We start from the raw sequence: 144,179 nt of genomic DNA, 5'->3' as shown, positions 1-144,179 counted from the left end.
CAAAAAACCCACACACAAAAACTGAGAAGTAAAATTAAACAATTGGCCCAGGGCCACATAGTTGGTGATTATAGAGCTGGAGTTGAGCCTGAGTGGAGGGGTCCCAGAGCCTGGGATCTTGATCAGGACCCTCGTGGTCTTCTCCCAGTGATATAGTGTAAACCAGACCCTTTCCCTACCCCTCCGTGCCCATCTACTGAGCTTCAGTAATAAGAATCTTTGTAATTATTATTATAACTGTCTTTCAGAGGTTCTTTTCTACCCTTCCATCTTTACTTTTTCCTGATCTCAGTATAGCATGGACAGGGGGAGGGGGGGTGCCGTGGCGAGGGAGAAGCATATATCTGGCAGAGAAAATATGACATCCGAAGGAGGATGGGGTAGTGCCCTATACTGTCTGTGATTTGAAAGGAGTTCTGGGCACCCCATCTCCTATATAGTCTTTTTCTCTTACAGGGGAGATTATAAACTCCCCTTTGACCCTCCACCTCTTCAAACTCTAAAAGAAAGATATCTCATTATGTTAGATGAGAAACTCAGGCAAGGGACAAAAGCTCATGGACCACTCATCAGACTCTGAGAACATGAGGGCACAACAGTTCAGGAACTTCTACTTTATAATCTGATCAACAGCCACACAGCTCATGGCACAAGCCCAAGACCAGACTAGAAAGATGGCAGCCACATGGCATGGAGGTCTCCATTTCCCTTTTGCACTGGGACAGACTTCAACAACCCACCCCGCACTGTTTCCCACTGTTTTGATGCTGCCTCAGAAGACTTCTTAGAGTAGTGCTTCATGCAGTCACTGCATCCTAATTTGATTTGACCCATGGGATAAAACCTCTTTGAACTCCCTGGACCAGTCATTAGCTGTTTGAAGACCTTACTGGGATCTTGAATTCCTTCCTAGATCTATAATCAACGTACTGTCTCCAGGGGCTGGATATTTTCTCATTGCAAGGCTGTTGGGCTAACTAGTGTTTCTTCCCTCTGTTACAGGACCAGGGCAGGAGGAGTAACAATCTAAGCAGTGGCCTTCCATTAGGTTCAATAAACAAACTTTTATTCTGTGCCAGACCCTATTAAACATAAGATCCAACTATCCCCCAAGCTGCTGCTTAGGATTGTGCAGGGTGGATTTGGACTGCGATGTGAATAGCAGCCCAGAGGGCTGAGCGTAGCACATCCTGTACGACTGTCTGCTGAGGCCTTCATCCCTCCCTCAAGCAGCTCACAGTCTAGTTGGGAAAATGATATCTAAACAAACATAATTCATTCTCATCAGCACTGTCACTGAGGCACGTCCAGTAGCTCTGGAGGAAGTTAATAGCTCTCTACTTGGGAGCTGGGGACGTCATCACAGTACAAGAGCCCTTAAAGTTAGGCATTGAGCAATGAATAGGCATTTCCCAAGCAGAGCAGGAAAGAAAGAGCATTCTGGGCAGAGGGGCCACAATGAGGGAAGGTAAGTGTGTGCAGGGAGGGGAGGAGGCAGGGCTGGTGGAAGTCGCCTGGGTGCCTGCAGTCAGGTCAGCCCCCTCCTGAGAATCCTCTTGTCTGCCACTGGGGCTGTCTGGGAAGGAGAGGTCCTCAGAGACAAGCATGTCTAATGCAGAGAGGAGATGGAGAGATTTATTTTTTAAAGGCAAACCCCCCAAGCCTCAGCCCCACAGTACATCAGTGTGTAGAAGTGAGAGCCACAATTCATAGCCTGTTTGCACGGGCCAGAAAAGGGAGGCTTTCTGGGAGTGAGGTGAGAGCTAGGCTGTTCCCAAAGTCTCCAGTCTCTGTTTGTGCAGACAGCATGGAATCCTTTCAAGCCATGATGGTGTGGCATCCGCTGCTGGCCTCCAGGAAAATCCATGGCATGGCAAGGAATGGCCAGCTTCGTCTGCCAGAGGAGGGGCAGGCATTCTGGGGCTCTTGCCCACTGTGTGGTCAATCCACTCAAGAGACTATAGAGGCTCAAGACCTTTTAGCTCAACCTCAAGCTGAATGTAAAGACAATCCCCAGAGTAAAGAGAGGGAAGGGAGAGAGGATTCTTAGGGACCACCCCTTTCTCAAGAAAAACACTCCAAGGACAAAGATATCCATCCCTAAGCTGGGGAAACCCCCAGGCACTAGACCACAGAAGAAGGTATCCAACATCTCTGGCTCAAGCTCTCCTTTCTCCTGCAGCTCGAGGAACAGTGTAGCAAGGACCAGTTACCTCAAGCCACACGGTAAATACCAGCTTCCCATCTGAGCCAACAGTCACATCAAACCAGATTTGGGGTGCATATCATCACTCCAAAAGCTTTAGATGTTGCTCTGGCCTGTGAGTAGAATCCAAAGTCCTCACTGTGTCTTATTTAGATCCATCACTACCCCCTCCATCTTACTGCAGTTCACCTGCCACACTATTGGCCTCTTTTGCTCCTGGAGAGCTACTCACCATTCCCTGAGCGCCCTGTGCCCCAGTGCTGGGCCTCCTGCTGGCAAAGCCCTCCTCCTCCTTCTTGTCTATTGAAAATTCGGCTTCCGCCCGAGCTCACTCACATATGCCCATTCTAGTGATAGCTCAGTAAGCCACGACCCCCTCTTGTTCTTTCACGTGATTGCATTGTTTATATCTTATCTATAATAATAAAAGCATAATATGCTAATTAGACCAGACGACCTTCCGGATGAAGCCGGGGCTGCGAGGGAAGCCCAGGTCCCAGGTGCCAGAGGGAAGCTGGTGCCGGCAGCCGGGGGGAAGGAAAGCCTACTCTTGCATGAATTTCATGCACCAGGCCTCTAGTTATTTTAATAAATTAAAAAAGTTTTCAATTACAGTTGATATACAATATTATATTAGTTTCAGGTGTACAACATAGTGAGTAGACATTTATATAATTTAAGGAGTGATCCCCCAATAAGTCTAGTACCCACCTGGCACCATACGTAGTTATGACAATATTATTGACTATATTTCCTATGCTGTACTTTACATCAACATGACTTTTATAACTGGCAATTTATATAATCCCTTCACCCTTTTCACCCAGTCCCCCAACTGACCTCCCATCTGGCAACCATCAATTTGTTCTCTGTATCTATGAGTTTGTTTCTGTTTTGTTTCTAACATAAAATTCAATTTATAAAATAAAGTTATGGGTATTTTTCCATCAGATTTTGAACTTCTTAAGGACAGGAACTGATCTCCCACAGTGCCTTGTATAAGTGTCTCACAGTCGGTTATCATGTGCCCGCTGGAAGAGAAGGACGGGAGGAGGGAGAAATGAACTTGTGCATTTTTCTGAATACTACTCTGTTAATGAGGTGATTTCTTATTCTTGAAGGCAGACCTCACAAACACTGCCTTCTTGTGTGGATATCATAAAATTCCATCTGAAAGAGAAACCCTGTCAGCCAGATGCTTTCACAGAGGTATTTACGTGTGAGGTGGCATTCTATATTTGAATACATGAAGAATGTCAGATACTTGTAATAAAATAAATTTCTCCAGCACCTAGGCAGTGTCAGGTATTACACTGGAAAGGGACTCAAACGTGGAGCAGAAGTGGGCTCTATCTTCAAGAAGCTAAAAGTCTATCTATACAAAATGAGAAGACATGAGTGAAAGCATCAAATGCAAGGTCAAAACCCTCCGGCGCGGTAAGAGATGCGAAGAGGGAGGATTCAGCCCAGTTTGTGGAGATGTGAAAGCAGTGTCTTTCTGCCTTGAAGGTCTGGGGAGGAATCGTAAATCTGTTTGTTTATTGCCAAAGAATGCTCGCCTTGGAAACTAGAGAGTGCCTCAGACTCAGCCCCAGTGATAAAGTGTCTCTAAACTGGGTCAGGGACAAAAGCAAAGGGGACAACACCATAAATAAGGAACTTATGGGGCAGAAGGTGTCAGCTCAAGCATTTAGAGGCTCTCTGCCAGGAAGAGGGAACTAGAAATGTAATTATTTGGAAGACTTCAAAACCAGTAAATCAATTAGTTGTTTAGTACGGCACTTCTCGCTCTTTTGTAGCCTATTACAATTACTTCCGAACTGATTTCTCCAGCTTCCATCTCTCCCTGCCTTATCTGTCCTCTGCAGTATTGCAAGGTGCATCTTCCTGGGATGTGGCTTTGATCACATGACTCCCCTTCTTACAACTTTTATTTGTTCCAAAGAAAAAGAATAAAAGTAACATTTCAATGAGCATTCAAAGCCATTTTAGCTGCAGTCTGTTTTAACAAGCCCTGATTCTGAGGCCTGAAAGGTTAGTGAATTGTTCCATATGGCTTATGTCTTCCACCAAGGAAGTATATTTTCCCCTGACAAGAGCCTTCCTAATACTATCTTGTAGTCCTCGGCTCAGAGTCTATCACATAGCAGGCGTTCTAGAAATCGTGGAGAGGTGACCTGTATCCTCTGAGAAAAGGCTGCTTGACACGAGGAGTGCTGGGTGTGCTGGGGAAGACAGCGGGACTAGACATTACCCAGCATTTGTTTAGAGAGTCTATCAGAGGAGACAAAATTCCCACAGGCGGCAAATGAGAATGATAGAGCTGCTCTTCAGGGTGCAGCTCCCAGAACCGGCACCAGCACAGACAAGGGGAAGAGGCCTGGCGTGGTTGAATTATATGTCTTTATATGTCCATATAATGTCCTCAATATGGCTGAACTCTCCCTTCATGGTGCTTGGGTTATTTCTTTTCTGTCCAGGAGTAAGTGGCCAGCAAACCAGAGGATGATAACAATGATGATGAAGATGATGACAACAAGAACAACAAATGTATTACTACTTAAGACAATAATAACTAACATTTATTAAGGTTCCAGTATGTGTCATGTACTCTTCTTAGCATTTTATACATGAACTTATTTAACCTCATAACAACCCAATGATAGATATCAGAGAGAGATTAAAGTTGAGGAAATCAATTCGGAAGTTATTGCAATATGATAGAAAACCCACTGAGATAGCTATTCATCAGTTTTACAGAGGTGGAAACTGAGGCACAGAGAAGTTAGGTAAGATTCTACAGATTGGAAGTGATAGAGTCAGGTCTGAATTTCTCTGTGCACTAAGGGAGTTGGGAAGGGGCAGCTAGGGCCCTGGCCCCTTGGTGTGATCTGCAAAGTGCAGAATGCAATTTTAGTCCACACAGGGAAATTCTTTTTCTTTTTTTACAGTGAAAGGAAAACTTTTAATGATGGTTTTGCAATGTCGGGTGTCTAGTATGCAGGCACACCTGGGGCAGTTACAGCAAGCAATTTATCCCTAGTGAGCTAGTCCCTCCCCTGGTTCCTCATTGGCTGAGTATTATGGGTAGGCTCCGCCCCCTCCCCATCACCTAAATTTCCTATTGGGTTATTTAAAAAGTAGGCTGTGGGCTTTTTAGTTGTCTCCACCTCCCTTTGTCTCTTTTGTGGTGGGAAGGTCTTCCTGGGGTATGTGCTTTCTGATACATACTATATAGTAGTCTTTTTTTTTTTAATTTAAATTCTTTATTGTTTAAAGTATTAGTAAGTCTCCTTTTTTCCCCCATTGACCTCTCCCCGGCCACCCCCCCACCCCCGCCCCAGCACATGCCCTCCCCGCCTCCCCTGTCCCGCCTGTCTGTCCATTGGTTATGCTCATATGCATGCATATAAATCCTTTGGTTGATCTCTTACCCCCCAACCCCCTCCCCCACAGCCTTCCCTCATAGGTTGGAGAGTCTGTTCAATGCTTCTATGGTTCTGGTTCTATTTTGGTGCTTCAGTTTATGTTGTTCATTATATTCCACAAATGAGTGAGATCATGTGATATTTATCCTTCTCTGACTGGCTTATTTCACTTAGCATAATGCCCTCCAGTTCCATCCATGCTGTTGCAAAAGGTAAGAAAACAGGGAAATTCTTGGTGTCTTCAGCAACATCCTTCCACATGGCTGCCATTCCTTGTTAAGCTTTTCGTCAGCTTTTTGGCTCAGTAATTGGCTTGCTTTCTCACCTGCATGGGAGAGCATCTTCCTCTTTATCAATTTGCTTTAACATGCTTCCGCCATCCTCCTTCCCCTACAGAAGTCTCAGATGCCTCTCAGAGCGGTACACGGGTGTCCCATTACCCTCTGCTCCCTCGCTCCTGGCTTGGATGGGCTCTCCTCCACCTTAGAACATTCTTTTCTTTTCCTCTTTTTCCTCATCACATAAGGAACGGAACAACTGAGTTTACACCTATTTTTAGAGATAGATTTTTAAAACAGGAGCACAGAGAATTGCAGTTCAATGTGATCCCATAGGGACAGTGCTTTGGGGGACTCAAAACAACTAAGTTTTATGCCATCTCTGACTTACTGTGTGACCTTGGAGCCAGCCACTTGCCCTCTCTGTGTCTCAGTCCCCCGGGGTGGGATCATAATATCTACCATCAAGCAGTGCTCCGAGCATGAATGAATTATTATCCCAAACACCCTTTGAGCTTCTGGGACAAAGGTGCTATGTTAATACACAGTATCCCTCTTCTTCTTCTTCTCATTAGTATTATTCAAACCCAGATGGCATTATTATTGTTGTTGATTGACAGCCCCGCATAGCCCCATTCACGGGTGTCAGAGAGCCAGGCGGTAGTTAACACAAGCAAAAACCATGTTTAAAACAAAGCCCAAGGAACACTCCAATAGTGTGAGCCTTGGGCTGCTATTAAAGCCAGAGCAGCTGCGGTGGCAACACGGAGGGACAGGGCAAGGAAATGCATCCCGGAGCACAAAGAGGGGAAAGTGGGTCTTGACACTGATCATATAATCGTGCTGGGCTTTTATAGACACTGGGAGGCCTCAAACAGAATAAATGCTTGAACTTTATCCACGGTTTACAGGCAGGGGCTGTAAAGGTCTTTGTTGCTGTTGCTGCCATATTAATGACCCAGCTTGGGGCTCTGCAGCCGCTGCCGCCGCCGCCGCCGGCCGCTTCTTCCAAAGAAAACAAATCAAAGTGAGTAACTCGATGTCCGGCAATGAGTTTTCCATTATATAAAAATAAGTATAAATCTCTCCCAGTCGGGCAGCCCCACTGCGACGTCGGAGGCTGGTGAAGGGGTCAAGGTGGCTAGACACTTTGAACCCCTGAACTAGTGCATCAAAAAGAGGCTCCTTCTCCATGTTAATTGCAAAATAAACAGATGAAAATAAACCGTGGAGCTCTGGCTCTGTGGACAGTGTTTGCACCAAAGCAGAGAGGATGGGAGGCTGCTGGCAGGGGATGGTTTCCCTTGATCTGGTTCTCCCTTACCTTTCCTACTCTGCCTAGGCTGATAAAGACCCCTGAGTAACTGACCCTCCACAAGCAGGGACATTAGTCTTCAGCTCCAGGCCATGCCTTGCAACATTCGAGAAGCCTTAATCAAAGTGGTATCTTGCACAGATGCAATTTAGTGCCTTGGAGGCTTTAAAAAATGGTTGTCCATTCATATTCTGATTGTCTTAACAGAATGTGAGAGTTCTTGGTCAGCGTTAGGAAGCTGAAACGTGGAGGCACATGCCTTGGTGGGGGAATTGGACAAATGGATGAACAATAATAGCCTGAGCTCCCGGGACATGGCCAAATGGATGACTTTGGGTAGTTGGGCTGGGAAGTGGTGAGCATGTGAAATAAGGCGGGTGAGCGTGAAGGAAGAAAGTGGGACACTGGAGTGAGAGAGGGAGAGTTTGTCCCTGGAGGGGGTGTGTGATGGTTTGGGGATGTAGTGAAGGGAATGACAGGGACAGTTAGTGTCAAGGGAAAGACATTAGACATCTGGAGGGGCAGGAGATGGGGCCCTGGAGCGGGAGGCAGGTGATTCCTCCTGAGTGGTGCTGATTATAGGGTCTGCAATCCCCATCCCATCCCATCCCCATTCTTCCTTCAGATGCAGCAGAAAGAATCCAACATTCTGCTTGGATGTGGTGCTTTTCCTTCCCTAAAATAGCAGATACCCACCCAGCAAAAGTAAGTGTGTTTCTTTTATCCAAACACTTTGTTTTCTTGTCTATATTTTATCGTCCTTCTCTTCATCCCCAGACCTCTTTCCTTACCTGGGTCCTTTCTGACTCTCTTTTCTTTGCTACCAGTGACCATTGATCAGTCCATTCATTCATTCATTCATTCATTCAGTCAACATTGTGGAACACCTTCTACAGTGACTTTCCAGAAACCATACAAAGCATTCTAGATGCCACTAAGGTAGGGTCTCTGTCCTGAAGCAGTTCTCTTCCCAGCGTCTGAGACCAACTGGTCCTGAGCTAAGTACCGATACAGAAATAATCACAGAGCCCGGGCCGCTTCGGGTCAGGGTGGGTGAGAGGTTGTGGTATGTGTGTCTGGGTGGTGATAGTAAGGAAGGATTCAAGGAGAGAGTGGTTGAGCTGAAACATGAAAACCATATGGGAGTTAGATGGAGAAGAAGGGGGAAGGATCTGGCATAAAGAGGAAACAGCATGTTCAAAGAATGGAAGTTGGATTGATGAAAGAGAAAAGACAGAGCCAGAACAACAGCAAAGCAGGTTAAGGAGCCAGGCTCTGGGAGTGACAGGCTGCCTGGAGAGGCGGGAGCAGAGAATGCGAGAGAGGTGAGGCTGATAGGTGGGCAGGGGCCAGATCACAAAAGGCCTAATATACCACAAAGAGGAGTTCAGACTTGATATTGAAGGTACAGGAATCTACTGAAATGTTTGACATGTGGGGTGGGTCAGGGACAAGATCAGATTAAAGAGAGATCACGCTGGTTGTGAGATAAATAGACTGGAGGGCAGGGGTGTGAGTAGAGAGACCAGTTAGTTAGAAAGTTGTCATCTCCAGGGCAAGAGACAACCTGGCCCAAGCTAAGTAGGACAGGGGCAAAGAATACAGATTATGTAAAAAGGTGAGTCATCTAAAGAGCAAGGCATGGGAAAAGCAAGGAGAGGATGCCTCCCAGAATTCTAGCAAGTCTAATAAATCCCTCCTCCTGTTCACTCCTTCATAGCTCCTCTCCTGGAAGGGCACTTCAAACTCCTCTCATTCAAACTCTCTCTCCTTGCGTCTCTGGTTTTGTTCAAGTCTCCTCTTCATACCTTCCTTTCACATACATACAGCACCATGGCTCCTAACAACTGCTCTTCTCCAATATCCTAAAGATCCTTCTCCTCCAAATCTCATTTTCACCTTCTTTATTCTTGCTTTTTCCCAATTCTATGCTTTTCCCAGCTTGCACCACAGTAGAGGATGAACTGGTTTCCAGCCTCTTGCCTTAAGGGCTGCTTGGGAGAGAGAATTGAAGGACTTTCTGGGAGGCAGGGTGAGGGAGATTTGGGTGAATTTAAGGCAGAAATAAAATTAAGTTGGTCTGGTTTTCTTCCCTGAAATAACAGCCCATTGGTAATAGATTAAATGTGCCCCCTGGACATTTTCACATGCATACTCCTAAATTTGAGATTTTTTTTTTATTAGAATGGGAGAGAATCTAATTTTCTTGGGCACTTTCATAGTTCAGGAAAGTGTGCCCTAAATTCAATGATTAGATGACCGTTTGCATATGGTCTATGGTAAATTGGCATGCCTTCATTTGGCACACACTTGATGTCTCCATGCTTGACACTCTGACCTGGATGAGAGGTGATGACTATGGTTCGGTTGTCAAAAGTAGCTATTGGCTTTTGGAAGTTACACAATTCTCCAACCAGCTGTATGTCCATACTCATGAAAAGGTCTTCTCCTGGGGGAGTGAAAACAGCATGGTCCTTTTTTTTTTTTCTTTTTAATGAAGTGGCAAAATGAAAAACACTTTTTATTCTCCCCTTCCTTCCTTTACAGCTTTTATTTAAACTTTGAAATTTATAAAAATTTCACTCCAATTTTCATTTCTTTACATTCAACATTATTTTGTATTGGTTTCAGGTTTTATATTAGTTACAGAATAGTGGTTAGACAATCATATACTTTACAAAGTGTTCCCCGATATTTCTAGTACCCACCTGGCATCATACCATCATTACAACACTACTGACTATATTCCCTATTTAAGTGACAATGGGTTTACAGGTTCCTTTCAGTCTTTCTTGTTCTTCCTTTTCTTTCTCACTTCTTCCCTCATTTTCTTTATATAGTATCTCAATTGGCCATCAAAGCTCAGTGAAGGCACTGGGACATGCTTCATCTATTTATTTTTATTTTTTATTATTTTTTTTAATTTCTTAATTGATTAAGGAGTCACATATTTGTCCTCATCCCCCCATTCCCATCCCACACCCCTCCCCACGGATGCCCCAACCCCCTGTTGAACTTAGCCATTGGATAGGCTCGTATGCATGCACACAAGTCCTTTGGTTGATCTCTCTCCCCCTCCCCCCACCAGCATGGTCCTTTTGACCTAAAACAATGATACTGTCTCCTGGCTCCAGGCCAGGTTCTTGGTCTCCTTCACCACGAAATGTTATCTTTTGGCCACCTTTCATGCCTTTGTCAATATGAACTTCTAGAATCTTCTCTCAAACTATCTTCCTTCCATTGCACCTTTTACATCTACCTTTAGGATGGATTCATTCCTCGTGGCCCTGGCACTCCATGCACACAGATTGAACTGGCTGAACCATTCCAGGTCGGATCTGAGGAATTCTCATTTGCATTCCAGTATCTCGGCACTCTACTGCTCCTTTCTTACACCTCTGCCTTTGTATTTGTCACATACCATGTTCATTGGTTCTTTGGCAGAGCTAGTTTTTTTGTTGCACTACTATGTACACCTTCTAAGATTACTGATGAACAACATTTTTACCTCTCCTTTCTCTCTGCATCCTTCTTTCTCCTCCAAAAGATGTCCATCGGGGGAGCCAAAGCCACCACCTGCTCCACCTTCTTTAATTGCCTGTTTTCTTTTGTCATATAATACCTGTTTCTTTACATCAGAGAGCATTTTGTAAGCTTAAGAAATCTGTTTAAACGTCTCTCCTTTATTTAGCTTCTTATCAGGGTGGTACTTCAAGGCCAGCTTCCTGTAAGCCTTTTTCAATGCTTTCTGGATTTGACCCCCAAAACATCATAGTAAGTGGTTTCTTTCACCATTTTGACAGGCAGTGAGCAGGCTAAGGCCTGTGTGGAGGAGCAGGAGAGAGCACATTGCTGTCGAGAACATAATTCTTAAGAGAACAAGAGAGAAGCTGCCCTTCCCCCTGCTCCTTCCCAGCCACTGCAGGGAGTGGGAGCATGACTCCTGATTCAGACATTTCGGAAAGACAAGTGGAGACTTCAGAGGAAACATGAGGAATCACTTTTGTGATTTCCATATTAACAAGTCCAAAGCAGCTTATTTATCACATGATAATGCTCTGCTTGGCAATTTCACATCCATTACATTTCCTCTAATCTCACATCAACCTTTTGAGGTAATTATAGTTCCACTTTATAGATGAAGAAGCTGCTGGTTACCAAACTGGCCCAGGTCTGTGTGAGTCTTTAGCCTACAGCCTCCCCCACTCTGCCATGCACTCCCTCCATTGTCAAGTCAATTCTGTTAAAAAAATAAAAGTAAAACAATAATAAGCCACATTAGCCTAACATAAATGTAACCTTACACTTTTTCCTCTGTCTCCTAAAACGTTAGAAATGGATCTCATTCTCTGTATTTTGTTTGAAACAGAGAATTAAAAATGTTTCTTACAGAATTTTGATACTTTTCTCCAGATGAAATATTTGATGTCCTGAGAAGTTTTTTGGTTTATGTACTTGTTTGTTCCTGACAATAGCATCAAATAAAATCTTTCACTAACCCCATCTTTCAGCCCTTTTCCAAGACAGCTCCTCTGAGAAGCTAATCTTGGAAGAAAATCGTTTACCCACTGTGTAATGGAGACCGGACAGGCTTGATGGGCAGTCACAGGAGATGTAAATAGACAAGGAAGTCCAAAGTGGGTGTGGAGGTGAGAGACAAGTTGGGTGCTGCTGTAACAAAAAACATCCAAATATGAGAGTGGCTTTGGGACAGTAGAGGGCAGAAGCTGGAAGGACCTTGAGAAGGTTACTAGTGAAAATTTAAAGCGTCTTAAAGAGACTGTCAGCAGAAGCCTGATGTCTTTGAGAAGGCTATCGGTCCAGGATTACAGAAAAGTGAGGAAAACATTACTGGAAATTAGAGAGAAGAGGTTCCATTATGCAGTGACAGAAAGTTTAGCAACACTCTTGCCTGCAATAATGTGGAAAATAGAAAATGTACCTCATGCAATGGGTAATCTAGCTAAGGAGGTTCCCAGGCAGGGCTACAGGTCACCCTTGCTTATTTTTCTGCTTACATTAACATGTAAAGGGAGAGGAATAAGCTCAAGAAAAAAAAAGTTACATATGAAGGAGAAAGAATCTGCTGAGTTTGCAAATCCCCTGCTTCTCCAGATGGAAAGCAATGTAGCATTAAGAATGGCTTCTGGAGAAAAGTAAAATTTAGGAAATTAAGGAAAACATGGTGTAAAGATGAAACAGATTATGATTATAAAATTATTTGTAAGACTGTGGAAAGATTTAAAGCAATGTCTTAGAGAACTGTTCAGTCAAAACAAAAACAAAAAACCCAGGACTTTTAAGAATCCTTGGCAGCTTGAGCAGAAGCCCAAGGCAGATGGTGATTTATCATAAAGAGATTTGTTGCCTGGCCAGAGTGGCTCAGCTGGTTGAGCGTTGTCATGTGTAATGAAAGGTTTCGGGTTCATTCCTGGTCAGGGTACATAGCAGATTGAGGATTTGATCCCCAGGTATAGTATACAGATGGCAACTGATCAATGTTTTCTCTCTTACATCGATGTTTCTCTCTCTCACCCCTCCTCCCTCTAAGCCTGTCCTTGGGTGAGGATTAAGAAAAAGAGAGAGATTTATAGATGTGGCTATTTTCTAATGACATAAACCACAGTATGATTCATAGGAGGCTCTCAAAGGTTTTAAGAGAATGCCCTGGCCAGGTAGCTCAGTTGGTTAGAGCATCATCCCATACACCAAGCCTGTGGGTTTGATCCCCAGTCAGGGGACATAAAAGAAGCAACCAATGAATGCATAAATGAGTGGGATAACAAACCAATGATTCTCTTCACTCTATCTAAAAATCAATTAATTTTTTTTTAAGTCTTTGAATTCCCAGACTTTATAGGCTGAAAATAGTCTGAAAAAATGAACCAGTCACAAATGGCAAATTCAGATTACCTTTTATGGAAAAGGAAGAATAATACAGAGAGTAGAACCCAGAGCCTCAGTGAATAATTCCCAGGGTTTGATCTCTAATCAAAGAACTGACCACACGTGGGCTGCCAAGTTTCAGGATTACTGTATGCTCCCTACTGTCCCCCTTTTAGAATGAGAGTGTCTATAGCAATTATCCTGTGCCTGTCCCACCATGGCATGCTAAGTGTGTGTGTGTGGTGGGTGGGGGACTGAGGGGCATAGATAGGTTGTCTCTTTAATTCCCAGGTTTTCAGATAGAGATTAACGGTACTGAAGGAATCATGTCTATCACTTTATAGGATGGAGACCCAGCAACGCCTTCCTGGCACTTAATAAACCCTGTTCCCTCTGCCTAGAATTGTCTTCCCTCACTTCCCTATATGGTTAATTTCTATTCACTTTCTACAATTCAGTTTAACAATAATCTCCTCCATGACATCTCCCTAGTTGTCATCAGCTCAAGTTAGTGGCTATGTTTTCTGTTTGTCTATAGGACTTATCATGGCTCTTATCATCCTGAGCAAAACAATTTACATACTTGTTTGTCTCCCCCACTGGCCCATGATTTTATCAATGGTGGGGATTATGCTTATCCATACTCATTGCAAAATTAATACAGGTGCTCAACAAATATCTGATGATAAATAAATGTGAGGCTACAGATGGTGTAAGAGTCTTGATGAGGAAAAGTTAAATCCTGAATGGTATACTCAACAACTGACGGCTGGAGAAGTTTGATAAGGTGACGTGGGGCTGGGGTCCTGTCCTGAAGGTCAGCCTGATTTGGTGTTTAGGAAAACTGAGAGGACTCTGGTTTCCTCCCACATCCCAAAGATGTGCACATTAGGTTAATTGGGTGTCTCCATTGTCCCAGTCTGCGTGAGTGTGGGTGTGTGAGTGCCCCTGCAATGGAAAAATGTCCTGTCCAGGGTGGTCCCTGCCTTGCTCCCTGAGCTCCTGCCACCCGTGAACCTGAACTGGAATAAGTGGGTTGGAAAAGAATTCTCTTACTTTTTTTTTTTTTTTTATTCATCTTTCTTAAATGTATTATAGGTCACATTTATTTCCATGTTTAATATTAGAAAGTGTTTGGGGCCTTTATTTAGAAGTTTGGTGATGTTTTTGTGACCAGAATTATGCCACGGGAACTTGTCTTATGGCTATCAATTAGCCTAGGTAAAATTGGTTTCATTACTCGTGAGCTTGCTTAAAGCCACAGTTTCCAAGAACCTATCGACAAAGTTAAGTGAAGACTTACTGTACTGAACAAGTAGTAAGAGAACATAGGAAAGAAATAGCTTCATTTGTGTATGTGGAGATGGGCACTGTGTTCTCCCAACTAAACTCTTTAGCATTTAGGAACCTGAATGGGGCACTAGGAATGGTGGAACTCTGAACATCAAATACCTGGGGACCACTTCAGACCTAAACTCTTCTGTTGGGAGAAACTAGCGTGGAGACCCGAGTTAAGCTCTGTGGGACCAGAGACTGGCTGTGCCTTCCTCTGTCACTGCTGGAATGCAGTATGCACCAACAAAATTTTTAAATGGTTGATTGCTATTATCATATGGAAGGGAGAAGGTTAGGGGATATTTGGGAAGTTTCCCAATGTTGCCTAAAGCATGGGATTTAAGAAAAACAAATGGTGTGAGTTTATCGAGTGGGGGTGATATTGTAAGGCAGGTTTTGTTACCCCAGGATGGTGGTCTCCAAAGGCCACGTCCCTGAGACCTTTCTCCAGAGGCTCCCACATTTGGTTGGGACTGTTCTCCCCTAATTCTCAGTAAGGCTCACATCTGAAAGAGTATGAGACAGAAGCCCACAACTTCCGCTGCCACGGAAACTCCATCTGAATGCCGGGGAACTAGAGTCTTGAGGGGGAGAGAGGTGATCTATATTGAGCCCAAAATAAGATTTATTGACATGATTGATATTTCTTTCTTCTGTTTCCTCCTATGAGAATCTCATAGTCAAGACCTAGAAATTATTACAAATAGGCACATTCTAGTTCAACAGAACTTATCCAGTGACAGTATTAGAGGGCCCCCTGTAAGACATGCTTTCAGAGGGGCCGGCAAGGCCTCTTCCCCTACTACAAGAGCCCTTTCAGCACAAAGTTGCCATTGGCTGTAACAGTGGCTTGGTGAAAATTAGAAATGTCATTCTTTCCTGCAGGGGACACAGCTCTGTGCCAGGGAGCATGGCCTGGTGCAGAGGGTGCATAGCGGGTTGACAGTTCCACTCACCCCCTTGGCTTCAAGCTCCATGTCAGAAACAATCTACACAATCCAGATGAAAGTCCTCTTCAAGTCCAAAATTCTACCATTTGGATTCCATTCTTTATGATTGGATGAAAGTATGGTATTATTACTTTTCATAAAGTGCAAGCACTCCTAAATATTGAATACACATCCAGCTCCTATCAGCCATCATTTATTACTCTTTACCAATGAGAAAGAATTGTGACAGAGGCAGGGGAGAAGCCTCCAGGCAGAGAGACCTGAGCTTGGAGGCCCCCAGGGAGAAGAGACTGCTTGTGGGAAGCTCTAGAACAAGCATGTCAAACTCAACGGCTAATAAACAATGATTAAGTTTATGTGGGCCGCAAAAAAAAAAAAAGCTTCAATTTTCATAGAAACGTAGGTTTATTTCGATAGAGACACGCTGAATACAAAGGGCTGAAATAAATGAGTAATCATTAACATAAAAATAATAGAACATTTTAATACAAATTATTTTTTTCTTGAACATTAATTTACCAGACACTGAATAACTGCAACAAATAAGTGTAATGCAAATAAACCTATTTTTCTTGTTTTCCAAAAGTAAAATATTTCCTGTTGTGCACACCAAACAAGTCAGTCCAAGACTAATGACATGGCAATCGGCTGCTAAAATATTTGCTGCTAGTATTAGTGGAGAGAAATAGTGCGCCTGCACGTAAGGTGCATAAGGGAAATGAATGCAACACGATTATAGCAATCAGTCATTAGTGAATGTTGTAGTTCATTATTAATAATTATGTATACAGGATATTGTAAAAATTAAGTTATGAAATTTTTATTAAAATGTTTCTTACATACCGTTATATTGGCTGGGCTGCAAAAAATATTCATTGTGGGCCACGAGTTTGACATGCTTGCCCTAGAATCTCAAGGAGGCTGAGGTTCATGGGAGGGGGTGGGAATGGTGGGTGGGGTAGGAGGCCCGAGGGCCAGACCACATTCTATTCACCAGTTTCTTTCTAATGGTAATGTAGCTGTTAGGAACTTTTTTGTTTACTTCTTCAAAAATTCACAGTTGCTTAGAATAAAAGATTAATACAATAAGCTAAAATATACTTCCATATATTTTCTGTAAAACAAATATCCTCACTCTTCCTTATTCCCTTCTCTGGACTGTACCACAGTCTCTCAAGTACAGTGCGATAGCTGGTCACACAAGGAGAGAAGATAATTTGTCAACTTTGGATTCTTTCTGTAGACATTGAAATTGATTCATAATTCCAAATTGTCTAAACTCTAAATCCTTTATGAGGGCCCACCATGGATTCAAAGTGTATATCTATAGAAAATACAGCAGAGAGTAGAGGATGTAGTTAATGACTTTCTGTTAAATGAAGTAAATAAATAAAGCTTTGATATTGAATTAAGAATATGGAGGGAAATAACGATTTGGAGAAAAATATTAGGCTTCCCACCCTCCCCACCCCCCCCCCCCCACCCCCGAATCATTAGGAAGAAAATAATCTCACAGTGTTAATTCTCTTTTTAGTTCTCTTACTCATGTTTTCATATGTGGCTTTTGCCCACCACATCCCCTATGTCGACAGAAGGAGCTCTACGGTGACCATAGCTGGCCCAGGTGAGTGTGGCTGCGTGAGGAGGTCACACTGGCTAGGGCTTTTGGGGAGGAGTACAGTGAGGAAGAGGGGTGTAGACAGGCGCCAGAGGAGTCTGTGGTTTTAGGGGTTTTGTTTGTTTGTTTAATTACTTGTTAGAATAGATTTAGTTTCTCTCCCCAGAACAGATACAGATTTGAGACGAATTTTAGATGTTTTTAGGACAAAAATGCTACTCAGTTGAATTTCTGTTTCGGCCATAGCCTTGTAACTGAGCTGGGGGATAGAAAGCACAAGTAACTCCCACCAGACTGAATCCCTTTTTGTTTCTTCTGTGTCACAGAGCTTGCATTCTGCTCCTGAGGGAGAAATAGCATCCTGAAGGATGGACAATTAGGTAAATATTTTTGCTCAGAAAACATGCCATTTGCTTCTATTTTCCTTGATAAATTATCTTTTCCCTGTCAAAAAAAGACCAAAAGAAGGAAGCCTTTTCTGAGATAGAATCATAATAAATAAAGAGATATGATTGGATTTTTGTTGATGTTAAAGCACTTAAACATGCTAAAGCTTGAAGTAGTTAAGTGTTTTTCCATATTTTTAACTTTTCTGAAAAGAAAAAAATAAAGTCCATGGTAACATCTCTTCTCTTTTAAAAGACTACAATGAAATTGAGGAAGGAAATGAGACAGTTGTCCCAAATCATTTTACCTTAATGGTTGTAGAAGCCACACATTTACAAAAGGCATATTGGGCTATCTTGCTGGCTTCATGCATAGTTAGCTTAATGGCAATGATATAAGACAAATTTCATGAAAAAACTGTGTCCACTGCTTTCCCTTTATTTCTAAGTGCACTGAGTAAATATAATATACTAGAGGCTTGGTGCACGAAATTATTTCCCATAACCCAGCCTGCACCCTCTCCAATCTGGGACCCCAGATCAGGCCTAAACGGGCAGTCGGACATCCCTCTCACAATCCAGGACCGCTGGCTCCGAACCGCTCACCTGCCTGCCTGCTTGATTGCCCCTAACTGCTTCTGCCTGCCAGCCTGATCACACCCTAACCACTCCCCTGCCAGACTGATCGATGTCTAACTGCTCTCCTACCGGCCTGATTGCCCCTAACTGCCCTCCCCTGCAGGCCTGGTCACCCCCAACTGCCCTCCCCTGCTGGCCTGGTCACCCCTAACTGCCCTCACCTGCAGGCCTGATCGCCCCCAACTGCCCTCCCCTGCCAGCCATCTTGTAGTGGCCATCTTGAGTCCACATGGGGGTGGCCATCTTTGACCACATGGGGGCGGCTATCTTGTGTGTTAGAGTGATGGCCAATTTGCATATTACTCTTTTATTAGATAGGATAGGATTGCAGTTGCTCAGGGAAGATATTTAGATAAACAAAAATTGACCATGGAGTCAGTAAACCATAGGTACTGTGTATCTTCTCAATATTGCACACCATATGATTCATTCATCAATCCCCTCAGTTCACATGCATTGAGTGCATTGCACAAAGAAGAAATAAATATCTTAGCCTGTAGAATCTGGAGGCAACTTCCCAACTGAAATGATTTTTGATCAAGGTCTTGAAGATTAAAGGTGTGGCAGGAGGGCCAACCTGACAGAAAGAACAGCATATGTACATATACAGCTAATAAGTGATAGGCATAATTCTAAGTGTTGTGAGGGTAGAAATGGGTATAACATAGTTGTTATCTCCAAGGAAGTTAAAATGTAGTTGAAAAGAAAGAATATACACACGAGACATTGATTAACCTTTTGCACTCGGATGTCGAGTGTGACTCGACACGGTTAGCATCGGTAGCAGCTCTTTTTATACTCTTTGAATGTATCAATAATTTGAAATATAAAAAAATCCAAATAAATAAGTTTGTATAAAAAGAAACTCCAGTTTTTTATTCTACTGCCACGCTTTGTAAAATCTGGGGTATTTAAAAAATTAAATCCCGAGTAGAATAAAGGAATTGAGAAAAAAGCAAGCGAGTGCAAAGGGTTAATAGTTCTTATTAATAGTTTCAAATAGTTATATTTGGAAAATGTATTATTAATTATGTCTGCCTGTATCTCCCAGGCATTCTGCAAGGTAATTTGGGTAAGTATTGTTAAGGTTTAATTTATAGATGAGAAAACTGAGGTTCAGAATAATGGACATGTATTTGTAGAGCCAGGTTTCTCTTTATTGAGTCCAGTGCTCTTTCTAGAACCCCATTTGTTAACCTTTATAAAAATACCAGAGTTATTATTCAGTTATTAAAAGGAATGAAGTATTGCTACATGCTTCAATGTGCATGAACCTAAAACACAGCATAGTAAGTGAAAGAAGCAGATACAAAAGGTCACGGAATATGGAATATTGTATGATTCCATGTATATGGAATATCCAGAATATGCAATTCTATAGAAACAGAAAGCAGATTTGTGGTTGCCAGGGGCTGGAGCCAAGGAGAAATGGGGAGTAACTGCTTGATGGTATGGGATTTTATTTTGAGGTGATGAAAATATTTGGAGTCCTGCCTGGGTGGTTCAGTTGGTGAGGGCATCATTCCATACACCAAAAGGTTTGGGGTTCAATTCCTGATCAGGAATATATACCTGGGTTGCAGTTGGATCCCCAGTAAGGGCATGTATGGAAGGCAGCCAATCGTGTTTCTCTCTCTCTCTCTCTCTCTCTCTGTCTCTCTCTCTCTCTCTCTCTGTCTCTCTCTCTCTCTCTTTCTCTCTCTCTCTCTTTCCTTTGGTGAACATTTAAGATAATGACATGCACACCACTCTTCTCTCCCCAGCCCCCTCCTAACTGGGTTAAGAGTCACTGTGAAAGATAATGGGAAGTTAACAATTCTATACGGGCTGGCATGATGAGAGCTGCATTTTAGAGAAAGCATTAGTAGCAAGAGGATGGGATATAAATGAAGAATAACATAGAGTCCTGCCTTAAAGGATATAAAAACTCTAGCTGCAGAGACACTAAACACACACAGTGTAAAGGACAAAGGGCCTTCGGTGGCAGCCCAGGAAAGAGCACATGGGACTCACACCAGAAGAGTGGCATACCACTGTGGAAAGTGCAGGAAATGAGTTGGAGGACTTGGCTTTGTCACTTTAGCACTGTAGGCCTCAATTTTCAACCTTTAAAAGTGAAATAATGACAATATCTACTTCACAAAGCTGTTACAAGAATTAAATTATAAGGCCTATATGAAAATGCTTTGTTGACTATGTAGTCGTGAGCCAATACCAAGTACCAAGATGTATATTGTATCTCTGAGCTACAATTTACTTTAGCAGTAAAATTAACGACATGGACTTCTTTGCTCTTTACCTGCCGTAAATTCTTCATGTGAACAAGGTCAAAGGAGGGCAGCTTTATAACTTAGAAAGAAACACCAAATCTTCCAGTTGGAAGGCATCTTTGAGGTTATTATTTCAGTCTCCCACTCAGTGGAGGAATCCTCTTTACAAATGCCTGCCCTAGGTGGCCATCCTGTCTCCGCTTGAATGCTTCCCACAGCGGAGGCGCTACTCCCTCGTTGCGCATCTCAGCCATGGTGGACCGCAGGAATCATTATAAATAGCCCTGAAATCAGACTCCCTCCAAGTTCTTTCCATTTGTCTCAGTTCAACCTTCTGGAGGAACACAACACTAATTCACTCCCTTTCCCCTCTGACAGCTCGTCAAGGCTTTGAAAACAGCTATCAGGGCGCTCAGCTGCCTCCCTGGGATAAACAGCCCCAGTGTTTTTAACATGATTTCTAAAACCCTTCACTAAACTGGCTGGCCTCCCTGGAAGGCTCACTACTTTGTCAATCTCCCTTTTAAAATCTGATGCCACCTCCCTGCCACCACTTCTAAATGGAAACAACCTAAATATCCAGGGGTCAGTCGATTGAAACATATTAAGGCATAGCCATATGATAGTAGGTTGTGTAACTACTAAAACTGTGTTTTCAAAGAACATATAATGAATTGGACAAGTAAGTCAGAATATAATGTTGATTTTTTAAAAAGAATTTAAACTATATAAGCCACATTTTTAATACTTCCCTCTATATGCCTCCATCTCACACAAAAAAGACTTAAAAGAACATACAAAAATGTAATTTTTGTTTTCTTTTTGTTTTTCTAGACTTCTAATATTTCTACAATGAATATATTTTGCTTTTATAATTAAAAAAATACAAAGGCCCACAGAGCTTAATATGAAGGAGAAACATGGTGCCTAGGACCAACCTCGATGCCCTGGTACAGGCAGGATGATGGACCCCCACAACCCTCGGTATGACCACTGAGCTTCCCTCCATACTGTCTACCAAACATTAATGCTTTTTTTTTTTTGTAGCAATGTCAGAATTTTTGACTCACATTGAGCTTTCTGTTAACTAAAAATCTTCAGACTTTTTCACATTAATTATTGTCAATAGTTTGAATGACTGAGTTGTTTTGTAAGAATCAAAATGAAAAACTTTCACTTTCCCTCATTAAATTCCATTGTGTTTATTTTGGTTCCTTGTTCAGGCAAACCATATCCTGTTTCTGTCAGGCAGCATATTACTCATACTTCTTCATTTTGTGTCTTGCCACATTTATATACTGTCAAGTCTTTCATGTCATTGAAAGATTTTTAACAGAACAGGTCCCCAAACAAGGACCAGTGGCTTCTTGTTCTATGTACTTCCCTTGTGTGTCTTGGCTCAGTCATTCAATGTTTTCTGGATACAGTGCTTTTCCCAGCTGTGCCTTTACCCAGATGTAGATCATCTAGTCTTAATCTATTCATTTTACCATGAGAAACTTTGTCAAAAGCCCTGCTGAAAGATTCCCTACCTCTGGGACAGTCTGGTCAGTTTTGGAACCCTTTTCAAGAGAGAAAAAAAAAAAAAGATGTTTGTATGACATGGTTTGTTCTACATGAATTTGTGCTGGCTTCTTGAGATTACCACTTCCTTTTTGAAGCGATTACAATCTAACTCTTCAATAACTCAAGTTAGAGTTTGCTGGAGACCAAAGTTAAACTCAACAGTGCAAATGTTCCAGAACCTATACATTCCCTCTTTGACAACTCGGACAGTTGCCCATCACTAATCCTTCTGCATCACTCCTGAGATTTCTGAAAGATTGCTGACAACGGTTCTGTGATTAAATCTACAAGTTCTTTTAGTCCCTAGGATGTAATTTGTCAGGCCCTGGAGACCTGATCTTATTTAGAGGCAAGTTATTCATTTTTTTCTAAGGAGCTTCACAACTAGGGCTGCAATTTTCTCTTTACCTTGTTTATACTATCCTTTCCAGTTTGAAGATCCTTCCTGGAGATAGAGAAGATGGAAGCTAGGCAGGAGTTGAATGATTCTGCTTGGCATCTGTGGTCTGCTAGCATTACACCATCTGCCCCACGCACTGGCGCTGGCCCTTCCCTATTCTTCCTGCTCAGAATGTGGTTGCACAAAGCTCTTTTTGCTGTTCCTGAGCACTTGTTGCAAGTCTCAACTCATTCTGAGCCCCAGCCTTGCTAACACTATGACTACATGCCTCTGACAGTCTTTGCTTTTCTTCTCTGGTTCTGTGCCTCTCCTTCCCACTGTTGTGAAGGCTCTTTTAAAACCTGTGAGTGCTGGAGGGCGTCCTCCGCTGGCTCTGGTATTCCCTTTGCTTCCCGGTCAGAATCACAGGAGACTGTACTGTTAGAATTTAATTTGGGAAAGAATGTTTCTTTAATAAGCCTCTGTCCTCTTATCCTTTTAAAAATAAAACAACAACAACAACAACAAAAACAGGACAACAACAAAACCTCTTCAGGCATGTTTTCTGTCACAGATGCAAATAAGGTCTGACAAGCAACTGGTACTCTGCATTTAGGCTCAACTGTCCCGGTCAACTGTCCTAGAAAAACATGAGAAATGATTAAAAATGTTGCTTAATTTGTTTCAAGTAAAGATGTAGAGGAGCTGTTTCTTTCCAGTTTATTGTACAATGAGAAAGAGAGGAGAAGGCAGAAATTAAAGGAAGAAGGGAAATTAATATTGAGTACCAACTACATTATTTCACTTAACCGTCATGTCAATCCAGGAAACACTTTCCTGATTTTAGAGATGGAAAAAATGAAGCTTAGGTTAAGTAACTTGAAATAATTTTGTTCGTGATCCAATAGGTAGAGAGCCCAGAGCCGGATTCAGTCATTATGACTCTTCTCTTCAGGCTTTGGTAGGTAAGCTACTCACAAGGCTACTTAGCCCAGAGTTGGATTTTTTCGACCAAACAGCATTTTAAAAAATTTGAATATATTGCCAACATTTACAATTTAGGAGATTTTTACATCAAATTTCAATTTCCAGTTTCTTAAAAAATTTCCGGACCCAACATTTCCCCCATGGCATCCATTGGCCAACCTGAGTAGTGGTGATCCCTTTCCATCCCTCTCTGGTTTCCATATCCCCACTTCTTCCTTCCTGTATAGTCTCTGCTTGGTCCTGCTAGGTATTGGAGTTCTCAGTGCCCAAGGCCATGCTGCTGCACCATTGTTTTTCCTGGTTTTAGAGAGAAAGTCCTCTGCCATATGGAAAAGAAGGGAGCAAAGGTTATGAAAAGCACAGATATGTCTCTTACACTCAATTCAGCCTTATTATTCCCATGGAAATGGGGCTCTCAGAAACTCAAGGGGTTCCAAAAAGAATGTGCTTAATTTATTGAGTTTGTCCTCCATTCTCACTAATGTACTTACTTTTTGTACTATGTTTCTTTACTATGTACTTTTTGTACTATGTTTCTTTTTTTTTAAATTTCTTTATTGATTAAGGTATCACTTATTTGTCCTCGTCCCCCCATTCCCATCCCACCCCCCTCCCCACACATGTCCCCACCCCTCTGTTGTCCTTAACCGCCAGTTAGGCTCATATGCCTGCACACAAGTCCTTTGGTTGATCTCCCCCTTTACCCCCACCCTTCCCTACCCTCCCCCCGAGGCCCGACAGTCTGATCCATGCCTCCTTGTTTCTGGGTCTGTTCTTGTTCATCAGTCTATGTTGTTCATTATTTCCCCTAGATGAGTGAGATCATGTGCTATTAGAAATACACTTATAAGACCCGAAAATGAGACAAGCAATAATGGTTATGGTGACAGGCAAATGAATCAGTGTGTAGTGAGTTTCTTTCTGGGCCTACAGTTCTTTTGAGACCCAATTTCAATGTCCAACAGTTCCTTATGTGTACAGTGTACTATGTTTCTTAAACCAAAGTATAACAAGAATATAATTTCAGACCTTAAAACTTCTAAGGATGGGCAACAGTGTTTCTTCCTATGACTCTTTGAACAGGAGTCTCAGGCATGATCAAAGTCCATGCTCTCCCAGAATCCCCAACTAAGCCATTGTGGCTGGACACTTCTAATAGATCATTAAAAATACATAAAGCTGGATGGACCATAGGCTGGGAATCAGGAAACATGTCTCTTTTAGTCTTGTTCTGTTAATATAAGAATACCAATGCGCAGAATATTATAGTAATACAGACCTGGGGAGGTAAGTCCTAAACCAGGGCCGGTAGTAAGAATGAAGTTAGAGGAGGAATCTAAATGTCATTTTGAAGGGAGGGAGCCATTCATTGAGTCAGTCATTCGATATATACTTATTATGTGTCCACTACGTGACTGACACGTTACAATGAGGATTTGAAAGTGAACAAGACAGACAAAAATCCCTGCCATCACAGAGCTTACATTTTAGTAGGGAAAGACAAATGATTAAAAAAAAATAAAGTAAAAATTAAAAAAAGAATATATCTATAATAATCTATAATAATAAAAGCATAATATGCTAATTAGACCGGATGAAGCCTGGGCTGCGAGGGCCAAGGCAAGCTGCTGCGGCTGCGAGGGCTGATCCCCTTGCATGAATTTCATGCATCGGGCCTCTAGTATATAAATAATATATAATATATATATATATATGCCTAAGCTACCAAATGACCGGTCAACTGGTCGCTATGACGTGCATTGACCACCAGGGGACAGACTCTCAACACACAGGATTGGGCTCCCTCCTGTCTGGATCGGGCCTGCAGGGATCGGGCTGAAACCAGCTATCCGACATCCCCCGAGGGGTCCCCAGATTGCGAGAGGGTGCAGGCCAGGCTGAGGGATGCCACCAGTGCATGAATCCATGCACTGGGCCTCTAGTGTATGTGTGGAGAGAGAAATAGAGAGAGAGAGAGCGAGAGCGAGAGCGAGAGAGAGAGAGAGAGAGAGAGAGAGAGAGAGAGAGAGAGTGTGTTTGGTGGTGATAGGCTATGTGAAAAAAATGTGTCAAGCCAGGTAATCCTTCTAGAGAGCTTTGAGACTAGAAAAGGATATTTAGAGTAGTTGAAGCCTCTTCACTGGGAAGGTGATATTTGAATACAGACCTGAAGGAAGGGAGGAAGTAAGCCATGTAGATATTTAGGGAAGAGCATTTAGCAGAGGGAAGAGCAAGTGCAGGCCTTGAGGTGGCACCATGCTTAGCATGTTTGAGATGGAGCAAAGGCCAGCATGGCTGCAGTAGTGTAGGCGAAGGAGAGAGCAGTTGGAAATGGGGGTGGGACCTGGCAACAGAACCCAGACCATGAAGGGACATGCAGGCCATTGTAAGCACTTTGATTTTTGCTCTGATTGTCATGGGAGGCAGGGAAGTGACATGATCAGACTTGCACTTAACAGGATTACCCTGAGAGCTCTGTTGATAACAGACTATAGGCAGCAAGGGTAGAAACAGGGAGACCAATTAGGAGGCTATTACATGGTGGACTAAGGAGGTAGCCTTGAGAATGGTGAGATGTGGTTATATTGTATACATACTGTATTTCGAAGGTAAAGAGAACAGGATTTGCAGAAGGATCAAAATAGAGTATGAGAGGAGAGAGAAGGGTAGGACTGTAAGATTCTACCCTGAACAACCAGAAGAATGCCATTAACTGAGGTTGGGAAGGCTGTGTGGGAAGAATGGGTTTTGGTATCAAGACTAGGAATTGTCTAGGATACATTCAGATGCCTATTAAACACTGTTACTATAAGGATACCAGAGATTGCGAATAGGCAATTGGTATGTACACATCCTATCTAATAAAGAGGGAATATGCTAATCGACCCTCACGCTATCACAAAGATGGCAGCGCCCACAGTCAATGAGGAGGGAATATGCTAATTGACTGCCCTGCCCTCAAAGATGGTGGCACCCTGTCCCTTCAGCCCCGTCAGGGCGCCTGCCTCTGGAGTCTCCCAGTCCCCTCAGCCCCCCAGCTGCCCAGGGCTGGCCCGAGGCACAGGCAAGCCTTGGATGGCAGCTGCCCAGCCACCCAGGGCTGCCCAAGGCTCAAGTAACCAGGGCCGGCCAAGGCTTGCGCTGCCAGCAGTAGCAGCAGCAGAGGTGTGATGGGACATCACCTTCCCCTGATCGCTGGGTCACCTCCCGCCCCTGAGGGCTCCCAGGACTCTGAGAGGGAGCAGGCCAGGCTGAGGGATGCCCCCTCCAGTGCATGAAATTTTCATGCACTGGGCCTCTAGTGTAATTACAAGTGAGGCATCATAAGGTATTGATTATACTTAAAACCATAGACTGGATGAGTCACCAAGGAAGAGAGAGTATTTAGAAAAGAGGAGAGGTGCAAAGACTGGGCCCTGGGCATCCTAACATTAAGAAGTGGGGAATAAAATAAAATCAGCAAAGGAAACTGAGAAGTGTCCGGGAAGAAAGAAGGAAAATGCAAAGAAGCCAAGTGAAGAAAGTAAATTAAAGAATAAGGTGATCTAGTCTGTCCAATGCTGCTGAGGGGCTATGTTGAGGACTTAGAAATGACCATAGGTTGTAATAATGAAGAGATCTTTGGTGATCTTGATAAGAACATCTTAGCAGTAGCAGAGGGAATGGGAGGGTAGGGTGCTATGAAATCTTAACTAGGGAATGTGGCAAAAGAGAGATTGGATACTGTGAGTATAAACAACTATTTAAAGGAGTTTTGCTGTGTAGAGAAGAAGAGAAATGGGATGGTAGCTGGAGGAGGAAGTGAGGTTAGAAGAGGTCCTTTCTCTCTCTCTCTCTCTCTCTCTCTCTCTCTCTCTCTCTCTCTGTCTGTCTGTGTGTGTGTGTGTGTGTGTGTGTGTGTGTGTGTTCTTGCCTCAATAGAGAGGTGAGGATGTCTAAGCGAATTTGAGGGATGGGATCTAGTGAATATGTAGACAGTGGCATTTGTAAGGAGCAGGGCCAGCTCCTCCATGGTAATGGTATAAAGGTGAGGTAGGTGGCACATGGAGTGACAGAAACTTATAACTGTAGCAGATCTCATCAGCTAGCTAAAAATAGAGTGGGCAAGAAAGAGAAAACTCAGAGATACAGGTCCAAAGGCCTATAGAGAAGTTGGTAAGGGGTAGATATGGGTAGTTCTAGTAATTGAATCTGGGAGGACACCAAGTGGAGGCACCTTTTATTTTTATTTATTTTTTATATTTTATTTCAGAGAGGAAAGGAGAGGGAGATAGAAACATCAATGATGAGAGAGAATCATTAGTTGGCTGCCTCCTGCATGCCCCCTTCTGGAGAATGAGCCCGAAACCCAGGCATGTACCCTTGACAGAATTGAACCTGGGATCCTTCAGTCCACAGGCCCATGATCTATCCACTGAGCCAAGCACAGGTCAGGGAGTGGTTCTGCAGGATACCCTAGGAGCATGTGTGCATGTGTGCTGTTGGTTGGATTGGGGAGGCAGCAAAAACAGAAAAAGATCATTGTTTCAATTGTCAGTTCAAAGATCATTGCTTCAATTGTCAGTTCATACTTACTTTCTTGCCCAAAGAAGTAAAGACAACTGAGCATGCACTGGAGAGTATTTCCTGAAGGAAGGAACCATCAGCTAGATCACCAGCTTCAAGAAGGCCAAGGGGGTGGGGGAGTGGTGGCTTAGTAAAGTCACCAGATTTAAGAAGAAGGTCACTGGCTTTCTAGGGAACAGTGACAATAGAGGAAGTTGGGCAGATGCCCATTTGCAAGGGCTTAAGGTGTGATTAAAGAAGTGAAAAACCATATAATACCTCTAAGGACCAAGAAAAACATTTAACCTTTTGCACTCGCATGTCGAGTGTGACTCGACACGGTTAGCATCGGTAGCAGGAATCGAGAAAAAGCAAGCGAGTGCAAAGGGTTAAGGGAGTTCTAGGATGACATCAGAAGAGGGGCCATGGAGAGGGCGAGATGCCAGAGAGGCAGGGGCTGTGGTGTGGCTTACATGATTCTCAGCGGATTTCTGTCTATGCTTCCTTGTAGCATAGCTTTAAGTTCCAACAGGCTGTGGAGGGACATGTCAAGACCTTTCATTTGTCCCATAGCCTCCTGGCAAGATTATTTTATCTAATAAAGAGGGAATACGCAAATTGACCATCACTCCACTACAAAGATGATGGCGACCACAGCCAGTAAGGAGGGAATATGCAAATTGAGGCTCACTCCACAACAAAGATGGTGGCAGCAAGGCCGGGACGCTTGTGTCGTCGCCACAGTGACGATGCAGACGTTCCGCCCCGCCCTGCCCACGGAAGGCTTGTGGGCAGTGCACAGGAGTGGAGGTGCGAAGTGGCCAGGGCAGGGTGGGACGCGTGGCTTTGTCGCCAAGCCAAGGCGACGAAGGCAGGCATCCTGCCCTGCCCCGGCCGCTCCGGTCCGGTGGGCAGTGTGTTCTAGGCTGGGTGGGCAGCGTGTGCAGGCGTCCTGCCCCACCCAGGCCGCTCTGGGCCTGTGGGCAGCGTGCGCGGAGAGCCTCTGGGCGGGGGAGGCGGGCCGGCGGAGGGCGGCCTGTACTCCCCACATGGTGGCGGTGGCAGCCGTGAGCGTGCCAAGTGGGAACTGTGGGCTGAGCTGAAGTAGCACCTGCAGGTCATCAGCACTGAGGAGTGGCTGCGCAAGTCCCGCCTCCTGGCCCAGAAGGTGTGCGATCGCAGGGACAGCCACCGTGGCAGGTCAATTGACGTCCTCCTGGCCGCGCCACGGGGGTTTGTGGATCTGCACAGCCGCAGGCCTCCGGTGTGCGCATCCTCTCCTCCCCCCCTGGCGTGTGAACGTCCCCCAGCGCGCTGTCACCCACGTGCTCCTGCAACAGTACTGGACCATGGTGCACGCAAGTCCCCGCCCACACCGCCCCTCCCCGCCTCTCCGCCACACTTCCATCAATCCCACCATGCCTACATCCCTCACAGGACGTGTGCATGTCCCCTCCAGCACGCTCATGTCCTTTGGAGAGTGTCTGGGTGTTCTGGGTGCTGAGGGTGGGTGCCTGTGAGATGACGGTGAGAGGGCGGAGTGGTGATGCCCTGTTCCCGCGGAGGCCAGTGCAGCGACGAGATCACCTCTGTGGGGCTAATGCAGGTGCTGAGGCGGGAGCAGGTGCAGACAGACACACCTGGTGGGTGCGGGCGGCCCTCGCTGAGGTGCCTTCGGTCAGCGTTCAAGATCAGGAACCCAGAGGAGGCGAGGAGTTCCGTCCTCTCAGTGAAATGGTGGGATAGTCAGGGCGACTGCAGAGGAGGAATGTGCACTTTGGGGGCCGGCACCCATGAGCGAAGGCTGCCCTGACTGAGCCTCACTCGCTTGGGTCCTAGCGCACTCCTGCCGGGCAGCTGGTGACAGGACGTGCTTTTCTGAGTTAATGAGCGAAAACATTGATTCTCCCGCTACACGCAAAGGTGGAAAGTGGAGTGGGGAGACATGCGGGGAGTGAGTGAGGTTCCCTGTCTGGGGGTTCCAAATCCGCTGTTGGTTCCTTTCACCGCTGACTAGAGATATACAGGGTGTCCCCCCAAAATGTATACACATTTTGAATACCTACTAATTCCAATGGGTTTAAGCATGAAAAGAAACAACAATGGAGCTGTCATCTGTTAAAAGTGCAGGCACAAACCGGCAGTTGGACATTCCCCGAGGAGTCCCGGATTGGAGAGGGTGCAGGCTGGACTGAGGTCCCCCCTGCCCCCGTGCATGAATTTCGTGCACCGGGCCTCTAGTACACAATAAGGAAATGTGAAAGTGAGATGCATGGTGTCTTAAAATCCCCCAGACCTGTCTGGGTGGAGCTTCCAAAGCTGGGAGGAGAGAATGTGAAGCAGTACATGTAGATGCTGCTTTCCTCATTCTCTTTCTTATTTACTTTTCCACATGCCTCCAAGTCTGGATGTAAATGTGTGTCTCTGCAGAGTGTTCTAAGACGGTTCTACTCAACATGAGAAGGCCAAGAATTTCCTCTTGGAGGTGGAGACTTCAGGGCTGGAACCTGCACATTTGGGGAATAACAAAGCATCACACTTTGGATCCTAAACCATGCTCCTAGTGGCATCTTGCAAAGGCCTTCATGGACACTCAGAGCCCAAAACTTTAGCCACAGTTGAAGAGAATAGACTCATGACTCCTCTCCTACTATTTATTCCTCTTGTGCTCTTAGAAAAGGTCTCATTAAGCCTTCAGAGTGAAAGCACCAGTGAAAATTTTTACTCTGGAAAACCTTCTAGGTTTTTTTTTTATATTAAAAAGATACATGTATTTATTAACACATTAAAATTTTATTAATATACTAAAGTGCAGAAATTAAAGTTTAAAGAAACCACCTCTCCACTTAAGACAAAGTCATTTTCATATAATAAAGCAGATATTATTGAGTACTTTAAATATGCAGGTCACTGGGCCACATGCTTGAAATGTATTATCAGACTTAATCTTCAAAACAAATTGATGAGGAAAGTCTTCACTGTTCCCATTTTATAGATGCAGAAAGGGAACTTGAAGACATTCATGGGTCCAAGTCCAGGAGCTGGTAAAGGGCAGAGCCTGGGTCCCATTTCCAATCTGCTCCACAGAACACGTATTTCTACACTGTTGGAATCCCCTGACGGTATTTGATGAATATTTTTCTCACATGGCTGCCTAACCTTGACCTATCCCACCCCCCTTCATTGTGGTAAGGGGTTTCCCAGTAGGAAGATCTTTGGGAAAATCTTCCAACCCATCCCTTTTTCTCCTGGACCAATGATGCCCCAGTACCAAGGGAACTTGGACCACCTCCTCTTTCCTTAGTGCATTGAGAACCTCTGTAGGTGGGAGGAAGCAGAGATGGAAATGGAGGCCTGGCCTCTTGTTGGAGGCAGGCAGGATGTGTGGACAGCTCAGAGGCTCACAAACAGCCCTGGGTCACACTTCCTGCTCCAGGTTTGCAGGGGCCCTTATTAGAAGGGTGACCTTGGACAAGTGACTAGACATTCTAGGCCTCTATTTTCTCAGGTAGAAGGAGGGGGTGATCTCTCCCTTTTCACTGGGGGTGTCAGCAGGGGAGGGGGGAGGAAAGGAGGTTCCACCCTCCCCCACTTCCCTCTCATCAGAGAGAGACCAGGCCTGAGAGGGGAGAAGTTGTCCTGGCAAAGGGCTGGCTGGGAATTTACTACCGGATGAAGGCTGGGGGCAGGGAGGTTGGGGGTCAGGCATCCAGGCATGTGAAGGATAAGGTTGGCTTCACAGGCATAGGATTTCCCAAGGAAAGTACTTCCTTGACTCGAAATAACAAGGTTAGATAGTGCTCTTTGGAAAAAAAGGAGATGTGGCTAAGGTAGTGCAATTTCTGGATGGCTGTTAGTTCAAAGGACCGGGGTGCAGGAGTTTATGTTCTCACGCCAGCAATGCGTGTAGCCAGGCTGTTTCTTTACACACTTTTACTTTTGCTTTCCTGTAGGGAGTTCCAGTGTTATCATTATGCTTAACAGTTATAAACACTCCCATTTATTATGAGCTTACTAAAAGCACCATCTTTACTTATATTTGCCTGGCAAATTTGTGCTTATCACCCCAATCAGGGCAGTGAAAGAGCTCTATAAACACTGCCTTGGAAGCCTGGAAGTGATTTGCTAGTTTGCAACTTTCATAATAACAGTGTGTGATTCAGCCTCTTGGTTCATGGTTTTTTCCTGGTGATCGAAGACTCCTCCAAGGCATTGGCAGTGATGGTTGGAGAAGTTAGTGAGCCTCTTCTCACATGTGTGGGAAGTTTCAGCAGGGTTAGGGGTGAGTGTTTTCGAGTGCTATGCAGGAACAAAGACGTTCACTTCCTTCTCATTCTACTAGGCCCCTGGCCACAGTGGACACACAAATCAATGTTATAGTACTTCTCATACCACACAGTCGTCATCTGTTCATTGGGTGGTCTCTCCTCCAAGACAGTGAACTTCTTGTGACCAAAGTCTATGTATCTTTTCTGTCTCCACATCCCTAACGCCTATGCCCCGAACAGGGTCTGGTTCATAGAGATCCTCAGTGCATGTTTGCATGCACGAATGCCTCCTTACCTGGGCTCATTTCTGGCATGCTTTGTGAGCTTATGAGTAGCTCATCATAAGTCTTTTCTCATGCCTGTGGTACTTTCATGGCAGTGGTGCGATTCTGAACTATTCTGTTAAGATTACTCATTATAACTTATAACTTACTATGAACAAATGTTTCACAAATGTTGGGGGGAAAGGCCAACCCTCCCTTCCCATGTGCTAACATATTAATACAACCCGTGTTTGCTGGTGTGTATACCTGCTAGGATGCAGGACAAACAAAAGTAGTTTCTCCATTACTAAGAAATGTAACTATGCCATTTATTAGATAATATATAAACCTGGCCTCCAACCCAAAGCTTTAGGCGGTGTTGGCCAACACAGGAAAGGTTAAATTACCATGTGATAGGCTTCGTGAGTCACACTTGATCCCGAACCAATTAGTAATGTTGTGCATTTGGCAATTTTTCTCACCTCTCTTAATTTTTTTTCTTCTTACAAGTCAGAAGATCAGTGTTTTGTTTCTAAAGCTCTGCCGTAACTGCTATTGGTGCTGATGGTCACCTGCCACACTCACATCAGGGGGTTGTCCATGTCTCTGGCAAAGAGAGTCTGGCCATCAGCAGACCAGGCCAGAGAGGCACACTGCGGTGGCTCTGCCTTGCTGCTGGTACTGATAACTTCTTGCCTCAATTCGTCTACAATGATCTTGCCCTCTAAGTCCCAGATCTTGAATCTGGGGTCTCACATCTCATATCTGTGCTAGCACAGGGAGAAAAGTGAGATAGTTTTGACTTCATTTTCAATTATATTCTCGAATTTATTTGTCTTAAAATGAAATGCTTTCTATAAAAAAATCAATAAAAATAAATCCCCCTGAAGGGGTAAATGGGGGAATGATTTTCATTAATCATAGAGCAGAATGCTATGTCATAGCCACCTTATTACTTCTAAGGATATTTAAAAAAAATAAATTCAGTCTTATTCATATAGACACTGATTTTATTTATTAAACCATAATTTTTTAAAAAAAGAAATGCTTTCTAGTATTAAGCTGCCTGCGCTCATCTTTTTATGACTCCAAAGAAGAAAAACAAACTTGCATGGATTAGACAATTACCTCAATGTTCTGAGTAGGGAAAGCTGATAATGTTTTAGAATTTATTTAACATCCGACCAGAGTTTATTGAGATCCCCGGACAGACAGTGCTCAACAAGGGGAGGGGAAGAGGGCAGGAGGGAGGTACCCTAGACGTGTAAATCTACAACAATATAATGCAAGAACACACCCAAGTGCCACAGGGATTACTGTGATTAAGTGTCAGATGATCTGCACTGAAGGCACCAGAAATTTAGAGAAAGGAGCACACAGTGTCTGGGAGTGCAAAGGAATCGCAATCTGACTGAGAGGTGGCTGGGATGACATGCCACCGAGAGCAGGGGCCTTAGCAAAAGGACAGAGCAATTACACATGGGAGAACGACTAGGTCCATCTGAAGGGAGAGAAGGCATGTACCTGGGAGGAGGAAATAAACTTGGAATTAAATGTCAGGGCCACATGGACTCTGAGTGCCACACTAAGATGTTTGGATTCTAAACCAAAACATATCTTCAAAATTTTAAAAGGGTAGAACAGATTTTATTGAGAGGAAACTGAAAGCCAAGATAAATGAGAAAAGTTAGTAAGAAAATGTTAGATTACTTGAAACATAGACATCAGACCTTCAAAGAACCTTCAGCTTCATCCAGTCCAAATGCCTTATGTCACAGATGGGGAAATTTAAGCTAAAATAAAATAAAAACCTGCTCATCCTCACTAAGATAGCAAACGGCAAAGCCAGAGCTAGAAACTAGTGTGGTGTCCTTTTCACCATCACCACCCCCACACCCCCGCCCCCTTAATAAATTCAAATCTCCAGACTTAGACAAATCACATCCCAGGTTGTGCAAAGAAGTCTGAGAACCATTGTCAATAATTTCTGAACAAGCATGGAGAACAGAAGAACTGTTGATAGACAGGAGAAGAACAAAGTTGTCCTGATTCTCATGAAGGGGGAAAAGGGCATATTATAAAAACTATAAGCCAGTCAGCTTGACAATTATCCCTGGCAGAATTCTAGAACAGAATTTTAAAAAGCTATTTACTCCACAAACATTATTATAATAATAGAAACGAAGGGGGAAATAACCCACAATTTCACCACTTTAGCCCATCAACTGAACAGATTATTAAGTAGACTGTCAGTCTTTAGAAAAGCAAAGATCACTCAGAGCCAACCCGAAATCTCAGAAAACAAAACATGTCTTTATTTATCCCTTTTTTGATAGGGATATTAGACTGGTAAAAAGAAGAGGTACCAAATCCATACTTGCTTTCAGCATGGCTTTTGACAAGACCTATCATAATCACCGCGTGGATAGGACATGAACTGGCTGAGAGCCAGTGGGTACAACCATGGCTGGGGCAAGAGCAATACCTACAAAGTGCTGATTAGCTGCAGAGCAACTAGGATGGTGAACTGTGGAGAGCTCTCTTTTACACTTCCCTAATAGTATTTTTGTTTGTGTCTTAAAGGAGAAGCTTATCAGATTTTCATTTGATGTGGAGAAGGAAGGATAATTAATATGAGGGGATATTATTACTACTAGTAATAATGACAGACACTGGTTACTTGCTATGTGCCATGGATTGTATTAAATATACTTTATCCACAAAATTATTACATGTAAATTATAGCTCCCTATAAGGCAGGTAGTATTATTTTCTCAATTTTAGAGATGAGAAAACTGATGTTTTAAGAGATCAAATAATTTGCTCAAGATGACACAAGTCAAAAGGGGAGGAACAAAATTCTAAATCCAGGTTATGTCTGGCACCAGAGTCTGAACTAAACAATTCTAAGTAATTTTGACAGACCACAGCTATGAACTTAAATCCACATGATATCTTAGGGCTTAACATGTACATTTTAATTCTAAAAATTAATTATATGTACAAAGATTGGGCTGATCTGATCTACCCATCCATGTGAATGACCTGGGAATTTTAGTTGACCTAAAGGCTCCAAAGAGAAAACAAGGGAGAGAGTTAATAAAATTTTGGCTTTATTAATAGACTCATAGTAACGAAATCAAGATAGCTAACAGTTTGCTGGCAGTGCAATCAGAACACATTTTAAGACAAATCAGAAAATGTTATCCAGATAGATCTAGAAACCATGCTATATGAAAAATAGATGAAGAAACAAATGCCATTTTAGCCTGAGAAGGCCTAAACCCTGACATATTTAAGGAACAGTCATATTTTTAAAAAGGCAGTATCTTCTGCATTCTTCCTCCAAAAGGAAGAATGGGGATATGTGAGTGGAAGTTATAAAGAACTACCTAAGGAAGGACTTCCCAACTATTGGAACTGCCTAGAAATATAATGGGCTGCTTCTGAGTGCTGCTACAAGAGTTTAAGCAGCCTGCATGAGCCCTTGTTAATGTGAAAGAAATTACCATGCATGCTAGAAGGCAGGCAGAGGCGCTAGAAGGAAGGCAGAGGCATGTATGCTCCATTCCAAAGCCAAAGATTCGAAAACTTAATTTAGATATGTATTAGCTTATCAGGACTTGGTTAATGGTTACAGTTCAAATAGTGAATTATTCATCAAATGATATAAAATAATCCTCAAACAGATCCAAATGTGTTAAAACAATATGGTTTGTGGGGAAGTAGGAGAGTTCCTATTTTAATTTCTAATTAATTTGAAGTTACCTGAGTTCACAGCTGCATGATCTAACTAACTGGCAAACACCCATTCCATATCAGAGTAAGAATCTAAAATGTATCACCTTTGGTCATAGTACACAGTGAAGTCTCTTGACCACCCATTTTTGTTTTTTGACACTACATGCTTAAAAGTTATAGTTCATTATAAATACCTTTATTCCTCAATCTTGACCATTTGGTTGATTTAGGGTAAAGGAGTACAATTAGATTATTACTACTCTAGAAAGCTATTCTGACGTGTGCTTGACAAAAACTGACCTTTCCCATCCAGAAACAAAAGAATTCTCTGGCTTATTATTAGACAGTTTGTGCTCACATCTTTTTTTAAATCAGAACCATTCTTTCCTGTGTGCCAGCGCCATCTAGTGATGAAGTAGGCACATTTTTTTTTTCCAGTGGGGAAGAAAAACCCAGTTTCGGACAATTTATTAGGGATCACCATTCCTTCTGCAGGACAATTGGAAGAAACCTCTAAGGGGGAAGGAAATATTTAATATCTTTATATAATCCAACAAGGCCTTCCACAAGACCCTATCCAGAGACATTTTTAGTTTAGTTTCCAGAAAGCATTAATCCAGGAGGCTAGGGCTGAAATTTTCCTAGATTAATGAAATGAAATCTTCCCAGAACAAATGAAAATAAATTAATTAAATGGGAATGATCACAGTGGCTTTTCCTTTCTATTTCCTTTTAGTATCAGTTCTAACTCATGGAAGTTTATGACATGCAAAGGCATGTGATTAGGCACATGTGAAGATGCTCAAAAATAGCCTTAGGGATTGGGAATGGCTCTGAAATGAAAGGATGAGATAGAAAAATGCTTGAGTACTCTACAATAGAGGGTAAGAACTTAAATTTTTTTAGGGCAATGATTTTTGACAAGTCATTGCTAGGCAGATCTTGTGCAACTCCATGCTGATAATGAGACTTGTCTTAAAATCATTCCATATTCAATCCTGGGCTATGAAGAGGAAGATATTATATGCATTCCTCTTCCAGTTTTAGGATTACTCAGGATTGGGGATAATGTTAAGGATAATCTATCAAATAAAAATATTAGAAGCAAGAGACAAGCATCCCAAAGACTAAATGTAGATGGAGGGGGCTGAACTGGATGATGGCTAAGATCCCATTTCTCCTCTAAGAGTTTCTTAGTGATTTGAGGCCATCCACAAGATCAATAATGACTGCCTCTGTGTCAGGGCAACCTGCCCAAAGGACCCAGGGGTTGGCAGAGTAACAGACTTTTTGTCTCTTTAGTTCCACAGGTAATCAAAGCCAGGTGATCTGGACCAGAGGTCTGCTCATTCATTATTCTCAGCTGCTTCCTGTCCCTTGCATTCTTTGGATGGTTTACATATTTACTTCACAATTTTGTCAAGTCTTACATGTGGCTCTCTTTTGAGTCCCCTCCAGTAAATGAAAAGTTCCTCAAAGGCAGGGAAGTTATCTTTTGCCTCTTGTATCTCTGGGCATCTTGGCACTGACATATGAGCCCTGCATCTCACTTGTCTCATTATGACACCAAACCCTGGACTGTGAGATCTGGCATTGACCTTGGACATCACCTGGTTCCATTATCTCATCTTTTTTATGTGAATCTGAGGCCCCAAAATGGGATGTGACTTCCTAAATATCACTCAGCTAGTTAGAGCTTGGATCAGCCCGATCTCCTGACTGTCCTAGATGTTAGCATGGCATCTCAAGCTTCTCTCCCATAGGGCAGGGGACATGTGCCCTACCCAACCCCTCAGCTGGAAGAAGGCAGCCATAAGCAAGAAACTTTCAAACAGCATGTGACTACTGCCTTCTCATGTATGTGAATTATTTCCTTCTACTCCATATTTTATATGTTTGTTTTAACATTACAATGTTAGATTTTTTTCCTATTAAGGAAAATCGGTACTAAAGGTATAGTGGGAAAAAGTCATTTATTTTCCTTGGCATAATGCTGTAAGCCTTGGAGTCAAAACAAAGTTGTAACTTTGGTTGGTGTTTGGGGTTTAGCAACGGTGAACATCTTTCTGAGCATGGCTCTGGGCCCCTGAAGCTGCGAAGAAGGAAAGAGGTCAGAAGGTAGGTAAACAGGGAGGTGCAAACCAACATCCTATCTATTTAAAAAAATGCTTTAACAGCTTTATTAAGATATAATTCACATACCATCCAATGCCTCCATTTAAAGTGTATAATTCAATGGCTTTTAGTATACAAGTCTGTGAGAGAACAGGACACAGAGGGCACAAGAAGAGCTGGTGACCATCGTGTTACAAACACACTTCCAAATAGTGCCTTTTGGAGTAGAAAAAAGGCAATTATCTAGTTTTAAAATTCAATTATGCTGTGTCCTCCCTCCTAGACCAAAGCACTGCTTCATTGTTCCCCAGCTTCCCCTCCAAAACTGAACCAAAGCTCCATCCATAGACATTTACTTGGGCAGAAGCAATAGACCCGAGTGATGAACTTGCCATAGAAAGCAGATCTTGCATTGGCCAGAGAAGGGAGCAAAGGGACAGGAGGGTGGGGCGTCATAAGTGGTAAAGCAGTGAGCAATACTCATTTTAAAACAAAAAACAAAACAGAACAAAACAAAACAAAACATGAATTTACCATAGGAGAGTAATTGAATTCCAATTGCTACTTGGTAATCAAGGCTGGTGCAGAAGCAGATGGGTGGAAGCCACATTGAGAGATGGCATAGGGGAGTGGTTAGGAGCACCGGCTCTGAAGCCAGGCACCTAGGTTTGGATCTTTGCTCTTTGGCCAAGTAGAGGGTAATAAGAGTACCTGCTTTAGGGTTGTTGTGAGAATTATATTTGTTAATATATATAAAGAGCTTATAACCTTGGAAGGCACATACTTGGTGCCATGTAAGTATTTGTTAAGTTCAATCTGTGCATCTCCTCTGCTCCTCCCTCTACACACACACACACACAGCTTGCTCCCTTACCTCCTCCAGATTTTACTTCAAATGTTACCTTCTCAATGAGGACCATCCTGACTACTCTCAATATTCCTTACCTTATCTATGTTTTTTCTATAGTTCTTATTACTTTATACCATCTCTACCATGTTTGTTACATTATCTGTTTTCCCCGACTCCCAGCCCCAAGCCCCAGCACATAAATTCTACAAGGGCAGGAATTTTTCTCTATTTTGTTTACAGATATATCCTAAGAGGCTAGAGATAGTGCCTGGAACATGGAGGGTGCTTGCTAAATATTTGTTGAGTGAAGAATGGAAGAGTAATTCATGTTAGATAGTTTGCTGTAATTTCTTGACAGCCCCCCTCCCACCATGTGCTCATAAGGAAGGGGTGACAGCCCTACACGTGTGGAATGACCTAAGTGCAAACAGTACACCCCCAGGCTGCTCTTTCTACCACCTTGGGCTTTTACTTGCCTCCCTCTCTAATTTTGCAAATGATTTCTTATGGAAGTGTTTTCCTGATTTCTGCTTTTAGCCTCAAAGCTTTTCTCACTTGTTTCCAAGTCATTTCTGCTATCTTTTTCCACATCACTCCTATCAATTCCCTTTTTACAATGTGATGACCAAAACCCTAATGTGGCATTCCTCAAAGGAAAGCCTAGCCAGGAATGTCACCGCTCCAGAGCCTTTTCAGAATTCTCCATCCCCTAATTAGGATGGCCACACATCTCAGCTGCTGCTTTTGACTGCTGCTGTGAGCTGCATGTTGATGCCCATCATTGTGCCTAGATAATTTCCCTGAGCAGCTAAAACCAATAATCAGTGGTATTTTCAATACAGCTTTTCCATTTAGTGTGGGTGAGCACTTCATTTTTTGGCTGAATTTAGTTCCTTGTCATGTTTCCTAATTAGGAAGATTTACAGGACTCATTTTGATGTGAAAAATTCCTTCCTAGGAATGCTTATCTCAGCTTCAGCAAATGTTTCATCTGCCGATTTCACCGCTTAATTCCTGCTGGTTGTTAACATGTCAGACCTCGGCAGCAGGGCTGCTTCCGGGGCTGCCTCACTGCTGGCTCTGTTTCATACTGAGGCTGGGTCTTCATACTAAAGGCTGATGGGCACAAATGGAGCTCCCCACTTATTCCTGTACCCCATCTCGCCTTTTGCACCTTCTTCTGGTCTCTGGTTCCTCCTTTCTGTCGAATCCAGCCTGTCTTCCATTTGCATTCCTAGTGCTTCATTTCTGGCAGTAAATGTGGCCTTTAAAAATCAAAATGATTATGAAAATAACATTGAAATAAATATGTACTATATCTTGCATCTCACCACTTACTTGGTTCTCTTTTCTTCTTCTACTAGAGGCCCGGTGCATGAAAATTCATGCACTGGAAGGGGGGTTATCTCAGCCCGGCCTGCCCCCTCTCACAGTCCAGGAGCCCTCGGGGGCGGGAGGTGACCCAGCGATCAGGGGAAGGTGATGCCCCCCATCACACCTCTGCTGCTGCCACTGCCGGCAGCGAAAGCCTTGGCTGACCCTGGTTACCTGAGCTTCAGGCGGCCCTGGGCAGCTGGGCAGCTGCCATCTGAGGCTTGCCTGTGCCTCGGGCCGGCCCTGGGCGGCTGGGGGGTTGAGGGGACTGGGCGCCATCATCTTTGTGAGGGTGTGATGATCACTTAGCATATTCCTTCTTTATTAGATAGGGTTGTCTTTCTGAGAGATTGATCTCCCACACACACAAATTTACTTTGCCATTCAACTACCTGTCTTCTGATTATTTTCATGATTTCCAGTGATTGTTCTCCTCTGCTCTCTGCTTTCTCCTTTCCCCTGGAGCATTTCCTCCCGCCCCTTAGGCAAAGAGCTCATAAACTCCACCAGGTGGGAGTGGGGCTGGGTTTAGCATGATTTAAGACATTGCCATCCAGAACACACACAGAAAACATGGAAGATAAAGTAAAATGTCTTCCATTTGTTTGGTCTTCCTGAGAAAACCAGTGACCGTGGTCAGTACGCATAGTTTCTACTCTGTGGCACTTTGCCAGAACTATGATGCAGAGGAAAGCACTCCCAGTACCGGACTCTCTAACAGGCAACATTTCAGGCATTACATGCAGAGAGTAATCTATTGAAAGACTGAGAGGTTGAGGCCCAGTGACTGAGCCCACTGTTGAGAAAGGTATGGGAGAGAGCAGTGAAGGTATCTCCTATAAGGATATTTTAGAAGTCCCAGATCCATTACATTTCCTCAGCAAAATAAGAGGTGGGTTATATTTAGTACAAATCCAAATATCTATAGGGCCCAGGTAGGTCATTTAAACGTGGATGAGCAATATTGGTCTGATAACTCAGATAAACCTGAGAGCACATTCCCAGTCTAAATGGGTCTGTAGGATCTGGCCACTTGTTTGGCATATGAGAATACAGTGTCTAAAGCAGTGGTTCCCAACCTTTTCGTGGCCATGCCCCACCTAAGCATCTCTAAAATCCTGATGGCCCCCATCTCACATATAATTCTTATTATTCAAAAAGTGAACTCCTATTCACTATTTTAGGAAGCCTAAAAGGCCATTAACTTGGTCTAAATAAGCTTCCAAAGAACATGGCATCCATGAAAGAGGAAAATAAAAGAACGAAAGGACAGTTGAAGTACTGAGGAAGAAATCAATAAGAAATTGTTAAAAAAAATAATATGAAGTGATATGAAAAAATAGAAAATAAAGTTTCAAAACATATAATAGAGAACTAAAATGCATAGATATGTCACAATATATACTTATATACTGATATGAGGCCCCTAGAACCATAAGAAATAAAAAAAAATCACTGTTAACTCATTCTTGAATTGCCCCCTTAACCCTATGCACTCGCTTGCTTTTTTCTTGATTCCTTTATTCTAATGCTAACCTTGTCGAGTCACACTCAACATCCGAGTGCAAAAGGTTAAAAATCCAATTGCCTTCCTGTGGTGCTTGTGCCCCATGTTGGGAACCACTGGTCTAAAGGAAGCTGGAGAACCATATCATTTAATGTGAAATTTCCCAGTTTTAAAAAAAATTTAAATACTCTGTGTGCTAACGCTCATTAGCTAGCAATTTGTGACCTGAGGCCTATATGATCATTAAGGCCCTTTCCCACACTTGCTCTCTAAGTGGTTTTAAGTAAAGAATAATAAGAAAAAATTATCTAATATTTCCACAGCTATTTTCGGTTTATGAAATATGTTTCCTCTATATTATTTTGGGATACAGCATCTATACATATAAAAGCCCAGCAACTGAACGATGGAACAACCAGAATGACTGGTCAACTAGTCACTATGACGCGAACTGACCACCTGGGGACAGATGCTCAACACAGGAGCTGCCCCCAGTGGTCAGTGTGCTCCCACAGTGAGTGTGCTGTTCGGCTGACCAGGCACAGGGTGAGGCCGAGTGTCTGCACCTATTAAATACCTGAGACAATTCAGACTCTGGCCTGACCCCACCAACTGATGCAGGCCCTCTGAGGTGTGTTCTAGAAAGAGTGTGGGGAGCTGGCAAAGGCCGATGGCAAGAGGGGATGTGACTATGGACCCCCCGGGGAGGCTGTCCTGATGGCTGAGGATCCTGGAGCACAGCTGCCCTGAACATCCCTGATGGTGTCACTGACCTGGCATCACACATCAAGGATGTTCACCGAGTGGCTTTGGGGTGCAAAGCTCTCCACCAGGTTCCTCCAGAACACAGAACACACCTTTACCCAAGACATTACCCCAAAATATCAGCTCAGACTAATTTCCTCACTCAGCAGCCGCTCAGAGGGCGGGTCCACAGCCACTCGGCTAAGTGGGATGAGCAGTGCTCCCACAGCGGGCTGGTCCCTGAAGGCCACGCCCCCCACCAGTGCACAAATCCATGCACTGGGCCTCTAGTTATATTATAAAAGGTTATTCACCTGCTATATATCCAAACCAGTTGTGTTCTCTCCGTCCCATTCTGTGACTGCCAGCTCAGGCAACCCCAAGGCTTCAAGGAAATGAAGTACAGGTCCAACCCCACAAAAGGCTGAGGACCTGGTCCTAATCTTTCTGGTTAAACTTGCTTTGTAAAAAACCACTCCACCTTTGATGAAGAGCTAATTCCTAAATTACTTAAACTATTACTGTTCACTTAACAAAACTTGCTAAAGACAATCACAAAGAACACTATTAACAATGGAACAATTTCATTAATTATAAACTTTAATCCTAAATAAAAGATTAGCCCTGGCTGAGTAGATCAGTCAGCTGGAGCACCATCCCAATATGCTGAGGTTGAGGGTTTGATCTCCAGTCAGGGCACATACAAGAATCAATCAATGAATGCATAAGTAAGTGGAACAACAAACTGATGTTTCTCTCTCTCTCTCTCTCTTTCATAAAAAAAAATAAGAGATTGACAAATTGAACCTAAGAGTGTATTCAAAGAATAACGAATACACAATGAAACAAAGTTTATTTCAAGAATAAAAGGATGGATTCAACATTAGGAAATCTATTAGTATATACTTCATTATGTTAATAAAGTCAGTAAGAAATGAATATAGTAATAGAGTTTATGAGAAAGTTGATTTATCTTTCTTCAAAACTTTTCTGAGGTTTTGGCCAATGCAATAGGAAGATAGAAAACTGCCTTCTTCTTAGGTGATATTGTTACTGGAAAGGGGATGGCCATGAGCAGGTCTGCCTAGGGCTGGCTGGTAGGGTGTGGGGCAGGACTACACCAGCCTTGGTGCAGAAAAGATTTCACAACACAAATCCAAGTGATTTTGAGCGTATGTTTATTAAAGCTGGGGACAGTGAGACAAGGAAGGGCTTAGCATAGAAGAAGCAACAGGAGAGACCTAGGTGGGGCTGCTTTGGCCTCTGGAAATGTTATAGGAAAGAAATCTGCCAAGGTAGGGCTGCTTTGACTCACTGGGAAGTTAGAGAAAAGGGGACACTGGGGACAGGTCCAGGGGGTTAGCCCAGGATGAGCTGCTGCTGTCTATTGCTGGTCGCAAGTCTCATGGGGTCCCTCAGAGTTTAGGAGATGCACACCTGTGGAGCATGAAGAAGAAGGGAAGGGTGAGGGCATGATCCCCGGTGGGAGAACACATGCTGGGAGCTTTGTTTTGAGATTTTTAAAAGCTGAGAGTTTAGAGGAAGGTCTTAGGGGAGAATATCAATAGAATATTCATCAGTTTTATGCTGATGTGCTAAAATGAGATTTATTCCCTTAACTTCATCTGTCCTTGGGTGTGAATGGCACAAATGGCACCACTCTATCTCCCTAAGTAGGGTGATTTAAGCTATTTAACCTCTGGTTAAGGAGGAGAAGTGTAAACCATTTGTTCTTTTAAAAATTTTTATTTTTTTTTCCTTCTTTTTAGAGAGAGAGAGGGAGAGGGAGAGATAAACATCTATGAGAGAGTGAAACATTGAGCAACTGCCTCCTGCATGCCTCCTACCAGGGATTGAGCCCACAACCTGGGCATGTGGCCTGAACAGGAATCGAACTGGCAACCTTTGGGTGCATAGGATGACACTGAACCAACTGAGCCATACCAGCCAGGGCTAAACCATTTATTCTTTAGTGTCCTTGATTTAGGGAAGATAGGACTTACTAGATGGCTATAAACTGCTTGACCATTTAACTATCTGTCTCAGTTTTCCTATTCCACTTGCCAAGGAATTTTTCTAGCTCCTTACTATCCTGCCTCAATATGATCATGGACATAAAAATTCAGAAACATCAGCTGACAAAGCTACTAGGACTAATAAGACATTTGCACAGGTGGTAGGATACAAGATTACATAAAAAGTTTTCCTCATTCATAATAACAACAGAGACTATAAAATATCTAGAAACAAACTTCACAAGAATTGTGCAAATCTACATGAATTTTTGTGTGTAAAGATATAAAAACCTATATTCATGAGATGTGTTTCTGAATAAGAAGACTCATGATTTTGAAAATTTTAAAATAGAATAAAGAGGGGACTTGCTTTATGAGAGAGGGAATATATTACGAAGTTATAATAAGTGTGGTATAGCATAGAAATTAGCACATAGCTAATAGATGAGAATGCTAAAAAAGACATACCCACAAATTTAGTTTTTGATTAATGGTGGCACTTTAAAGTAGTGGAGAAAGAATAGATTACTCAATAAGTGATATTGGGGCAACTGGTTAACCATTTGGCAAAAAGTAAAGTGAAAAGCAAAGTGAAGATCCCTACCTCAATCCATTTAGAAGTATAAATTAGAGATTGCAAATTTACATACCATTTTTGAGTGTAGTTTGGCAATATGTATCAAAATTTGGAATTTCCATAATTTCTTATTGAACAATTCCATTTCTTAGAACTAATTTCAAGGAGGTACATGGATAAATGTACAGAAATGTCAGTACAAGAATGTTTATTGCTGCATTGTTTGAAATAGTGAAAAATTGAAAACAACTTAAATATCTGTAGCACATACAAACTATGGAATGCCATGAGTCTTTAAAATGATGATTCTAAAATGATGAAATAGATTTATATGTATTGTAATAAAGAATACCCACATCGTATTAAGTTAAAATAATACCATGTTTTAAATCTGTAGGTATTCTTTGATCATTTTTTTTAATGTGTGAAGGTATAGAAAAGCCCAGGTTCAATAGCTAATTGTTTCTTTTTCATTTCCAATAGGTAGAGTCTACTTTTTGACTAGAAAATTCTTCCCCTCTCTTAGCTCTTTCACCCAGGTAACTTCAACAGGAGTACATCCTTAAACTTCTTGTGGGGAGGGGAGCCGACACCTATCCTAGGTAAGCTTGCTCTCCTAGAACCCTGTACTTGCCATGCTACCTATAAACCATACTGCACCTTCTTATTGATCTAAATTATTTTTTGTTTTTTCTTTAGATTCTAATCTAAGCCCCATGAGGTCAATCTTGTTCACTCGAGAGCCTAGCACAGTATCTGGCAAACAACCTTCACTTGGGCTCTTGCTGTATGTCGTCATATACCATGCTAGGTACTTTAAATGATATCACTACACCCTTAGGTAGATACTATCTATTATCATCTCCATTCTGAAGATGAGGAAACGGAGTCCGGTCGCGAAGCCTGTCCCAAATGCCACCACTTGCATTGGGATCAATTCCCAGGCCTGTGTGGCTCTTGGCCACTACACTCAGTATACGGCGACCAATAACTATCGGAGAAAATACAACCAACCGTGGCCCGAGGATCTCTTGATGGGGATGTTGCCGTGGTGATTTAGCACTAGAAGCCCTTTAATTAAACTTCATTACCATCCAGACACTCGCCTGCTCCTCGCAGAACCACCAGCCAGCCGAGCCCGGAAGGGAGCGGTAGGGGCGGGGCGGCTTCCGGGGGCGGGGCGGGGTCAGCGCTCCGGGCGGAAGTCGGGAGGTTCGGTGGTCCGAAGACGCTGGCTTGTGACACAGAGGGGGAGAAGAAAGGCCTGCTGGAAGGTTGCCTCTCCATTCCTTCGGTCCCGGGCACCCTTGGAAAAAAAACCAACACCCGGCCCGCGGCAAGTCCCTTCCCCCAGGCTCTCTCCGCTCGATTTCGCCACCGTTATGTGGGAAGCGAATCCGGTGAGTAGCCGGGCGGGACGGGGCGGACCCAATGGGCGGGGTTGGTGGGAGAGGGGCGGGAGGGGGTTTCCGGGAACTGCTCCCCCTCACCCGCTTCAGGCTGGATCTTGAGTTCCGGAGCTCAAAGATCCCGGCCCTGGCGGCTTCCCCAGCACTGCCTTTGAGTGGTGGAAATGGCCTGGTGGGTTCTCCTGCGTGGTATTGCTTTCCCGTTAGTTGCTTACTTTACTTGCTGTGGTTTCTCCGCTTTCCTCCCTTCATCCTTTTAAACTCTGTTTTGCTTTCTAATTGGAGTTATTGGGCTTCGGACCTGTTACTCTTCCTTTGCCTTAGGTGTACTTGCCAGTCCCACTTACCTAAAGCTAGGGGATTCGACCCGCGGGTCTTGAATGGGCCTGGAAGGAACTGTCACTACTTCCCTTCTTGGTGAACAGTTATTTAAAACTTGGGGGGCCGAGGATATGTTCTAAGCCTCTCGATTGTGAAGTTCTTAGATATTTCTTTTTCAGTGGACAGAAGTGATGACCTGGAATGTTTCAGCTGCAAGTTTTGTCTCCCTCGTTTGATTCTGGTATATGCGTTATGCCTGCATGTATTTTTGTCTGTTTTGCTTTTATACATTTATTTAATGTGCAGCCCTCAAAGAGTGCAATCTCTTTGCCAAGAATATTCCATTAATCTCTTGTTAGAGTTGCAATTACTTCGTAACATGGCAAATGTACACTATTTATGCCTTATGAGTTGACTGGGAAAATGGCAGAATCACATTTCAACAAATTGTTGGACTAAATATGTGAAACTACTCCCTATGCAGAGATATCTGCCTAAATTTACTTTATAACCCTGTTTCCATACTCTCAAAAACTTCTTTTATGTAATTAATATTTTTCTTTCATTTCCAGATTATATTTCCAGATAAATTGGAGAGTTTATCAGTTAATTCAGTTAGATTTTAAAAAATATGTTTTTATTTATTTTAGAGAGAGGAAGGGAGAGGGGTAGAGAGATAGAAACATCGATAAGGGAGAAACATATATCGCTGCCTCCTGCACACCCCCTACCAGGGATTGAGCCCACAACCCGGGCATGTGCCCTGACTTAGTGACCTCTTGGCTCATGGTTGGATGCTCAACCACTGAGCCACATCAGCCAGGCTAATTTATTATTTTTTAAAGTTTTTATCCAACAGAAACTAGTCTGTTAGTATGCATTTTTTGGTTGCCCGTTGTTCTATCCCAGTTCATCATGTAACAGTGGTCATCTGAGATTTATTTATTTTTTTGGTTCATACTTATAGCCCTCTATACTAGGCTATATCAGAGAAAGTAGTTGCTGGTATTTGGTTTTAGCAAAAGTAATTTAGAAATACGAGAATGTGCTCTCTATATATTCAGTTTCCTGTCATCAACAATCTTTATTTTGTATCGTGTGTGTGTGTGTGTGTTCAGTTTGTATTGGCAGTCTTCCTTGTCTTGATTTCTCTGTAACAAACCTTTTAGTCACCCAAATACATGCCTTGCTCAAAGTCACATGTTTTAAATCCTTCGCTATATTCTAAGCTCTCTATGGGCAGGGAGTTTTGTCTGTTTTGTTTACTATGGTATCCTCAGTCTAGAGAATGGAGCCTGGCACACTTAGTAGGCACTCAATAAATATTTGTTGAATTAATAAAGGTGTTTGTGCTAGAGAGAGTCCTTTGCTTCCACTATTCTCCCTCCTCCATCACATAAACATCAGCATTTGCTATTGGGTCATTTGTATGTTTGTGAGGATTATAAAGGCATTAATGAGTGTCTCATTTATGTGGTTTGTTATATCATTACCTCGTTTCTTTGTAAGAAATGCTGTTTTCTCTGTAATCACCCTAACAATTTTGCTTGATTTCAGTAGAGTAGACTGACTTTTGTCAAAAGTACTGACCTTCTGCATAGTGCCCCTTATATACTACCATAATATGCCTTAATGCTACCGGATTTGCTTACTTACTGATGTTGTTTTTCTTCCTATAACGGTATGAATGCTGACAACAAAGACAGTTTAGTTTTTAAAAATACAGTCAACATTCTGCATGTGGATTTCTCTAGTAATTCATTAGTTTCTTTTAATAAGAAGAGGCATCTGGATAGTCCAGCTGTGCTTATGGAATGAAATTAATGTTACTGTAAGCCAAACAATTGGGAAGGTTTTTAAAAACACAATGATCTTAAAGGTAAATGCAAATGACTTTTGCATTACTCATCAATTTAAATCACTGTTTATTATTTCTTTCCATTGAATGAGAGAATAAATTCTATATGAAGAAAGGGAATGGCCTTAATTGCCTAGTTTCTCCCCGTGTCTTTTTGTTAGTAACCATGACTTTACTATTCCACCTGTGATCTGCAAATACACCTTCTGTGTGATACTGTGAGGAAATATACCCTGGGTTATGGGTAGTTTCACTGTAAACATCTTTGCCTCAGGCACGTTTGTTACAAGCATTTCACAGCAAACATTTTCACCACACAGCTAATGGGTAGAAAGGCAGTTTCACCATAAAAGATAAAATAGTTGACAGCTCGGTTTCCCTTCTTCATTGATGAGTCATCCACCTTCAGCAGACACATATGTAAGCTGGTTGTCAGTTTGGTTTCGTTTCTCCATTAGCATAGTTTTTGCAGCACTCCCATTTTGATGTTATGTAGCTCTTAGCCAGATTGCATACTATACTCCAGTGACAAAGTCCTCACAACTCTTCTATTTTTATATTATAAAAATCTTAGCCAAGTTGCACACTATACTAGAAAATGATAACATATCAGTTATTGCATATTTTTCCGTGAGCACAGTCATCCCTCTCACCTATGAAAACCAAGTTTACCAAGCTATGGCAAACATAAAAGAGGTGGCTACTAATTCATAACAGTCTTTAAGAACATTATTAATTCTGCAGTTGGAAATTGATACCTCTCTTAATGAAGGAAGAAATTTTAGTGATAGAAGAAGTGCAATGCTGAATAAGGAGACAAATCAATAAGCAAGCAAAGTGCACTATGAACAGAAGACTTCAAAGACAATGTATTTTCATTTTTACAAAATGAAAATATATAATTTTGTTAATAATTTTTTATTTTCATTATGTCCTTTGTAATGTCTTTTTTATATTTCGTTTTTTAAATCTTTTCCAGTGAAATTTTCTATGGTTAATTAGTTGTTTTGCGAAAATGCTTGTGGCATAGATGTTTACAATGAAACTACTGGCCATGTGTACACTGACCCCGGCCATAGTAATACTCAGAGGCAGCAGCCCCTTTAGGTGGAACGTTTCCATGATATGACTTGAGTGTGAAAAATTACCCCTGATCATACAGCCTTTTCTTGGGGGAAGAACCCAAAACAAGATAACCAAGGAGCTACAAAAGCTTTATTTAAGTACACGATTTTATTTTTCATGGAAGTCATGAGGTCAGTGATGATTCTACCGAAGCCTGCCACTGACCAGGCACCTGGAGGTAAACATAGTGTCCCTGCCAAGGCAGACCAGGGTGACGGAAGCAGCAGGCACACTCAGTTCTGATACGAGCTCTTGGCAGTTCTCTATCCACCTGGTGAAGGTAGCCCTTGACTAATGTCCCCATTTAGGGAAGTGGCAAAATCTCTAGAAAGGAGTTGGAAGGGTTGCCATCTATACGCCTTGACTTTATCCTGCCTTTCTCTGTCTCCTTGTCATTCGTCTTACCCTCTTTGCTGGGATTGAAATAATTAGACCAGTATCATATATGGGGGAGTTTTAGCTTCCCTCTTTCACAGTGATGAGTGAAAATGAAAAACAAACATCTGTTCAAGATTACAAACTATTACAATAATACTACCTTGCTTTATACAAAGTGATGAGCTCTTCCAAAATCCCTTTGCACCTCTTAACTCCTACTATTAGAATAGTCTGATGGGTTAGCTAAGCGAGGGGAGATGACTTTTCCAAGAACTCTCAGGTGAGTAAGCAGCAGAATTCTATCAGTTCCCATGTCCTCTTTCACCCCATTTCGTTGCGTGGTGGTAGCAGTGAGGACAGTTGTATGCCTGAGTCATGCTTTACCTGCTGAGCCACCTTTTTCTCTGTTCTTTTATATTCAGAGCTGCTTCCAAACTCCCTTGGCACTATGATTCTATCTCCTTTTCCTGTCAAACTTCTTGAAAGAATAGTCATTTTTTATCGTTCTTACTCATACCTCAGCTCCTCCAGCCCTACTTCTGCTCCTAACCCTTACTTGCTAGGAGGTCACAAAGTGCTTCTGAATCACTACATACAGTGGTAACCTTTACGTCTTCAACCTCTTCTTTTTTCCTGTAACATTAATGCCATTAGAGGTGTTTCCCATAGCTCCTCCCCCCCCCCCCCCCCCCCCCCCCCGAGACTATACTCCTTTGGATTTCTTCTTTCTATTATTTATCATTGAATTATAATCTTGTCTTAGCTGTACTGCCTTCTTTTACCCCTGAAATGTTCTACCTTAACCTTTTGTTGTTGTTCCTCTCAGCACATTGTTTTGTTGAGCTCCGTGGCTTCAGCTCTCACGCTGGTGAATACGCCTGCCGAATGTGCACCTATAGTCGTGACCCCTCGAACTGGGGGATGGACAGTTCTGGTGGCCCCCCTGACAGTTCAAAGTTAGTATGTGTAAAGCAGACTCACTCAGTCAATGATTTATTTCACCCAGTCAACAAATATTTAGTAATGTATCTGGTACATATAAAACACCATTCTAAACACGGGGGAGGGAGGTTACAAACATGGATCAAATCAGAGCCTGCCTCTCAGGGTTCATGTAATATACTTTAGGGGGAAAGTGATACCAGAGGGTATCTGGGGGAGGGTGGAGAGGGGGACGTGGGACTAGGAAGGTTTACATTTGAGCTAGGTGTTCAAGTTATAAAAGTAGTTGTATGGGAAGGTCAAAGGAAGCAAAATGACCAAAGCCCATGGAAGTGAAAGAGAATGGCAAGTACAGTTTGGACAAAATGAAGGGAAGTGGAGAAAATGTAAAGGCTTTAATGAGTAAAGGCTCAGTACTGGTATCCAGAGAATGAGGATGGAGGGGTTGTGGGCAGTGGTAACAAACATCTATGTAATATCTTCTGAGTCAGCTGGTGTATTTTATAGACATACCCTCAAGCTAGGGGGAGGATATGTGTCTGGAAATGAAAGTTCTATAGAGGACATAGTGTCTGTGCAGATGTGTTCTTAGTACCAACATACAATCAGGGACTCATATACTGATACCTTAATCTTCTTGACATTCTTTGTAATTGTTCTAACACTGGAGTTAGTTTGGCTAAGCTGAGAGTAAGTGTGACATGCCAGTGTTTGGTGGCTGGGGGCAGTGCTAAACAAAGTATGCCCAAACTTAGGTCATCTTACACTTCCGTGAGGTAGGAATTAATAAATTATTAGCCTCATTTTTTAGTGACAATTCTAAGGGTCAGGTTGGGTGAACTTTCTGGATAAGGACAGAGACAGATTTTAAATTTAGAATTTTCTTGCTCCAAACACATACTCTTTCCAATCTAACTTAGGATATAAGATTTAAAGTAAGTAAAAAAGGACCTGTGAGAGAAGTCACAGAGAGTCAGAGATAAAGGAAGGATTCTGAGCTAGAGAAAATCAGGACATTTTTGTAACATCCATGTTTTTAGAACTTTTTTGTAGTGGTATAACACCTGAGCAGGAGTAGAGAAATAAGGTGGCCTTCCCAGGGAGGAGAACAGTTTGGGATAAAGCTGGAGGCAATGTTTGCAATAGAGGTTTCAAGGAATGGGATGAGATGATATGTTCGGTGTGACCCACTGGGCCTAAAATGCTCAAGCAGAATGGTGAGGTGCTTATGCAGCTTACTCTCTAAGAGTTACCTGCTTTTGAAATTATGTCTGATGGCTCTCATTTATTTATTGAGCACCTACTATATGCCAGTCACTTCTAAGTCCCAGGGTTTACAGTGGTGAACAGAACAGACTAGACCCCAGGACTCATGGGTTTTTTGTCTGGTGCAGGGAAGCAGACATTAAGCCAATAATTACACAAATAACATTTAACTACAATTATAGAAGCTCTAAAAGAAAAAAAAGAGTTCCATGGCAATGTATAACGAGAAGAGCTGGTACTAGGCTGGAAGATCAGGTAAAACCACTTTTACAGAGATCTGAAGGATTGAACTAGAGTTACCCAGGTAAAGGTTGGTTGGGAGGCAAAGAGGGCTATTCCAACAGCAGAAATAGTATGCACCAAAGCCCTGAGGCAGAAGGGAGTTTGGTGTTTGAGGAACAGAGAGAAGCTATGTGTGGCTGGAACACAGAGAACCAGGAGATGAGGCCAGTAGTTAGGTAGGAACTAGGCCATGCCTGGCTTTGTGGCATACATTTAAGATTATTCTTAAAGGAGTTGAAAGCCATTAAAGGATTTTAAATAGGAAGTGACATGAACATGTTTGTTTTTAAAAAGACCATTCTGGTTGCTGTATACAAAATGAGTTGTGTATTAGAGAGTGGTAGGCAGATAATGGCCTCCCTATTCTAATCCCTGTAAATGGAAATGTGTTAGGTTACATAGCAAAGGGGAATTAAGATCTCTAACTAACTGACCTTAGGATAGGGTGGCTATTTTGGACTAATATAGGTGGGCCAATGTAATCACAAGCGTTCTTACAAGTGGAATATGGAGGCAGAAGAAGTGAGTTAAAGGGAGATGTAACTAGGAAGAATAGGCAAAGAGACACAAGGTTGCTGGCTTTGGAGACGAAGTTGGGGGCAGGGGGCATAAGGCAAGAATTATGGGTAGCTTCTAGAAGCTGGAAAAGCCAAGGAAATAGATTCCTCTGTACAACCTCCAGAAAGGAATCAAGCCCTCCTTGAATTTAGCCCATTGAGTCCCATATCAGGTTTCTACAGAACTGTAAGATAATAAATTTGTGTTGCTTACGTTTGTTGTCATTTGTTCCAGCAGCAATTGAAAACTTGACAGAAGTGCGTCAGAAAGGCTGCTGGAAGACCACTTACGAAGCTGTAGTATAGTCCTGGGTGGAGATGAAGGTACTTGGACTAAGTAGGTGGAAGTGGAGGGAGAGCAGAGTGAAGCAGTTCAAGCTGCACTTTGGTGAGTGTTAGTTCCCTGGCACAGGCAGCCAGGAAGGAAATGTTTTCATTGAGATGGGGTGATTGGGAAAAGGGGAGAGATGGTAAAGACAAAAAGTTTGGAGCCTATTACAGGTTTAATGTGCCCATGAGGCATTCAAGTAATAACGTCGGAGAGGCAATTGGATAGGTGAGTCTGGCAGCAGAGGAAGAGGCTAGGGTAGAAATGCAGTTTGGGCCTCAGCCTTTAGAGATGGCTTTTGCAATCATGGGAGTAAGTGAGACCCCTAGGACAGTGTTTGTCAAACTTTCTGACTCATTCAGACCACCAATTTAAATAGTAAAGCAGCATTTTAAAAATTAATAGTAAAGCAGCATTGTCATTGAAAAAGATGATTTTTTTTGCAGCCTCTTACAAAGTGTGCAACTAGCTTGAGATATAGATTAGACCCAGCAGTTTGATTTTTTTTTTAACCCAATATTTCTACTAAATTAGGAGCCCTCATGCTATAATCAGAGATTGTCAAGATTTGCAACTGGTATTTGCTGGATGTCAGATGTGATAGAATATCAAGATCACATACAGACTGAGGAATTATGGGAAGATTTCTCCCTGAAGACCATTCCTGGTGCTCTATGAGTTGCCAGATTGACACGCTGATAATATGAAATAACTGTAGGGATGAAGGTTTCAGCCAGCCTGAGTGTTTGGAAGAAAGGAGGAAAGATATTCTTAGTCATTCTTTGATTATTTTAATCTCTGGAAAATACCTGTTTATGTTTTGTTGTAACAGGTGACTGTGTTCTATAGAGATACTTATAATGATGATAATAAAATCAGTCTCATTCTCTGGTGAGTAAAGAAAACCATCAGATTCTAGGAAGAAATCATGCTCTAGCAGTTGAGCTGTTTGGTGACTTTGAAAAATCTAGTATCTATTAATCAGCATTAAAAATTGGGGTATTTTGACCTTGAAGTAGTGGGTTCAGGTTATCTAAGATGCTGAGTATATGTCAGCGATACTTAAGCAGGCCTCTAGAAAGCAAGAAAGATTTTATTGGTATTATAAGCATCATGAAGAAATGTTTTTGTCTTCTTCCTCCTTTCAGAAACTTGTCAGCACCTTTTTTCCCTTGACAGCCAGTAAACTTGAGTGGGAGGAGTAATTTTGCAAACACTGCCATTTTTTCTTACAGCTTCTGAGAGCACATACTCTGAATGTGCTGACACTAATTTTCATTATTTCCTTCAACACACCGCTACAACTAGGAGCATATTATATACTTGTAACTCTTCCATGTTTGTAACATTTGTTAGTAATACAACACCTTTTTTGCTGTTTGTATAGCTTGTGCTCAGACAGTTTTGAATGTGTTGCACCTTTTCAGCCTGTGTCACACAGCGCACAAACATACTGTCTGAATGAAAACTGTCATTCCCCACAGTGAGTTCTCATTGACAAGCAGAACAAAGCAATGTTGAGTACTTATACCTCCTTACATACTATATATACAGGGTGGGGCAAAAGTAAGTTTACAGTTGTTTATATGGAAAATAATACAATAATTAATAAATAATAATACAAGAATAAATTCTGTGATTTACGTACTCACAACTGTAAACCTGCTTTTGCTCCACTGTATTTTCTTCGGTGAAGTTTCTACTTAAATGCACTTAAAAAAAATTGAGCCATTTATTCTATAATAAGCAAATAGCAAGATGATAAACCTAGCCATATCAATAATTATACCATAATAAGTGCTCTAAACACCCCAATTAGAAGGCAGATTGTTAGACTGGATTAAAAAGCAACGCCTAACTATAAGTTGTGTCCAAGAAGCACACTTTGAATATAAAGACAAAATAGGATAAAAATAAATGGAAGGAGATGTACAGTGCTAACATGGTAAAGAGAAGGCTTCAGTGGTATATTAGTGTTAAAGTAGATTTCAGATGTAATGATTTTGAGGTAATGAACACCACTTCCTAATGATAAAGTGGTCAGTGAATTAGTAACAATCCTAAACATTTACATACCTAATAATAGAGCTTCAAAATTCATGAAGTAAAACTAAGAACTGTAAGAAACAGTAGACTAATTTCATTATAGTTGGAGATTTAAATTCTCTATAATTGATAAAATAAGTAGATAGAAACGAGCAAGAATATAGCAAACTATTACACTAATAGCAACAATATTGACCAGCTTGACTGAATTGACACTTAAAAACCATTATAACCCAACAACAGCTAAATACACTTTTTTTTTTTTTCAACTACACAAAGAACATTTAACAAGATAGGCCATATTCTGGGCCATAAAACAAGTCTCAGAAAGTTTAAAAGGAACCAAATCATAAAATGTACTATCTGATCAAAATGGAATTAAATTAGAAATCAATAGAAGAAAGACCTGTAAAATTCCCAAGATTTGGTAAATAAATAACACACTTTAAAATAACCCATTGGTCAAAAATAAAAAAGGGGAAATAGTATGAAACAACATGTCAAATTTGTGCTATGCTTCTAAAACAGTACTTAAAAAGAAATTTATAGCTAAACTAATGCCTACATTGAAAAAGAAAAAAGTGTCACAAATCAATGATTATAACTTCCTCCTTAAGAAAGTAAAAAAAGAAGAGAAGATTAAACTCAGGCAGGAGCAAGAAAATAAAAGTTTAGAGTGGAAATTATTACGAAAAATAACAGAGAAAATCAATAAAATCAAAAGCACTTTTTGGGGGAACATCAGTACTATTGATAAACCAGAGAGATCAGGAGAAAAATAATACAAATTACCAATATTAAGAATGAGATAGGTGACTCTGGCCAGGTAACTCACTTGGTTTAGAACGTCGTCTCAATATGCCAAGTTGTGGTTTCAATGCCTGGTCAGGGCACATAGAAGAAGCAACCATTGAATGTATGAATAAATGGAACAACAAATCAGTGTTCTTCTCTCTTTCCTTCCTTCCCCTTTTCCTCTCTCTCACTCTCTTCCTCCCTCCCTTCCTCTCTCTCACAAGTCAATAAATAAAATTTATTTTAAAAAAGGAATGAGCTCGGGCTGGTGTTTCTCAGTGGTTAGAGTGTTGGCCCACTCACTGAAGGGCATGTACCTGGGTTGGGTTCGATCCTCAGCCCTGGTCGGGCACATGTAGGAGACAACCATTCGATGTGTCTCACTCACATCGGTGTTTCTCTCTGTCTCTGTCCCCTTCCCTCCCTTCCACTGTCTCTCAAAATCAATGGAGAAAATATTCTCAGGTGAGAATTAACAAAAAAAGAAGGGGAGGGAGGGAGGGAAAGGAAAGAATGAGAGAGGTAATACCACTACATCCTATATAATAAAAGCCTAATATGCAAATTGTCCCCTTGACCGGGAGTTCGACCACTCACTATGACGTGTGCTGACCTCCAGGGGGCGGCATGGAACATGAGCATTGGTGACTCGGCACTGGCAGCGGGCAGCAGTGGAGGCGCTGCCAGCTCCGATGGGCCCCAACGAGAGTGGGACTGTGGCGGGATGGTGGAGCAGGTGAGCAGGTGGTGCCAGGCCAAGGTGGGTGCGAGTGGGGCCCAATCACCCCGCCGATCACCCTGTTGACGGTGACCAGCGGCAGGGGGCAGGGCCGCTGCCCGGCTCCCAGGCACTGAGGGAGCCAGGCGGGGGCCCGATAGACCCATCTGTCACCCTACAGATGGCGACCAGTGGTGGCAGAGGGCGGTGGGGCTGCTGCCCGGGTCCCGGGCGCTGAGGGAGCCAGTTGGGGGATCCTATCGTCCTGCAGACAATGACCAGTAGTGGGGGGTGGGGCCGCCACCTGGCTGCTAGACTCTGAGGGAGCTGAGTGGGGGCCCGATCGCCCCGCCAATCGCCCCACAGATGGTGACCAGTGATGGCAGCAGGGAGCGGGGCCACCACCTGGCTCCCAGGTGCTGACGGAGCCGGGCAGGGGCCTGATGACTCAGGCAGAGGGGGGCGTGCGGCGGCTAGGGGCCCAGGTGCTGCCCAGGGCCCAGAGGTCAGCTGGGACCTGCCCTTCCACGCCAGACGCTCGTGCTTCGATCGCCAGCCAGGCCTAGGGACCGCACCTGTGAATGAATTTCATGCACCAGGCCTCTAGTATTCTATAAATATCCTATGTAATAAAAGGCTAATATGAAAATCGACCGAATGGTGGAACAACCAGCCACTATGATGCGCACTGACCACTAGGGGCAGACACTCAACGCAGGAGCTTCCCCCTGGTGGTCAGTGCACTCCCACAGGGGGAGTGCCGCTCAGCCAGAAGCTGGGCTCAGGCTGGCGAGCGCAGCGGCAGTTGCGTGAGCCTCTCCTGCCTCCGCAGCAGCGCTAAGGATGTCTGACTTCCCGCTTAGGCCTACTCCCTGGGAGAGAGGGGGCTTAAGCAGGCAGTTGGACATCCCCCAAGAGCACCCGGACTGTGAGAGGGTGCAGGCTGGGCTAAGGAACCCCCTGCCCCCGCTTCCACCCCAAGTGCATGAATTTCGTGCACTGGGCCTCTAGTTAAAGGATAATAAGGGAATGTTATGAACAACAATGTCAGTCAATATGACAACTTAAATGAAATGGACATACTGTTTCTAAGATACAAACTACCAAAACTACCTCAAGAAGAAATAAATAACATGACTATCCCAATATCTATTAAAGAATTTGAATTTGTAAAAAAAAAAAAAAAAGCCTACACACAAAGAAAACTCCAGTTGCAGATGGTTTCACTGGTGAATTCTAACATTTAAGGAAGAAATAAAATCAATTCTGCACAAATGTTTAGAAAATTGAAGTGAAGGTAATATTTTACAACTCATTCTAAGAAGCTGTCATTACCCTGATACCAAAAGAAGTCAAAGATATTACAGGAAAACTACAGACCAATATCTCTAATGAACATAGATGCAAAAATTCTAAACAAAATTTTAGCCAATCAAGTGTAACAATAAATAAGAAGGTTGTTGCATCATTATCAAATGGTGTTTATACCAAAAAATGCAAGGTTTAATATTTGAACAGCAATCAATGTAATTCACCATATAAACAAACTTAAATGAAAAACCATATAATCATTGCAGTGCTTACAGAAAGAAACATTTGACAAAATCCAGGAAAAATCTCAAAAACCTGGGAACAGAAGAGAACTTGCTCAACCTGATAAAGGAAGTGTGGGAAAGGGTTAACTCCGCAGTCTAGTGTGGCTCAAAACCTGTACAATCTCAAGAAAGGCCTGTTTCCATGGCTGCTCTTTGCCTAGCACCAGGGAACTGAGCTCTTGAAATGGTTTGTCTAATGAGTGTATTTGTATGTTTGACACCTAGAGCCATGCTTTACCAGTTTGTTCAGAGAGTTTATACTAACTGTGATTTATAGTGAATATCTGCTTTTCCTCTGGAGCTCTGGAACTTCAGCATATGCTCATGTGACTAACTCCCAATTAAAGACCCTGGACATCTAGGCTCAGGTGAGCATCCGTGGTTGGCAGCACTTTGCACTAGTTGTCATACATAGTTGCTGGAAGAACTAACTGTGTCCTATGTGACTGTACACTTGGAAGCTTGTACATGTTTTCCTTCGACTTCAGTCCATGTGCTTGTTCCCTTTGCTTATTTCACTCTGTATACTTTTACTGTAATAAACTGTAACCATGAGTAGAACAACATCTGAGTCCTGTGAGTCCTTCTTCTGTGAGCCTGAGGGTGACCTTGGGGACCTCTGACACAGGGGCATCTACAAAATACCTATGTAACATTAAACTTCATAGTGAAAGACTGAATACTTTCTCCTAAGATTAGGAACAAGGAAATGATGTTCATTCTTTATTTAACATTGTACAAGAGATCATATTCAGTGCAATAAGGCAAAAAACAAAAAACAAAAAAAAAGAATGGGCCATCTTTTAGAAGATATACATAGATAGATAGAGATAAATCTTCATATGGTAATGGTTTCATGTGTGTCAGAACTTACATATCTATATCATTTATATCTATGTATAAATATATAGATACAAACCATTTCATCCTATATAATAAAAGCGTAATATGCTAAGTGTCCGACTGATCAGTTGACCATTTGGTCGACTGCTCAACCAGTCACTATGACACCACTGACCCCCAGGGGGCAGACTCTGAACGGTAGGTTAGCTTGCTGCTGGGGTCCGGCCGATTGGGACTGGGCGAGAGGGCCGGACATGCCCTGGAGCCCTGCTGTGGTCCCTCCCCAGCCATCTGGCCCCTATTGGGGTGGCCGGCCAACCTCCTGCAATCCCTCCCCGGCCAGCCCCCATCGGCCCCGATTGGGACTGGGCGAGATGGCCCGATTGGCCCCGAATGCTGTCCAGGCTGAGGGGCCCCACCCGTGCCCAAATTCATGCACTGGGCCTCTAGTATATCTATATGTGTATAGATATATGATGCCTAAATAGAAAATCAGATGGAATATCCAAAAATATCCTAGAACTAATAAGTGAGTTTAATAAGGTTGCTGCATAAGGATCCATATACAAAAATCAGTGTATCTCTTTATATTAGCAACAGTCAGAAATTGAAATTTTAAATGCAATTTTACTTATAGTACTAGAGGCCAGGTGTATGAAAATTCATGCACTGGAGTGGGGGTCCCTCAGCCCAGCCTGCCGCCTATCACAGTCTGAGAGCCCTCAGGGGTGGGAGGCGATGCCCCCATCACACCTCTGCTGCTGCCACTGCTGGCAGCGCAAGCCTTGGCCAGCCCTGGTTACCTGAGCCTCGGGTGGCTCTGGGCGGCTGAGCAGCCACCATCTGAGGCTTGCCTGTGCCTCGGGCCGGGCCTGAGTGGCTGAGGGCAGGTCCATCTGCACCATTGCACCTGCCACCCCCCAGGTGGGGCTGAAAGGACTGGGGGACTCCAGCGGGGTTGAGGGGACTGGGAGCTGCCATCTTGTGGCTATGGGTGCTGCCATCTTTGTGAGGGCGTGATGGTCAATTTGCAGTAAAAAGGGAATATGCAAACTGATTGTCACGCCCTCAAAGATGGCGGTGCCCACAGCCACAAGATGGCAGCGCCCAGTCCCCTCAGCCCTGCTGGGGCGGCAGGTGTGTGGCACGGCCGGGCCCGCCCCCAGGCGGGTCCAGCCACTTCGCATGCCTGCCTCCAGAGTCCCTCAGCCCCCCAGCCACACAGGGCCAGCCCGAGGTGCAGGCAAGCCTCGGATGGCAGCTGCCCAGCTGCCCAGGGTGGGCCCGAGGCGCAGGCAAGCCTCAGATGGCGGTTGCCCAGCCGCCCAGGGCAGGCCCGAGGTGCAGGCAAGCCTCAGATGGTGGCTGCTCAGCCTCCCAGGGCTACCTGAGGCTCAGGTAACTAGGGCCAGCCGAAGCTTGTGCTGCCGGCAGTGGCAGCAGCAGAGGTGTGATGGGGCATCATCGCCTTCCCCTAATTGCCTGGTTGTCTCCTGCACTTTAGGGCTCCCAGACTGTGAGAGGGGGCAGGCTGGGCTGAGGGACCCCCCTCCTCCAGTGCATGAATTTTCATGCACCGGGCCTCTAGAATGAAATACTTAGGCACCAATTTTCCATAATAGGTGTGCAAGATTTGTACACTAAAATCTGTAAAATATTACTGAAAATAGTTAAGACCTAAATAAGCCAAGAGACATACCTCATTCATGGGTTGGAATACTCCATATTGTTAAGATGCTGATTCTCTTTAGACAGATTGCTAGGCAATCCCAATCAAAACTGTAAGGACCTAGAATAGCTAAAGCAATTCTGAAAAGGAGAAATTTGGAGTGCTAGCACTACCTGATTTAAAGATTCAGTATGAAGCTATAGTAATCAAAGTAATTAAGCTATGACATCATGATAGAGAAAACAATTTTTGAAAGAGAATAGAGAGTCCAAAAATAGACCCACAAATGTATAGTTAACTGATTTTTTTTTTATAAAGGTAAAATTCAGTGGAGAAATCACAGTTGTTTCAACAAACAGTGCTGGAATAATTGAATATCTATAGGTGAAAAAAAATGAACTTCAATATGAACTTCAAAGTATGTATATGAACTTCAATACATACTTTGCACCACATGTACAAACAAATTTAAAATTGGATCATGGACCTAAATGGCAGCTATAAATTCTGCAAATTTATAGAAGAAAGTGTAAGAGAAAACTACATTTCTATAAGAAAACAATAAAAATCTTTTAAAAAAAATAAAAAAATATTTGTAACATTGAATGGGCAATGATTTCTTAGGTATGACTCCAGAACCATAATCTATAAAAGAAAAATTTGATAAATTTGACTGCATAAAAATGAAAAAACTTTTATGCAGCATAGAAAATATAGTCAATAATATTATAATAACTATGTATGATGCCACTTGGGTACTAGAGATATCAGGGAGAATACTGATATTTAAGTATATGATTGTCTAGCCACTTTGATGTACACCTGAAACTAATACAAAATAATGTTGAATGTAAACTAATTGAAAAATAAAATTTAAAATGTTTGCTGTTCAAAACATACTGAAAAGATAATGAAAATCGAAGCCACAGAATGGAGAAAATTTTTGTAAAAGCATATATCTGAAAAAAGGATTTGCATTTAGATATAATAAGAACTCTCAAAACTATAACCAAAAAAATAACTTAATAAAAATGAGTTAAGGATTTGAACAGACACTGCACAAAGAAGACAAATAGGTAGAAAATAAGTACATGGAAAGATGCTCAGCCTCATTATTCACTAGGGAAATGCAAATTACAACCACAGTAAGATATCACTACATTTCTATCTATTAGATTGGCTACAGTTTAAACATCTGACTATACAAAGTCTTGGTGAGGATGTGGGGCAACTAAAACTTAACACACTGTAGATGGGAATATAAGATGATACATCACTTTTTAAAAGTTTAGTTATTTCTTAGAATTTTAAGCACACATCTATCATGATTTAGCTATTGAACTCCTAGATATTTACCCAAGAGTAAAGAAAGCATATGTTTCTACAAAGACTTGTGCATAAAAATTATAGCAGCTTTATTTATAATAGTAAAACCTGGAAATAACCCAGGTGTTCACCAACAGGTAAAGGGATAAACTGTGATATGTCCATATAATGGAATACTGTTCAGCAGTACAAGGGAATTAACTCTTGATATACACAATAGCATGGATGAATCTCAAAATAATCATGCTGCCCTAGCTGGTTTGGCTCAGTGGATAGAGCGTCGGCCTGCGGACTGAAGGGTCCTGGGTTTGATTCCAGTCAAGGGCACATGCCCGGGTTGCAGGCTTGATCCCCAGTGGGGGGCATGCAGGAAGCAGCCAATCAATGATTCTCTGTCATCATTGATGTTTCTATCTCTCCCTCTCTAAAATCAATAAAAAAATATTTTTAAAAAATAATCATGCTGACCGAAAGAAGCCAGACAAAAAAGGGTACATACAATATGATTTTATGTATATAAATCTTTAGAAAAGACCAACTATAGTGACAGCTGGTTAGTGGATGCAGGGGAGAGGCATGAAAAAATTTTGGGGTTGATATATATGTTCATCATCTTCATATGGCAATGGTTTCATGTGTGTCAGAACTTATGAAATTGTACACCTTAAATGTAGTTTGTTGTTTGTCAGTTATACCTCAATAAAGCTGTTAAAAAAATATACTATTGTTTTCTAAGTCTAAAAACTAAAGTAACACAGTGTGGTCTCAAATGGAGGCACACTGCTGGCAGAATAGGAATAGATGAGGGAGCTTATGAGACTTGACCCTTGTGTGTTCCTAGAGACTTACCTAGCTGTCATCCTGACTTTTTCTAATGTATAAAGAAAAGGCTTTCAAGTAATTTATAATTTCTTATGAATTTTCCTTTTGTCCACTATCTGTTAAGGCTTCTAACATCTTCTAGAATTTCTTGTTTTCTTCAGAATCTTTTTGTTCAAAGCATCATTTTAGATTGACTATCATTTTTAACTTGGCTAGAAGAGTCCAATTCTATGTTCCTTAGCTTTTAAAGGGATATTTTTATTTAGATGTACTTCATATACCATAAAATTCACCCACTTAAAGTGTGTAATTTAATATATTTAGTAGATTCCCAGGGTTGTGCAACAATTACCACAGTTTATTGTTAAAACGTTTTCATCACCTAAAAAAGAAACTCCTACCCATTACCAATTCATTCCACCTCCTTGTCAGCCCTAAGTAATCACTAATGTACTTCTTGTCTTTATAGATTTGCCTACTCTGTACATTTCAATGGAATCATCCATAATCTGGTCTTTTGCATCTTGCATCTTTCACTGAGCAAAATATGTTTAAGGTTTGTCCATGTAGTATTTATTAGTGCTTCATTCATTTTTAAGGCTGAATGATATTCCATTGTACTGTGAAGTACATGTTTTTTCATTCATTCATCAGTTGATGGAAGTTGGGTTGTTTCACTTTTTGGCTATTATGAGTAACTAGAGGCCTGGTGCACGAAATTCGTGCACAGAGGAGCGGGAAGGCCCTCAGCCCAGCCTGTGCCCTCAGGGAATGTCTGACTGTTGGTTTAGGTCTGATCCTGGCAGTTGGACATCTCTCTCGCAATCTGGGACTCTGCATGCACCAGTGACCATACTTTTCATACAGGTGAATGGCATCTTGCTGTTGTATGGGCAGCTACATTTTTTTTGCCCTGATTATAAAAAGTAGTACATAACATGATCCTTCTGAGGCAGTAGTACCATTTTCCCCATTTTATGGGTGGAAAAACTGAAGCAGAGAGAAGTTAAGTAATTGGCTTTGTCACACAGTTATAAGTGTCAGAATCAGGGCTGACCACAAAATGTGCAAGCCAGAGTCCATGCCTGTCATCGCTGCATCATCCTGTTTTTTCAGTGTCAGAGTAGCCTTGCCAGGTTTTAATTTTTAAATCTAAGAGACTATTCCCAATACATAGGGTAGGGTCCTTAGGCCTGGCCGGCGACCAGGGCTGATCTGTGGGGTGACCGGCGGGCGGGGCGATCGAGGGGCCCCCGCTGGCCCCTGCCTTGGCTGGCGGCCTGTCACTGCCCACTGGCAAGGCTCCCCCCCGCCCCAATCACCACCCTACGTCGCCTCCATCTCAGGGGTGGGGGGGGAGACGCGTGTCGTAGGGGACCAGTCATTCTGCAGGTCATTCTGCCATTTGGTCGATTTGCATATTAGGGTTTCATTATATAGGGTTTTATTACTAGTATATAGGATTTTCCTAGTAATATTTATATATTTGTATGAATGTATATTTTTGCTCTTAGGTATATACCTTGAGGTGGAATTACTGGCTTCTATGTTAATTCTTATGTTTAACTTTTTTGGGAACTGAAAACTTCTCCAAAGTAGTTGCACCATTTTACATTCCCACCAGTAAATATGATACAATGGAGTAAGGAACCTATGAAGGTTCCAATTTTTCCACAATCTCAACGACACTTGCTATTGTCTGTCTTTACTTTATTTTTCAATTACAGTTTACATTCAATGTTGTTTTGTATTAGTTTCAGGTATACAGCATAGTGGTTAGATAATCACATACTTTACAAAGTGTTTCCCTTCATATTTCCAGCACCCACCTGGCACCATACATAGTTATCACAATATTATTGACTAGATTCCCTCTGCTGTACTTTATATCCCATGACTATTTTGTAACTACCAATTTGTACTTCTTAATCCCTTCACCTTTTTTACCCAGGCCCCCAACCTGCCTCCTCTCTGGCAACCATCAGTCTATAGTCTGTTGCATTTTTTTTGGTTCATTTATTTTGTTCTTTAGATTCCACATATAAGTGAAATCATATGGTATTTGTTTTTCTATGACTGACTTATTTCACTTAGCATAATACCCTCTAGGTCCACCCATGCTGTTGTTAATGGTAAGATTTCATTCTTTTCTATGGCTGAGTAATATTCCATTATGTACATGTACCACCTATTTTTAATGACTCATCCACTGATGGACACTTGGGTTGCTTTCATATATTGGTTGTTTTAAATAACCCTGCAGTGAATATAGGAGGTGCATATATATTCTTTAGGGCTTCTTCGGATATATATCCAGAAGTGGAATCACTGGGTCATAAAGCAGTTCCATTGTTAATTTTTTAGGACTCTGTACTGTTTTCCATAGTGGCTGTACCAAACTTCATTCCCACCAACAGTGCATGAGGATTCCCTATTAGCCACATCCTCACCAATATTTGTTGTTTGTGGCTTTATTGATGGTAGCCATTCTGACAGGTGTGAGATGATATTTCATTGGGGTTTAATTTGCATTTCTCTGACAATTAGTGACATTGAGCATCTTTTGACATTTCTGTTTGCCATCTCTTTGGAGAAGTGTCTATTCAGGTCCTCTGCCCATTTTAAAAATTAATTTATTTGTGGGTTTTTTGGTGCTGAGGTGTGTGAGTTCTTTATAAATTTTGGATATTAACTCCTTACTAGATGTATTATTGGCAAATATGTTCTTTCATTTAGTAGGTTGTCTTTTTGTTTTGTTGATGGTTTCTTTTGCAGTACAAAAATTTTTTTAGTTTAATATTGTCCCACTAGAGACCCAATGCACGAAATTCGTGCAAGAGTAGGCTTTCCTTCCCCCAGCTGCTGGCACCAGCTTCCCTCCGGCACCTGGGACCCAGGCTTCCCTCTGGCCCCGGCTTCATCCGGAAGGACATCCGGTCTAATTAGCATGTTACCCTTTTATTATTATAGATTTGTTTATTTTTTCTTTTGTTTCCCTTGCCGGAGGAGATATATCAGACAAAAATATTGTTAAGAGAAATGTCAGAGATTTTACTGCCTATGATTTCTTCTAGGAGTTTTATGGTTTTGAGTCTCACATTTGAGCCTTTAATAAATACAGATGGAGTTTGTTCTTGTGTATGGTGAAGTTGGTGGTCTAATTTCATTTTTTTTGCATGTATCTGTCAATTTTTCCAGCACCATCAATAGCCTGTCCTTACTCCATTGTATGTTCTTGCCTCCTTTCTCAAATAGAAATTGACCATAGAAGTATAAGTTTGTTTCTGGACTCTATTCTGTTCCGTTGATCTATGTCTGTTTTTATGCCAGTATCATGCCATTTTGATTACTATGGCCTTGTATAGTTGGATATCGGGTGATGTGATACCACCAGCTTTGTACTTCTTCAGGATTGCTTTGGCTATTCAGGGTCTTTGTGGTTCCATATAAATTTTCAGATTATTGGCTCTAATCTGTGAAACATGTTACTGGTATTTTGATAGGAATTTCATTGAATCCATAGAGAGCTTTGGGTAGTATAGACATTTTAATTCTTCCTACCCGTGAGCAGGGTATATACTTCCATTTTTTTTTTTTTTTTGTATCTTCTTCAGTTTCTTTCTTCAGTATCTTACAATTTTCTGAAGGCAGGTCTTTTACCTTCTTGGTTATATTTATTCTTAGGTATTTTATTATATTTTCTTGATGCAATTGTAAATGGAATTGTTTTCTTAGTTTCCCTTTCTGATATTTCATTGTTGGTATATAAAAATGCAACCAAATTTCTAAATGTTATTTTATATCCTGCTACTTTACTGGATTTATTTATAAGTTATAGTAGTTTTTTGTGGAATCTTTAGGGTTCTCTACATACAGTATTATGTCATCTGCAAATAATGACAGTTTAACTTCTTCCTTTCCAATATGAATGCCTTTTATTTCTTCTTCTTGTCTGATTTCTGTGGCTAGGATTTCCAATACTATTTTGAATAAGAGTGGTAAAAGTGGACATCCTTGTCTTGTTCCTGATCTTAAGGGAAACACTTTTAATTTTTCCCCATTGGGTATGATGTTAGCTGTGGTTTTGTCATAGATGGCCTTTATTATGTTGAGGTATGTTCCCTCTATTCCCATTTTTTGAGATTTTTTTTTATAGGTTCTGGATTTGGTCAAAAGCTTTCTTTGTATCTATTGATACAAATTCATACTCCGTGTCAATGCTGGGACTGAGGTCACTCAGCAAAAGTCTCAAGGTACACCAAGGTCAGCTGCCACCATCTGGGTGCCCATTGACATTTGTGGAAGGGTGGGGTGTCAGGGATTCCTCATGGTGAGGCCAGCAGAGTTAATGAGGCCCAAACAGACCAAGATTTGGTCATATGAAGGGCGGGCTGTGCACAGGAATGCTAATGCTGGTTGGATGTGCGAGCAAAATATGGCCCCACCCTAGAGCCACACAACTCAGTTTCTCCTTTACTCTCCTCTGCAGGTGGGGGCTTGGCAGGGTAGGGTCCCCAGGAGTCAGAAGGGTGGGACTAGTACATTCCTCCAGGCTGATTCAGAATGAAGGGGAGTACTTGACCCAGGAGAGATGGCATCTGTGGGCAGTGTGGGAGAGGGACTCAGCACAGGGACCCTGGCAGCTGTCCCTTCATCTCTCTCACGGAAGCCATACAACCCAGTCTGTCCTCACATGACTCTAGTCTGTTCTGATCCAACCTTCCTCTGTGGGAGCTAAGAGCGAGTGAACAAGATTTAGTGTGCTGGCCCTTTCAGAGGGAGCCTGGATTTCTAACAGACTCTCATCTCTCCCTGGCAAACGGAATCCCCTCGATTTTCATAGCCAGATGTTACATAGACTGCTCTTCCTGGTTCTGGTGTTCTTGGCTGGGGAGTCCAATGTGGGCTTGAGACCCCACACTCCTCAGGGGGGGATCTTTGCAGCTGAGATATCTCTACAGATTTTCAACCACCACACGCGGGTGCCAGGCCAGCCCTTTTCACATCTCAGTGCTTTTCACATCATTAATCTTGATGTGGCTTCTGTAAATTCTTGGTTATAAGACTTGTTCAGCTCCCCTTCAGTTCGTTATTCAGGTTGTTTGTTCTATAATTTAATTGTAATTCCAGTTTGTACCTCGGAGAAGATGAGTGTAACTTCTACTTACTCTGCTGCCATCTTGGATCTCTGTTGTCTATCTTTTTTATTTATGGACATTTTAGTAATTGTGGTTTTGAATGCATTCCCTGATGACTATTGATATTGAGCATTTTTTCATGTGCATATTGGTAATTTGTATATCTTCTTTGGAGAAAAGTCTATTCAGATTCTTTGTTCCTTTTTGGATTATTTGCCTTTTTAAAAAAATCCTTGCCTGAGGATATGCTTTTATTGCTTTATAGAGAGAGAAAGGAAGGGAGAGAGAGAGAGAAACATTGATTGGTTGCCTCCCATATGTGCCCTGACTCGGATAGAACCTGAAACCTACTTATGTGCCCTGACCAGGAATCAAACTGCAACCTTTTGGTGTACGGGATGACTTTTCAACCAACTGAGCCACACGGCCAGGACTATTTGCCTATTTTTAATTGAGTTGTAAATGTTCTTTATGTATTCTGAATACAAGTCCTTTGTCATATATGTTATTAGCAATTATTCTCTCCGTTTTTGGGTTATCTTTTCATTTTCTTGAAGGTATCTTTTGTAGTACAAAAACATTTTAATTTTGATGTAGTACAATTTATCTTTTTTTTTTCTTCTGTTGCTTGTTCTTTTGGTGTCATATCTAAGAAACCACTGCCTTACGATTTCTGTGTGTGATTTCTGTGTCTTCATTCTTTTGCTTGGGGATATTTAGTTGTCTCAAAACTACCGTATTTTCCGGCATATAAGACGACTGGGCGTATAAGATTTTCCTGGGTTAAAAAGTCGTTTTATACTCCAGAAAATACAGTAGTCCAATATATCTAATCCATTATATCTAATCCCATCAATATAGTCCAATATACCATATTTTCCGGCATATAAAACGACTTTTTAACCCAGGAAAATCTTATATGCCCAGTCGTCTTATACGCCGGAAAGTACGGTATTTGTCAAAAACACTTTTCTTTCCTCCATTGAATTGTCTTGGCACCTTTGTTGAAAATCAATTAACAATAGATGAAAGGTTTTATTTCTGGACTGTCAGTTTTGTTTCATTGATCTATATGTCTGTCTTCATACTAGTCCTACAACTTTGGTTTACTGTAACTTTGAATTAAGCTTTGAAATCAGGAAGTGTAAACGCTCCAAATTTGTTTTTCTTTTTCTTTTTTAAAAATATATTTTTATTGATTTTAGAGAGTAAGGGAGAGGGAGAGAGAGTTAGAAACATCAATGATGAGAGAGAATCATTGATTGGCTACCTCCTGCACGCCCCCTACTGGGGATCAAGCCCACAACCCCAGGCATGTGCCCTTGGCTGGAATTGAACCTGTGACCCTTCAGTCCGCAGGCCAACGCTCTATCCATTGAGCTTAACCAGCTAGGGCTTGTTTTTCTTTTTTAAAAAAATTCTTTATTATTTAAAGTATTACATATCCTATATAATAAAGAGTTAATATGCAAATTTACCCTCACGCTGTCACAAGATGGCTGCACCCATAGCGGAGGTGGGGTTCCCATAACACAAGATGGCTGTGCCCACAGCTGAGGCAGGGTTCCTGTAATGAGCAATCAGCAGGGACCTGAGGCTGCGTGGCGTCAGGTTGGGGCAGGGGACCTGAGGCTGTGCCCCCAGCCCGGCGGGGCTTGACAGGGGTGGGGCCGGCCGTGTCTGGATCTTGCCCAGTGGGGGTGGGGCCGGCCGGGTCTGGGTCTCATGCGATTTGGAGGCACATGTGGGTGGGTGGGGACTTGACTCTGGGTCTCATGGTGCGCCCCAGACTCTGACAGGAGGAAGATTTTCGTATACATTTTATTAATTTTCTTTCATCTCTGACACTTCCATTATAGAGAAAGGGCAAATAGCAATATTAAAATATTTCCTCTAATTAATCCCCTTTTAATGTGCACGAATTTCGTTCACTGGGCCACTAGTAGTATTACATATGTCTCCTTTTCCCCACATTGACCTCTCCCCAGCCACCCCTACCCCCAGCACATGCCCTCACCCCCCTAGTGTCTGTGTCCATTGGTTATACATATATGCATACATACAAGTCCTTTGGTTGATCTCTTACCTCTCCTCCCTCCCTTGCCTCCCCTCTGAAGTTTGACAGTCTGTTTGATGCTTCTCTGTCTCTGGATCGATTTTTGTTCATCAGTTTATGTTGTTCATTGTATTCCACACATGAGTGAGATCATGTGATATTTATCTTTCTCTGACTGGCTTATTTCGCTTAGCATAATGCTGCTGCAAATGTAAGACTTATTTCTTTTTTACAGCAGCATAGTATTCCATTGTGTAGATGTACCACAGTTTTCTAACCCACTCATCTGCTGATGGGCACCTAGGTTGTTTCCAAATCTTAGCTATTGAAAATTGTGCTGCTAGGAACATAGGGGTGCATATATCCTTTGTGATTGGTGTTTCTGTTTTCTTGGGATATGTTCCTAGAAGTAGGATTACTGGATAAAGTGGGGGTTCCATTTTTAATTTTTTGAGGAAACTCCATACTGTTTACCATAATGGCTGCACCAGTCTGCATTCCCACCACTAGTGCAGGCAGATTCCTTTTTCTCCACATCCTCTCCAGCACTTGTTGTTTGTAGATTTGTTGATGATAGCCATTCTGACAGGTGTGAGATGGTATCTCATTGTTGTTTTGATTTGTATCTCTCGGATGATTAGTGACTTTGGGCATTAGAAAAAGAGCAACAAGAAAAGCCCAGAATGAGCAGAAGCAAGGAAATAATAAAGATCAGAGAGGTAATAAATAACATAGAGACCAAAAAAAACAAAACAAAAAATATAAAAGATCAATAAAACCAAGAGCTGGTTCTTTGAAAGGATAAATAAGACTGATGAACCTCTAGCCAGGTTCACCAAGAAGCAAAGAGAGAGGACCCAAGTAAGCAAAATCAGAAATGAAAAAGGCGAAATAACAACAGACCCCACAGAAAGGATTTTAAAAAAATACTATGAACAACCCTTTTCCAACAAACTGGTCAACCTAGAAGAAATGGACATATTCCTTGAAAAATACGACCTTCCAAAACTCAATCAGGAAGAATCAAAAAATATGAATAGGCTGATAACTATGGAAGAAATTGAAGCAGTCATGAAAAAGCTTCCAGCAAACAAAAGCCCTGGACCAGGCAGCTTCACATGGGAGTTTTACCAAACATTCAAAGAAGAACTAAAATCTATCCTCCTCAGACTATTCAAAAAAAAAAAAATTCAAGAGAAGGAACACTTCCAAGCTCTTTCTGTGAAGCCAGCATTACCCTAATCCCAAAATCAGATAAAGACACTAGAAAGAAAGAGAATTACAGGCCAATATCTCTGATGAAAATAGATGCTAAAATCCTCAACAAAATCCTGGTAAATGGGATCCAGCATTACATTAGAAAGATAATAAACCATGACCAAGTGGGATTTATCCCGGGGATGCAAGGATGGTATAATATCTGCAAATCAATAAGCATGATACATCACATAAACTAGTTGAGAAATAAAAATTACATAATCATATCAATGGATGCAGAAAAAGCATTTGAAAATCCAACACCCTTTCTTGATAAAAACTCTCAGCAAAGTGGGAATAGAGGGATGATACCTCAACATAATAAAAGCCTTATATGACAAACCTACAGCCAACATCATACTTAATGGACAAAAACTAAAACCATTTCCCCTAAGAACAGGAACAAGACAGGGATGCCCACTCTCACCACTCCTGTTCAACATAGTACTGGAAGTGCTAGCCATAGCGATTAGACAAGAAGAAATAAAAGGCATCCAAATTGGAAAAGAAGATGTAAAACTGTCATTATTCATAGATGACATGATATTGTACATAGAAAACCCTAAAGACTCCATCAAAAAAACTACTAGATATTATAAATGAATTCAGCAATGTAGCAAGATACAAAATTAACACCCAGAAATCTATGGCTTTTTTATACACCAAAAATGAACTCACAGAAAGAGAAACAAACAAAAAAACCAATCCCATTTACCATTGCACTAAAAAAATTATGATACCTAGGAATAAACTTAACTAAGGAGGTAAAAGACCTGTACTCAGAAAACTACAGCACATTGAAAAAAGAGATAGAGGAAGACATAAACAAATGGAAGAATAAAGCGTGTTCATGTATTGGTAGAATCAACATCATTAAAATGTCCATAGTACCCAAAGCAATCTATAGATTTAATGCAATCCCCATTAAAATACCAAGGGCATATTTCACAGACCTGGACCAAACTCTCCAAAAATTTATATGGAATATAAAAAGACCCCGAATAGCCACAGCAATCCTGAGAAAGAAAAACAAAGTTGGAGGGATCACAATACCAGATATCAAGCTATATTACAAAGCCATGGTTCTCAAACCTGCCTGGAACTGGCACAAGAACAGACATATACACCAGTGGAACAGAACAGAGAACCCAGAAATCCACCCAAGCCATTATGCTCAATTAATATTGGACAAAGGAGGCAAGAGCATACAATGGAGTCAAGACAGTCTCTTCGATAAATGGTGTTGGGTAAATTGGACAGATACATACAAAAAAATGAAACTAGACCACCAACGTATACCATATACAAAAATAAACTCAAAATGGATAAAGGACTTAAACGTAAAACGGGAAACCATAAAAATCTTAGAAGAATTCATAGGCAGCAAAATATCAGACATATGTTGTAGCAATATTTTTACTGATACAGCTCTTAAGGCAATGGAAACTAAGGAAAAAAATAAACAAATGAAACTACATCAAAATAAAAAGCTTCTGCACAGCAATAGAAACCATTAACAAAACAACAAGAAAGCCCACTGCATAGGAGAACATATTTGCCAATGTTATCTCCGATAAGGGTTTAATCTCCAAAATTTACAGAGAACTCATACAACTTAACAAAAGGAAGATAAACAATCCAATCAAAAAATGGGCAAAGGACTTAAATAGACACTTTTCAAAAGTGGACATACAGAAGGCCAAGAGACATATGAAAACAAGTTTGTTATTCTTTTTCAAGATTGCTTAGTTATTTTGAGGCTTTTGCATTTTCATATGAATTTTAGGATCAGTTTGTCAGTTTCTGCAAAAGATTAGAAGTAATTTTTTTAGGGATTGCAAGTCTTCTGATCCATGAACATGGATGGCTTTATTTATTTAGATTTTCTTTAATTTCTCTCACCATTGCTATGAAATTTTATGTGTATACATTTTGCATATCTTTTGTTAAACTTACACCTAAATATTCTATTCTTTTTGGTGCTATTGTAAATGGAATTGTTTTCTTAACTTCATTTGTGGAATTTTCATTGCTAATGAAATATAATTGAGGTTTGTATTTTTATCTTAAAACTTGTCAAACTTGTTTATTAGTTTTAGTAGTTTTTAGTGAATTCCTGAAAATTTTCTACATAAAGTCATGCCATCTGCAAATAGAGAGTTTTACTTCCCTCTATCAAATCTGGATGCATTTGTATTTATTTACTTATTGGATAATTGCCCTGGCTGAAACTCCAGGATAATGTTAAATAGAAGTAGTGAGAGCAGACATCCTCATCTTGTTTCCATAAAGCACTCAGTTTTTCAACAGTAGGTATGATGTTAGCTATATGATTTTTGTTGATGTTCTTTATCAGGTTGAGAAAATTATTTTGTATTTTAGTTTGTTGACCATTTTGTTATGAAGGATATTGAATTTTGTCAAATTCTTTTTCTCTGTGTACTAAAATGATTATATTTTTATTTATTATTTTTATTAATATGTTGTATAACATTGATTGATTTTTTTTTTGCATGCTAAGCCAATCTTTCTTTATTAGAAAAAAATCTCATTTGGTCATGGTGTGTACAACTTTTTATATGTTTCTGGATTCAGTTTGCCAGTATTTTGTTGAAGACTTTGTCTTGTATATCCATAAGGGACACTGGTCTATAGTTTTCTTGTCATGTCTTTTTCTGTTGTTTGTTTGTTTAATCAGGGTACTCTGAGCTTCATAAGATGAGTCAAGAAGTATTCCTTCCTCTTTCAGTTTTTTTTTTTTTAAGACTTTGTGAAGTATAAGTATTTGTTTTTCATTAAGTATTTAGTAGCTCAGTGAAGCCATCTGGGACTAGACTTTTCTTTGTGGAAAGTTTTAAAATTACTAATATTGTCTCATTATTTATTACAGGCCTATTTAGATTTCTATTTCTTCCTGAGTCAGTTTAATGAGTTGTGTTCATCTAGGAATTTGCTCATTTCATCAAAGTTATCTAAATTCTTGGCATACACTGTTCATAATTCTTTTATTTCTGTAAGATCAGTACTGATGTTCCCTCTTTTATTTCTTGTTTTAGTAATCCGAATTTTCTCTTTTTTTTTCCCTTGTCAGCTACTTAAAGTTTTGTCAATTTTCTTTTTCTTTTCAAATAAAGCAACTTTTGGTTTTGTTGATTTCCTCTATTTTTTTCTATTCTCTACTTCATTTTTTTCCTTTCTCCAACCTTTATTATTTCCTTTCTGTTTGCTTTGTGTTTAGTTTGCTCTTCTCTTTCTAAAGTGGAATGTTAGTTTTTGATTTTTCTTCTTTTTTAATTATAGGCATTTACAACTGCAAAGTTTTCTCTGAGCACTGTTTTAGCTGCATCCCATAAATTTTGATAAATTGTGTTTTAATTTTCATTCTTCTCAACATATTTTTAAATTTCCCTTGTGGTTTACTTTTTGACCCATTGGTTATTTAGTAGTGTGTTGCTTAATGTCAGATATTTGTGAATTTCCTGTTTTCTTGTTATTGATTTATAATTCCATTTTGGTGGGAAATCATACTTTGTATAATTTTATTCCTTTTAAATTTAGCAAAACTTGTTTCATGGCATAACATATAGAAATGTCCCATGGTTAACCATAATACCAGGAAGCTCTTGGCTATCCCTGGTTCTCTATATTAGATTTCTGCCTTCTCTGCCATTCTTGTATCAGAGCTTCAGGCCCCCCATAAATTGTTTTTATCAAGATTTCCATTTTTTTCAATAATGCTCTTAGGCATGAGGTTTTCTACTTCCTGTTTCAAATAAAGACAATCCCTTCAAGTAGAGATGTAGAGCTCTTTGTCCTTATGGTGTGCTTTTCCCCTGCCGTAGAACCCCCATGCCACTGTTCCTGGAGCTGGGGCTAGGGACCCACTTTTCCCAGAGTGCACCCCGGGCACTTGGTGGGAGGGGTGGTGGCAGCCCCTGGTCTTCTTGACCTACTCCTCCTGGCATGATGAGCAAACTGGGGTGGTAGCAATCAAGGTCCAGTATTCTTTGTCTACCGGGCCTGGAGTAGAGTTTCCACCAAATGAGTGGGGAATGGATGAAGGAACGGAAACCCGGGCTCTGTGTGCCTGTCCAGAATAGACCTCTGCACCTCCCTGCTGAAGCTGATGAGAAACACCAGCAGCCTGTCCCTCCCTGGGTGAAACTAGCCCCAGACTGGGAGCTGGGAGGAAATGGAGTCCCTGCCTTCTTGGCTGCATGTGCCAGAGGCAGAGCTTCTGTAACAGAGTTTGTGGAGTGGGGGTAATAGAACAGATGTTGGCTCAAATGCCACAAATTCTTGCCTCTTCTGAAATTTAGTAGATTTTCTTGAATAAATGTTTCTCCGTTTGCTATATGCCGTTAGGACAATTTCCAGAGACTTTAAAAAAACAAAACAAAACAATGTTCATCAGTTAAACTGCAGAGTATGTATGGCATTGTGGCTAAACTAATTTGTTCAACTGACATTTATTAATTGCCTACTCCATGACAGACAACTTTCCTTATATTGCCTATAAATGTGTTCTAACCTAGACCCATTATTACTATGGTTATAGTATTTTAAAGTTATTAATTTAAACTTGACTTACTCTATGAGCCTACTTTTGCAGAATAGCCATTCCTTTGGAAGGAAAATTGGTTATAGAAAACTGTAAGATTTAGTCTTATGAAATGAGTATGGAAAGAAAGCCATGGCATCTGTGAAGCAAAGCAATCAAATGAAGCTTTGGCAACAGAAAAAGGAAGGAACGACTGACCATATGTGAAGATGAGGCAGTGAGTGTTGGCAGCTCAGGGAAGAACTGATGCTCAGGAGGCCTTGGGAGTTTCTTTAGTCTCCTTTATACTGCTAACTCTATGATTTTAGATGAAATAATTGTATTTCCTCGGCGTCAGGTTTTTCCTAACTTTAACTGAAAAACAATGACTTTTCCTGTACATTGGGTTATGGAGGGAAAAATTAGTGTAAAGTGATAAAGAATGTTATAAAATTTGAAGTGCTTTAGGAATGATCAATGCAGAGGCACCCGTCTATAGTGCTTCCCTCTCTAAAACAGGGATAAATATGAGCCTGTCTTAGGTTCTACCCAAAGCTATTGATGGCAGGAAGCTCTGAAAGGACTTTGGTAAAAACACTTTCACTTGTAACCTGGCTTAACGTGTGATCTTAGGGGCAGTGTGATGAGGAAAAGCATACATGTTGTCTATATGCTAAATACATGCAACATGTTATATTTGTTAAATTCCCTTTTCTAGTATGGAAAAGAGAAAACTTGTAAACCAGAGATTTGTCTTAACTCTTACTTTCAAATTCATTCTTCCAAATTGTTTTTTTAATATTTTCACAAGGAAAACTGAAGTCAGGTCACGCTTTCTTTCTTTCTCTCTCACAGTAAAATGGCCAAATGAAGTAAATGTTAATAGAAGGAAGAAGCCGAAGTTGTGAATTGTTAACCTGTACAATTGATCCTATTGCCTTTATTATCTGGTTAAAATATATAAGGTAAATAGTGGTTCCTAAACCTGAAGCTCTTGATCCTAAGGTGTTCTATTTTTATTTCTTTTTTTTAATATGTTATTTTTATTATTGATTTTAGAGAGAGAGGAAGGAAAAGGGAGAAAGAGAAAAACACCGATGAGAGAAACATCGATCAGCTGCCTCCTGCACACCCCATACCTGGGATCGAGCCCCAAAACCGGGCATGTACCCTGACCAGGAGTCGAACCAGCAACTCTCAGTGCATGGGATGACGTGCAACCAACTGAGCCACACCGACCAGAGCTATTTTTCATTTCTTAGGAGCCAATCAACCTTAAAACATACAGGAAAAATCCAGAAAGTAAGTATAAATCATTCCTTGGAGAGAGATTAAAAAACATGAATAGCCCTAACCGGTTTGGCTCAGTGGATAGAGCGTCAGCCTGTGTTCTGAAGGGTCCCAGGTTCGATTCCGGTTAAGGACATGTACCTTGGTTGCAGGCACATCCCCAGTAGGGGGTGTGCAGGAGGCAACTGATCAATGTTTCTCTCTCTCTCTAAAAAATCAATAAAATATATTAAAAAAAAACATGAATAAAAAGTAACAAGTCCCCTTCATAGAGTTCAGCTACTATACTTGGTACTTTAAGGCATTGTCTCATAACTTTCTAACAACAACTCAATGAGTAAGAAGCCTTTAATCTCCATTTTGTGAAGAAGAAACTGTGGCCTAGAGAAGGTAATGGAATCTTATCCTAGGTTACACAGCTTCTGGAAACAGGATGAACATTTAAAATAATGATATTAAAAACAAATATTTTCAAAATTACTCCAGTAGTACATATTCTTTGTAAAAAAATTAAATATATAGGAAATAAACATTTTAAATAAATAATTATATATGTTTCTCTGTGTGCATATGATCTCATACATACATACGGAGGGAGGGATGGAAGGAGGGAGAGACAGAGAGAGATAGGGGGTGGGGAGAGATCTGAAAGATAAATAGTAAGTTGATAGCATTGCTTAACCCTGGAGAAGGAAGGTGAGAAGGTGTCAGGAATGGAAGTATTGAAGTGATAGTCAAAAAAGTCTTTAGGATTATTTTGTGCAGCATGTTTTCATATATAAGTTGAATAAATTTAAAATCGTAATTTTAAAAATCCTTTAAAAAAAATGAGGACAGAAAGCAACATTCCAGATAAAGTCTTATCATTTTGACTAATTTCTTTGCCCCTTTTCTGATGACTTCCTCTTTTTCACAACCTCCACCCAAGAATGTTGAAAACTTTTCAAAGGTAATATGTACATGAGTTAGTTGATATAGTTAAGATTATAAAATCATTGATAATTAAGTATAAGGCAGTTTGTCATGGTGGTTAAGACCTTGGATCAAGACCACCTGGGTTTGAAACCTGGCTTCCTTTTTGTATGACCTCTCTGTGCCTCAGTTTTCTCATTTATAAATTTGGGATAATAGTACCTATCTTATAGGATTGTTGTGAGGCCTAAAGGAGTTATTATCTGTACAGTACTTAGAACAGTGCTTGGCAAGTAGTAAGAGCTACGATATAAGGCTTATTATTAGTAGTAGTAGTATCCTAACACTCAGAAAAAACTAACATAAATTTTTGTATATCCAGCCAGACTTGGTATGTATGTGTACATATACATATACATACATGTACGTACACATACGTATACATTCGTGTGGGTAAATATAGGTGTATTTTTTATTAAAATTGGATTATACTATTTTTAAAAAATTCTTTATTGTTTAAAGTATTACATAAGTCTCCTTTTTCCCCCATTGACCTCTCCCTGGCCACCCCAATCCCCAGCACATGCCCTCACCCCCCTACTGTCTGTGTCCATTAGTTATCCTCATATGCATGCATACAAGTCCATTGGTTGATCTCTTACCCCCGTACTCCCCTGCCTTCCCTCATATGTTGGACAGTCTGTTCAGTTCTTCTATGACTCTGGTTCTATTTTGGTGCTTCAGTTTATGTTGTTCATTATATTCCATAAATGATGAGATCATGTGATATTTATCTTTCTCTGACTGGCTTATTTTGCTTAGCATAATGCTCTCCACTTCCATCCATGCTGTTGCAAATGGTAAGAATTCCTTTTTTATAGCAGCGTAGTATTCCATTGTGTAGATGTACCACAGTTTTTTAATCCTCTCATCTGCTGATGGGCACTTAGGCTGTTTCCAAGTCTTAGCTACTGTAAATTGTGCTGCTATGAACATAGGGGTGCATATATCCTTTCTGATTGGTGTTTCTGATTTCTTGGGATATAATTCTAGAAGTGGGATTAGTGGGTCAAATGGAAGTTCCATTGGATTATACTATTTATATTTATTGTAACATTCTTTGTACTGAACACTATCCTATCTAATAAAAGAGTAATATGCAAATTGACCACACCTCTGCTACATCCACAAGCCACGCCCACCAGCCAATTAGGAGCGAGTATGCAAATTAACCCAACCAAGATGGCTGTGGCCACAGAGGGAGCAGGAGGCTTGGGTTTCCCTGGCAATGGAGGAAGCCAAGCTTTCCGCCTGCCCTGGCCTGCCTTGGCCTCCACTTAAGGCTACAAAGTTTCAATTATAGAAGATAAATAAATCCCAAATACCAGGGCCTCCACTTGGGTCACGGGGGGGCGTGGCCAGCCTGCAAACAACCACAGGCCCCTCACCCAGGCTGCCCCACACCCCAAGGGAACCACCACCCTGATCCGGGACACCCTTCAGGGCAAACCAGCCGGCCCCCACCCATGCACCAGGCCTCTATCCTATCTAATCCTATCTATTAAAAGAATAATATGCAAATTGACAGTCACTCCAACACACAAGATGGCCACCACAAGATGGCCAGCAGGGGAGGGCAGTTGGGAGGGACCAGGTCTGCAAGGGAGGGCAGTTGTGGGCGATCAGGCCTGCAGGGGAGGGCAGTTGGGAGGGACCAGGCCTGCAAGGGAGGGCAGTTGGGGGCGATCAAGCCTGCAGGGGAGGGCAGTTAGGGGTGACCAGGCAGGCAGAGGAGGGAAGTTGGGGGCAAACAGGCTGGCAGGGGAGCAGTTAGGCATCAGTCAGGCTGGCAGGGGAGTGGTTAGTGGGTAATCAGGCTGGCAGGCAGAAGCAGTTAGGGGCAATCAGGAAGGCAGGCAGGCGAGCAATTGGGAGCCAGCAGTCCTGGATTGTGAGGGGGATGTGCGACTGCCCGTTTAGGCCCGATCCTACCGGGGGGTCCCAGATTGGAGAGAGTGCAGGCTGGGCTGAGGGACACCACCCCCACCCCCCGTGCACGAATTTCATGCACCAGGCCTCTAGTATATTATAAGCATCTTTCCATGCCATTAAATGAAATAATGAGTGTTTAAAACAAAAATCAGATGTATTTGGTCTCAATTAGTTGTGATACCATGCATCCTTTTGACCAAATACATGAATAAATGTATGATCAAACAAATTTTTTGACACTACACTGACTCTGGAATGCTAATAGATTTGATACAGCTTACTTAAATGGTTGAATGGGCATTGATATATCCTACCTAAGTGATATTCAATATATTAAAATGTTCATCTTCAGAGCTAATATACAGCATAGAATGCTACTTTTGAAGTGTCACTGGGGGAAAGACACTTGGAATATAGTTATTTGTAAGAAGAAAAATGACATGCAAAAAGTATGTTGGTTATTAGAAAAAATATTTCTTTCTCTACCTCTTTCTGCCTTTTCAGGAAATGTTTCACAAAGCCGAAGAATTCCTATCCAAAACAACAGGTGGTGAGATGGACGAGATGGACACATCAGATACCCAGTGGGGCTGGTTTTACTTGGCAGAATGTGGAAAGTGGCACATGTTTCAGGTATCTCTTTCCTTGGATGTAGCAGAATGGATTTAGATTCACTTAGCATCCTCTTGCTGATGGATAAGATGAGTACAAGCAAACCTGAAAGAAATAAAACTCTAAGGAAATCCGATAGCTTAACTGAAAGAAAATTTAGAAATTCTTCTAGTTCTTTTCCTTTTCTTGTCCCCAGGTTTTCACAACAATTTACTTAGAAGAAACAGTGTGTGTTTACCGAAGGCGATTGTGACTAAGAGTTGCATGATATCAGTACATCTGAGCAACTCCAAGTTTATTTGGTGGACAAAGAGAAGGGAAGAGAACAGCCCATATTAAACAACTTCTGTACACCAAGTATTATGTTAGGTGTTGTACATATGTTTTCTCCTTTATCCTCATAACAACTCGGAAGCAGAGGTTAACACTAGTCTTACAGGCAAAGTGAAGCTCAGAAAGTTAATGTATTTTGTCCAGAATCACACAGCTAGTTAATGGTTAAGGTAGTGATTAAAGCTTGTGGTCTTTTTAAACTTACAAAGCCATTTAAACTATTTTTAACATCCTGGCTTAGCTGTGATTTTTCCCAGTGTTTAGGGGACTAGCACCGGTGATTAGTTAATGGGAAAATAACTAAAATTCCCTTAACACCAGGAAAAAGACAGGATGTCCACTTAACACCACTCTTATTCAGCATGCTGCTCGAAGTCCTAGCCAGAGCAATTAGACAAGAAGATGAAATAAAAGGCATTCACTTGGAAAGGAAAAGTGTCACTATTTTCAGATGACATAATACTCTATATAGAGAACCCTAATTTTTGAGCCACTTAGGAAGTATAATTATTGTCATAATTTGTGAAAATTGTAATTATGTTGGATAAGGCTTAACCAGTTTTTTAAGTTTCTTTGCTGGAAATCCTTAAACTATTTTTAACATCCTGGCTTAGCCGTGATTTTCCCCAGTGTTTAGGGGACTAGAACCGGTGATTAGTTAAGTTTCCCTTGTTTCACCATTCTCTGTCTCTGTGACCACAGTACCACCTCTGTGGCCAAGCCATTAAGGTGAACAGCTGTAATTGAAACTTTCTGGTTTGTCTTAAAGCCGGATACCAACATTCAGTGTTCAGTTAGCAGTGAAGATATCGAACAAAGCTTCAAAACAAATCCTTGTGGCTCCATTTCTTTTACTACTTCCAAATTCAGCTACAAGATAGACTTTGCAGGTATGTTGCTTTTTTTCTTAAAGTTGCGTGGTTTTAGTACACGGATGTGGTAAAATCTACGGTTCTGAAGATGTATCAAGGATTAGTTGATACATTTGTAAACAGTGAAGTAAATCCTTTTTGTAATACATACAAGTACCTCTATAAAAATTCAAGACTTAAAATGTTCTTGAGCAACACTGTGTTTTTATAAAGGAGTATTTATATGCTTCTAGAGACTAATGTAATGCTTCTCTTCTCAGGAACACAAACACTCGAAGCTATTTTTTCCTCATGATCCCATCAGTCTTTTGAAATAGATACGAACCTTTTTATTTTAAGGACCACTCTGAGAGGTGAAGTGACAAAGTCTGTGATAGTTTTAAGACTGAAGTTCAAATGAATGACCCACCTCTGGGTGTATATTTGCCAGAAAACTGTTTCTTTAGTGGACATTGCCTTCTGCCCTTTTCTGATTTCATGGGCTCTTTCACAGACAAGCCAGCTAATCTGGAAATCAGCTGCGCTTGGGATTTCACTCCTGATTTATGGGCATGATTTGAGGTACTTCCCCTGAAAACACCTGTTATGTTCAGTCCCTTCACTTTCAAACTGCTATAGTCCCAGCTCTTTGCTGCTTAGAGGCAAACAGGACCTGGTTGCGGAAACTTCCTTAATAAAAGTGCATTTTGGTTACTTCACAGCTCAGCCCTCTAACTGTTCTCCCCAGTTTCTGTGAGCAGTGTCTTGATGACAGTTAGTAGTGTGTTTCTATAGGGCAGGGTGGGGAAGCCTTAGGAGATTTCCTGGGATGAGCCAAGGCCCAGAAACGGTAAAGGGGATTGTCCAGTAAGAGGTTGATGCAACCAAATCTCTAATGACTATTATCTTCCAAAGCTTTTTAAATCAAGAGTTAAAACCATTAGATTCTTATTCTTGACTCACCATAACTTTTTAAAAATATATATTTTTATTGATTTCAGAGAGGAAGGGAGAGGTAGGGAGAGAGAGATAGAAACATCAATGATGAGAGAGAACCAGGGATCGGCTGCCTCCTTGCATGCCTCCTATTGGGGATCAAGCCCACAACCCGAGCATGTGTCCTGAACTGGAGTCGAACCCAGGACCCTTTAGTCTGCAGGCCGATGCTCTATCCACTGAGCCAAACCAGCTAGGGCAACTTGACATTGGATAAATAGGCCATCTGCCTTTAAAGGACCCTGACATTTATCTTTCTCCTGCAGTCTAGACAAAAGGTGTCTGGTAGGCATTTCAGTCTGTGTACGGGGGCCAGTTCTGAAGCCATACTGAGACATAACAATAGGCACAGACTCATGTAGGCGATGAGGTTTGTCGAAGCAGATAATTCAGCAAGCTACATGTTTCTGGAAGAATATTTTTTAGTAAACTGTATTTTTGGGAAACTTTCTCTCAGACAGTGCAGTTTATTAAAACTTTTTTTAATCATCTAGGAGTCACATGTAAAAACTCAAGTTCCCCAGCTCTCAATATAACGACACTGTTTCTGAAGTATAGCTGTTAGCAGTTCATATATACCATTTGCAAAATTAGTCCCTGTTCTGCCACAAGCTAATTCAGATTCTCTCTAAAAAAGGGTGAAAAGTGAACTCAAAGGAAGACACCACAGTTTTCACTATGTGAGCTGAGATCTTGCTTTTCCCTGCACAGTGGCAACACCAATGTGTACAGAGTCTAGGAGAATACAGACAGGGCAGAACATACTTTATACAACATTTGCCTGACGGGTGAATCCCTTTATTTTGGAATGGAATAATGCCAATTAGATAAGATAACTCTGGACTAGAATCTCACATTCACATCATTGTGGGAATGTAGAAATGGGCTTGGTAAGTACTGCCACTGCTGAGGCATAGATGAAAGAAGAAAACAATACCTTTAGTTAGTTCAGTGATGGCGAACCTATGACACACGTGTCAGCACTGACACACGTAGCCATTTCTGATGACACGCGGCCACATGCCGAGGATGAAACATTTGCTGCTCCTGAGGATGAAACATTTGCGACTAGAGTCTTGGAGTTAGTTTTTTCCTCAAAGTGACACACTACCCGAGTTATGCTCAGTTTTTTGGTGAAGTTTGACACACCAAGCTCAAAAGGTTGCCCATCACTGAGTTAATTAGTCCTTCATCACTAGAATCTCTTACGTAAGTATGTATTGAGTCTAGCTAGGTTTTCTATGTTTTGGTTTAGGTATACAATTTAAAGAGAAGGCAAGCAATGTACAGATTTTTGAAAGTCTGTGAATTGTACACGTTTTATAATGGTAATGTATTTTAAAAAATCATTTCCAAATATTTTGGAGAAATCAACACATAGTTTCCACTTAATAAGCATCTAGAATATTCAGTATTATAATTTCTTTCTCTTTCTAGTACTCTTAATTTTCCTAAGTTTAGAACTCTTCTAGTTCAAGGTCACTTTAACCCAAGTATTGTATAGAAAGGAATAGACGCTGCCTACTGAGCCGCATATGATGTTAGCATTCTTTTGTCTGAGAATAGATCAAGCAATGAATCCATCCTCCCTGAATAGCACTTTTATGACATGGTAGATAGATACATAGATAGATAGATAGATAGATAGATAGATAGATAGATAGATAGATAGAAAGAAATGTATCTTTAATGCGCTATGTTTGTCAGTGACTCCCAAAGCTCTGTGATTCGTGTAGGGTAGCTATACATCTTTGTGACAATTTATAGCACAGTATGTTTCCATGACTTATCTGACATCTTTGTCTTTGTATACAGAAATGAAGCAAGTGAATCTCACTACTGGAAAACAGCGCTTAATAAAAAGAGCCCCCTTTTCTATCAGTGCTTTCAGGTACGGTAACGAGAATAGGGGTAGAAACATTGGGCTTTTCCTCTCTCTTCTCTTTCTTAATATTTGATAGAGGAACAAATAGACTGAAAATGGTTTGGTAGGTCACTTAATGATCTTAATATTGATCCTTTCAGTACTGAATTGCACCTTACTTGATGAAATAGCAATATTGTTATTTTTTGCCCATGTTTCCTTTCCTCACAGAACCATCCAGTTAATTGGGCTATAAATGCCAACTAATTACTACTCTTCTCCACTGGGCCACTCCTGGAAGTAATTTCAGAGCTGTAGTGACTAAGGGAGACCTGGGGAAGGTGGGAGTGCAGGGGGACAGCGGCGCTGCTACTTGTTCCCACTGCGAGTTTTCTTTTTCTATCTCTGGATTTATATAGCCTGAAAAGAGGTATAAATACCAGAAGAGAATAAATATTTTAGATAAAATATTCCATTTTATCTAATGGAATCGAAGGGGAAAATCTTAAACTTTGTCTCCTATTTTCTGGAATGATTTCTCCAGCAAATATTGAAATTCTTGCTGTTCAAAGAATTTATAATGAAACAGAAAAAAAAAAAGAAAAGAGCTAGCATATGAATTTTAAGGGATACCCATTTGCTCCTTCCAAGGAGATATTTTGAAAGGATTAAAGAACAAAAAATTTTAAGTTTCTATTAGTTTGTTTCATGAGATTTTGGCTTACATTTTAGCATCATGATTTAAACGTTATTTAAGTAATGAATGTTCCAGTACTTCTGTGGAATGTAGAGAAAACTATTTTCTTATAAACAATATCATATCCTCATTCTTAAGTATAGGAATTATCTTCAAAGAGTATGTAATCTGGGAGAAAAATGAGACATAATAATGGGAAATGATATTGTAATTGCACATTATTGTATCTGGTATGTTTTGGTGAGGAGAAGCAGCACATGAGGGGGTCCAGCACTTTGTTCTCTCACAGATACACACACCATAGAAAAGAGACAGGAGAGGGAGACAATGCACCAGAATGGAGGCTAATGAGATATTAAAAGATGAAGAACAGTTAGGTGAGATACAGAAGAGTGATGAAGGTGAGGTGAGTATGTGCTGATATAGAAATGTTTATTTATTACAGGAAATATTACATGCAAGGTGAATAGTATATATTTTCCATTGGCAAAGAATTAGCAGTTAACTAAGGCTATGGACTACAAACATAAAACACACACACACACACACACACACACACACACACAAACACACAAAACTTTTCCATAGCTAAAAGAAACTTAAGGCAAAATCTTCATAGAAACTGAGTAAACAATTGTTACTCATTATCACAGTCTAAGGGTTTATCTCTGTAGTATGTGAAGTACTTCTATGAATCTCTAAGTAGAAGACCAACAACCCGTTAAAAAAAATGAGCAAAGAACTTGAACAGTTCATACAACCTCACTCATAATAAGAGAAATACAAATTACATCAGACTATTTTTTACTATTAGATTGACAAAAATTCAAAAGTTTAATAACACACCTTTTTGATGAGATTGGAAAATAGATAGACATTCTCTATATGTCTATTTTCTGGTGGGAATGTCAATGAGTACAACCTTAAGGAAGTCTTTGGTCAGTATCTGTCAAAATCATGAATATATTCTTTGATTAAGAAATTCCATTTCAAAGATGTCATCTAAAAATTGACTAGTGGACACGTACAATGACAAATGGTTGAACTAGTTCTTTGTAACATTCTTAACAGTAGCAAAAAGTTGAAAGAACTGAAGATCTTCAGTAGGGGACTTGTTAAATAGATTATGGTGTCTCCATACCACGGAATTCTGTGTATCTTTGCATTCAACCAGTATTTCTGGAGTGTCTGTTATGTGCCAGCCCCTATGGTAGGGACTGGGAACAAGGGTACTGTCTATCTACTGATGCAGAAATATATCTAAGAACGTGGTAAGTGAAAAATAAAAGCTGCAAAAGACACATGTTTTAAGCTACCATTTGTGTGTGTGTGTGGGGGGGAAAGACTGGCTTGTGTTAACCCTTTGCACTCACTTGCTTTTTTCTGATTCCTTTATTCTAATGCTAACCGTGTCGAGTCACACTCGAATCCGAGTGCAAAAGGTTAATCTAAAGAAGTTCTAGAATAATACCCAAGAGACTGAAAACAGTATTACTTGAAGTTGAGGCAAGAGGTGAGAATTGGACAGTCTAAGGACTGGAGTGGGAGGGAAACTATTCTCTATTTACTCTCTCTATACTTACTAATTTTTAAGTCATGTCATTGTATGATCTTTTCAAAGTTGAAATGAGTTTTTAAAAATTAAGCTGAAAAGTAAAAATTAAGCTGAAGATAGGCTTGAAATTTATTTCTTCCAGTGACCTCCCGTCACCGCAGAGGGCTAATATGTCAGTGTCAGCCTGTTGCCATTGAGCTCCCCAAGATTGCTCTCTTTTTCTGTGTTCACATCCAGTGGCTTAAGCATGGCAGATAGTTTTTAAAAAGTTGTACTGACTGACTATATTAAGTGAGTTAATGTGAACTGTGTAGTAGGAGAATAGTGGGCAATAAACAGAAAAGTTTAAATTTGAGTTAGATCTTGAAGGACATTGAATGTATGGCTGAGGGGTTGGGATTTTATTTAATAGGCAGAATAAATATCTTAAGGAGTTTTTTTTTAATCAAGGTTTTTATTTTCTTCTTGGAAATTTCTTTTCTTTAGCTAAAATCTTCCTTACATTTTAAAGAAATTCTAAAAATTTCAGAAAAACAAGACAAAATGAAATAACTATTTTTGAAATTTTTAATGTTGTGTAGGGTTGGATATTTTCCAGTAAAGTTCTCAATTCAGCACCTAAAAAGGTAATACACAAGAAGATATTCAATAAATATTTTAAAATAAAGAAAGCAAGGATTATACTTAATTGCATGTATCACAGTATCCCAAACATGAAAATTCAGCATTGAAGAAAAGTCTAAATCACAGTAATTATTATCAGATCCTAATATTTTGTTTTGTCTTTTGCTGTTTAAAGTTATATCTGTGAAAATGAGGCTATCCCCATGCCACCACATTGGGAGAATGTGAATACTGACGTACCCTATCAGGTAAGAGCAGAACTGACTGACTGTCCTGTGCTAGAGATGGAACAGGACTTCAATAAAACTATTCAACTTTATTTTCCAGCTTATTCCTTTGCACAGTCAAACACATGAATATAATGAAGTCGCTAGTCTCTTTGGGAAAACAATGGATCGCAACAGAATTAAAAGAATTCAGAGAATTCAAAACCTAGACTTGTGGGAGTTCTTTTGCAGGTGAGACAGTTTCTAATCTGAACCCTCTCATTGGCCTCTAAGACTTTTGTAGTCTTAGAGATGATAGTGAAGCAAAAATGTTTAATTATATTAATTTTCACTGCTGCTGTGTTTTCCTCTTGCTTTGTTTTGATCTGGTCTCTCAGCTCTCTTCTTCAGCCTTCTCAGGGAGTAAGAGAGATGCTCTGTAAGTAAATGCAAGGCATTGCTTACAGAGGTGGGGAACGTCCCCCCCAGCTGCATAAGGCCCGAGAAATCATTTGGTCTGGCCCTGCTAAGGCATTAGGGGTGAGTTAATTAAATGTTTGACCAAATACAGCAGGCTAATTTTTAAGTTGATAATTTTGTATGGCCCCTGAATGATGTTATAAATACCCAGATGGCCCTTGGCAGAAAAAAGATTCCCCACGCTTGCCTTACCACATTGTAATGCAGTGGTAGAGGTCAGTCTCCTCAGCACACTTCTAGAAACGTGCCCCTTTCAAGGTTCCGAGCTGCGCATCTTGGCTTAGTCAGCATTGCAGAGGACTAGGGGAGCTATTTAGTTTTGTTGATATGACTTTATTCGCTCAGACTTTTATGTTGAATTATAACTCTCTGAAACGTTTAATTTCTGTGGAGAGCAGCTACAGCGTTTGGACAGGTTCAAGCCTGGGACTAATGAGAGGGCACGATCCTCTCGTGGCAAAGCCACGTGTAAGTCCCAGCACAATTATAGCCAAAAGCTATAGTTGTAAGCTTGACCTTATGGTCTGAACCTGTGGTCCCATGTAGCTAAGTGATATAGGCTGCGGGAGGTGCAGCAAGTAAACAAAGCTTGATCAGGTGCATGTAATTGAGTAGATTAGAAACCCGAGAGAACGTTGTAACCACGCCCTTACTTTGCCTCTTGGGATCTAGCTATAAAATAAAGACTAGGCTTGCAGGCCGTGGCTCTGCCTCTCCATAAGAGAGGGCAGCGTCCCACCCAGCCCCAGCTTTCTTCTCTTGTCTGTCTTTTCATTAATCCTTCACCGCCCCCTCTCAGGCTCACCGAACCTGGCTGTGCTGGCATAGCACAAATTTCTTTTTAAACAATTACACTATCTTGCCTATAGTCATTTGCTTATTTTGTTTGAAGGACCATTGCAAAACATACCTGCAAATTTTCTGTTTAGCCCAAAGTTTATGTTGTAGATTTAAAAATCTCAATTTATTACTCAACTTAGGTTGAAAATGACCCATTGGATTGCTCAGTGTGCACTTAACCTAAAAGTAAAGCCCATTACAAAAACATAAGGGTATTGTCCAAATTAATCTGTTTGTTGTGATGTTTGTTTGTTTTTTGTTTGTTTATTTATTTATTTATTTACAAATGTATAATAACAAAATACATCAGTATTTGTGAGGATAGAGGGCCAATTGGGAGAGGCAGGATGGAGGGATTACACATAGGAATAAGGAAACTGGGGAAGGTGATAGATATGTTCATTATTTTTACAACAGATTAATAGATTAATGGTTGTTAATAGTAAATATGTGCAGTTTATTGTATGTAATAATATCACAAATTGTGCTGAGGAATGTGTTTTTAATAACAAGTAGTACCTAAAATATGTGGTTTTCTGAAATATTTTTATTAAATACTAGAGGCCGGTGCACGAAAATTCGTGCACTTGGGGAAGGGGTCCTTCAGCCCGGCCTGCGCCATCTCGCAGTCCAGGAGCCCTCAGGGGATGTCCAGCTTAGGACTGCTCCTCTGCGGGATGTAACCAGGCAGGCCCATCAGGGGATGGTGCCGGCTGGTGAGCGGCTGGCCCTGCCCTCCCCCCACCATTGCACCTCTGCCACTGGTCACCACTGCCCCCCCGAATCGCCATCCCCTCCCTCTGCCTGCTGGCACTTGCCTTGACTGGCCTGACACAGCCTGCTCGCTGGCCCTGCCCCTCACTGACCAGTCATTCTGCCATTAAGTTGATTTGCATATTATGCTTTTATTATATAGGATGTGTATGAGATTTGGTTTCTAATATTTATTTATTTTTTTATTTTTATTTTTTATTTTTCTTTCTTTTCTTTGTTTCTAATATTTCTTCATATAAGCAGATCTTTAGTACTTATTCAGCAAAATTTCAAATAATAGAGTTTAATACAACAAACCTCTAGGTAGCCATCATATGATTTAACATTTGTCAAGATATACCATATATTATCTATCAATGAGAGCTGCAGTCTCATTAAAAGCAGGCTGACTTTGTTTGTTAATGATACATGGAATTCTTTCATGCTCTGATGCTCATAAGAGTTTATATGATAAAATAAGGAGTTTTCAGCTTTATTCTTTACTAGAGGCCCAGTGCACGAAATTCGTACACGGGAGGGGGTGTATGTGTCCCTCAGCCCAGCCTGCACCCTCTCCAATATGGGACCCCTCGAGGGATGTCCGACTGCCTGTTTAGGCCCAATCCCAGTCGGACATCCCTCTCACAACCCAGGACTGCTAGCTCCCAACCGCTCGCCTGCCTGCCTGCTTGATTGCCCGTAACTGCTTCTGCCTGCCAGTCTGATCACCCCTTAACCACTCTCCTGCCAGCCTGATCAATGCCTAACTGCTCCCCTGCTGGCTCGATTGCCCCTAATTGCCCTCCCCTGCCGGCCTGTTCACCCCTAATTGCCCTCCCCTGCTGGCCTGGTCACCCCTAAATGCCCTCCCTTGCCAGCTGGTCGCCCACAACTGCCCACAACTGCCCTCCCCTGCAGGCCTGGTACCCCCAACTGCCCTCCCCTGCAGGCCTGGTCCTCCCGCAACTGCCCTCCCCTGCAGGCCTGGTCCTCCCCAACTGCCCTCCCCTTCAGGCCTAGTCCCTCCCAACCGCCCTCCCCTGCAGGCCTGGTCACCCCCACTGCCCTCCCCTGCAGACCTGGTTGCCCCTAACTACTCTCCCCTGCTGGCCTGGTCACCCCCAACTGCCATCCCCTGCAGGCCTGGTCCCCCACAACTGCCCTCCCCTGCAGGCCTGGTCCCCCACAACTGCCCTCCCCTGCAGGCCTGGTCCCTCCCAACTGCCCTCCCCTGCAGGCCTGGTCCCCCCGCAACTGCCCTCCCCTGCAGGCCTGGTTGCCCCCAACTTCCCTCCTCTGCTGGCCTGGTCACCCCTAACTGCTCTCCCCTGTAGACCTGTCCCTCCCTACTGCCCTCCCCTGCTGGCCATCTTATGGTGGCCATCTTGTGTCCACATGGGGGCAGCCATCTTTGACCACATGGGGTGGCCATCTTGTGTGTTGGAGTGATGGTCAATTTGCATATTACCCTTTTATTAGATAGGATAGTTTTGGATCTTTGGACCAGCCAACTTTTATTTCTGACAATACTGAGTTTAGAAGGTTTTATTCAGTTCTTGGTTAGGTAATTTATTTTAGAGGAAGATGAAAGCCTCTCTCCCTTTTATTTTATTCTATCAGTGAATAAAGTTTTTTCTCAGATGGTCTGATGAAATCTTCATTATTTTTAATCTGGCTTCCAAAGTGAAGTTCATATTAGTCTCCCTCCTAATTTGAGTCTTCAGTTAAATCCTAGTGATAAAATGTACAGTGACTCCCCAACATTTTATATGATGATTTTACTGAAGTCTGTTTTACTGTCGATGCCCTTAATGATTTTATGTAATGTCAGTGTCTAGAAATCTGTGATGGCAAATGAACCTGCCACCTACTGTGACAGTAGAAAATACTAAGTCTCATTATGAAGACAGCCTGTCATGTTGTCATCTCCTGAAGAACTAATATAACCAAGTTGATCTCAATGTCATGGAACCTATGACTCACCACGTGAGTGCATCACGCATCAGTGTGCATGTTGTTCAGGCCTTTCTTACTTCCTCCCTTTTTCTAAAATTATGTTTTAGCTCCAACTTTGTGACAGGCTTTATTCTGGGCACTTGGGATATAATAGGATGTGGGACCATAGACAAGGAGCCAGGCCATCGAACCACAAAATGTAGGTGGGAGCAGAGGGCATCTTGGAGCGCAGGTGAGAGTGTCTACCCACCCTTGCTGACAAAAGTAGGATATGTATCGTGGGGTCGGGAGTATCAAGAAGCACTTGCTAAAGCAGGGATCATTTAAGCTAGACATAGGTGGGAGAAGGGAAGGGCATCCCAGACTTTGGGAGCAGCATGGGCCAAAGTTGATTATGAGAGGGAACATAGAACATTGAGAGAATTTCAAATAGAACCAAAAATAGGATGAATGTTGAAGAAGAGCCTAGAAAGGTACTCCAGAGTTAGAACATGCAGGAGTTTGTAGTAGAGCCACTGAGTGATTGTGTGATTTTCTTTGGTAGCTTTACTTGAGTTGGACTGACCCACAGTTAAGGTAGAGAGTTAGCAGGGGCCAGGCCATGCGGGCCTTACAAACCAAACTAAAGGATTTGGATTATTTTCCTGGGACAGTGGAAAGCCATTGTAGGATTTTAAGCAAGAGAGAGATGGGTCTGATTTGCATTTTAGAAAAACAGTCCATCCCTATATTGTGGAGTAGGGATTTAAAGCAGTTAGGAGTGAGTTTGCCCACCAGGGGGTATTGGCAATGACTGGACACATCCTTATTGTCCTGCAGTGGGATAGGGAGATCCTACTGACGTCTACTCGGTATAGGCCAGGGACGCTAAACATTGTACAGTGCACGAGACAGCCTCATACAACAAACAAATATCCAGCCCCAAATGTCAGTAGTGCCGAAGCTTAGAAACTGGTTTAAATGGATCAAAGTCAGAAGCAGGGAGGCCACTGTAGGAAATTGTTTCAGTAATTAAACTGAGACAAATTGGGAGGCTTGAACTAAAGTGGACCGAAGGAGTGAAGAGGACAACTTTGAGGTATTAAGAATGTAGAATGATGTTGTTTGGTGCATAATTTAATGTGTGCAATGGGGTGGGTTAGGGAGATGGGGAAGATGACATTGAAGTTTCTGACTTGTTTTAGTTGACTAAAGAAATATAGGAACAGATTTTGGTCTTGGGGGGATATGAAGGGAGTAGTAGTTGATATGTGGATTGGGAGCTTGGCAGAGTGGTGTAGACTAGAGATAAAGGTTTTGGAGTAGTTAAGAAATGTGGGTAATAGAAACCGTAGGAATTGATAAGATGACAAGGGACTTTATGTAGATAGAGAAAATAGGAGGGCCAAGGATTGAACTCTAGAAGGGATAGACAGAGGAAGAGAAAACCTAAGGAAGAAGCTGAGAAGTAACAACCAAAAAAGGTGGAAGAAAACTAGTGGAATGTGATCACAGAAGCCAAAAGAAGAAAGTAGTTTACATAAGTAGGTGTCATCCACGGTCACATAGTGAAGAATAGCCAAGTAAGATAAATATTGACAATATTTTGACAATAAAGGTACCAATGACCTTTGTGTTGGATTCTGCAATACAAAGGTCATTGGTACCTTTGATGAGAACAATGTTGGTAGGTGCTATACAGCAGGCATCCTCAAACTACGGCCCGCGGGCCACATGCGGATGTTTTTGCCATTTTGTTTTTTCACTTCAAAATAAGATATGTGCAGTGTGCATAGGAATTTGTTCATAGTTTTTTTTTAACTATAGTCTGGCCCCCCAACGGTCTGAGGGACAGTGAATTGGCCCCCTGTTTAAAAAGTTTGAGGACCCCTGCTATATAGGGTGGGGCAGAAGTATGTTTACAGTTGTTCGTATGGAAAAATAATACAATAATTAATAGGTACTCACAACTGTAAACCTACTTTTGCCCCACGCTGTATTGTATTTACAACAAATGTTGACCAGTATTTCAAGAAGCTTGGCAGTGAAGAGAATGAGAGATCTGAGAAGATGGGTAATGTAGCATTGGGAAGGGTGTTTTTGTTTTGTGTATTTTGAAGTAAAAGATCAGGTAGACATGAGCATGTTTACATTATAAGAAGAAAGAACCTATGGAGAGGGAGAGTTCAAAGGACAGGAGAGGCCAGGGTAATTGATGGATTAAGTCTCCTAAAGAGGTGTGATGGGGTAGAACTCAGAGAACGTATGTTAGGAGATAGACAGAGGTGGTCCAGTTATGTTATAAGTAATGAGAAGTAGGAGATGAGGACAGGAATTAGATTGGGAGCTCCATCCTGATACTTTCAGTTTCCTTTGTGAAATAAGAATTGAGGTCGCCTGTAGATGTAAGGAGGTGTGGGTAAGAGGGATAGATAGAGGAAAAGGAGTGATTTGAAATGGCCATTGTGAAAAATGGGGGAGAAAAAGCTAACTTGGGAACTATAGGATTTCCATCAGTGCTGAAGGCTGAATTAGAATGTGTGAATTTGTGGAAAGGAGGGGAATGTTGTTTGACTTATCTCAGCAGTTTACAAGCAGAGAGAGGTGGTGGTTGGGCTGATCCAGGAAAGGTAGCAAGGAAAAAAGAACAATGAAAGCTGATATCTCATTAAGAATGTGGGAGAATGCGGATTGAGATCAGAGACCCTCAGCCCTGGCTGTCTATCAGAATCACCTGTGGAGCTCCTTAACAAGTAGAGCTATCTGTCCCCACCCCTGACCCACCACATCAGAACCTCCGAGTTCTGACATTATCTTTAAAATGTTCTGCAAGTATCCAGCCAGGATGGAGAACCACTGATTCAAACCTAGGCAAATGTACTTCAATCCAGAGCATGAAGATATCCCTGCTGCGGCTCAGAGTGCATAGCACATCTAATTTAGCCCTTTTGGCATTCCAGTCCCTGAGAGGGTGGGCAATCTTAAGAGATCTTTGAGAGGTGGGTGCTACAATATTTTCAGTAAGTTCAGAAATGATAAACTTGCACCTTACACAAAAATAAACTCAAAATGGATAAAGGACTTAAACGTAAGAAGGGAAACCATAAAAATTTTAGAAGAAGCCATAGGCAGCAAAATAGCAGACATTTGTTATAGCAATATCTTTACCAATACAGCTCCTAGGGCAATGGAAACTAAGGAGAAAATAAACAAATGGAACTATATCAAAATAAAAAGCTTCTGCACAGCAAAAGAAACCATCAACAAAACAAGAAAGCCTACTGCATTGGAGAACATATTTGCCAATATTATCTCCGATAAGGGCTTACTAGCAATCTCCAAAATATACAGGGAACTCATACAACTTAACAAAAGGAAGTTAGACAATCCAATCAAAAAATGGGCAAAGGACCTAAATAGATACTTTTCGAAAGTGGACATACAGAAGGCCAAGAGAAATATGAAAACATGCTCAAAGTCATTAATCATCCGAGAGATGCAAATCAAAACAACAATGAGGTACCATCTCGCACCTGTCAGAATGGCTATCATCAACAAATCAACAAACGACAAGTGCTGAAGAGGATGCAGAGAAAAAGGAACCCTCATGCACTGCTGGTGGGAATGCAGACTGGTGCAGCCACTGTGGAGAACAGTATGGCGTTTCCTCAAAAAAATTAAAAATGGAACTCCCATTTGACCCAGTAATACCACTTCTAGGATTATATCCCAAGAAACTAGAAACACCAGTCAGAAAGGACATATGCACCCCTATGTTTATAGCAGCACAATTTACAATAGCCAAGATTTGTAAACAGCCTAAGTGCCCATTAGAAAACTATGGTGCATCTACACAATGGAATACTACGCTGCTGTAAAAAAGAAGGAATTGTTACATTTGCAACAGCATGGATGGAATTGGAGAGCATTATGCTAAGCAAAATAAGCCAGTCAGAGAAAGGTAAATATCACATGATCTCACTCATTTGTGGAATATAATGAACATCATAAACTGAAGAACAAAAATAGATCCAGAGACAGAGAAGCATCGAACAGACTGTCAAACTTCAGTGGGAAGGGCAGAAAAGGTTGGGGAGGTGTTAAGAGATCAACCAAAGGACCTGTATGCATGCATATACTAGTAAGCATAACCAATGGACACAGACACTAGGGGGGTTGAGGGCATGTGCCAGGGTGGGGAGGTCGGGGAGGTCAATGGGGGAAAAAGGAGACATCATGTACTACTATTTGCAATACTTTAAACAATAAAAAGAAAGAAAGAAAAGAAATTAACATGGGGTTGGGCAAAGGTGGGCAGGACTAGTGTAGTTTGAATCCTATGATTTTTCCCAAAAGTTTAACTGAAGTCCAGGAGGTCCTAGAACTCAACACTAGCCTTTCTGAAACACCAAGGTCATTGTATGAGAGTCTCCACATTTCACAGGTGCCCTAGCAGTAGGCACTACAGCAGCGGTTCTCAACCTGTGGGTCGCGACCCACAGGTTGAGAACCGCTAGCAGGGTCGCCTAAGACCATTGGAAAACACAGATATTTACATTATGATTCATAACAGTAGCAAAATTACAGTTATGAAGTAGCAACGAAAATAATTTTATGGTTGGGGGTCACCACAACATGAGGAACTGTATTAAAGGGTCGCGGCATTAAAAAGGTTGAGAACCACTGCTCTAGAGTAATCCATGCTGTGGTGTTGCAAAGCTTTGACCAGCTCGTTCCATTCTGCCTTCAACTGGTGACACTATATTCAATCCAGTGACCAAGCAGGTTTTAATGTCCACACACTTGGCTCTTTAACTAACCAACACTTCATTTATCTAAGAGAGACCAGAGTGAATTTTCAAATCAAAATTCATTCTAATCTGTGCCTGAAAAGTAGTGATGTTTGAATATGCTGATTTTAGAGTGGATTCTAATCATTATAGACCATGAAGCTTGACCTTAGAGGGATGTATATTAAACAATGTTTACTTGGAAAAAAAACAGTGTAGATTTACTAACGCCCAAGTACGAGGCTCACCATAGTAGTAGTTGGGTGAGCCCCTTAGTGTAAGTTGATTTCCACAAAGTGGTTGAAAAAGTTCTTATGATTGAGGCAAGATAGAGAAGTGTGTGCCAGTTGAATGAATATAAAGAGAAAAATTAATACCCAGTCAAAAGTCTTATGCAGAGGGCAACTTGAATGGCATGCATGCTTTCTTCTTGGGCCCTTCAACATTTTTATCAGAAATTTGGATGAAAATGTGGAAGGTTTCCTTATCACACTTTTGAAAGATTCAAAACTACAATGGATAGCTTATTTGCTGTATGAATGAATCAGGAGTCAGAATGATCTTAGAAGACTGAAACAGTGAGTCAAAACAATATAATTATCTTTTTTTTAAAGAAGATTTTTTTCTTAGAAAAGTAACAAGTATGAATTATTTAAAAAGTAAGTACATAAAGTTTTAAAAAAGACATAATTTATTGTTAGTGAAAACATGCTGGCTTTTTCTGCAATAAATATTTGTTTAATGCACATCCTTCTAAGTCATGCTTAATGGTTTGAAAAGACTATCAATAGTAGATCAAAGCATAGACATTAAATTTTGATACATATTGTCAAATGACTCCTGAGAATGACTATATACATTTTCAATTCTTTCATCATTTAAATGCAAGTATCCCCTCTCCCCCTGCATAGTCACTAAGTTGCATGTTTGTTTTTAAAATAAATTATGCACTTTTAAATTGCTATCTACACTAATAAAAGAGAAACATGCAAATTAACCTTCACTTTGCTATGCCAAGCCACGCCCACCAGCCAATCAGGAGCGAGTATGCAAATTAACCCAACCAAGATGGCGGCCGTCCACGGAGCTGGAGCAAGCAAGAGGCTTGAGTTGCCCCCAGCGATGGAGGAAGCCAAGCTTCCTGGCCAGCCCTGGCCTCCGCTCAAGGCTACAAAGTTTCAATTATAGAAAATAAATAAATCCTAGATACTTGCTTCCAGCTAGCCCTGGCCTCCGCTCAAGGAGGCGCTGGAAAAAAAAAAAAGTAAAAGAGGGGCTGGGACCTTGGGTTGCCGGGGGGGTGATCAGGCCAGGATGGGACGACAGGGGCTGTTGGAGGTAAGCAGACCAGCAGGGGGGCCAGTTGGGGATGAGCAGGCCATCAGTGGGGGTAAGTTGGAGGTGATCAGGACAGTGGGGTGGGGGGGGCAGGGTGGAGTGAGCAGGCCAGCAGGGGGTGACCAGGCTGGCAGTGGGGGGGCATTTGGGGGTGAGTAGGCCGGCGGCAGGGGACAGTTGGGGATGAGCAGGCCCGCAGGCAGAGTGGTTGGGGGTAGTCAGGCAGGCAGGTAGGCAGGTGAGCGGCTGGAGCCAGCAGTCCCGGATTGTGAGAGGGATGTCTGACTGCCGGTTTAGGCCTGATCCCTGTAAACTGGCAGTCAGACATCCTTCAAGGGGTCCCAGATTGGAGAGGGTGCAAGCCAGGCTGAGGAACACCCCCCCTCCCATGCACAAATTTCGTGCACCGGGCCACTAGTCTATATATATATATATATATATATAAAAGCCTAAGCAACTGTTACAATGGAACGACTGGAATGACCGGTCACTATGATGTGCACTGACCAGCAGGGGGCAGACACTCAGCGCAGGAGCTTCCCCTGGCCTGCAGGCCCCGATCTCCGGATGGGGCCTGTTGGCCAACCTCCCAGTCCCTCCCCCCGGCCAGCAGGCCCTCATTGCCCGATTGGGGCCGGGCCCCCAGGGGAGGGACTGGGAGGTTGGCCAACAGGCCCCATCCGGAGATCGGGGCCTGCAGGCCAGGGGAAGCTCCTGCGCTGAGTGTCTGCCAATATAATGTTATAGCAATGTTATACCAAAAGTCATTAATGACTTTGAGCCCAGCCCTTGGCACCCCTGCAGCGGATGTGTCCCCTTTCCCAGGGGTGCCAAGGGCTGGGCTCCCTCCTTGGGGCCGGCGGCCAACCTCCCGGGTCCCTCCCCCCGCCAGCAGGCTCTGATCACACAATTGGGGCTGGGCCCCAGGCTTGGATGGGTAATTGGGGGTAGGTGGCAGCGAACAACCTCCCATGGTGCCTGGGGGAGGGCTGTGACCTCTTGCCAGCTACCTGGGGGTGGAGGTGATGGGGATGGAGGTGCGGTGAGAATGCAGGGTGTCTGCTAAACTCGCTCTCACTCCCCCTGCTACCTTCCCTCGGGGATGGCAGGGCTCGTGTGTCCGGGAAGCCCTGAGCTCAGGTGCTGGGCGCCTGTGAGGAGCCCGCCCCACAGCCGCGTGGCCTCTTCCGGGTGAGCCGGGTCACAGCCACCGGGACCACAGGGCTGGTCGGGCTCCCTGTGGGTTTGCACAGGAGCTGGTCTGCAAGGCCAGCTGGGAGAGAGCGCACTGCCTGCCCGGCTTTTGTGCAGCAGTGCTGCTGGGCAGCCCAGAGGCCTACGCTGAGCCCCCGCCCACAGCGCCGGGCTGCGCTCACCACATCTCCGAGTAGGGACTCCAGCGCGGTGACTCGGGGAGGGGGGCACGTGGGGGCCCGGCAGCCCAGGTGCTGCCCAGGGCCCAGAGGTCAGCTGGGACCTGCCCTTCCATGCTAGATGCTCACACTTCAATCACCTCCATGCCTCCACATCCACACCCGTACATGAATTTAAAAATAAAGTTTAATTGAAATAAATGGAGTACTGCATTAGGTTTGTAAATCAGTTGTACAAATATAGAAAGCTGAGAGGAGTCTAGTTTGAGAAAGTTTTGGGAGTTTTAATTGACTCAGACTTATGTAAACCAGCAGTGTGGTGCCCCTGCTACAAAATAAATTCAGTGTGTGCTGGTAGAGTCAGTGATGTCTGAGATATCTGGACTCTGCTTCTAATTCCTACCAACATTATAAACTAGAAAGGATCCAGCAGATTCTCATCAACTAAAGGCTGTTGGGATGGAAAAAGAAAGGCCTGGAAGCCGTGCTATGTGAGGAATAGTTGATGGAATCCATATATATAAAAGGCTAATATGCAAAGTGTCCCCTTGGGAGTTCGATGGGAGTTTGATCGCTCGCCATGACATGCGCTGACCACCAGGGGGCGGTGTGGAACGAAGGAAGGCCCTGGCTGGCAGCCAGAAGGCCCCGATTGACCCTGATCACCAGCTAGGCCTAAGGACCCTACCTGTGCACGAATTTCATGCACTGGGCCACTAGTGGTGCATATTTAACCTAGAAAAGAAAGCAGAGGTCAGAGTTCATAGTTAATTTTGGTTATTTTCAGAGTAGTTTTGTATAAGAATATTTGAATTGTTCTGTGTTCAAAACAGAAAAACTAAGACAAATCAATAGAAGTAATAGGAAGGCAGATTTTGATTCAGAATTAGGGTGGACATACTTTCTAACAATTACAGCTGATTGCAGATAGGTTGCGTTGTGTTGCGAAGCAGTGAGCACTTGACCCTGGCCTGAATTGAAGCAGCTGTTAAATAGCTATTTCGAGATATAATGGGGGAGGGATTCTTTTTCATTTTTTAAAACATCGTTTTTATGAAATATTTTTAAAATGAAAATGCAGCAGATAGTTTACAGACACCTGTGTACCTACCAATCAAATTTAACATTTTAACATTTGTCACATTTTCTTCTTCTTTGTATCAGTTTTGTTTTTCTTTTTAAGATACAAAGCATTACAGATACAGATGAAGTGTTTACCCCAACCCCATCCTGTTTTCCTTCTTCCTCATGAGGTTGGTGTGATGCCTTCTTGTCCGTATCTTTATATTCTTTACTAGAGGCCCAATGCACGAATTCCTGCACAGGTGGGGTCTAGCTGGCCTGCCCCGATCGGGGCTGATTGGGGGGGAGGGGCTGAGGGCGGTTGATGGACTGGCCCCGTCCCCCCAGTCGAACTCCCATTGAGGGGACAATTTGCATATTAGCCTTTTATTATATAGGATTACATATATATATATATATATATATATATATATATATATATACTTTTACAATATACAGTATTATTTTGAGTCATAGGCCTTTTTTTGCAACATTCTTTTTACATTCAACATTATTTTTCAAGAGTTATCTGTTAATATATGTACTACATCTAATTTATTACTTTTAACTTTCATGTACAAGTAAATAATTATTTATTCATTTTTCTATGAAAGATTTTTAAGCTGTTTTCAGTTTGTTTGTATGTTTTTTACTGTTACAATCGGCCCTACATTATTAAAAGAGATTTGTCCATTGGGAAGAGGTTGTACTGGATGACTTAATTCAGTTTAATTTAACCAATATTTTCTAACCTCTGAGGATAAAAAGATTACGGCATAGTCTCTGCTCAAGAAATTCACTGTTTAAAGAGTCTGTGAGCTTTGTATTATTTAATTTATATTGCCATTTTTAGGCATCTGTAAAACTTGGCTGGTTTAGGCAGTCACCTTTTTAATAATAGGCATCACCTGACATATCTATAGTTTTGAGTGTAATTTGCAAACTCAAGTCTCAATGTTAACTAGTAATTTTTGATGAGATGACTTATGTGTCCAAGAGCATTTGAGATTCTTCTTCAGAGCTGCTTTGTCCATTTATGATTTATGTTAAAGAAGGTTTTCTGGTTCATGTTTTCTACTGAATTTTGCTCCTTGAAAAATTAATAACTGCCACTTATGGTATATTTCTGTGTGTTTTGTCTGTGTGTATTGTGTTTTTAGGAAAAAGGCTCAGCTCAAAAAAAAAAGCGGTGTGCCTCAGATTAATGAACAAATGCTGTTTCATGGTACCAGCAGTGAATTTGTGGAAGCAATTTGCATTCATAACTTTGATTGGAGGATAAACGGTATACATGGTGCTCTCTTTGGAAAAGGTAATTATCAGAATTCCAGGTCCAATTCTGGTTCTAGGAGCAAATCTCCTCTCTTGAGAGATAATGGACTGTTCTGTAATTCAGGGGTTTGACAGTTATTAGTTAAAAATTATGTACGAGGTTCCCAGCACACCCTCCGAGGTTCTGAGCCACAGAAAAGCCACCTCCTGCAAGTACAAGACAGAAGTAAGACCTTTGTACTCGGCCGGGTTAGGTCGTGCCCCGCTCCTAGTCGCTTGCAGGGCATCATGTCCATGTTCACTGATTTTTGCATTACATTTAATTTCATGTATAAGTCCTTTCCTTGGATAAAATTAAAACTTTTTATGTCATATAAAGAGAGAACTATCAAATACATTAATGTATATTGTACACAGGTCTAGGTACTAGTATTTTTTGTTTGTGTTGTTTTTTAGAAAAAGATAGGTAAGAATATTAATGAGCAATAAGGAATAATGGGGGAAATCCTCACCTTTTTCCTAATGTTGTGAAAGTCCAAGTTCTCCAATTTATGCCCACTACCCAAGCAAATCAAGGAGAGAGATGAGGGGAAAAGGTAAGGGATGGACATTTATTTTGCTGGTTCTTGCTTTGTACCTTACCTCCATCAAGAGAACTAACGACCATTTAGGATTAGGGTGTGCTGTATTTTAAAAAAGTAAATAAATTTTTTAAATAACTACCAAAAAGTCTATTTTATTTCTTTAACTGTAAGAGGATCAGAAAAGTGTTACATAAATCCCATCAGTACTGGGTAATACGAGACATTGCAATTACTTTTCAAAAATTTTTAGAGTAAGCGTTCCCTTAATGATGTCAGTCTTCTAGGCCTGACTCCTCCGAAGAGTCAGATGCTTTACTGAGTTTTCCCAAATAGGCAGTGAACCGGTGAATTGTTCTGTTGGGATGGCTGGATGTGAACAGCATTGCACACTTGGGGACATAGAGTTCTATTATTTCCAGAAATACAATTGAATTGTTACTCTGTATCATGGAAATGTGGTATCTGGCGTTTGAAATCATCTCTGTAGACCAGCAGTTTCCATTGTGCTCTCCAGGGCTTCAGTGGCTGCTGTATAGGGAAGCCGGGGAGGAAAGCGGTGGAAGGAAATAGAAATGGGAGGGAGTACAAGCAATTAAAACTCAGGTCCTGCCACACTTTTAATCACAGAAATAGTTTGTATCAGTCTTACATATTGGATTTCTTTGTAAGATTTCTTTGGAAAACAAGTCTGGCACTACTTTTTGGTACGGTGTGACGGAGTCGGTGGTGGGGACTGGTCTATACTAACAAATCTATCCCTATGGCAGTCTGAATCACAGCCATCCATAACAGATAAACTTCTGTTCTTAAAGATCTACATAGGAGGAAATTTCACATCCATTTCTGTTATACAATTCCATGTGTCTATTCCCCTAACAGACTGTTTTTTCTTGTGTTTCATGTATTCTTCAGAGTAGTCTTTAATCTTAGCTTTTTTTTTTTCTTGGTTCTTTTTGTTTAAGGAACCTATTTTGCTAGAGATGCTGCTTACTCCAGTCGCTTCTGCAAAGATGACATAAAACATGGAAACACATTCCAAATTCATGGTGTAAGCCTGCAAAACCGGCATCTATTTAGAACATATAAATCTATGTTTCTTGCTCGAGTGCTGATTGGAGATTATATAAATGGAGACTCCAAATACATGCGACCTCCTTCCAAAGACGGTAGCTATGTGAATTTATATGACAGCTGTGTGGACGACACCTGGAATCCAAAGATCTTTGTGGTGTTTGATGCCAACCAGATCTATCCTGAGTACTTAATAGACTTTCATTGATCCGACTTACCAATCTCAGTGGTCAGGGAAGTTTATTCTTTCTTGCAGGAAGATTCGCTCTCCTGTCATCTAGCCGCTAATGTTAATTATCTGACACTTTTGAAACAGATATGAAAAAAAAAAAGTGGACTCCATATAAAAAGACATACTGACTTTAAGGTTGGTTTTATTGTTGTTTTGTTTCTGCTAGTTGTTCACCGTCTTGTTTGTTAAAGATGGACGCCATTGCCATTTTAACACCTCGCGGTAAAAGATACCACTCAAAAATGAATCAGCGGAGTCTCAGCTAGCACGGTCATTTAGAGTTCTTAAAGTTTCTGTGTGTGTTATCAGGATGAATGTTTTCAGTTGAGACAGACTTACTCCTATATATGTCCAGAAAGTAAATTATAGACATAAACGTGTTCCTTCAGAGGAACTGAATCTTTGTAAAATTGAATTCTGCTGTTACTTTCCACCAATCGACATGTTGCTTTGTTGGTCTTCTGAAACCCTGAAGCAGCCTGAGTATTCTTGAGAGAAGTAGGAAATAAGAAAACTATTTGCAGTCCTGCCAACCAAGCCAGAAGGAGAAAATCAAGGTAGAGGGCCCTGCTTCTGACCGCCCAGGATAGCAGACTGCCGTCTCAGATTGCTCCTGTCCCTCTGCTGTGTCCTGCATCTGACCTGACAAATGCCGCAGCTGTCGTTAGCCGGCAGCTCATCCACCGAGGCTCTGGAATTCTTGTACTGAGACTTGCTGCACAAGGTGTTCATTGCAGCTTTAAAGCAAGACTTTTATTTATTATTTAAAACACATATTTTCCCTTTGTTTTGGGGTTCTTACAATGATTACTTCTAAGATATTTTTATCTGCTTCCCCATTACCACACACACACAGCTATTCAACAGAGATTTATAAAATTCACTTCTGAATTGTATTTCCCCATTTTGAATCATTAGATGCGTGGAACAAATCTGGTTTATTCCTTTCAGCAGCAGTTGACAATCTGCTAACTCTCTTGAAAAGTTAGACAAAATTCATTATCATGTTTAATGGAAGTTTGTTTCCCTGTTCTTTCTGTTTGGCTATCCGATTCTAGAAGTAATGTTGCAACAGCTTCCTGCCCCTAAAGGTTTTCTGGCAGACGCCAGACAACTTGACAGAGATGTTGTATAGGAGTTCAGGTATCAGATCGGGGATTGGCCATACAATTGTTAACAGTTTTTTCAAACTTGATTTTCAATAGTTCTACCTGGAAGAAAGAAAAAAAAAAAAAAAAAAGAACACTTGTATCAAGCCTTTCCAAGAAAACCTTCAATCTAATACTGAATTGTCTTCATTATCTTCACCCAGTTTGAGCTGAGAGTTAGTGAACACAATTTAACTTCTCAAGAAAAATCCCGTAAATGATCATGTCTGTGTTGTTCAGTTCAGTCATTTAAAGTGGGAAGGCGTCAAAGCATAATAAAAATGAAGAGTATGGAGCAAGATTAGGTTGGTAATTCTTTACCTACTATCTCCACATTTATTATAGCCCAGAATACCCGTAACTGAGTGGAAAGTGAGTACTACACAGGAAATTGCATGTATAATACAAATTAAAACTAAATGACAGCAAAGATTTCCTGACTCAGATATGCGGACTAGCAGCCACTTTTGATGAAGTGCTGTGACTATTTAGAAAGAACATGTTTTAGAAACCATCAGAAATCACATGGAAATAACTGAGAAAAAGCCCCCAGGCTGCCTTGGGAGTGGTAGTACACCATTGCTCTAGCCTTGTTCACAAAGAACTTTGTTAGAGACATTAGGAATTTAGATTTTTGAAAATCTTTTGTGCTATTTATTTTTACACACCAAAATGTTTACATAGTCTCCAACATGGCTGTCTTTTTTTTTCTGATTTAACATGATTTCTGATGACTCTCCCATCACTTGACTGGAATAACTGTTATGGTGTCTGGGGGCTATTTTTCACTTAGACATGTGCAGATTTATCTCAGGGTGACTAAGAGCCCAGAGCTGAGATGTGCAAGGCAGTCTGTATGAACTTAATTAGTTGGCTCATCTGTAGGAAGTAGAGTCTCTGCAGTAGACATTGTAAGAAAGAACTATTTGAGAATCTACTGTTAACTCTCCTTTTATAAGAAAGAGCCAATTGAGATCATTTTTAAATGTAACAACATTGAGTTAATTGACACTAAAATTCAGGTGTGTTTTTTTGTATTGATCAGTAGATTGAGTTGAGAATCATGGTGTCAATATGTTATACATGCTGGTCTGGACCCATCCATTTGTCACCTTTTCTTCTTGTCATCACATAGTATGGGTGGGCAAGGGAAGCCACTCCAGGTTAAAGAATCAGTGATTTAAAATATTCTACATTGAACGAATTCCAGCTGATAGTGACCTTTCTTTTTCACTTTGGTGATATCAGCCTCAGGGTAAAAAAAATGTATTTATAAAGAAAGTTTCATAAATCTTGCTGTTATGAGCAGGAAGGTTTTTGTACTAGTGTGACTTTCATCTCTACACTATGGTGATGATGGTGAAGAATTTGGAGCCATTTTTGCTATGTGAGAATACTGTTTTTACATGTGGTGATTAAAGCTCTCCATCGCAGGTCTTGGTTGTTATGCCACATATTTGTTTCTGTGATTTCTGTGTCTCATCTCCACCATGCATTACTTAAGCCTAAATTTTCAGCTCAAACTGAAGGAGTTTATTGCTTGTAACTCTACGTAACCCACTCGCAGATGGGTCAAGTCTCTTGTTCTCAGTTTGCATTACCCTAATCCCGTGGTCGGCAAACTGCAGCTCGCAAGCCACATGCGGCTCTTTGGCCCCTTGAGTGTGGCTCTTCCACAAAATACCACGGCCTGGGCGAGTCTATTTTGAAGAAGTGGTGTTAGAATACGTTTAAGTTTAAAAAATTTGGCTCTCAAAAGAAATTTCAATCGTTGTACTGTTGATATTTGGCTCTGTTGACGGATGAGTTTGCCGACCACTGCCCTAATCAGATAACCTGTGAGGAAAATTACTTACTCTGTGCTGTTGAAAATTTCCAAACAGACCAAGGCCTAATGCCTGTGGCCGCACCTTTCCTCAGCGCGCTCCCCGGCTTGGAGGAGCAGCCCCGGAGGTGACCGTGCTGCCTGCGCCACCCTGCCTCCAACCAGCCCCTCCCAGCATGGCCACAGGAACTCCTTTTGATGTGAGTTAGGCATTTCACTTCATCTTTAAGCTTCTAATGGCAAAAAAGGAAGGTATCCAAAGATACCTTAATTTTAAAGCTGAGAGAAATGAGAGACAGAATGATCAAGGCTCACCCGTGGAAACAAATCAAGTTTTACATCTACTAAAATCATGTCACACTCTGTCTAAATGTTGGGCTATAATTAAGGTTCCTTGTTATGAAAATTCACCTGAGCTCTGATTGACGATGTAGAAATGTGACATGTTTATAGGTTTTGTTTCTAGCCGTCCGGTGTGGAGGGCCCCTCCCAGGCCGCAGGAACAGCGCTGGAAACCGTCTTCCAGGTCCTCGTGTGCTTTGTCCCAGGTTGTCCTCCCTCCACGGGAAGGATGTTCGTGTTGTTTTCAATAAACATATCGCTTGAAACAGATAGTCCATTTCTAGATGAAACTATGGGTTTTTGTTCTTGTAAAAGAGAAATTTAAGGGGAAATGAAGATTAGCCAGGAAAGGAAAAACACCAGCCTTCTCAAAAATTATGTTTGGTTAGAAACTGTAGCAAAGTGATTGTACTTATTTTTAGCCCTTTGTACTAATATGCAGGAAGAGGTTTGGTGAAAAGAGCCGCCCTGCCGCACTTCCTATGAATAATTTTATGATGTTGCTTGGGGCAACGGTGATGGAAGAAATGAACATTTCAAAGAAATATGAAGTACATGATTCTTTTAAAAAAAAAAACATATTTTTATTGATTTCAGAGAGGAAGGGAGAGGGAGAGAGAGATAGAAACATCAGTGATGAGAGAAACATTGATTGGCTACTTCCTGTACATCCTACAATGGGATCGAGCCCACAACCCACGCTTGTGCCCTGACTGGGAATTAAACCGTGACCTCCTGGTTCATAGGTTGATGCTCAACCACTGAGCCACGCCGGCCAGGGGAAGTACACAATTCTTTGTGGGCTTCCTATTTGGTGTGAGTAATAAATATAGGAGAGGTGAGCCCTAAATATTTAGGAAAGACACTCAGAGTTCATCCATTAACCTTCACTTTTTTGCAGAGGTAGTTTACTTCTCATGTTTTTAAAAAACTCCAGGCTTTGGTAGGTTGTGTAGTCTCTCTCTGCCCCCGCCCCTTCCTGTACTGAACTGTATTTGATCATCTCAAGTAAAAAGACGTCTTGTTTAGCTTTGGCTGGTGTGGTTCGGTTGGGCGTCATCCCGGGCACTGAAAGGTTGTCGGTTCGATTCCCGATCAGGGCACATGCCCAGGTTGCTGCAGGCTCAATGTTTCTCTCCCGCTCCCTGTCTCTCTAAAACTCAATAGAAAGTTTAAAAAAAGATGTCTTACTTATTTCCAGCACCCAGACAACGACCTCCTTGCTATAACTGAGCTCAGTCTCCTGCTGTAAGACTGTAGAATGCGTTTTCTCAGCTCTAATTGCTTGGCTGTCATTCTTTAGCACCTCAGGCTAAGAACCTGGCTTTGATTCGAACTTTCTCATTGTGTGGCCGTGTATCTAAGAATTTAGCATCAGTCTTACTCATTTTTAAGTGGCTTCTCATGAGATTGGAGCATAGGGTTATGCCAAAGACATTGGTGTTTTCTGCAGCTGAAAAGCCTTACTGTGCCCTCTCCTGAGAGGTTATACAATATGCTGATGATGATTCTGGCTCATGCTAACTTCACTTTGGTAAGCCAGTTTAGGGGAGTCACAATCAGAATTTAATTCCAATTATTTTTGCAATATCCTATATAATAAAAGCATAGTATGCAAATTGTCCCCTAGGCCAGGAGTTCATCTGGGAGTTTGACCAGGGGACAGGGCTGGCCAGGGAAGGGAGGGAGGCCTCGGCTGGCGACATCGGCAGGTGGCCAGGGGAAGGGAGGGAGTACCCGGCCAGCGGCCAGCAGCCAGCAGCCGATAAGGGCCCTACCAGTGCACGAATTTCGTGCACTGGGCCTCTAGTTAATTATAAATACAGATTGTCCTTCTTGTGTTTTCCTGATCCTTTTTAGAAAATACCCTTTCCTGAAGTGCTCATTTCAGTTTAATGTCTCCTAGATAACATAGTATGTGCAAGCATTATAAGTCCACATTTGATTAACAATCTTAGAGAATCAGTATTGAAGCCCATTTCCTCTTTTATTCTTTTAAGAAGATCAAGGACCATTTTGGGAGTTGCTGTATCTGAGTTTTCTGGCTTTGCTGTTTAATTTAGTGTGACCTTGGATAACTCACAGGGGGGTAAGGTTCACTTTTCAGAAGGTGAAGTTTATGAAGGACTGATCAGACTATTGTTAAAAGAAAAAGACCTGAAAGATTTCTAGGTTTCAACATCTGGCCAGACTGATGACAATTTTTGAGTTTGGGTCAAGAAATACACTACAGCAAGGATCATGATGCATTAGGAAGCAAGAGTTTGGAACAGGAAGGAAAAGAAATTGACCTGGTTCCCCCCAAATCTCTACCACCCACCAGGGTGGCAACTCTGAGTTCCTTTAGTGTGCCAGTCCAACATGGCCCCGCCCTGATGAACTTAAAGTCTAGCAGGGAGGGGCAGATGCTGAACTGTAACAAGAATGACAGGTTTACCAGAGGGGAAGTTCAGGCCAGTATGAGCGCCTGTGATGAAGGGATCAACCTATCCTAGGGGATCAGAGAAGGCTTCCCTCGGAAGTGACACATGGCGGTGGAGACCTGAAAGATGAGTGAAGGTGAAGGGTTGATTTTAGTACCCCTGACTACACCCAGCTAATGCCACACAGGCTTTGGGGAGGTGAGAAAAACTAGGTGTGGGGTGGAGGCAGATTGGAGCATTTTTTAATCATTAAAATTAAGGTGACAGAATCAAAGCCACCTAAAGAACCAGAGTGCTAACCCCACTCCTGCACCCGGCCCTGCGGGTCAGTGTTCAGGGAACCAGGACCAGCACTGAAGGGTATGTGGAGAGGAGCATGGATTATGTCGATTTTTATACAATTTACTGAGAGAATCAAGATGCTTGTTACGTAGAGGTATTCATCACTCCTGTGCCTTTGCTCGTGCCTTGCTGCCTGCCCTCAGAACACAAGCTCTCAGACCTCTCACACCTTTCAAGTCCTGTTTATTGGAGCGTGGGCTTGGGAGTCAGATGACCAAGTGGAATCCCACCACCTCCACTTACCAGCTGTCTGCACTTGAGGCTACTCTCTGTGCGTTAGCTCCCTCATCTGTAAATAGGGACAGCGATGATAACTACCTTGTGTGATGAAATACTGCCTGTAGAAAGACAGAGTAAGTCTCAGTAAATGTTAGTGGTAATAAGTAAGACCACTTTTAGGAAGTGGTGTGTAACTAATACAGCCCTCGATGACCTGGGATTCTTACAGAATTCACTCTGCACTGGAGTTAAGAGCATACTTTCCCCCGTCTTAGCATGTACTTGGTCAATGCCCTTTATCCAAAGACTACCAGAAGCAGCCCTGTAGTTAGGCAACTTGGATTTTAGCGAGGGAGAGCACAGACCGTGGGGAACCACAGAGTATGTTAGTAAGGGAGTTAGAACTTCCTGTAGGATTTGGGTTAGGGTTAGGTGATTGGGGAGTATCTAAGGTAATGGGTTTTGCCTTCAATTGGGAGCTGTCAAAAGCAGGGCAAGTCTCTGATTGGGCGTCTGTCTGTAGGAAGAAGGACTGCTGGAGGAGGCACTGCCACTCGTAAAGAGGCAGCAGGCACTCGCTTAGGCTGGGCTGGGCTGCTTGGTATTCTGCGGGTGGCACAGTGAGCTTATTTTTGTCTGTGCTTAGACAAAATTATGAAGTGACCTTGTTTTATCTCATTTTATCACAGTCTCCAAGTACCTTTGTCTGAGGTTGGTATTCTGAGAGTTTATGTTCAGTAGGAGAATAACATGGCCTAGTCTGAGTGCCAGACCAGCTTCTACATGTCAGAATGCTTTATTTTTCTTTGTTATTGAGTAACTTTTATTTGGGCTAGTTTTCTTCCTTCATGGAAATGGTAAGTGAATATATTCATTCATTCAACAAAACAGTGAGTATATCTACTACATACCACCCACTATGTTAAACATAGGATGCAATGGTAAAACCCCTGTGTGCAGGGTGCTCAAAGTCTAGCATAAGACCAGATTTCAAGATTGCTTCAATCAACCATTTTTTGTGTGTTTTGTTTTAAATGCCTTGTTCAACTTTCCTGCAAAGAATTACCCTACCAGTGATGGCGAACCTATGACACGCGTGTCAGCACTGACACGCGTAGCCATTTCTGATGACACGCGGCCGCATTCCGAGGATGAAACATTTGCTGCTCCTGAGGATGAAACATTTGTGACTAGAGTCTTGGAGTTAGTTTTTTTCCTCAAAGTGACACACTACCCGAGTTATGCTCAGTTTTTTGGCGAAGTTTGACACACCAAGCTCAAAAGGTTGCCCATCACTGCCCTAGGCTATGCCTGCACGCTCCCTGTGACAAGAAACACCTTGCCCCCACTAGGAAATACTAGAGATTCAGTGTTAGAAAATCAATCCTTACCTTGCTCTGTAACCCCCTCCCCCCTATTCCATCATCTGGGCCTGTCTTCCATTCAAAGTGCACACAACAGGTTCTCTGCATGTTCCCTGTAGCACCTCTGTGTAGTCAACACATGGAAGGTCTGACTGAACTCTGATTCTCAAGTCTCAAGGCTGTACTGACTACTCATATTTTTCTCAAGAGTACCATATTTTTCTGTGTATAAGATGCCCCCCCCCCACTTTTCCAATCCAAAATTAAGAAATCAATATTTTAAACAAAACAGGACATATTTTTATTTAGTAATTACCACATTGTTTACATATGTAATGTTTACATATGTAAACATGGGTAATGTTTACATATCAGTAATATGATATTATGCAGCATATCACTTTATTCAGCCTCTGTTGCATCACTGCTCTCTTCTTCATCACTATTAGTTCCAGACATATCAATTTCTTCAACTTCTATTGTATCACTGCTGTCTTCTGGGTCACTGTCTATATATGTTAAGATCATCCTTGTAAACTGGTGGCATTTTCTGAGCTAACTTTGTTTGTGTTCTCATGGCCAACCCTTCTCCCATCATGAAATTGAAGCACCATTTTGCCTTTCCTGTAAAATCAACAATGTTTATTTTGCTTGCAAACATTCTTGCCTGATATTGAATAAGCTTGGTTGACATACATAAGCCACTCTGGCGCTGCTCCATAGTCCAAGTCTTAAGCCTCCAAGTTTGCCCGTTTTGCTGGTTTTCCTCCTAAGGCCTTCTTCTTTTTTGGCCTCTTAAAGAGTTGTTCTTCCTGTTTACTCCACTGTCTGATCATACACTCAGTGGGAGGAGGTCCAAATTGTCTCTCTGCAGCTCTATTTTTATGCTCTTTTGCATAGCTGACTACATTCAGTTTGAATTTTACAGAATAAGACAATTGCTTACCAGTATTTATCTTCTTATTTTTTGACACCTTTATGGGCTCAGAAGGCTTTGGTCCCTTTGCATCTGTGCACTCTCCACCTCCACCTCCAATTATGACATCAGCTGACGTCAGTAACAATAAAGCTGGTGATTGGACAAGGTGTGGGCAGCTCTGCACCTGCGCAGCTCCCTCCTTGGCTGACTTCTGTGTTTAAGACCCCCTCGATTTTCAGTCTAACGATTTTAGAAAAAAAATTAGCGTCTTATACATGGGAAAATATGGTACTCTATTCAACAAATACCTTAATGTAGATTCTGTGTTGGTATGCCTTTGGTATTTAGGTCTGAGGGAGACCACGTTATTGGGAGGTGAGAGCAGCAAACACTAGGTGGCAGCATCTAACTTCGGAACTGGCACAACCAGGTCTGGGAACCAAGTTCATCTCTCCCCATTTTAGAGAGTAGGGTCAGAGGACCAAATAATCCTGTCTGTTTTTGCCACCAGGCTGGACAGCCCTGGTCAAAGCCACCTGGGCTTTTATGTATCCTATTTGAGATAATTGCTAGGAAAAGTGAGCCTCTTCCCACTAGTTTAGAATCTTGTCTGTCTGAAAGTTCTTCCTAAACAACCCTTTCGCATACTATCGTTCGCTATTATTTTCTTTCCTTTTCTCACATGAAGTTTTATTTAACTCAGTAAATAATTACTGGGTACTTTCTGAATCCATAAATCTTACCTTTTCAGAGATAAGCTAAAAATCTGTAATCCTCTAACTTCTTTCTTGCCTTCCTCTCCAGCTCCTTATCTATTGGCGGTGCTAACTCCATGTGCTCTCTGTCCTCCTCAAGTTACGGAGACCCAAAGTTCTGTCATCCTTGACACAAATAAGACACTCAGTTTCTTATAGTTGTAAAGGTAATACTTTAGAACACAATAGATACATTCTGTACTCTTTACACAACGTGAGTCAGAAAAGATGGGCCATAAATTTAGCTTAAAAGTGGAATCTGTGATGTACCAACACATATGTTTCTGAAACACTTCTCTCATAATTTGAGGAGCTGAACTTGGTCCACTACAAATGTTTTAAAGGTATAATTTTATGCTGTCCCTATGAAACTGACATGGGGCCAGATACTAACTTGCCACTCATGAGGACAGGAAGAACTGACTCCTGAGGGTGCACTTCAGTGTCGGAGCTGGCGTGACTTCCAATTGTGACTTCCAGACCCCAGGCGTGACTTCCAATCCAATCCAGTCAGCAATCTTTTAATTTACTTTGTTGCAATGTGGTTATATTTGCCTCATCTTAGCCCTGATATCCTTCATTATAAAAATACAAGAAGCCTGGTGCACCAAATTCGTGCACGGGTACAGTTCCTAGGCGTAGCCTGCGATCAGGGCCATCTTCCCCGGATGCCGGCAGCCGGCCCCGCCTCCCGCTGTCACTCACCCGGGTTCCCAGTTTGCCATTGGGTGATTGGAGCCTGTGGCCTGGGGGGGAGGGACCAAGAAGTCGACCGTTCTGCCTGCTCGCCAGACCTGCCCCTGCCATGGGTTGCCCTCTGTGTGTGATGACCAGTGGGGCGGGGGCCTTGGCCTGGTGCCACCCACATCCTCTGCCACCCACTCTCAGGTACCTGTTCGCCATTGGGCGATGGGAGCCTGCCGGCCGAGGAAAGAGACCAAGAGGTGGTCAGTGCACCTCATAGTGACTGGTTGAGTGGTTGTTCTGGTCATTCTGTTGTTATGGTCACTGGGCTTTTATTATATAGGATATGTATTATAAGATCAAAGTTTTAAAAATATATGTGTCATGGGTTTAGCATTTGGTGTTTGAAAAACAATGTGCTATAATGAAAAACCTAGGTTTTAGAGTCAGACCATTCTAGGTTATAGAGCCAGCTTTGCCACTTTGGAGTGTGTAGGTAGCCTTGGGGAAGTTGCCCAGCTTTTCTGAATAGCTGTTTCCTTGTCTTTAATGTTGTGAGAATTACCTGAGGCTGTGTGAGTAAGAAAAGCACTTAGCACAGTGTCTGACGTATGCTAGTTGCTCAACACTTAGATACAATTAAGATTATTAATTGAATTGTTCCAAGAGGAGGGGATCTGTAAGGTCATGGTAAGAGGGCCAGATGGTCTGGGGGAAGACATACTGGAATGATAGAGTGTCAGATCTCAACACAGCTCTTTACCTCTCAGAAAGCACAAGAAATGGATGCAGGAGAGACAAGCCAAGGCATAGAAAGGCCAAGCAACATAAACAGAATATGATTTAGATTCATTACCATCCATCCACTGGCTTCCAACACAGATTTGTATTTTGTCCATTCCAGATAGCCCTAGTGGGATGGGGGCAGAGCAGGATTGTGGATAAGGGTAATATGATTTTGAATATTCCTTCCAATCTGATGACTTTCTGTTGAGAATTCTTTGTACATTTTCATCATCAAAAAATAGCAACAATGCATACAAGAAGCAACCAAGGAATGCATAAATAAGTGGAATCAATGTTTCTGTCTCTCTCTCCCTCTCTCTCTCTCTCCCTCTCTCTCTCTTCCCTTCCTCTCTCTCTCTCTCTCTCTCTCTCAAATAAAAATTAAAAACATTTAAAAAATAGTAACAATAGCACCTAATGCATTGCCTACATCTAGATTATCATGGACTGTAGTTAAGTAACCTGCCACCATTGACTATCAAGTCCTCAGAGCCAGATTGAAATTTACTCTTTTCTTCTGGTAGCTCCTAGATCAGTGCTTTGAATATTCACATTTATATTTGTTGGATTTACAATTAATTGCATTAGCCTGAATCTAGTTTTAGCTCTTCCACCAACTGAGCAAGTAACTTCCTCCTTCTGAGCTTCAGTTCCACATCTGTAAAATGGGAGGGTGGTCAAAAGGCCTCTGCTAGCTCTCATTTTCTGAAGTACACAGCTTTTACTCCCTCAAAGCTGCCAAAAATGAAAATAAGGTGAATCTGCAAAGCAATTTATTTTCACTGTTCTCCCAGCTTGGAATAGACTTGGACCATAAAATGGATGATAGATAGAAAACTAAATTATAGGCAAAATGTACTAAAATACCAAAGGATAAAGAAGCAGACATTGAGGGTATTTTCAGTGTAATGAGTGGTCTTTTAGAGAGAGTTGACCCACAGATGACCTTTGAGAGTCCAGTCTATTCTTCTTTTATTAAATACTAGTGTCCCAGTGCACGCATTCATGCACATTGAAAGGAAATTAATTAGAAGGTGGCTGGCGGGGCAGGACTGGGTAAGATGGGCCAGACACGCCCTGGAGCCAACCTCCCTTGGTCCCGCAGTGGAGTGAGTGGGGTCCCTCTGGCAGGTGGGGTCCGTTGGCCTGGCTTGTGGGGATCAGGCTGAAACCGGCTCTCTGACATCCCCCGAGTGGTCCCGGCGTGCAAGAGGGCACTCTGCAAAGTTGCTGTCATACAGGGTGTGGAACGCAAACATAAGTGTGCAGTAAACCAGATACGGGGCCAACAGTGCCCCAGCAACAACATAACCTTGGCTGAAGGTGGAATCATGCGGCCCTCTGAGGAATCGGGCTCCCTCCTCTCTGGTTTCCGGGTGCATCACCCGAGAACTGCCGCTGCTTAGTCACCACAGCTCAGCAGCTCCTGCCTCGAGTGTCTGCCCCCTGGTGGCCAGTGTGCATCATAGCTACCAGTCAGAAGGACACTTAGCCTTTTATATATATAGACTAGAGGCCCGGTGCATGAAATTAGTGCACGGGTATGGTCCCTAGGCCTGGCCTGTGATCAGGGCCATCTACCCCAGCTGCCGGCAGCTGGCCCCACCCCACCGCCTCCACCCACCCCTGGTTCCCCATTCGCCATTGGGGGCTCAGAGCCTGCTGGCCAGGGGGAGGGATCTAGAGATGGTCAGTGCGTCTCATAGTGACTGGTCGAGCAGTCGTTCTGGTCGATTTGCATATTGGGTGACATTGGTTAATACAATTACATAAGTTTCAAGTGTACAATTCTATAATACATCATCTGTAAATAGACACAAAGTTTAGTTTCCTTCCATTACTGTATATTTGCCCCACTTTATTCTCTTTAACCTACCTCCAATCCCCTTCACCTCTGGTAACCACCATACTGTTGTCTATGTCTATCAGGTTCTCTTGGTTTGTTTTGTTTGTTCATTTGTTGTTTTCTGTTTTATATCGTACATGTGAGTGAAATCATATGGTTCTTCTACACTTCCATCTGACTTATTTTGCTTAGTTTGATACTCAAGATTCATCCATGTTGTCACAAAGTTATCTTTCATCTTTTCTTACATTGTATATATATATTTACCACATCTTCTTTATCCAGTCCTCCATTGAGGGACACTTAGGTCATTATCATGTCTTGGATACTGTGAATAATGCTGCAATGAACATAGGAATATATGTATCTTTATGAATAAAAGTTTTAAAAATTTTTTTAGTAAATATCTAGAATGTGGATTACTGGGTTATAAGGTAGCTCTATTCTTAATTTTTAAAATACTTTTTATTGATTTTAGAGAGAGAGGGAAGGGAGAGGGAGAGAGAGAAACTGATGAGAAAGAAACTGCTCAGCTGCCTCCTGCATGCCCACCACTGGGGATCAAGCCTACAACCCGGGTATGTGCCCTGGCTGGAAATCGAACTGATGACCTCTTAGTGCATAGGACAACATTCAACCAACTGAGCCACACCAGGCAAAACTCCATTCTTAATTTTTGAGGAATCTCCATACTGCTTTTTATAGTTTCTGTACCATTTAAATTCCCATCAGCAGTGTATGACAGTTCTTTTTTCTCTACATCCTCTCCAACATTTCTTGTTTCTTGATAATGGGTATCCTAAGAGGTGTGAAGTGGTATCTCATTGTGGTTTTTATTTGAATTTCTCTAGAGCTAGTGAAGTTGAGCATCTTTTCATAAGTCTGTTGTCCATTTGTATGTCTTCTTGGGAAAAGTGTCTATTCAGATTCTCTGTCCACTTTTTAATTGTTTTGTGTATGTTTCTGTTGTCAAGATGTTTGAGTTCTTTATGTATTTTGGATGTTAGCCCCTTATTGGAGGTATTGTTTGCAAATGCACATTCAATTGTTTTTCTTCTTCCATTCAGTTGGTTGCCTTTTTGTTTTGTTGATGGTTTCTTTTGCTGTATAGAAACTTTAGTTTGACATAGTTCCATTTATTTATTTTTGCTTTTACTTCTCTTGCCTTTGGGATCAAAATCATAACATCCGCTGAGACCAAGGTCCATAAGTTTAGTTCCTATGTTTTCTTCTATGTATTTTATTTTTTCAGGTGTTATATTTAGATCTGACCCATTTGAGTTCATTTTTGTGCATGGTGTCAAATAACACTCTAGTTTCATTCTTTTGCATCTGGCTTTTCAGTTTTCTAAGCTCCATTTATTGAAGAGCCTTTCTTTTCTCCATCGTATGTTTTTGTCTCCTTTGTTAAAAGGTAGTTGCCCATATACATGTGGGGTTATTTCTGGGCTCTCAATTCTGTTTTATTAGCCTCTGTGTCTGTTTTTCTGTCAATACCATACTGTTTTATTATTGTAGCTTGGTAGTATAATTTGAAGTCAGTGATTCATTGGGATTTTGATGGGGTTTGCATTAAATCTGTATATTGCAGTGGATAATATGGCCATTTTAACTATGTTGATTCTTCTAATCCATGGACATGGAATATGTTTCCATTTCTTTGTGTCTTCTTCAGTTACTTTCAGTTTATAGGTCCTTTCACATTCTTTGTTAAATTTATGTTTAAGTCTTTTCTTCTTTTCTGTTGCAATTTCAATGGAATTGTTTTTTTCATTTCTTTTTCTGAAAATTGATTGTTAATATATAGGAATGCAATGGACTTTTTAACATAGACATTGTATCCTGCAACTTTACTGTAATTGTTTATTGTTTCTAACAGCCTCTTGGTGGAGTCTTGCAGATGACAATATTTCATTCTTTTTTTATGATTGAATTTATTCCATTATATATATACCACGTCTTCTCTATCTATTGATGAACTCTTAGGTTGCTTTCATATCTTGACTATTAAAAATAATGCTACAATGAACATAAGGATGCATATCTTTTCAATTTAGTGTTTTCAGATAAATATCCAGAAGTGGAATTGCTGGTTCCTATTTGTCTCTTGTTATCCTTTTTTAAAAAGTTTATTTTGTCTGTTATAATTATTGCTACCCTAGCTTTTGTTTTTCCATTTTCATGAAATACCTTTTTCCATCCTTTGCTTTCAGTCTATGTGTTTCTTTTGACCTGAAGTGAATCTCTCATAGACAACATATGTAAGGGTCTTGTTTTCTTATCCAGTCAACCACCCAATGTCTTTTGATTAGAGCATTTAATCCACTTGCATTTAAAGTAATTGCTGACATATATGTGTTTATTACCATTTTCTCCTCCTCCTCCTCCTCCTCCTCCTCCTCCTCCTCCTCCTCCTCCTTCTTCTTCTTCTTCTTCTTCTTCTTCTTCTTCTTCTTCTTCTTCTTCAAGAAGACCCTTGAACATTTTTTGTAATACTGGTTTGGTGGTGATAAAGTCCTTTTTTGTTTGGGAGGATCTTCATATATTCTCTGATTCTTAATGATAGCTTTGCTAGGTAGAGTAATCTTGGTTGTAGGTCCTTGCTTTTCATCACTTTGAATATTCTGTGTCAATCCCTTCTGGCCTGCAAAGTTTCTGTTGAGAAATCAGCTGGCAGTCTTATGGAAGCTCCCTTATAAGGAACGAACTGCTTTTCTCTTGCTGCTTCTCAGATTCTCTCTTTGTTTTTAATTATGATGTGTCTTGCCATGGGCCTCTTTTGGTTCATCTTGTTTGGGACTTTCTGTGCTTGTCTATTTCCTTCACCAGGTTAGGGAAGTTTTCCATCATTATTTTTGTCAAATAGGTTTTCTTTTTTGTTAATCCTAACCTAAAGATACTTTTATCCATTGCTTTTCAGAGAGAGTGGGAGAGAGGGAGGGAGAAAAGAAGAAGAAGAAGAAGAAGAAGAAGAAGAAGAAGAAGAAGAAGAAGAAGAAGAAGAAGAGAGAGAGAGAGAGAGAGAGAGAGAGAGAGAGAAACATTGATGTGAGAGAGACACATTGATTGGTTGCCTCCCATACACTGCCTGACCAGGGGCTGGGAACAAATCTAATCCAGTTATGTGCTCTTCACCAGAATCAAACCCATGAGCCACACCAGCCAAGGCTCAAATAGGTTTTCAATTCCTTGTTCTCTCTTCTCCTTCTGGCACTCACATGATGTAAATGTTGGTATGGTTGATGTTATCCCAGAGGCCTCTTAAACTATTCTCATTTTTAAAAATTCTTTTTTCTCTTGTGATTTAGTGTTTTTTGCTTCCTTATCTTCCAAATTTTTGATTCAGTCCTCTGCTTCATCTACTCTACTGTTGATTCCCTATAATTTATTCTTCATTTCAGTTATTATATTCTTTATTTCTGATTGGTTCTTTTTAATGTTTTTTTTTAATCTCTACTTTTATATTTTCTATCTCTTTCTTGAAGTTTCCAGTGAGATTATTGAGCATCCTTATAACCAGTGTTTTAAACTCTGCATCTGGTAGATTGCTTGTCTCCATTTTGTTAAGTTCTTTTTCTGGAGTTTTCTTCTGTCATTTCACTTGGGTTATGTTTCTTTGCCTCCTCATTTTGGCTGCCTCCTTGTGTTTATTTCTATGTGTTAGGCAAGGCAGAGCTGCTATATCTCCTGCTCTTGGTAATGTGGCCTTATATAGTAGGTGTCCTGTAGGGCCCAAAGGCACAGCCTTCCCAGTCACCCAGTTTGGGTGCTTTAGGTGCACCCCTCCCCAACCCATGTGGGCTGTGTGCACCCTCCTGTTGTAGTTGAGTCTTGATTGCTGTTGGCAAGTCAATGGGAGGGATTGATCCCTGGCCAATCAGCTTCGAGGACTGGCCATGACTACAGCAGAGGAGCTGCTGTGCAGTGATGACACCCTGGAGCAAGATTTGCTTCAGCAGGGCTTTGGTTCTTGCCAAGTCTGCCTCTTGAGGATGTCACTGGTGGAGGTGTTTGGGTGGTACTTTGGTATGCTCTGAAGTTGTCCACAGGATACACTGGCTCTGGGACCTCCTGGGCCACCTAGCATGAGCTACAAAGCAATCTTCAGATGGCTGTAACTTGTGTGGAGCTTGGAGGTTCCTGGGAGAGTATAAGCTGAACACTGAGGCTGGCTGCTGCTAGTGCCAGGCCTAGGGCCACTTAGTAAGCAGTATGGAGTACGCCGAGTTTAGAGTTTATGAACCTTTGAAAGATTTTAGGAAAGTCTGAAGCATAAGTCAAGACAGGACATTTGTATGGAAAAGCCACTGGAAGTGGCTTGCATGGGCCCACGAGTTGGGTGGGGCAGGCTCTCAGGGAATCACCAGGGCAGAGAAAGCAGTACAGCTAGAGTCTCATATGGTATCCACCTGCACCTGCCACCCCTCCAGTCCTCATTCCAAAGCCAGACAATTCAGTTCCTCCCAAAGCCAGTTCCTCCTCTATGTTCCTTGTGCCTTTTGAGCTGCTGTCCCAGTGCTGGAGCTCAGAGCAAGTATGTCCACGTAAACACATACATTGGCCCTTTAAAAGCAACACCTGGAACTCCAACAGCCCTTTGTCTTACTCAACCACAATCTGCACTTGTTTTCACAGCCCGAAGTTATGGGGACTTCTTTTCCTGGCACTGAAATCCTGGCTGAGGAGGCTAGTATGGGGCTGGGACTCCTCACCCCTGAGAGGGACCTCCACAGCCAACATACTAGTACTCCTTTGGGTTTTTAACTACTACACATGGGTCTGGGACCACCCTGTTTTTTGTCTCTACCCCTCATACCAACCTCAATGTGGCTTGTTCTGTGTATCCTTAGTTATAGGACTTCTGTTTAGCTAACTTTCAGGTGGTTCTCAATGATGGTGGTTCTGTAGTTTAGTAGTTGTAATTTTTACTAGTATGTAATCGTGGGAGGAGGTAAGTACTGTGTTTACTACTCTGCCATCTTGACTGGAAGCCTCAATAGCATGTTGTGTAAACTCCACATATTTGTGGTTTTTCCTGTTTTCTTTTGCCAGTTTATTTCCAATTTTAACACATTGTGGTCAGAGACTATGCTCAGTACAATTTTAATATTCTTAATTTTGTCAATGCTAGTTTCATGTTCCAACATATGGTCTATCACTGAGAATGTTTCATTTGTGCTAGAGTAGAATGCATATTCTGGCATTCTGGGATCGAAAGCTCTATAGATATAAATTATGTCTATTTGGTCTAATGCAGTGGTCGACAAACTCATTAGTCAACAGAGCGGCAAACCCCGGCTCGCGAGCCACATGAAAAATATATTCAGACTGAAAGGCTCCTAGAGATCATCTCATTCATCTTTCCATCTTTAGCCAGACTTGGGATTATACCTTCTGGGAGGAGCCTGATAGCCCAGGATTCCCATTGGTTGCCTGGAAATCAAAAGTCCTGAATTCAGTTTGTGACTCAGTGTATGATTTTGACCAAAAAATGTAACCAAGACTCTTGCTTCCACTATCTACAAATGGGATTTGCTTTACATGAAGTTACTCATGTTTGTGTAGTCTCAGGAGACAAGATATAATTAACACAAGGCACTGTTGAAGTCAGCTGCAGCAGAAGGAGGGTAGGTTAGAACAAAGGCATTACACTAGACTGTAGTCTATTAGTGTGCAATCATGTTATGTCTAAAAAGTAATGTACATACTTAAATTAAAAATACATAATTGATAAATAATGCTAACCATCACCTGAATCTTCAGCCAGATGTAATCTTTTTGTTGGAAGATCTTATTTTGATGATGATGGCTGCTAACTGATCAGAGTTGCTGAAGGCTGAGGTAGCTGTAGCAATTTGTTAAAATAAGAAAATAATGAAGTTTGCTACATCAATTGATTCTTCCTTTCATGAATGATTTTTCTGTAGCATGCAATGCTGTTTGACAGAATTTTACCCACAGTAGAACTTTCAAAATTGGTCAATTATCTCAAAACCTGCTACTGCTTTATCAAGTAAGTTTATGTAATATTCTAAATCCTTCATTGTCATTTCAACAGTCTTCACAGCATTTTCACCAGGAGTAGATTTGATCTCAAGGAACCACTTTCTTTGGGAATCCATATGAAGCAACTCCTCATCCATTTAAGTTTTATCATGAGGTTGCAGAAATACAGTCAATTCAGGCTCTACTTCTAATTCAAGTTCTCTTGCTGTTTCCATCACATCTGCAGTTACTTCCTCCATCAAAGTTCTGAACCCCTCAAAGTCATCTATGAGGGTTGGAATCAACTTCTCCAACTCCAATTAAGGTTGACATTTTGACCTCTTTCTATGAATCACAAATGTTCTTAATGGCATCTGGAATGACGAATCCTTTCCAGAAGAGTTTCAATTTACTTTGCCCAGATCCATCAGAGGAATGGCTATCTGTGGCAGCTTTAGCCTTACAAAATTTATTTCTTAAATAATAAGACTTGAATCAAAATTACTTCTTGATCCATGGGCTGCTGAATGGGTGTTGTATTAGCAGGCATGAAAACAACATTAATCTCCTTATATATCTCCATCAGAGCTCTCAGGTGACCAGGTGCATTGTCAATGAGCAGCAATATTTTGAAAGAAATCTTTTTTTTTTTTTTTGAGAAGTAGGTCTCAATGAAGGTTTAAAATATTCAGTGAACCATGCTGTAAACAGATGTGCTGTCATCCAGGCTTTATTCCTTTTAAAGGGCACAGGCAAGTAGATTTAGCATAATTCTTAAGGGTGCTAGGATTTTTGAAATGGTAAATGAGCACTGGTTTCAACTTAAACCCACCAACTGTATTAGCCCCTGACAAGAGGGTCCATCTGTTCTTTAAAGCTTTGAAGCGAGGCATTAACCCTTTCCTTTCTAGCCGTGAAAGTCCTAGACGGCATCTTCTTTATTATAAAGCTATTTCATCTACATTTAAAATCAATCGTTTAGAGTAGGTAGCCACCTTCATTAATTATCTTAGCTACATCTTCTGGGTGACTTACTGCAGCTTCTACATCAGCACTTGCTGCTTCACCTTGCACATTTATGTAATGGGATGGATTCTTCCTTAAACCTCAGGAACCAGCTTTTGCTATTTTCAAACTTTTCTTCTGCAGCTTCCTCACCTCTCTCAGCCTTCATAGAATTGAAGAGAGGCTTTGGCTTAAGGGAATGTTGTGGCTGGTTTGATCTTCTCTCCAAACCACTAAAATTTTCTCTATATCAGCAATAATGGTGTTTCATTTTCTTAACATTTTTGTGTTACTGGAGTAGTATTTTCACTTTCCTTCAAGAACTTTCCAAAGGAAATTAAACTTTGTTAACTGGTGTAAGAGGCCTAGCTTTTGGCCTATTTAAGCTTTAGAAGCACCTTCCTCACTAAGCTTAATCATTTCTAAATTTTAATTTAAAGTGAGAGATGTATGACTCTTCATTTCACTTGAACACTTAGAAGGACATTATAAGGTTATTAATTGGCCTAATTTCAGTATTCTTGTGTCTAGGGGTTAGGGAGGCCTGAGAAGAAGAGAGACAGGGGGATGGCCAGTTAATGGAGGAGTCAATAAACACACACATTTATTGATTAAGCTCACCATCTTATATGGGCACAGCTTGTGGTTTTCCAAAAACAATTACAATAATTACATAAAAATCACTGATCAGCCCTGGCCAGTGTGGCTCAATGATTAGAGTGTCAGCCCATGTATGGAAGGGTCTCAGGTTCAATTCCTCAGTCAAGAACTCGTACCTGGGTCGCAGGTTCCCTCCCACCCCTGATGGGGTTCATGTGTCTCTCTCACATCTATGCTTCTCTCTCTCCTCCCCTCCACTCTCTCTGAAAAGCAATGGGGAAAAAGTCCTCATGTGTGAGGATTTTTAAAAAATTACTAATCCTCGCCCAGGCTGCCCCATGCCCCAAGGGAACCCCCATCCTGATCCAGGACACCCTTCAGGGCAAACCAGCCGGCCCCCACCCGTGCACCAGGCCTCTATCCTATCTAATAAAAGAGTAATATGCAAATTGCCCATCACTCCAACTGTGAGTGGTTTATAACCTCTCACCAGATTCTTAGACTAAAGATGGCTGCCCCCATGCGGACAAATATAATTTTAAAAGTTTCAAATATTGTGAGAATTACCAAAATGTGACACAGAGACATGAAGTGAACAAATGTTGTTGGAAAAAATGGTACCAACTGACTTGCTCAACACAGAGTTGCCACAAACCTTCAGTTTGTAAATAACACACTATTGGCAAAGTGCACTACAGCAAAAAGCAATAAAACCAGCTATGTCTGTATTTGCAAATAACAAAGTATTTATTGGATTGGAAGCAGTGGGCATGATTACCCCGACAATTTAAAATTACTATGTGAGATACATTATTTGAAGATTTAAGAAGTAATACATGGATGTGTCTGTTTTAAAACAACTAATAGTACATCAAATTAATTAGGATCAAACTAAAACATAATCTTGATTTCTCTCTTTACTCCTCATTTTGCTACTTGGTTCTCCTAAGAAGGTGATTGATGATCTGGATAGAGAGATAACTTCCCTTGTCTTCTAAAACTGAGGTTTTAAAATGAACTTCTGTGGGTTGTCATAGTGATAGAGTGTTTAACCAGGATGCATCATAGTCTATTTATTGTCCTTGGGAGAAAATTCCTGACCACCTTGCAGCTGCTTACCCCAACATGTTGTTCATGGCCAAAGGCACCTTGCACTGTCCTCCGTGTCACTTCGTTCCCACAGAAGCTTGTTTGCCAGGAACATGAAGAACAATGTCTGCATCTTGCTTTCTCTGTCAGTCCATATGGGTAATCGCATCTAGAGCTCAAAAGGAACTTAATGACAGTACTCAATCCCCTAAAGAGTTTCCATGCCGAAGCTGGTGACCAGCTGCTCTTTATCTTTTCTGAGAACACGGGAGGGATCGGATTTAAACTGCAGCACAAGATCTTTCAGTTAGACATTACGAAGAATTGTTTGTTACAGTTTTAAGACACAGAATTGGTAACCAAGGGCAGCTATGAAATTGGTTGCCTTGAAGATCTTTAACTATAGGAAAGATAGGCAGATGGGCAAGGCAACCTGCCAGGGTAGAGGTTATATAGAGATCACCATTCATTGATCTCCCTCCAGGCAGACAGGGACTTGTCCTTAGGAAAGCTCTTTCATGAGATTTATGACAAGGTGGGTCACACCATATCTACCCTACTAGACTCAAGCAATGTTTAGGGCAATGAGAATGTTTGGCATGGTGCCTTGTGCATAGTAGACACTCAAGAAAGATTTAGGAGTGAATGAATTCAACTCAGATGAAATGTGTCTTTGGAATTCCTCAATCCATCACCTTCTCTTCTTACCCTCTTCCTCCTTTCAGTACCCTTCCCATCTCAGGTGAATTCCCAAATCCCTTCCAGCTCAGAAGCTTTAGTAGCTGGATCTGCTCTGTTGTTACAACACCATTGCACCTTTCTTTGGAAACACAGACCTTATAAGCCATCCCTGAATGTGAATGCCTTAATAACAGAACACAGTTTCCAATTACATGTACACGTATGAGTTCACAATTCTATGGCATTATCAACCCCATTTCACAAATAAGCAAGCTAGAGCTTAGAGAGATTGCCACATATCCGAGGTCAAATAGCTAATAAGGATATAAACTCACATCTAAAGCCCAGCACTTAAACACACAGCCATACAAGTTCTCTTGCCCAGGAATATACAAAATTGAACTGCATAAGGAACTAAATCCCCACCACATTCAAGACCAGTCGTGGTATCTGACTGCCCAAAAGTCTGCCTGGCCCTAGCCCAGCAACTGCTCAGTGCCTGCAAGATGTAGGCAGGGCCCGCTCTCTACTGAGATGGTGGGTGTAGCAGGTGCCAGCGGCTGTAGCGGGCCCTGATATTTGAGTTTACGTTACTCCCTTGCAACCTGGGGACTCTAGCATTTCACCCACCTGCAGAGTTAATATTCGTCCTTCCCTTTCTGGCATCTGAACCACTGGAAATAGGATATCTCTATCAATAGTGCAGTCTGGTCTGGCAGTTTATTTTTACTCCTTCAGTTGCTTTTTGCTCTCTTCTCGGATCATTAATCCACTGTGGGAGAACTTTTGCTCAGACTTGGATCAAAGAGGACCAAGGCTCTGAAGTGTGTAGCTGCTATATCAGAAATAGCAAATACTGAAACCATGGTGCACACTGCCCACGGCCTTGTGCTTGCAGTTCTTCCATTGAATCTCTTGCTTTTTGACCAAATATGTTCATCTGCCCAGACTCCTTTTAAAGAAAGTTACAGATTTCCTCCCTGCAATTATGGTGTGATTCCCTGGGAAAGTGTGGTTTAATTTGTACATGATTTTCTTGGATTGAATACATCATCATAAAGCAATTTTCTACTGAAGCTTTGTTATTACATAGCCAGAGAAAATCATGCAATTACCATTTAGCGTGGGGACTGGCCTGTGCTACAGTGGGAGTCTGAGCAGGGAGTGCAGGCTTAGTTTCCAACAACTGCTTAAGAAATGATAGAGCAGGAGGAGCTGGGACTTGGTGCCCCCATTTTGAAAGGATAATAAACTGGGAATATACCCACTAGACCTAAATTTTCTGAGGATAAGGCCTGTGTAATACATTTGTAGTCACTATCCATGGCATAGTGATTAGGAATAGAGACTCTGAAGCCAGACAGCCTTGGTTCCAATTCTGCCAAGATCACCAGCAGGCTGTGGGACATCTCTGTGCTTCAGTTTCCTCGTCAGTAACACAGTACCTATCTCCCAGGGCTGTTGTGATGGCTAAACGAGTTCATATATGTTAAGTGCTTAGAACACAGCCTAGAATGAAGTTAGTACAGTATAGCTAACATAGTACCTGTGCATGACAGGCTCAATAAATGTTTGTGAGTACATAGCAGCAGCATTCCATCCTGACCTACAATAATCCCTGCATGGTACATTTCCACTCCATCAAAAAGAAAATATGTGAATAGTTGGAATGACTGATCAAGGAGGAAGTGACACATTTTTCTTTGGGGGTTTTATAACGGTATTGACTCTCCTCAGTCAGGGATCCCTGTGTATACTGCATATTTTCAAAGAGTCAATGGCCTGGAGAACAAAGGGGCACAGAGAGTTCTTCAAACAAGAGAACCAATTGTTGTCTGCTCACATTACCATATGCTAGTCCATATTGTCCACAAGCCACTGAGTTCCCCTAGGGTGTGCAGTGAGATTGACATATCCTGAGCCAATAAATGCTCAAGACCTTCCCAGTGAGTCAGCTAGTACCAACCACTCCCAGGAAATCTTCTCACTGGATTTCTCAAGTTCTTGGTCTCTAATGTATCCTTACATCTTGGTGCCTTACACTACCAGTTTTCCCATTTATTATCCTTCTTTGTCCTCTTTCTTGTGACCCTCCTTCCCCAACACGGGTAAGAATTATATAATTTATCAATTCACAATATTTAGATATCATGGAAAACACAATTCTGTGATCCATTGGAGGGGAGTTGTTTGGTGATTGTCTAAGCATTATAGCTGTGGCAATTCACTTAACTTCAGTGTGTCTCTAATATATGTCTGTATGCATGTATTCATGTACATATATGCACATATGCATGGATTTATAAGTAACTAGATGCCCAGTGCACAAAATTCGTGCATGGGGGGGGGTGTACCCTCAGCCCAGCCTGCACCCTCTCCAATCCGGGACCCCTTGGGGATGTCCAACTGCTGGTTTAGACCCGATCCCGGGATCGGGCCTAAACTGGCAGTCGGACATCTCTTTCACAATCCGGGACCACTGGCTCCTAACTGCTCACCTGCTTGCCTGCCTGATCACCCCTAACTGCCCCCCTGCCAGCCTGGTTGCACCCAACTGCCCCACTGGTGGCCTGGTCACCCCCAATTGCCCCCCTGCCAGCCTGGTCACCCCCAACTGCCACCCCCTGCCAACCTGGTTGCCCCACGCAGCCTGCTGTCCGGTCGTTTGTTCTTCCCTCACTAACCCCCCTGTCGGCCTGGTCGCCCCACGCAGCCTGCTGTTGGGTCATCTGTCTGGTTGTTTCTGTCGTGATGGCCCCTGGCTTTTTATATACTAGGATTTTACATGCATATACTTTTTATTGATTTGAGAGAGAGAGAGAGAGAGAGAGAGAGAGAGAGAGAGAGAGAGAGAGATCTGTTGCTCTGTCCATACTTTCACTGGTTGATTCATTTATTTGCCTTGATGGGGAGATCGAACCTACAACATTGGCATATCAGGACAATGCTCTAACCAACTGAGCTACCCAACCAGGGCTATATGCATATACTTTTAAAAATATGTTTGTATGCATATTGCCCTCTCATATAGAATACCTTGCTTCTCCTGCTGCTTGAGGCTCTTACCTTTCTGTGTTCCTTCTCCCTTTCCAGGATTGTATTCTACAGAACAGTCACATGACACCAAATATGAGATGTAGTTTGATATCTAGAAGTGAAAGAAAAGAAAAGGAAATTTTTGTCCCCTCTCATACTTTGAAAGCATGAGAATACTTTGTATTTTTCAGAAAAAAAGTAACTTTATCAGCAGGTGAATTTTGTAATTCCTATAAAGCCCATTAATTGAGTATGTTATAAACATACCTCATTTTGACCTTTACTTGGTAGATTGTCCCTTATCTCCGTATAAGCCCTGCCTAGACTCCCTATTCTCCAGATTCTGTTCTTCTCAACTTTGTATTTCTGCCTTTCCTAACAGCTCCCAAAATACAATAATTTGTTAAAGGAGTAGGGATGTTAATTTACTTGATTGACTGACTGACTGATTGTGCATGTGAGAAATAAAGAGAGAGAGAGAGAGAGAGAGAGAGAGAGAGAGAGACCGTGTGTGTGTGTGTGTGTGTGTGTGTGTGTGTGTGTGTGTGTGTGTGTGTTATTTGCAAGGAGCAAAACTCACTTCTGCTATCTCAAGAGAAAAAGGGGTTTGTTGTAGGATTTCATGAGAACTGGAACTGGAAAACATATCAGGATTTTAGGACACCTGCCCTCTTTATCTCTGTTTCAACGTCTCTCATGACAAACCTTCTCATCTCTGTATATATGCTCTTCTTCCATTCCATCTTCATTCGTCCATCTTCTCCATAGTCTGCAGCCTGAATTCTGACTGGCTTGGCTCATTCCTACCATGGACAGCATGCCTTTTGCTGCCTGCCTCATGGATGGATGCCCAGTCTCTGATTGGGCTACCTTGGTACTCACATACTATGACCTGATCAGTGGCCACTCCCACCAGAAAGACTGCTTTCCTCCTGCTACTTTGAAGGAGGAAAGGTGAGCTATGGCCACTGTGGCTAAATGGAACAATAAATGAAACATTATAATTCACAGCAGAGTACCCCTGACTGTCCTGGTACATGTAACAAACAAACAAAAGAATAACTAACTAGTGGGTGTTGCTATATACCAAGTCTGTTCCATGCCTTTCACACATAATCACTTTTTTGGCCTTTTATGATGTATTATTAGGGTTGCCAGATTTAGCAAATAAAAAACAGGATGGATGTTCATGCACTATTTGGGACATCCTTATACTAAGAAATTATTTGTTGTTTATGTTCAAATTTAACTGGGCATATTGTATTTTCTCTGGCAACCCTATTTACCTCCATTTTACAGGTGAGGACACAGAGGCACAAAGAGACAATTTGTCCAAGGACACACAGCTAGGAAGTGGCAAAGCCAATTTGGCCTCAGTTCCTGTGCTCCTAACCACTGTGCTAAACTGTCACTTTAAACCTATATAAATGGCTAGCTCTTGTGCACGTGCGTGTGTACACACACACACACACACACACACACACACACACGACAGTCTTTTGTTCTTGTCATGTTTCAAAAATAAAAATCAACACTAAAGCATTCTTAGCTGGCTGTCAGTCAGAGCCCAGGTAAGAGACAGAAATCAGCAGAACTTTGAACAGGGAAATTTTAATATAAAGCTTGTTAACCATTCAAATGGTTGTTAACTATTAAAAGGGGTATGCTGGAGGCTAAGTCCAGTGATGAGAAGTCCTCAAAAGGTTGAATGGACTCTTTCTGCAGGGCTGAAAATCTGCATGTTATTACCTGCTGCTGGAACAACTGAAGGCAATTCCCCCAACCTGATGGTCCTTTACTGTTTACCAAACCTTACCTTTGATATGTACATCTGCTTTGCTAGAGGGTAAAATGTGTGACTAAAAGGCCCGGGGTGTGGAGTTTCGAAGAGCTTAGTCACTAGAGCTAAGCCTCCCCTGGCTCCCTGAAAATGCCTCCCAAATTTATATTTCCTGTCTAGTCTCTTTATTCAATTTACGTCTCAGCCCTTCTCCAGATTCCTGAACCCTTGCAGCTTCAGAAAGACCCCAGCAGAAGGACAAGAGAACGCTAAGGGATAGAGAGGCAAGAACTGCAGAAGGCAGCCACTACACCTAGGACTTGGGGAAAGGAACAAGGAAGAGACTTAGAAACTCAGAGAAAAGGGTCCTGAACTGCTGGATTCAGACCTCTGAGAAGAGTTTCCTGTTCTCACAGGAACATGTGGCCTGCAAAACAGTGATGAGGAAACTATCTGAGGACACCCACCATTGAACCCCAAAGTCTATAAAACGCTGCTGGGGCACCTGCATACTGATCTGCTTCCTGCCTCACTGAAACCAGAAACCAGAAGAAGTACTCTCTCTCTCCCAGCCTTGCATTGTCCCTCCCACACTCCTATTGTCAAAACCTAACATCAAGCCAGCTGGCAAAAGAGAAACATGTCTGCAGAGTCCAGCTCCGGTATTACAAAGCAAGATAAACAAGGTGGGTTTAGAGCTGAAAGACATTAAATTAATAACTGGCACAGATGGAGAGTACATTTTTCATCCTAAGGAAGGAAAGAAGCCCAAAACATCATCATACAAAAGGAAGATAGATCGACTTAAGAGAGACATTTGGGCCTAAAAAGCTGACTATCTGCATGAAAACATCTCTCAGAGTAGAGCTATAAAATGCAGTCTGCTGCCAAGGTACTGGATAACCAAGACAAGGTGTTTTAAAACATATGGTGGAAAAATACGCAGAATGCAGAGCATTTTTCAACTGAGCAAATGCCCAGTACAGAGTTATTATAGCTGAGAAATTAATTCTATAAGAATTGAGTAAAAAAAAATCAATCATTAAAAGATAGGTGACTCTTTAGGGAATCTCTATAGTTATTACTTTTAAAAGGCTGGTGGTAAATATTTACTATGCAAGCTATCGTTTACCTCCCAAACACTTGACATTTCTGGAGTCTAAGACTGATGTTTGTAGAGGCAGGAGCATAGACTGGATGAACTGTGAAGACCCCATTCATTGCCAGAAGGGAGCGAGTCTGAGGATGATGAATAGAGACAGTTCTCTCAACGTGAAGCAGAGTAAGCCAGGCGTTGGGTCTGTTACCTTTACTTGTGAGATAGTAACCATTCTATGCAGTCAGCAGTTACCTTTTTTTTTTTTTTTATAGAACCCTGACTTTCCTGGCTCCATAGCAGCTTCTCTAATTGCAAGGTGTGCTCTCTGATTTGCTCTCCAGACAATTATGTCTGTCTTGCAAAGTGCTGACTCTCAGCCTGGCTGAGCTAATTGAACACATCACTCTTTGAAGTGCCATGGTGCCAAGGTCAGTCCAAGGGGGCATTCTTCTATATTGGAAGCATGCTTCACCCTCCTGCCTACACTGGCAGTGGTATCTTAGTATTTATGGAACATCTACCCCAGCTGCACCTGGCCTGCATTGACTGAGTCAAGGCCCAAGCCATTCTGTAGGCATGAAGATACCCCCTACTTGTAGCTCATGCTTTGCATTCATCTTCTTTAAATTTGGGATCAGGGCTACATCCAACTCCTTTTTTAAATATATAAGTGTGCTTTAGAGATTTTTAATACTTCCTTGAGAAGCAATATATTATGATGCTTAAAAGCATGGGCCAGACTTCCAACCTTTACCAGGAATATTAATTTGTGTGACATTTTTAGTTCCTCTATGCCTAGTTTCTCGCATATAGAATGAGCATAACATAATATCCATTTCAGAGGGTTATTATGAGAATTAATGTACACATAAGAGACATAGAGTATAATCAACTCCCTTGGGAACTGCCTTCCTGCTCTAAAGAATTAGAAGGCATAGGACAACAGTGAGTACAGAACTCTGAAGAGAAATAAACTATGTGAGCCTTGTGATTGCCCCGGTTTGCTGACTAGAGGCAGTTTATAGGCTACGATGCAGATCAAGGAAATCCTGCAGTCTCACTTGACCAGAGTGCAGGGAAGCTAGAATTTATGTTGTAGAGAAGCTCCAGACAGCTGCAGAGTGCACGGGGGTCTCCTCAGGTCTTTGCCTAATTATATACATTGGTGTGGGACAAAAATACACAAGGAAATAATCACCAGAAATATGTAGGCCAAGAAATTCCCAGAGCTCACACATTCCACTGACCAGAACAGAGAAAAATTGTAATACAAAGGACATTAGCAGAGTTCTTAGAAGGGTCATCCTTTATAGTAGAGCTTTGCTTGGACCCACTTTATCAAGTTTTAAAGCAAGTCTTAAAAGAGCAAACATATCTGCTAGTAACCTAATTACATTCCAGGACAAAAAGCCAACATTCTTGTTTTAAAAATATATATTTTTATTGATTTCATGGATGAAGGGGGAGAGAGAGAGAGCGAGTGAGCGAGAGAAACATCAATGATGAGAAAGAATCATTGATCAGCTGTCTCCTGCACGCCCCCCACTGGCATTGAGCCCACAACCCTGGCATGTGCCCTGACCGGGAATGGAACCATGACCTCCTGGTTCATAGGTCGATGCTCAACCAGTGAGCCATACTGGCCAGGCAAAGCCAACATTCTTTAAAGGAATACAAAATCCAGCACCCAATATCATAAAGTTTGCAATGCTTATCATACAATAAGAAATTACCAGGCACACAAAAATGCAAAAAAATATAACCCACAATTAGTAGAAAAATAAATCATAGGAACAGATAAAAAAATGAGAAAATGATGGCATTACCAGAAAAGGCCTTGAACAACTTATAAATCTGCTGAAAAATGTAAAGAAAAACATGAACATGATGAAAAGAAAAATAGAATCTATACTAATAAAAGGGTAATATGCTAATTAGACCGATAGACCGGATGTCTTCCAGACATCCTTCCTGACAAAGCCGGAGGTGTGGCCAGCCTGCAAACCACCTGTGGCCCTTAGCCCAGGCTGGCCCTGCCCCCAGTGGGGAACCCTACCCAGATAGGGGGCATGGCCGGCCTGCAAACTGCCCATGGCCCCTCGCCCAGGCCAGCCCTGCCCCCCAGCAGGGACCCCAACCCTGATCAGGGGCATGGCTGGCCTGCAAACCCCACAGCCCCTTACCCTGGCCAGCCCGCCCCATGGACCCCCCCCCCACCCCGATCTGGGGCCCCCTTCAGGGCAGGCCAACTGGCCCCTACCCATGCACCAGGACTCTATCTTATATAATAAAAGGGTAATATGCAAATTGACCCTAATGGCAGAATGACCAGAACAACTGCTGGACGACGTCACTATGAGGCTCACTGAATACCTCTTGGTCCTTTTTTCTGGCCGGCAGGCTCCGATCACTCAATGGTGAACGGGGAACTGGGGGTGGGTGGTGGGAGGGGGTGGGGCCGGCTGTGGGCAGCTGGGGAAGATGGCCCTGATCTCAGGCCAGGCCTAGGGACCATACCCGCACACAAATTTCGTGCACTGGGCCTCTAGTATATAATAAAATCCAAATAGAACTTTTTTAAAAATAGAAAATGTACCTGATGTAAACAATAAACTCAATGAGACTAGCTGTAGATTGGAACCTGCAGAAGAAAAAATTAGTGACATTGATGGCATAATATAGAAATGATCCACATTGAGAAAAATACTTATACAAGAAGAACAAAGCCTCAGTGAACTGTGAGACAATATTAAACAGTCTGAATACATGTAACTATCATCCAAAAAAGAAAGGAGAGAAAAAAATACTTGAAGAAATAACCACCTAAAGTTTTCCACTATAAACCCACAGATCTAAGAATCTCAACAAACACCAATCAATGTAATTATAAGAAAAACTGTACCAAGAGACACTATATCAAACTTCTGAAAACAAATGATAGAATGAAAAAAACTTCAAAGCAACCAGAAAAAGAAAAAGACACATTGTTTTAGCAGAACAAATAAAGAATGACAGCCCTAGCCAGTTTTGCTCAGTGGATAGTGCATCGGCCTGTGGACCAAAAGGTTACTGGTTCGAGTCTAGTCAAGGGCACACACCTTGGTTGCAGGCTCATTGCTGGCCCGGGCTCTGATCAGGGGCACCTGCAGGAGGCAACCAATCGATGTGTTTCTCTTACATCAATGTTTCTCTCTGTTTTTCCCTCTCTCTTCTACTCTCTCTAAAAGATCAATGGAAAAATATCATTGGGTGAGAATAAAAAAAAAAAAAAAGAATGACAGCAATCTTCTTGTCATAAATTACTTAAGTTAGGAGACAATGCACTAACATCTTAAAGTGCTGAAAGGATTTAAAAAATCCAACCACCATTTATATAGCCAGGAAAAACATCTTTCAAAACTGACGACAAAATAAAGCCTATTTTTCATATGAGAACCTATCTCCAGTAACCTGCATTGAAAGAAATCTTAAATGAAGTTCTTCAGGCAAAAGGAAAGTGCTAGCAAATGAAGATATGGGTCAGAAATGAAGAGGTGAAGAATCCTGAAGATGGCAAATATGTAGGTAAATATAAAACATATATTTCATCACATTTTAAAATTTCTAAAGATAATTGACTAGATAAGGCAAAAATAGAAACACTGTATTGTGGAATTAATAAAATATGTAGTAGTAAAATGCATGACAATTATAACACAAAAGAAAGGAGAAGGAAGTGGAAGTATAATTTGTATGCTTCTTTCACTAGTAGATGAAGAAGCATAGTATTATATAAAAACTAGTGGCCCAGTGCACGAAATTCGTGCACATTAAAAGGGGATTAATTAGAGGAAATAATTTAATATTGCTATTTGCCCTTTCTCTATAATAGAAGTGTCAGAAATGAAAGAAAATTAGTAAAATGTATATGAAAACCTTCCTCCTGTCAGAGTCTGGGGCGCACAATGGGACCCAGAGTCAAGTTCCTGCCCACCCACATGCACCTCAAAATTGCGTGAGACCCAGACCTGGCCAGCCCACCCCTCCATTGGGCTAGATCCAGACCTGGCCAGTCCCACCCTTGTCAAGCCCTGCTGGGCAGGGCGCATAGCCTCATGTCCCCTGACCCAGCACCAGGATGGGGGGCGTGGCCTGGGGTTCCCCAGTCCAGACCGGGGCAGGGGGCGTGCCTTGAGGTTCCCCGTCAAGCCCCGCCAGGTGGGGGACACGGCCTGAGATACCCTGTCAAACCCCGCTGGGTGGGGGGCATGGCCTGAGGTCCCCCGTCAAGCCCCGCCAGGCAGGGGGGGTGCAGCCTCAGGTCCCCCGTCAAGCCCTGCTGGGTGGGGGGCATGGCCTGAGTTCCCCCAATCCAGCACTGGGGGTGCACCTTGAGGTCCCCTGTCAAGCCCCGCCAGGCAGGGGGGCACAGCCTCAGGTCTCTTGGCCTGGTGCTGGGGTGGGTGGTGCAGCCTGAGGTCCCCCGGTCTTGTGCCAGGATGGGGGGCACAGCCTGAAGTCCCCTGTCAAGCCCCACCTGGTGGGGGGTGTGGCCTGAAGTCCCCCAGCCTGGCGCTGGGGTGGGGAGAGCAGCCTGAGGTCCCCTAGCCCAGCACCAGGACAGGAAGCACACCTTGAGGTCCCCTGTCAAGCCCTGCTGAGTGGGGGACACGGCCTGAGGTCCCCTGTCAAGCTCCATGGGGATAGGGGAGGGCTTAGCCTCAGGTCCCTGCTGATTGCTCGTTAAGGCTCCTTACAGGAACTTGGCCTCAGCTGTGGGTGCAGCCATCTTTGTGATTGAGTGATGGTCAATTTGCATATTTCCTCTTTATTATATAGGATAGATTGTGATAAATTTAAGATGGATATTATAAATCCTGGAGCAAGTTATTCTTATTATTTTTTTATTGATTTTTAGAGAGACAGGAAGGGAGAGGGAGTGAAAAGGAGAGAAACATTGATGTGAAAGAGAAACATTCATTGGTTGCCTCCCATATGCACCCCAACTGGGGATCAAACCATCAACTTGGAGATGTCCCCTGACCGGGAATCAAACTGGTGACCTTTTGGTGCATGGGACGATGCTCAACCAACTGAGCCACACTGGCCAGGGCTTGGAGTGATTTCTCTAAAAGAAAGAACAGTTAATAATTCATTAATGGAAATATAATAGAATTATTTAATTGACTCGAAAGAGGGCTAGAAAAGAGGAAAAGGGAATAAGAACACAGAAGACAAATAGAAACTCTTAGTAAGATGGCAAATTTAAACTCAAAGAAATGAAATAAAATATAAATGCCTAAACAACCCAATTAAAATCCAGAGATTTTCAAATTTGATAAGGAAGCAAGACCCGACTACGGTGTGTACCCAAAAAATGTATACACACTTTAATAGCTGATAGCTCAATTTTGAAAATGAAATGCTTTTTAATAAACACTGCCTTTATAATTATTTAAAGTGTGTGTATACATTTTTGGAGATACCCTATATATGCTGCATTCAAGAAACCTACTTTATACTGAAAGATACAGATAGGTTAAAATATATGGATGGAAAAAGATAAATCATGCAAGCACTAATTAAAAGAAAGCTGAAATAACTATATTAAGAATAGACAAGGTAGATTTTAGAATGAAGCATATTATCAGATAAAAAGGGACATTTCACAGTGACAAAAAGTTGAATTCATCAAGAAGACAAAACAGTTCTGGCCAGCATGGCTCAGTTGGTTCAGTGTTGTCAATGCACAGAGAGGTAGCTGATTCCATTCTGGGTCAGGGCACATGCCCAGGTTGTAGGCTTGATTCCCTGTAGGGGTGTGCAGGAGGCAGCTGTTCAATGTTTCTCTCTCATTGATGTTTCTCTCTTTACCTCTCTCTTCTTCCCTCTCTCTCTAAAATCAATTTAAAAACAAATTAAAAAAAGAAGACAAAACAATTCTAAATTTGCATGCATCTAATAGAGATTCAAAATTCATGAAGCAGTATCTGAGAGAACTGAAAGGAGGAATTGACAAATACACAATTATAGTTAGAAATTTCAACACTTCTCTCCCAATAATTGATAATACAAGTAGAAAATAACAGGGGAAGCTATAGAAAACTCAAAGGAGTGGTATAATTTAATTGATAGTTGTAGAACATTCCACCCAACAAGAGCACAATACACATTTTCTTAAAGTCCACATGGAAAATTCACCAAGATAGATCATCTACTGGTTTATAAAACTAGTCTCAATAAATTTAAAATAATTGAAATCATACAGAGTATGATTTCTTTGGCCACAAGAAAAAAATAACACAAATATATTACAAAAATCCACAAATTATTGGAAACCCACAGTCAAAAAAGAAATTTAAAAGAAAATTAGAAAATGAGAATGAAAACATTCACATTAAAATTTGTAAAATGCAGTTATAACAGTGTTTAGAGGCAGATTTATTTTATGAATGATCACATGAGAAAATTTAAAAGATCTTAAATTAGTGAACTTATTTTTCACCTTACAAAACTATGAAAAGAAGAGCAAGTTAAACCTGAAGTAAGCAGAAAGGAGGAAATAAAGACAAAAAATAAACCAATGATTCAGAAAAACATAGAGAATATCAATAAAACTAAGAGACGTTTCATTTAAAGAAATCAATAAAATTGGATAAAACTCTAACCAGCCTGATTATTTAAAGGAGAGAAGACACAAATGACCAATATCAGGAATGAAAAGAGGACATTACTACAGATTTTACAGCAAGCATGTCAAACTTGCAGCCGGTGGTTTGACATGCTTGTACAGATCTATCTAAAAACTCTAATATGCAAATCTACCGAACTGCAGAATTACCGGTTGCTATGATGCGCACTGACCACCAGGGGGCAGACGCTCAACACAGGAGCTGCCCCCAGCCTGCAGGCCCCAACTGGCGGTGGTGGCGGAGGGCAGGGCCTGCGAGCGGGCGGCACCAGGCCAGCCAAGGTGGGTGCGAGCAGGGCACACCCCCCCGCTCCCCCCGCCCTCCCCCTCCCTCCATCACCCCACCAGTTGCCCCACCAGCCGCCCCACAGATTGGTCCTGATCACCGGCCAGGCCTAGGGACCCTACCCATGCATGAATTTCATGCACCGGACCTCTAGTATTAAAATAATCAGAGAATGGGAACATTTATTACAACATATTCAACAACTTAAATGACATGAAAAGTTCCTTGAAAACACAAGCCCATTCAAGAAGAAATAGAAAAACTACAAGTTGTGTAACTATTTAAAATTTTGAATCTTTAATTTAAAAACTGCTTTGAACTTCAGACCCAATAGTTACACTGTTGACCTCTAACAAGTATTTAAGGAAGAAATAATATCAATCTTACACAAATTATTTTATAAAACAGAAGAGAAGGAATGCTTTCTAAGTTATTTTAGAAGTTCGCCAGTATTCTAATATCAAAACCAGACAGAATTATCACTAGAATGTAATTATCACTACTCATGAACTTACATGCAAAAAACCTCAATAGAACATTAATACATTAAATTCAGCAACGATAAAAGAATAAGCATCATTGCAAAGTGGAGTTTATCTGGAAATAAAATATTGATTTAATCTTTAAAATCAAGCAATGTAATTCATCACAATAATAGCCAACAAAACACTCATATGACCATCTCGATAGATGCATAAAAAGGGAGTTGAGAAAATTTAAATCCTCAGTCATGATAAAAACTCTCAGCAAAGTAGGAATAGAATATAATTTCCTCAAACTAATGAATGCAATCTATGAGAACTCAACAGCTAACATTTTATTTATCAGTGAACAACCGTAAGCTTCCTCCTTAAGGCTGGGAAGAGACCAGGATGTTTTTTTCTCTTCACTTCTAGTCAACATTATAACCAAGCTTTTTGGTAAGGCAATAAGGTAAGAAAAAGAAATAAAATGAAAGGAAGGAAGAAATAAATCAGAAAGGAAAAAACAAAATCATTATTTAGAGTTGACTTGATCTTGCATATAAAAAAATGAAATCTACAAAAAATAAATAGAAGTACAAAAAAGATTCTCAAAAATGTGAATAGAACTAATTGGATTTTAGCAAGATTGCACAATACAATTGTATTTCTATATATTAACAATGAATCATTGGAAATTGGAATAAAGACAATACAATTTACAATAGTGCCAAACAATATGAAATACTTAACAATAAGTTTACCAAAATAGGTATAAGACCTTTACACTAAGAACTCTATGCTTATGGATCAGAAAACTCAATATTGTTAAGGTATCAGGTGTCCTCACATTGTTTAGATGCAACATGATATCAAGCTGATTCTTAAATTTATATGGAAATTCAAAGGTCTTAGAATGATCAAGTCAATTTTGAAAAAAAAGAAAATTCGAATGGGCTTTCTTACTTGATTTTAAGACATATTAAAAGCTGCAGTAATCAAGATAGTATAATATTAGAATTAAGATAGATAAGAAGCCCTACCTGGTTTGGTCCAGTGGATAGAGCGTCAGCCTGCAGACTGAAGGGTCCAGGGTTTGATTCCAGTCAAGGGCACATACTTGGGTTATGGGCTCGATCCCCCGTGCAGGAGGCAGCCAATTAAGGATTCTCTCTCATCATTGATGTTTCTATCTCTCCCTCTCCCTTCCACTCTGAAATCAATAAAAAATAAAAAATAATAATAATAATAAAAAAAGATAGACAAGAAAATCCAGAAATAGATCTTCACATATATTAATTTTGTCAAAGTTAGCAATTCTTTGGGAGGAATGGTAGTTTTTTTAATAAATAGCATTGGAACAATTGGATAGCCATAGGAGAAAAAATTAACTTAGACTCTTATGTCACAACATACATAAAAAGCTCATAATATTATATACCTAACTGTAGAGGTAAAAATTTAAAACTTCTAGAAGAAACCATAGGAGAAAAATTTTGAACCTTGGGTAAGCATCGCTAGGACACAAAAAGCACAATCCAAAAGTACTGATGAATTAAACTTCAACAAAATTAAAAATGTTTGCTTTTGAAACGCAGAGTCAAGAAAATAAAAAAGGCAAGTCAGACTAGGTAAAGTATTTGCAAAACGTAAATTGATAAAGGACTTGTATCCACCCAAAAAATAATTCTTAATATTTAAATTATAAGAAGAAAACTGGTTCAATTTTTTTTTAAGTGCAAAAGATTTAAGTAGACATTTCAAAGAAAATACAGGGTGGGGCAAAAATAGGTTTACAGTTGTGAGTATGCAAAACAGTTTATTTTTATCATTTATTAATTATTGTATTGTTTTCCATACAAACAACTATAAACCCATTTTGCCCCTACCCTGTATATGAATGGCAAATAAGCACATGAAAAGATGCTCAGAATTCTTTAGTCATTAGAAAAAGGCAAAGTAAAGTCACAGTGAAATACATATATACCCACTGGAATGGCCAAAATAAAGAGACTGGCAATATAAAGTGTTGATAAGGATGTGGAGCAGCTGAAACTCTCATACATTGCCAGTGGAATTTGAAAATGACACAGCTGCTTTGGAAAACAGTTTGACAATTTTTTTATAGAGTTATCATCCAGCAATCCCACTCTTATATATTTGTCTAAAAATATATTAAAACCTATGTTTACAGGAAGACTTAATTGTTCCTGAATTTTCTTAGCAGCTTTATTCTTAACTAGAGGTCTGATGCACAAAATTCGTGCACGGGTAGGGTCCCTAGGCCTGGCTGGCGATCAGGGCCGATCAGGGCCTTCTGGCTGCCAGCTGGGGCTTCCCTTCCCCGGCTGCCAGCTGCGGGTCGGGGCCTTCCTTCGTTTCACGCTGCCCCCTGGTGGTCAGTGCATGTCATAGCGAGCGATAGAACTCCCAGTCTCCTGGTCAAATTCCCGAGGGGACACTTTGAATATTAGCCTTTTATATATATAGATAGCTTCAAACTGGAAACATCCCAAGTGTCCATCAGTTATTGAATAAACAAATTGTGATATATTAATTCATTGGAAGACTACTGATACATGTAACAATGTGCTTGAAGTCAGAAACATTATAGTAAGTAAAAACAGACACAAAAGACTACACAGTGTATGATCCCATTGATATGAAATTCTAGAAAAGGCAAACATATTGTGATAAAAAGAAAAACAAACAGTGCCTAGGGTCATGGATGTGAGAAGGGACTAATGGCAAAAGAAGTCCCCAGGGGACTTCTGGAGATAATGGAAATGCTCTATTTTGTTTGTGGTGATGGTTACAGGGTATATATACTGGTCAAAACTCATCAAACTACACTCTTAAAATGGAGAATCCTATAAAATAAAAGCTTACTATGCTAAGTGTCCGGTCATCTGGTCATCCGTTCAACCAATCAAAGCGTAATATGCTAATGATATACTAAGGCCATTCAACCGCTTGCTATGATGTGCACTGACCAACAGGGGGCAGATGCTCTGACCGGTAGGTTAGCTTGCTGCTGGGGTCTGGCTGATCGGGACTGAGTGAGATGGGCCGGACATGCCCTGGAGCTCTCACGTGGTCCCTCCCCAGCTGGCCAACTCCCGCATCCCTCCCTGGCCCTGATTGTGCACTGGTGGGATCCCTCGGCCTGGCCAGTGCCCTCTCACAATCTGGGACCCCTCAGGGAATGTTGGAGAGCCAGTTTCAGCCCCGCAAGCCAGGCCAAGGGACCCCACTGGTGCACGAATTTGTGCACTGGGCCTCTAGTGAATAGATAATGGAATATTATTCAGTAACAAAAAGATATAAACATGTAACAATTTGGATAAATCTCACAGACATGCTGAGTGAAAGAAGCCAGATACACAAGAATACATATTGTATTGTTCTGTTAATTTGAAATTCTAGAATAGGCAAAAAATTATCTACAGTGAAAAACAATCAGAAATGTGGTGGCATCTGAAGCAGGGCTGGGAAGCACTTATTGGGGAGAGGCCTGAGTGACTTTTGGGGTGGTGGCAATATTCTGTATTTTGAGTGAAGTGTTGGTTACACAGGTATATACATTTGTCAAAACTCACTGAACTGATGAACATTTAAGATCTGTGGATTTCATTGTGTGTAAATTAGCCCTCAATAAAATTTTCTTAAAAATAAAAAAATGCTTTTATGTACATTATTTCATTTGTTCTTCACAACAGTCTGAGAGAGGAATACAGTGCAAATTATCCCCTGTTTCATATTTCAGAAATCCAATGTTCAAATGAAAAACTGCATGACTTGCCTGAGATCACACAGCTGGGATAAGAACTCAGTCTTTTCACTCCTGTTCCATTCTTCCTATTACACATGCTGTTTAGTGGTTGTAACTGAACCATGGCACACAGTGTAAGTTGGGTCTTTTATAAGTAAGCAGATGGAAAATGATGCTCCACATACAAATCAAACCTGTATGTTTTCTGAAACAATAGGACTCAGAGGAACAGGAACAACAAAAATATTCTCTGCAGTGACATGCCACATGGGGACAGTACAGTGTTTAAATTGTCCTCCATGTCCATCACGTTCTCCTTCCTTTGTTAAACTGTAAAACGAAAACACTCAAACGACAGTAGAGCAATTACCGGTTGACATCTTACTATTGATCAGCAGAGCTGCTGGTTGCTGCTGAGATCCACGTGTGTTTGCTGTGAAGTTCAGAGGCCTGTGAAGCTGACACATCAGTCACCAGTTACTGGGAGTGCTAGTGCCCACAGTGAGGGCCTCCCTCGGGGGTCTCCTGAGGTGCAGTCGAGGTGGGAGCAATTGATTTCCCCAGGCTGAGCAGCAGCATTTTATCACTGATGTGATATGTATGATATGAAAGGACCTAGAACCTGCTGATAAATTCTCAAGGTCCAATGGTATGAAGTCTCAAGTATTCATGGCTTTATTGCCCAAGGGGAATAACAACTTATACCTTGCTAAGCTCCAGCATCAGATGACTCAGTGGTTTTGCCCATGAAGAATTGGAGAAATACTCTTTATTGTTAACTGATTTTCAGATATCCTTACTGCTGATTGGCTTCTTTAAAAGGTTGCTTTGGTATAAGTTCTAGCTTTGCCTGGTCAGTGGTTTATATTTCCAGAAAAACTTCAGAA

General features: G+C 41.6%; 1 protein-coding gene, 2 long non-coding RNA genes and 1 pseudogene across 6 annotated transcripts; 2 read left to right on the top strand and 2 right to left on the bottom strand.

Annotated features, from left to right (window-relative positions):
* Positions 1-9,443: 9,443 nt before the first annotated feature.
* Positions 9,444-11,022, bottom strand: LOC103288114 (dnaJ homolog subfamily A member 1-like; annotated as a pseudogene).
* Positions 11,023-37,694: 26,672 nt separating this feature from the next.
* LOC129149760 (uncharacterized) lies at positions 37,695-46,088 on the top strand. Its single transcript, XR_008556571.1, has 3 exons — positions 37,695-37,917; positions 45,726-45,844; positions 45,942-46,088. It is a non-coding gene; the product is annotated as an uncharacterized LOC129149760 (long non-coding RNA).
* On the bottom strand, positions 38,017-46,472 carry LOC129149759 (uncharacterized). Of its 2 annotated transcripts, none has more exons than XR_008556570.1 (4): positions 46,253-46,472; positions 40,200-40,290; positions 38,263-38,391; positions 38,017-38,152 (listed from the first exon to the last, which is right to left on the bottom strand). It is a non-coding gene; the product is annotated as an uncharacterized LOC129149759 (long non-coding RNA). The 2 variants fall into 2 exon arrangements; XR_008556569.1 differs by having other exon boundaries at positions 46,257-46,472.
* PARP11 (poly(ADP-ribose) polymerase family member 11) lies at positions 46,434-104,309 on the top strand. 3 transcript variants are annotated; one of them, XM_008143742.3, is made up of 8 exons: positions 46,434-46,642; positions 81,212-81,340; positions 82,422-82,542; positions 85,315-85,390; positions 88,415-88,487; positions 88,567-88,697; positions 102,177-102,328; positions 103,835-104,309. In XM_008143742.3, the coding sequence occupies exons 1-8, from the start codon at positions 46,625-46,627 to the stop codon at positions 104,149-104,151; spliced, it is 1,017 nt and encodes a 338-aa protein (XP_008141964.1). In that variant the 5' UTR covers positions 46,434-46,624; the 3' UTR covers positions 104,152-104,309. The 3 variants fall into 3 exon arrangements, with proteins under 3 accessions (XP_008141964.1, XP_054574759.1, XP_054574760.1); XM_054718784.1 differs by lacking the exon at positions 46,434-46,642 and adding an exon at positions 77,453-77,478; XM_054718785.1 differs by lacking the exons at positions 46,434-46,642; positions 82,422-82,542 and having other exon boundaries at positions 81,239-81,340.
* Positions 104,310-144,179: the final 39,870 nt, after the last annotated feature.

This window comes from Eptesicus fuscus, chromosome 7 (assembly GCF_027574615.1).
Source record: "Eptesicus fuscus isolate TK198812 chromosome 7, DD_ASM_mEF_20220401, whole genome shotgun sequence".
In the NCBI taxonomy this organism is placed as follows: domain Eukaryota; kingdom Metazoa; phylum Chordata; class Mammalia; order Chiroptera; family Vespertilionidae; genus Eptesicus; species Eptesicus fuscus.
Note: the sequence above shows the minus strand (reverse complement) of the source record. Positions and strands in the feature narration are given on the sequence as shown.

Bases quoted from the DNA above. Each gene is read 5' to 3' on its own strand.
- PARP11 (XM_008143742.3), top strand. The intron at 85,391-88,414 runs GTACGGTAACGA...TGCTGTTTAAAG, and splicing joins TTTTCTATCAGTGCTTTCAG to TTATATCTGTGAAAATGAGG. The intron at 102,329-103,834 runs GTAATTATCAGA...TTTTTGTTTAAG, and splicing joins TGGTGCTCTCTTTGGAAAAG to GAACCTATTTTGCTAGAGAT.